The 143,111-nt window shown below is 45.1% G+C and overlaps 6 protein-coding genes across 11 annotated transcripts in view; 2 read left to right on the top strand and 4 right to left on the bottom strand.

Moving 5' to 3' along the window:
• Nucleotides 1-24,801: 24,801 nt before the first annotated feature.
• Nucleotides 24,802-95,695, bottom strand: LOC131670770 (diacylglycerol O-acyltransferase 1). 4 transcript variants are annotated; one of them, XM_058946671.1, is made up of 14 exons: nt 94,498-94,616; nt 89,448-89,488; nt 89,219-89,377; nt 83,317-83,445; nt 79,736-79,830; nt 72,947-72,999; nt 71,370-71,478; nt 45,995-46,150; nt 40,942-41,128; nt 39,257-39,365; nt 31,786-31,830; nt 29,147-29,325; nt 26,565-26,715; nt 24,802-26,237 (listed from the first exon to the last, which is right to left on the bottom strand). In XM_058946671.1, exons 3-14 carry the CDS (start codon nt 89,224-89,226, stop codon nt 26,061-26,063), a joined length of 1,398 nt encoding a protein of 465 aa, XP_058802654.1. In that variant the 5' UTR covers nt 89,227-89,377; nt 89,448-89,488; nt 94,498-94,616; the 3' UTR covers nt 24,802-26,060. The 4 variants fall into 4 exon arrangements, with proteins under 4 accessions (XP_058802654.1, XP_058802652.1, XP_058802653.1 ...); XM_058946669.1 differs by lacking the exons at nt 89,219-89,377; nt 89,448-89,488 and adding an exon at nt 95,605-95,695 and having other exon boundaries at nt 94,498-94,889; XM_058946670.1 differs by lacking the exons at nt 89,219-89,377; nt 89,448-89,488 and adding an exon at nt 95,168-95,230 and having other exon boundaries at nt 94,498-94,889.
• Nucleotides 95,696-104,758: 9,063 nt separating this feature from the next.
• On the bottom strand, nt 104,759-117,038 carry LOC131670747 (protein slowmo). Of its 2 annotated transcripts, XM_058946632.1 has the most exons (6): nt 116,987-117,038; nt 116,718-116,869; nt 116,403-116,568; nt 113,667-113,753; nt 107,648-107,821; nt 104,759-107,136 (listed from the first exon to the last, which is right to left on the bottom strand). In XM_058946632.1, the coding sequence occupies exons 2-6, from the start codon at nt 116,747-116,749 to the stop codon at nt 106,900-106,902; spliced, it is 696 nt and encodes a 231-aa protein (XP_058802615.1). In that variant the 5' UTR covers nt 116,750-116,869; nt 116,987-117,038; the 3' UTR covers nt 104,759-106,899. The 2 variants fall into 2 exon arrangements, with proteins under 2 accessions (XP_058802615.1, XP_058802614.1); XM_058946631.1 differs by having other exon boundaries at nt 116,718-117,028.
• A 316-nt stretch (nt 117,039-117,354) lies between these two features.
• On the bottom strand, nt 117,355-119,442 carry LOC131670742 (ATPase WRNIP1-like). The gene is made up of 5 exons (XM_058946612.1): nt 119,302-119,442; nt 118,819-119,178; nt 117,942-118,740; nt 117,641-117,868; nt 117,355-117,561 (listed from the first exon to the last, which is right to left on the bottom strand). The coding sequence occupies exons 2-5, from the start codon at nt 119,167-119,169 to the stop codon at nt 117,464-117,466; spliced, it is 1,476 nt and encodes a 491-aa protein (XP_058802595.1). The 5' UTR covers nt 119,170-119,178; nt 119,302-119,442; the 3' UTR covers nt 117,355-117,463.
• Nucleotides 119,443-119,506: 64 nt separating this feature from the next.
• LOC131670741 (uncharacterized) lies at nt 119,507-121,632 on the top strand. 2 transcript variants are annotated; one of them, XM_058946609.1, is made up of 2 exons: nt 119,507-119,635; nt 119,723-121,631. In XM_058946609.1, exon 2 carries the CDS (start codon nt 119,746-119,748, stop codon nt 121,258-121,260), a length of 1,515 nt encoding a protein of 504 aa, XP_058802592.1. In that variant the 5' UTR covers nt 119,507-119,635; nt 119,723-119,745; the 3' UTR covers nt 121,261-121,631. The 2 variants fall into 2 exon arrangements, with proteins under 2 accessions (XP_058802592.1, XP_058802593.1); XM_058946610.1 differs by having other exon boundaries at nt 119,527-119,635; nt 119,704-121,632.
• A 17-nt stretch (nt 121,633-121,649) lies between these two features.
• LOC131670740 (EGF domain-specific O-linked N-acetylglucosamine transferase) lies at nt 121,650-124,509 on the bottom strand. Its single transcript, XM_058946608.1, has 11 exons — nt 124,373-124,509; nt 123,819-124,000; nt 123,536-123,742; nt 123,315-123,463; nt 123,069-123,232; nt 122,878-122,998; nt 122,641-122,794; nt 122,355-122,555; nt 122,078-122,211; nt 121,901-122,003; nt 121,650-121,827 (listed from the first exon to the last, which is right to left on the bottom strand). The coding sequence occupies exons 2-11, from the start codon at nt 123,984-123,986 to the stop codon at nt 121,654-121,656; spliced, it is 1,575 nt and encodes a 524-aa protein (XP_058802591.1). The 5' UTR covers nt 123,987-124,000; nt 124,373-124,509; the 3' UTR covers nt 121,650-121,653.
• A 16,837-nt stretch (nt 124,510-141,346) lies between these two features.
• Nucleotides 141,347-143,111, top strand: part of LOC131670772 (carbonic anhydrase 2-like) — a 7,090-nt gene continuing 5,325 nt past the window's right edge. The window contains exon 1 of the mRNA XM_058946673.1: nt 141,347-141,479. Coding sequence (XP_058802656.1) covers nt 141,347-141,479 — 133 coding nt within the window. The remainder of the gene's footprint in view (nt 141,480-143,111) is intronic.

Genomic DNA, 143,111 nt, shown 5'->3' with positions numbered 1-143,111 from the left:
ATGATTATCGCGCGCTTATTGTCGCTCTTGTCGTCTGCCACCTGGCATTTTTTCTCTATTTACTGCTGACGCAGAACATTGCTCGGCTCATTTCGCAATTGCTTGTAACGCATTGTTCATTTTTTCCAGAAGGAATTCCATTTTTCGAAAGAGACAAATTGATTTGTACAAGGAACGAACCTCCGAGTCATTCGATGAGTCGTCGAGTAGTAATGATCGATTATAGCCAGACACGTGAAAAAGATAATCAGAATGAAGCCGAATACGCTATGAGAAATGAAACAGACGAGCGAAATTAGTTGAAAAATGGGGGTGGAGTAACAGTCCGCAGTCGCACGTCTGTAATCGCAGTGGCAGAGAGGTAGCGCATTCCGTGGCATTACTTTTGGCGTGTCGCGCTATAAAAATTCCGGAGCGTAGCTAACAGCTCCTCCCAGTGCGGGCGCGAGGCCAGGGCGCGCGAGAATTGCGCGTTTAAGCGACTCTCGAGTAAGGGGACGCGCTCGCGTACTCGGCCTCGCAAGCGGCAAAGTGCGTTTAATTGGCCTCTCCTCCGTGCCCCCGCCTAGTCGACGCCGCGCCGCGCGAAACGCGCGCAAACGAGCGACACGCTGCCAAAGCAGCTAACGTAAGGCCAAACAAAGCTCAGCCCGACTTTCTCGCGCGCGCGCGCGCGCGAGAGAGCGAGGCAAAGATAAAGGACACGTGTAAATTTGCCTGGCTATACGAATCGCGCTCCCCGGCTAAAGGCGCGCTCGTGCTTTGTGTGCTCGTGTGCTCTACTGCTTACCGCCTCCGCCTACAGCTCGCCCTTTGTCCGCGCCTTTCTTTTCCCCTCTATCGTCCTGCGCACTTTCTTTGGCTCATACACCACCGACGCAAGCCCAATGTCCACTCTAATCTCGCAGCTGTCTTTTATTTATTAGGCGCATTACTTTCTTTTTTTCTCCCGCGATGAAAAATCGGGTTCTTTGCACTTTTAACCCTTCTTTTAACTCTCATCCTCGCTTCTTGTTGCATGTTTTATCTTTCATGTCACTGCTACAATTGTACGAATAATCAAAGGATTTTTCAAGTACTCGTACGAGCAAAAAGCCTTTCGTGTATCCGAACGCAAGTGATAAAGAAAGAGCTTATAAAGAGCGGGAGATACGAGAGATTTCCTCTATTCTTTCAAATTAATAAGAATAGTGGGAAGCGTCAAAGAAATTCTCGAGGTCGCGACCTGGTGCACTCAACGGCGTTACTCGCTTTCAGAGAGAGAGAAAGTGCCTTTGTAGCGCATTAGCAAACGCTCGGTTCGAGATTTATCGTGATTACAAAGGCTCTCTAGTGCCCGATCAAAGTCAGGGAAAAGGGCTTGGAATTGAGACATCGGCATCCCTTGCTCGTCTTGCTATCTGTCGCTGAAATATGCAGGCGGATGGAAAAAAAATTCATAGTGAAAATTTGGATACACCACGATGTAGAAGAAAAGGTATAAAAGTGAACGCGTGCACGCAAGGCGGCAGGTGAAATGTAAATTTTAAATTTAATAAAGTTTATAAACCGCGAGCTTTTTATGCGTCGATTCAGTTTGAAAATCTGGCCGTCGAAACTTGACGGTAAACTGAGTGGCACGTAGAGAACGGTATGGTTCCGGTTTGAAGGAGCGATACGTACGTGGCAAGAGCGAAGCGAGACGAGAGAGTAAGAGCGAGAGAGAGAGAGAGAGAGTGGGGACGAACAAAAAATGGAGGGGAAGAAAAAATAGACGATGAGGTAGAAAAGCTTGGGGAATTGTCATCAAGGGATTCGCCTGGAGCGTTAAAATATTCCCAGTGGCTGATTTCTGCTCGCGCGCGCACGAGCGCTCGCTACGCGCACTCGGCTTTCTCTCTCCTCTGGCAAGTAACACACAGAGGTCGTTTCCATATCTAACGCCCATCTCTTTTTCTTCCATTCCCTGGTAGCAGCCTTTCTTTTTCCTCTCCTCCCTGCCGTACTGGCGCGCGTTTGAACATTCTGTGCCGCCGTAACGAAGATTCTTTATTACTTTTTCTCGGCGATAAAATATGCTCTTTGAAATTTGCATGTCCTTCATCATCTCTTGCCTTCTCTTTTCTCACGCACAAGCTTAATCTCGCACCTCGCATAATTACTAAATTTTCGAAGCTATCAACTCAATATTCGTCGCGAAAGTAAGACAGAAAATGTGAGAAAAAGAGGAAGAGGAAGAAAGAGACGCGCGAGAGATTTGTGGTGCTTACGTATAACAAACGTAACCGGAATTATGCAGCTTCTCCTCTTCGCGACAAACTTGTATATCGAAGAACGAGGAGATCTGCGGTTGTTTATGTGAGCGCGCGCAGATGTGCACTTTTCTTTTTGTTCGGATACGCTCTGCTCTGCTTTTCGCCCCGAACGTTAAAATTATGCTTCCCGCACTTTAACGATCCTGGCCTCTCGCCTCTTGCCGCTGTCGCTGCTAGCTGTCCCATTTTTTACAATCGCATTCCGAGGATTTACGCGTGCACTCCTCCACGAAACTCGGACATTTTGACGTAGATTTGTTTCGTAATGTGGCTTTGCTGCACTGAGGTGAACTTTACCACTTCTTTTCGTAAACTTTGTCGCGGGAGTTAATAATTTTGAAACACTAGTCAGACGATCCCCATCGGGCTCGAGAAAGAATTAATTCGAGAGCTAAAAAATTGTATCTGCCATTACTCGCTTGGGAATCGCCGTCTCTCTCTCTCTCTCTCTCTCTCTCTCTCTCTCTCTCTCTCTCTCTCTCTCTCTCTCTCTCTCTCCCTCTTTTACTTTGCCTGCTTCAGTTTTAATCAAACTTCTACCAGGCAAATGATGAAGAGGGTAAAAACGTTTGCAAGCATTTTTTACAACGTTTCTGGCACATAAATCGGATCAAGTTTTTTACGTTTCTGTTTTTTATTTTCTCCATTTCATATTCCTCCTGTTAGTTCAATGAAAATGAAGCATCGATTATTATATCTCTCTTTATTTCTACGTAATTGACCAATTATATTCTGAGTTAATCGACATGTATTTACAAATAATGGAATACGTTCATTAGCAATGTATAATATTATAAATGAATTTCATACCCATCGAAATATATTTATTTAAAAAGCCGGTTTTACTTGAATACAAGAGCTAGTCATAAATAAGTTTGATGTATCGACTAATTTTCATTTGGATTCGTATAAACGAAATCAGGTTTCATAATATGAAAAATGAGTTTATCTAATTAAATAAATTGGTCATAGTTATAGGTAAGACATGGTTTTTACAGCTGAACCATAGATTACGTAAGCCAAAAGTAGCGAATCGTTCTGCAAGATTGAAAATAAATAGTGCAAAAGCAAAGTGTAATTAACGGACCGTTTAGACGACTTCGATTACCCAGAGTCTCTAATTACGACAGGGACCTCATTACGAGCTGCTTGCACAAAATAGAGAATACATCTCGTCTTTATAAAAAAAAAGCGTGGCGCGTGTTTGCATTCACTTCCGGCTAGACCTCTTTAGCTTGAACTCGTGCGAAAGAAGAAGGAAAGGCTGAGGGCACGAAAATTGTTCTTATAATTCCACGGGCGCTTCGGCCCCGCTCTCATTAAAGTAATTATGGAACTTGACGCGAGGGAGGAAAGAGGGAGTTGAGAAAGAGAAAGCTCAAGCAAGTTTCGCGCGAGTACTTCACTCTTTTTTTTCCTCCCGCAAGCTTCTAGCTGGCAATGAATGGGAAATAAAGTTGATTGACCGTTAATTGAGTTTTTGTTTACAGCCGCGCGTTCCGGGATTTGAGTAGAAAGTTCGAAAAATCGGTGTTTGCCGGCAGGGCTTGTTTGTTTATTTGTTGTGACGCTAATTATTCGTTAATGAATGGGGATAACGATCAAGTGCTTCGACGTCAAACATAATGGTATCTCGAGTACAAACGCGGTCCTGAGAGAACTATTGCTATTGATAGAATTAAATTGTGATTTGAATTCCAAGTAGATGTGGCCCCAAAGTGGACAATTTGATCAAGCAATTACTGATGCAAATAAGGCCAACCAAATTCATCAATGAATACCAAATTACGAGGCTCCAGCAAAGTTATCGTTATTTCGACTCGAATGTAGTCGCTGCACCTAGTTTCTAATTAAAACATGCTCGGTCTGAATATGAATTCCAAATGTAACGAAACCGAGAAATTTACTATACGCGCTCAAGATGATCAGAGATGCTTTCGACATTACGTAGCGTGCCTGATGTTTCAACTCATCCGCATTGTCTTCTGTTCTTGTGAGTAGTCGCGAGACTGATAACGACAATCGTTCGCAAAATTTATATAATATTTCACGAATTAAAAGTACATTTTACACGAAAACATAATACGAGTAAATTGAGAATTGAGCGTGAATAAAATGAGAACGAAAATGTTCTGCACGTTGCTGTATACTTCAGCCGGAATTCTCTCGCGCGCGCCCGCTCTATTTTCCATTTTACATCAGAGTCGAAATGTTTGTCGAAATGGTTGCCGACTGGGTGAAAACTTTCGCAAGTGCAGCTCTCGACACTACGGCGTTTTATCAAGCAGTGGCAAGCTAAATAAACAAGTGGGTTATCTCAAGTAATTACAATCAGAGCATTATACGAATTCTAGTGGAACCAACGCGAATATCTTACATGACTTAGCGATGAAGCGCAATATCACGAAAATGTAGCGGAATTGCAAAGCAAGGCAATTACACCCAGTTCATTTTTCGGACAATTTCTTAATAATGAATAACCCCTTCCAGGATTTGCATTGGCCGAATGAATTATAAATAGCTATCCTTCTTAAAAATGTACGAGTTCATTTCCGTGAGCGCATCAAGTCGCTAAGGCTACTTGCTCTCATCTATCTTTCATTCAATTGTGGCTTTAACGGCATTTGCTGTATGCACAGCTCTGCCGTCTTGATAATTAAAGAGCCATTATAGTATTTTAAGGGAAGAGTCTACTTTTACTTATTTTTATTTGGGTTTATTTCTTAATACATGCAATGATTTTCAGAACGGTAATAACAGACTTTGCTTACTCAAATGTTTTAAATGTTACAAAACTCATGGAATAACGCGGTTACATTAATTAATATGCTTTCATATTTGCCATAATTTTCAATATTTTTAACGCATATGGCTCAAGCTTCACTTTTTCGTGAAATGTACTATTGCTTTTCGTAATGGAGCTTTTCGAAAATAAAGCTTTTGAATATAGCTGTCGATAAACTGAAAGTTAATTTGAGCTAATACAGCAATTAATTTTAATGAGATCAATGTTGTATGTGGAATTCAGTTTGAATTGAAGCACAAAGCTGATAGTAAGATCATTGGCAAGAATGAAGTTAATTAAACTGATATTATGATTCAGTACAATAACCGGAGTATGGTCAGGCGTGAATCGAATATCTACGAATCTGTCTATTGTATCGTCGGGTGCTCAAAGGCCAAGCGGAAATTAGAAAACCGGCAGTTTCTTAAACTTTAAGTGATCCATCGCAGACGTGTATTCGAGCAGCTAAGGCAGGTCGGATATTGTTTCGGTCTTCATTCAGCGGCCGTGCAGGGTAGGGGGAGGGAGAACCGCGAATCATTCATCACGGCCCGAGGATGGATATTCACGGATGCATGGTTTTAAAGCAGTGCGCGACAAACGGAGCGTGACCCTGTCTCAGCGGCGAAGGCGGCTTCCGACACCTAATCGATCTGCAGCAGTAGCAGTAGCGGGAGTCTCTCGATGCTCACTACTGCCCACCGACCCCAGGCAACTTCTTCTTACGCCTCCGCGCTCTTCAACAATGCGACCGGGGCAACTTTTACCTTCCCTATTTACTTAGAAATCTCTCTTCTCTACTTTTTTCATCGGACTCCCTTAACTTTCGCTTGCTCCTGGAGTTTTATCTCCGCTTGTTTTCCTTTGGCCGTAGATAAAACAAGAGGTAGAGGAGGGAGAGCCCGCGCACGCGATCACCGTTTGCTGTAGTTTACAGTCTTTGCCCGTAAACGTTGAAATATGGAGTATCTTGTTGACATCTCTCAAACAGAATTAATCCCACAAGAATAAGTCAAATCATCGATCGAAGCCTCATTCTGCTGAGCACTAAAAGTTGAGCATATCCAGGCTAATGGCCTCGCGGCTAGCTATATTTCATTTATATTCCCAGGGATGTACATCGAGTGCGCAGTGGTGAGAGTACATAGCATGCGAGAGCACACAACCTGCTAGTGCGATTGGCGTACGCACACGTGCACAGCACCTTGAGCTGCTTTGGATCGCTTGCTTAAACTGCCGTTTTGCTCGATGTGCGTTAATTTGATCGACTGCTTCGCGTGCATCTCTCCTTGACACGCGCGCGCCCGGTGCCTCGCTAATTTATTATTTTTTCCCGCCCCGGAAGACGGCGCGAAATGTGCGGCCCGTAATAACGCAGAATTATGCAGCTTGACAAACTCTCCGCGCGGCTCGCCAGCGGGCGAGAGTAAATTGATGCATTAATTAATTATAACGGAGCGAGAGCAGCGCCTGCCATCCAGGATCACATCTCTATGTGACACCGCCGCGCCAACTCGCCCTCTCTCTCTCTCTCTCTCTCTCTCTCTCTCTCTCTCTCTCTCTCTCTCTCTGCGAATGTGACGGCGCGGCGGCTCGACCAATGTGACAACCGGAGTAAGACAGAATTTCCACGAGCGTACAAGAGCAATCTGTCCCTTACCGAGGCTACTTTAGTTAACTGATTTTTCAAAGTTGGCATACTATTGAATAATGTCGCGGTTTCAAGTCTCTGTAATAATATACGCTGATGGTCATGACGAAAGTCAAATTAGTTTGGAACGCGTTGGTTAGAGGAACATGAATTTTAGTAATACTTGGATGTTACGCATCAAAGCTAACTTTGAGTCAATAAATATTAATCACCGACGTGAAAAGCTCTATGATTCAGTTCAAAAAAGCTCTATAAGGAAGAGCTGGCTGCGTTGGAAAGTCCGTCGAGAGCTTACGTTTTTTCTCGGGAGTCGGCTCCATTAGCTCGGCGCAGCCAAACGTGAGAGCAACGCCGATTTTAGTTATACCGCTCAGGCGAAGGACTCCCGTGTGTCGACACTGGGCCGGGCGGCGGCTCTTAATTAACGGAGACGCGCAAAGGCCTTATCCGATTTTAATGGGAGCGACAAGAGCGAAACAATGCCGGTCTGAGAATTCAACGACTCTTGGTTGTTGATGAGCGTGAGCGAGCTGTTTGCTTAGGCAAGTAATTTCAACTGGAGAATTTATCAGCTTTGGAAAAGGCCCCGGCATGGCGAGAGATAACGAGTTACACGCGATTCTCGCGCGCAAAAGAGAAAGGGATGGATCTCATCAAAGTTCGCTCTTGGCGAAACAAAAGAGCGACTCGTCTCGGCTTCTGTTTGAGTAGCGGCTCGCCGTTGGAAAAATTAACGGATGGCGAGATCGCGCGCACGCTTAAAACGGATGTTATCTATGTAAGCCGTTGTATCCGGCCTAGTCGGCGAACCGTTTCGTCCGGTAAAAAGACCGAGTTCAGAATTTGAAATTCAATGTGTCTCGAGAGGATATATTTAAGCCACGGCATCGGCGGCATCGGCGGCATCGGCGGCACGGGCGAGTTTCGGCTCGACGTCAACCGCAAGCCTCCCGTATAATCCACATCCTGCCGTGAGCATAATTGTTCGCCGTGCTCTTGATATCTTGCTGCTGCGGCGCGCCTAGACGAACGTCAAAGCCTTGCCAGCGACTACGGACGATCTTGCGCGTGCGAGATGGAGCTTTGAGGGCTCGCTGATAGCTCTTTTACGTCGCTCGATGGATATTCGGTGCGCCAGAGATGCGAGCTCGACAACCAATCGACTTGACCTTTCGAAATCGACGCGTTCGCGAACGACGACGAAAAGGAAAGATTATACTCACAATGTCTTCGATTTTGTTGCAGCCCCTACTCGTCGTGCAGACGAGGGCGACGATGACGCCGCCACCAAACATGAGCAACAGCAGCACCGCCAGCTTCCAGTCGTGATCCCTTTGGGAGACGATCTTCTTGGTCGAGGGCAAGGCCGCGATCTCGCTACTAGAGACGCCGAGCCTCGCGGCCTTGTGCATCGTCGCCCTCAGCTTCTTGGCGGCCTTGTCGCACGACATCCTCGGTGTTCGCGTCTGCGTTATCGTTTGGCTCATGCGTTGGTGCATTGGCCTATCGCCACCGCAGCTCCATGCAACACTGCGCTCTGAAAGCCAGCACGTGATTTTCTTCGTTTGATTAGTAGCTCCTCGATATAATCGGGATAGGGCGCGCCACAGCCTCCGGGCAGATCTGCCCGCACGAGTGTACGGAGCCGAGCGTGGAGCTGCCGAGAGGCCGAGGGACGCTCGAGTGACTCTTTGAAGATGTGTGCGCACGGCAGGCAGATAGTTTGCCCATATGCTGGGGCTTACGCTGCGACGGTCTGATTAGCACGTGATGAACAGGCCGAGCCGCGGATATATATGCATACTATACGTCCGAGAGCGCGACTTCAATATCCGCTGTCTAAATAAACTGGCAAGCACGGCTGTATCGCTCTTTGCGTTGGCGGCCGAGTTAAACCCACCCTTGCTGCAATAACTGTCCAATGCGCCACGAGGAAGCAACTCAAACATCCAACCATCGTACAGCCAAGCGGAATCAACGCTCTATTGATACAACCATTCCAGTAAATGCTATTTAAATAGAGAAACGTTTCGCGGATAATTCAGCTCGAGCGGCTCTGTCGCAATGACTTGGGGTCGCGCGAATATTTATACACGTACGGCCGGGAGAGCTGAGCGCGGCCGAGAGCGTAAATTTTCTTCGGTTAATCGGAGCTCGGCAGCGCCACTGCAGTATCGTCTTGTTTCTCGCGCGCGCGCGCTCGCGGACGAAGCTTTGCCCTCTCGGACCATTAAACGTCACGGGGGCGGCGCGCCGCCACGATTTATATGCCACTCGTTTCGATTTTATTGCCGGCCGCCGGCGTCTATAACTATGTCCACGTACCCGTGTGCACCTACCTGCTCGGCCGCGGCGCTCGATCGACAACACCTAATGAATTTTCTTCGCCGCCCCTTGGGCCTTTTATTTGCCGTCCAGTTCAAGTGCAAGCATTTCGCGCTTTGATAAATACTCGAATTCGGCCGATTTCGTACTTGGCTGGGGCGCTTCCGCGCGTCTACAAATGCTTCCTGTCGCGTGGATGCTGCCTGCGCGTTACGGCCGAGTCTGTCTCCGCCGTCGTTCCTATCCGAGAGAGAGAGAGAGAGAGAGAGAGAGAGAGAGAGAGAGAGAGAGCGCGCGCGAGAAGTTTCGAGAGCACGTTATATTATGTTTGCGCGCTCATGCGTCGGAGAGCGTGAAAAGACATCAAAGCGACGGAAATTCGGCTGGTCTGAGAGAATTTAAGTTTAGCTCGCTGAAGCAGGCCAAACAACAGGCTTCTGCACGAGGCGATTTTCGAGGCGTCAGCCCGATTTCGCCACGCGTAATGACCGGATTTTCACGCAGTAGTTTATTTCGAAAATGAGAAAACGGACTAGCTACCCGCTTGGCGCAGAGAGCAGGAGTCTGGTTGGGAAGCGGCGGACCAGCAATGGAAATCCCGAGTGGACGTGTAAAAATAAAGAAGGCCCGCAAGAAGGAGCAAATCTCATTACCCTCGCTTGCGCGTCGGCGTGTCCGATTATCCACTCTCAGTCTCTGCTGCTGGAGGATCTTTGGAAAAACGTCCCAATCGAGCGTTTTAAATCTCCATCCTCGGAGCAAGACAGATAGAAAGATCCGGGACGATGCCCCCCTGCCCCCTCCCGTTCTCTCCCCCTGCCAATCTCCTCGTAGCATCGATATAAGACAGTGATAAAAGCCGAGCTTAACGATCGATCGCGTTGCTACGCTTGCTCCTCGTGAATAATTCGCTCGAACAACTTGAATTATCGTTCGTAGCCGCTCGTGTAAAATTAGTTCTCGTTGAAATCCCCTCATTCGCGTAATAAGTAACTCCGACTTTTCCAACTTTCGCATTAGCCCGATATTGCCCATCAATCTTTTTGAGCGCGCCGCCTCTCGGCCCCTGCGAAAAAAAATATATAAAAGAAGCCGTTTAATCACGTGGAAGATACTGCAAATTTTTCAATCGAGCGCGACGCTTCATTTCGAACAACGGGACAATCCTGAGAACTGTCTTTCTCGTCCTCGCTCCCAGCTCATTCGACTGTATAACAATAACGGCTTCGTTTTAATCATCGAAATTCGTGCCTCACCAAATTACTTCTTCGGTTTTAAATACTTCGCTAAATTTAACGCGCAACACGATCGTGAATTCTTCTTTAATGTTCACGACGGGGTAGAAAAATTGACTTCATGAGGGTTTTCTACATTTGTAACGTTCGTAAAAAATTATTCAATATTACAAAAGTCTCAAGCATAAAGTCAAGAACTACGTGTAACATTGGTGGGCAAATGGAGAGTAGTAGAATAGCATAAATTGGGGATGATTTTATTGCCATCACATAAACTGTTATCGAAGAAAACCAGCCGTATCCAAGAAGGGCTATAAAAAGCAGCCCTACTAACTTTTACCGTGGCCTGTGGTGCTTTCTTTAGTTTCAGATTAACTTTTTCATTCCACCTGAACGAGATCCTTGTAAAAGTACCGCTCAGCATTATTTTAACGTCCTTCAAAATGCCGTTGTGGCGAAAATGTTTCTACTGAAATAAACCGCCACGTTTTGAAATACCGTCCTTTGAATTCTAACAAGTTTATCGAACTCGCAAGTTCTATTTGAGTTATCAACTTGGAAAGAACTCCCGCCGACCGAGTATGAATAATGAAATAAAACGTGCCGACAGTTGGGCTTCTAGAATAAAACGACGACGCACTCATACAGCCAGCTGAAGCTTGTCAATAAGGGAATTACACGCGTACGGGTCGAATTGGCAAGAGATGCTCGCAAAGTTGAGTAAACAAGACGTAGTGCTTCTTGAGCTCCCCTCCCGCCGTTTGTACACACGCTGCAAGAACAGAGTCTCGTTTCGGCGTCATCGTTGTCGTCTACAGCTCGCTTTGGATTGCATCAAGTCCTCTCGACCGCTGTACAAAAGAATTATTTGCTTTACCCACGGCCAAATTCAATTTCGCGCTCCTCCTATGGCTGTTGTTCACATATTTTTCATTCGCCTCTTCGCGCGTCATCGTCGTTTAATTACATAATGCCATTCGTTTTTCCATTCCAATCGCTGCGCTGACCAGAGCAAGATAGGTGATTTGTAGATCCAATTTATTCTCACCCGTGAATAGTCACGCAATCGCAAAGCCGCGCGGTAATTATTTACCAAGTAGTGCAATTACATTTTGATTTAGCTCGTGGATTCGGCCGATATCCTTGAAAATATCCAACGAGCGGCCGAAAGGCTACGGGTTCTTCGTTATATGCCGATCTTCTCGTGAAAATGCGATTGGCGACGAACTGCATCGCATTAACGGTATGAAACTTGGTGCATTGTTCGCGCGAGCTCATTGCGACGGCGAAGCAGTATATCTACGCAGTTCGCGCGCGCATGCATTATCATAATAAACAATCGAAAGGTTGATCGTCTGGCAGCGCGCGAAATAAATGTCGATAATGTATGCGCCGACACGAGTGGAATTATTTGCGAAGTACAATTTTTCATCGACGCGTATCGGGCAGCGGCTATGGGCTGCGCGCAACGGCAGCCCGGCAAACAGATGGCGCACAATAGGATTGTTCCTACTTGCAAATAACGTCGGGCTACAATCATAGCGGTCGACGCATCCTTGCTGTTTGCGAAACATTGTTGCGCGCGGCCTCGTGCCTGCACGCAAAGCACTGGCCCAGTGTAATCGAGATTCGATCATCACGCCCAAATATTTACGCGCATCGAAATGTAACGAGCAATTTACTTATTTGCTCGGAGAGCTGCTGCATTATCGAGCTATTTTACGAGATGTCGCGCGTCTGCCTTGCCTCGGTATAATACATTTCCATTCGAAAACGAATTTTCGCCGTCGTGCATTCGGCAACCGTCCACTGTTTCCGCAGTGGTAGAGCATTTTAATTGTCGAGTAGATATGAGCGAGTCGGACGAGTAATTGAAAATCATCGGGTGTGCAGCATTGTTAAAATAGTCACAATAGTCGCAGCGGTGTTAATGTAATGTTGGAACTGACGTGGACTTATTTGGGAATCGATCATACACACGTGGAGAGCGAGGCGAGGCGCGTCGGGCGGCAGGCTGAAATGCAGAGCGAGAACGGCCGCTGAATATTCTATCAAATGAATAAATGACAATTGAATATTGGGAGTATCTAGTTGATTCGTAGTGGGTGCGAGCAGGCCGAAACCCCATGAAAAAGGTGAGCCGTGAATAATAGACTGGGCGAGTGAGCAGGCGGGCAAGGAGGAGTGTGGTGGGTGGACATGCGTGCGTTGCGCGACCGACCAATCGATGCGTCGATACTATTAATGCCAGCCGATATTGCCCATCCGGGGAAAGTCTGTTGACTGGCTCGGCTCGAGGAAGAGATAGAAGGAAAAGTCTCTGCTCTTCGGAACCTTATCGGATCGGGCTTGCGACTCGGGAAAGTCTGCCAGTGGGCGTGAGGCGGCCGCCCGCTGCCGCTGGATAGTGCTGCGCGAGGGCCCCGAAAGAGAAAGCAGCGATGAATAAGTAAGCGCACCCGCTGCTAGATCGCTTCTCCATCAATGTACCCGGTGAAAGGGAATTTCACTTGGCACCCACGTATGTCAGTTGGAAACTGAAAATTGCCCTCTCCCTCTCGGTTCGCAACTTTTTGCACTTTGCCCGCTTGCTTCCCGTTATTGTTTATTTAGTCTTTCGAATTGTTTCCAAGTGCATTTCAATAGTTTGAATTATTCAATCGACCAAGTTCAACAATGCGCTTCGCGTGCAAAACTTACAACATGCTGTCGTTTCTCGAAAATTCAATTCAGATTTAATCAATCTCATAGGATTCTAAGAAATAGACATTCGCGATATTACAACTAGAAACTGAAGTTTGGCAGTGACATGACGAAACAACAAGCAGAAGCAAGCGAGCGTTGAAGGAACTGAGGCGGGCATTTTGAGAGGTGAATATCGTTGGCGCCGCGGAAAAGTGTACATTTCAGACAATATAAACGGGCGACTTTTAACAGCCTCTTAAAAGGAGCCGGTGATATTCATTGCTCGATTGTGCTGCTGGCTCAAAAGAAGCTGGCGCCAGTGGGGAGAGAGAGAGAGAGAGAGAGAGAGACAGAGAGCGCGCGCGCGACAAGAAGGATCCATACAAATTTAATAAAGGACTGTCGAGAGCGCGAACGCGGACATCTGCAGGCGCTCGCTCTTTCCCCTTTTAAACGAATTCCTCTGTAAATCAGCGAGCCGTGCGCCTTTTCGACTCCTTTTCTCTCGTTTCAACTCCCCGAGGATTCTCCCGCGCCTTAACGCCTCGCTGCTGCAAAATCAGCGATCGCGATCTCTTCTCTCTCGCTCTCGTCTACTTCCAAGCTTTATCGATCTCAAGTGCAAAGTTTGTCGCCGAGGAGTGGCAAAAGATTTTTTTTGGAACTTTCGGTAAAGGCTCTTAGGACTCATTATGAATTCATTACGAGGTCGCAACTTTTGCGTACTCTGTCCTTGGTCTGATGTACGAAATTCGTCGACCTTTTCACGGCGAAACTTTTTCCACCACCTACTCGTCAGAAAATCTTGACCCACTCTGCGGATGGAAATTCCAGAGACCAAACAAAAACGCGAAGGGCTAAAAAAGAGGGAAGCAAGTACAAAACAAAAAAAAAAAAAAGAGCGAGTGACAGCTATTCATCCGTGGCGCGTAAAAGCCAAAAACTATAAATCTTGCATCATCGCATTAGCTCTCGATAACCACGCTACAGCAGCTCTTTATTCGTTGCACTTTCAGCGATAGTGTGTTAACAGCTTCCACGGCTCGCTTTCCGATAACGAGGCCAACGATTAGCCAACTTTTGCGCGAGGCCCGCGAAGGGCTGCACAATATGGCCCAGGTTTATGGGTATCGCTCATCGCTCATCGACGCTTCTTGTTTCTGCTTCTGTACGCATTCTGCTCTTCAGCGCCGAACGGTTTTTATCTGACCTAAATTCATTAGAAAGTTTCCCGAGAAATCTCATCAAAAGCTGACCCGAACTAAGAAAATTAATTAATCCGGCCCCAGTGAGCACTCAAAGAGCAAAGTTTGTACGAGTTGACGCGGGAGAGAGAAAACCGAGCAGAGGCCATAGTCTAACGGAGCCGAGCATTTTATTCAACGGCCATCGGCGTGAAATTTGGAACCGCAAAAGTTGAGAGTCCCCTGGTCCGGCCGACAACGAAGGGCAAACGAATGATATCCGGTGTACGGGCACTGAGTGCGGAGGGGGATCGAGTTATCAGTGCCCTTTTTCACGCGCGATTGAATCGTCGCCACGCGAGGAAGCCGGATTATACCCCCTTGTAGCATTGGATAAGCAATGCCCGTCGGGATATTTATTATTTTGACGCTGTCCCGCTGAAAGCGAGCCCCGACTTTTCCCTGTACAATTTTCAAATAATTTCGCTCTTATTAGCTTCGTTATCGATAATTCTTGCTAATAAATATCGAGCGAATATTGAAGCTTCATTACCGTCATAAAAGCTCGCTTTCTGTTATAGATAAAAGCGCTTGCCAGAAAGCTATAGCAAAAAACGAGAGAGAGAGACAGAGACTGGGCTATCTGAAAACGCGTTATTGAATAAAAGAGAGAAAAGCGCGCGGCTTATGCGTGTCGTCGTCGCCGCGCCGCTGTGCTATCTCCGCTATATACCCCCGGCTGGGCAATTTTATTTTTTTATTTTTTTTTTTTATTGGTCCCGCCTATTGGAGTGTGATTAGTCGACGCGCGACGCGGTGAAAACTAAAAATCGCGCCGAATAAATATCAAAGGAGAGGCTTAATTATTGTGCACGCATCGAGAGCTTGACGAGCGTCGGTAACACAGCGGGGGACTTGGGACATATATTCACGTTCGAACTGTAGTCGATTCTGTCTGTCGGCCTGTGTTTTTTTTTTCTTTATCCCTGAAATCTATATTTATATTTCGTTTTACTTCCGCTCGTTATTGATTGTTCGTCGCGCGGGAATACAACGTGCAATTTAATATTTTATCGCTGCGGATCATTGCGCTGATAAGTCAGTTCGAAAATGGCAGGTCTCGTATTCGTGTGTGTAATTGATGATTCGATTTGCCGCTTATATTGATGGCTGCGCGCTTGAAAACTGGAGGCGCGCGAGCATAACGTGGACAATTGAGAGCGCGCGATATAGTAAATTAGCTGGCGTATATCAATCTTAATTAGGCTGCGCATTATTCCACGAAGCGATAAGGCTAATTAGCCGCGAGCAACATGGCTACAGAAAAAGAGTGGTAATGCTGTCCGGCTTCGTGTATAATCGCGACGGTGAAGCAACTGTTCGTGCTCTCTCGCGAAGGCCGAGGAGCAACGGTACCCTTACAACGGTCGATAAAAAATCGGACTCGAGATACTCCACGCCTTACGCCCGTACGCGCACTTAAGTATATTTTCCAATATAGATAAGATGTATCGACAAATAGCGGCAGTTTCTCAGGCGGCGAGCGAACGCGCGCTAGCGAAGCGGAATCTCGGGACGCGCTTAAGCACCTCGTATATCGCCGCTGATTTGACGACGAGAGGGAAGGAAGCAGCAACAGCAGCCAGTGCCAACCGGAGAGAGCCGAGAAAAATGAGCAACACCAGATGAAATGGAAGCGAGCTAGGAAGAGAAAGAGAGAGAGAGAGAGAGAGAGAGAGAGAGAGAGAGAGAGAGAGAGAGAGAGAGGAGGGAACGTCAACGTCGGGCGCAGCTCTAATGGTGCGAGACGCTCTCCATAGGTAGACTTATTTATCGTACCACGCTCCAAGCCAAGCGCCAATGACGGAGAGCTCGTTCTCATTTTTTGGCAAGCAGCGACGACGACGACGACGTAGCTCGCTGCTGCTCGCACACTGCCTCGGATAATCGATAAAGCTGCTGGCACTCTGCTAATATGCTACACACGCCGCGCGAATTCCATCGCAAATTAATGTTATTGCGTTCTCGACTGCGACGGATGAAACGTAGTGGACATTGCTCCCGACTGAAATTTGGGATGACAGTGACGCTTATCGATCGACAAACGGAATATTCGCGAATACCACATGTATATGTGGCAATGGCGCACGGCACACAGTTTTCTCTTAACGAGACACGGATCAGCCCGAAGCTGGGCTGATCGACTTGACTTTACAAGCCAGTAAGTCAGCTACTTTGCAATCGAGTAAACCTATACAGTAAAGAAAACTTCTGAATAGATGGAGGTTCGTAAAGCCGATGTGAATCAGGAAGTAAAGGAGAGGCAGAGAGAGAGAGGCTCGATGTCTGCTCGTAAATAAAAATGAATCGGCGTCGCGATAGATCAAGTGGCTGTGGGCCGTGCCACCGGTGCCGCTGCCGCCGCCACCGCCGCCGCCGCGCGCTTGGAAAAGAGAATTATTGAAGAGGGAAATAAATCAGGCCCTCTCTACTCTGCTTGCCGCTGTGGCCGCCGTTGCTGCTCTCGCGGTTCAAAATGAACGCGATAAGAGAAACACGTGTTGAGCACGTTCTTTCTCCCGGCATTCTCCCTTGCTCTCACGGTTTTTCTTCCTGGCTACAGCCTTCGCTAACCCCTTTAACCGCATCCTTCGCCCCCTTTATATAGACGGCTTCGAGTTCATTGTGCAGCTTCTTATTTCTTTCTGTCTTTTTGCTCCTCCGCCCTTTCTTCTCCCCTCTCCCACTCCCCTTACTCGCGACGTAAAGTTTTTTGTTGGCTTGTAAACTCTTATGTTATTCGCAATAAAAAGCGCACTTTATTGTATGTTACGGCATTCCTTTAGCAAAAACTACGAGCTCTCATTCGCACCGCGTCGCGAGCTATTGCAATCGATATTCAAGATAATTTTAACCTTAGCATTCAAAGCAGTTCCGCGATTTAAATAGATATAGCCATACTTTTGCCGATCTCACTCGAGTAGCTGGGAAATTGACTTGATTATTTTAAAACATGCTGGCTGTATAATATATTCTATGCTGGGGTGCGCTGGCGGAAAGAAAAAGGAAAAGAAAATTGAAAATCCGCTATAACGAAAACTATACCGAAGCTCCTCATTAAAAGAAAGAACCTTCAACCCCAACAGTTAACACATCGACGATTCTCTTTTGAAACTCCCCGAGAGGTTATATCAAGAATTCAAGCCTGGCCATTTGCAAACAGCAATCTACAATTGAAAAAAAGTTATCCAGTCTATGTAAAAACGCAATAACTCGTATAATCTCAGACCGTAGTGACACTGGAAATCGAAGCAAATCTGACTCTCTGAGTACCTTTCAATTAGACGCCAGAGATTAGAGGCCTTGTGCCTCGGTAAAAGAAGAAAATGACCTGCAGTCGGTTCCTCTCTCTCTCTCTCTCTCTCTCTCTCTCTCTCCCTTTCTCTCTTCCTCTCTCGGATAACCGCCGGTGATGCTTAATTGGCCTGCGCCGCCTCCAGACGCGATCGTAATTCGATATCTATCGCGGGCCAATGCGATTTTTCATGCGCTCGATTATGGGAACTGCACAACAAGCGAGCAGTTTTTTGCTGACTCTAATGGAACAATGAGTATGTTTCAAAAAGGGATTCCGTGCAATCGACACAGGGAGTGTTGGAAAGTAAAAATTCTTGCTTACTATCGAATCGGAAAAAGCTGGTCGAATAATTCTTATTTTGGATAGCTGTATTGAACAAACACTCTCTTGCCCTCTCTCTCTCTCTCTCTCTCCTCTCTCTCTCTCTCTCTCTCTCTCTCTCTCCCTCTCTCTTTCTCTCTCTCTCTCTCTCTCTCTCTCTCTCTCCCTCTCTCTTTCTCTCTCTCTCTCTCTCTGTCTAGCTAGGAGAAAAAATATAATTGAGTTTTTCATGGTACTTAAAGGTATTATCAACCAATGTAACATGCCTGGTTGTACGTAATGACACTTTATCATTCATTTAGCTCATTTACATTACTAATATCTGCATATATTTACAATGTAACTGTCATATTGATCGGTATAATGGGTACCATCAATTTTTTTACCCAAGCTATTACCGTGAACAAATTTAATGTTGTTTCGTGAACAGCATTCCGAATAGTTATTTACTATTCGTATACTATTCAAAAAATGAATAAACGAACGAAAAAGCTGCACTCATATGAGTGAGCTATTGTACGCACTCGAGACCTTGTCTGACTAAATGTAGTTTCATTCACTCGATTAACGCCTCAAAACTTTGCTCACACTATTAAGCTTCCGAGTAAAATGCCGAAAGTTGGCGTGACTCAATCTGTCAAATTGAAAATGCGCCTCTCAATTAGCAAGAATCCATTCTCAGCTGGTACTTGGTTGGCGCAACGGAAGTTGGAAGGGGGGGGGGGGGGGGGGGGGGGGGAAAGCGCCACATAATAACCAACTACGCCGAAATATCTGCACTAACTTGTGCTCGCGCGCGAAGGAAACTTAACTGTGCGACGAGTTAGTTTAAGATTCGAGGAGCAGGAGGAGGAAAACCACCGTTCGACGCGTCATTAACGCGAGTAGGACCCGTAGTAATTTTGCAGGCTTCGCCTGGTAGCCCAACGCTGCATATAGCTAAATTACATCCTCAAAATCAGCTTCGGCAGCTATAGGAGGATTACGCGCTGCAGTGTACAATGCTATACTTCCGCGATCAATCGGCCGGCTGCTTTTACAGGATGCGTATAATCGCTGATAAGATAGCGAGAGAGAGAGAGAGAGTTAAATTACTGCGCCATTTGCTCGCGGATTCATCTCTAGTTCTCTAAAGTCGATGATGTTTATAAAAGTTTAATTTTATTATGCTCTACAACGGAACAGTAATTCCTTCGACTGTACGTTCCCTAATAAAAAATATATCTGTAAACGATAAAAGCATTCATTAGCAGTAATAAAATTGTAAAGTATTATTAGCAGTTATCAGAGTATCTCGAGTGCTACTATTTCTGCAGATATCTACCTATCGGCAATCAAGTGCCGGTAGCACGTAGCGAAAGCGAGAGATCGGATTGCGAATTCTAATCATCGCGCGGCTCCCTCCCTCTCTCCTCTTGTTATTCGGGATCGAGAGCACTGCTACCGCTATTGGCCATCCGGCGAGCACTCGACGTCGCAAAGCAAAGGAAGCGCCGAAATTCTCTTGCCGCAAGGTAAACAGCAACCGCAGCGTTAATGAAGATCCGCGATCGCTGAAAAGCCGTTCGTCAATCGGATATATGAGGGAGAAAGTCGCACGGCCTCTCGCTCTCTCTCCCCCACGCACAGTGAGCCTTCAAATGCAGCCCCTCCCCCCTAAAGTTGGTCTCGCCACCGCTGCGCCCGCGTCGCGCCGCCGCCGACTGAGTTTCCGTATTCCGCGAAACTCCAGCGGCTGACTGACACGTCGACAGTAGTTCGTGTACCTATTTATCGTGACGAAGAGAAAGACCCGGTATTTACCCTCGTCGCTCGCGGCAGCCGCCACCGCCTCGCTGTCTACCAGCCGGCAGCGGCTCGTGCCAGCGAAATCGATTCTCTCTCTCTCTCTCTCTCTCTCTCTCTCTCTCTCTCTCTCGTTCACTTCTTCCTTTTTCGGACAGGGGCTTCTTTATTCTCGAGTGGCCGGGAGCTCGACGCGCTCTCCCTGTTTTTCGGGAATTCACAGAGTCCCGAAGTGACCGGATGACCGAGAAAACGGCCAGCTGCAATAATGCCGATCCAACCGTGTACCGCCACAGAATAAACAGCCGCGCGCTTGCCACCGACTCTCCTTTTATCTTTCGCAGAGAATCATTGCAACCCCCAATGCCTTTCTCTCAACGTTTGTTGTTCCATCCAATCTACCTCTGTCTGCCCGTTCTTTTTTCACTCCAAGCAACTTTTATCTTGATACGCGCACTTTTTTCTTTTTGTTAATTCATGCTCTAGCTCCATCTGTTGCGTGCGCCAGTCGTCCATTATTTGCGACTACTCATTGTAATAATTGTAGGCCGTCTGTCGAATGCTACATGCACAGAAATAATACCATAGTTTTTCATGCTTTTTGCTGTGGAGAAACGATAGAAGCGCACCATGCACTGGCCATCTAGCGAACACTGTTTGATAAATATTGTACGAGGGAGCACGGAGACTTTGAAATTTGTCAAGGAAAAGTTAGAATAATTATTCGTAATGCGAATGCCGTGAGCGAGTAAATGTTGTAAAAGCTGTCGGGACAAAGTATCACAGACTGCAAGATTCGAAATAAAGATGAAAGAGAGAAACTTTCTTGCAAACAATAACACGACAGCGAGACTAGTCTGGGGCGAGAACCAATACGCCGAGGCCTTTTCTCGTCACGGATGCGCTGCCGGCGCGATAAACTCAACAGCAAAGTCGACGTTTGATGGATCGACATCGTGGAATCTCATCCGGCTGAGAGACACTTAATTTCCCTGCTAGCGCGCCCAGCCCGTGAAGAGGCTAAAGTGGAGGTCGGGGGGGGGGGGCGGATGCTGCTCAAATCCGCATATTAATGAGAATCAATTCTCGGTGGATAACGAAGCTCTGGTTTTTGCGAGCCGCGCGCGCCAACAAGGAATTTCAGTGCTGCGCCGAGCTGAGAAAAAGTTGTTTGGGCGTGCTGAGCTTCGCTCGCGTACGTCAATCTCGTAAAGTTCACGGGCGGGAGCTTGTCTAACCAGGCCGTAATTTGAAGTTACCGGGGAGAGCTGTCGGTTGACTTTATGGCCCGTGACGTATTCCATCCATACGTAATTTGCCGCGAGCGTGGAGAGAGCGAGTGCGAGAGGTTCGGAGTTTTGATAGAATTATATCGACTCGTACACGTGCGAAATTCGCTTTTCCCGTGCCTTTGGCCGAGTGCAAGATTACGTTTGTGCGAGCTGCTTTTTCTTTGCCTTTGTTTTGCCATTTTTGCCGGCCAGCTTGCGAGCTATTTCTTAGCGAGCTCGTATATAAAGAAGTGTATGCAATAATGGATTTTACAGGAGAGCGACTTTTAAAGAGAGGAAATAAAAAGCTAGCGTGCGTACGAGTGAGAGAGAGACTTTGCTTTTTATAGGAGTTGCGCTGAGCGAAGAATAGCACGAATCAATAATTGTGTTATATTACTTTTACACACAAGGCACCTCGTTTTTGTCACGGGACACTTGCTCTCAATTAACTTCTCTGCCATGAACAGAGGCCGTAACCTTTGAAAACGAATATTTTAAATGTCGCGTGAAATGGGCCTTTTAAAAATGATAAAGAATGATGATATTTTCATTGAGCATCGTTGAAAACGGATTTGTTAAAGCTTAACTTCTGATGTTTTCACGTTCGTTACAACGACGTCTGTGCGTTTGATCGCCCTAAATTTTTCTTGATTTTACGGAATCAACTTGTCAAAACAAGACCTGCTGCATGACAACAATGTCATTTTACTGAAAGAAGTCAAAAATTGTGCGAAGAGTGAAAGAGGAATGTCCCGAGGAAAAATTGAAGATATAATAATCGGTGGCGGGACATATGGAAATCCGAAAAGCGAAGTTAGAGGTTCTAGTGAATATTCACCTCGAAATTTCAACAAGGAAAGGAGGCAGAGTGAGAACCGTATCATCTTTCCGGCGACTTGACCTATCTCCGCGCTCACCCAGAGAGCAAGCGAGCGAAAGAGTCGACACCTGGGTTCAACGCCTCGCGCACTCACAGCCTGTATATATACGAACCTCGTTGCGATTCCAATATCTCGCTGGGAAAATCTACGGCCCTAGGCCATTGTCCTCCACCTGTCTCCTGACAGCACTGCTCGCCTACCGTATCTCCATGCAGGACCGCGTGCGCAAAGATCAGCAGCGAGTAATCCACAGCCAACAGTTAGCGGTCGACGAACGATTGCAACGATAGCCGGAATTAATGACGATCGCGCACTCAAAGCCTCGTGCTGTCGAAGTGATGCTGAGCGTGGCAAGCCTGTGCTCGCGGGGAGGCGTCGCGGCGCACACTGCGGAGGCCGTGCGGCGCACCCGCCCTTATAGCGCCCCCCTCCCTCGTCTCGCCGATCTCTCGGCTCGCTCTATAGCCGCCGCACGCTGCTGTCTGCTTGTCTGCCTGCGCCCCTTCTTCGCCTCTTGTATACCGTGTACGCTTGCAAGCTCGATATACCACTGCCACTTGACGACCAACGATGATTTTTTCGAAAAATAAAGCGCTACTCGACTGTCCTACTATTTCTCGTAGTTCCTTCTTGACGCGAGGCGGAAGACTCGTCGAATGAACGATACTTGATCGTTCTTAAGACTTGCGACAATGCTGCACTCTTTCCTTCGAGACATGGCTAGACTCTGTAGTAAAACTAATTTTCGTTGGTTATAAACTAAATTCAATGATTGGATCGTACTTATACTTGGATAGGAATGTTATTTTGAAGAAATTTATGTGACATAAGCCATTCAATGTACAGAAATAAAATGCGTTAAAATGTTCTACTTTGCAAGATCTCCTACTAAAAGTATCATAATGACAAAAAAATGCTCGTAAACGTTATAACCGTTCGCGGAAACTTCTTTTGCGGTATTTTTATATTGTTGAACACTAAATAAAAAAATCACTATAATTACGGATCATTTTTTATTCATGACTTCAGCTGATATTCGTCTATTATTTCGAAATGTGATATGAACGATAAAATTTAAAAACTTCAATTTGATATTTTAAAAGACTAAAATTAACGGTATCAGCTCAAATAACGTCGATCAAAAGTCGACTTTTAAGAGAACCTTTTCAAAAATATTCTTTTTATATAATTTTAGATAATATTTTTAATCATGCAATTTATCAATTTGAAACTCTTTATTTTTACTATCAAAATTACTTATCAAATTATCTTAATGAATACTAGTTAAAACTTGGAGCAAAAATTTTAGTAATAGTTTACTTCCCGATAATGCAATAATAATGCCAGCAAAAAATAGTTTCTACGAACTTGTTTAATATTCGCGATTATTTTCCGTTACGATAATATATACCTTAAATAGAAAGAGGAAAAAAGTCCGTAAGCACCAACGAAGAGAAAGGTTTTAAATTTTACACCTCAGAAAAATGCATTTTTTTCATGAATTTGAACTAACGTACAAAGATTTTTTGTCTGAAATAGATTTAAAATCAATAATTTAATTCGACATTTTATATTCAAAATAAAATTTTCGAGATTAATTGAATTTTGTCGATCGATGTATAATATGTACATTTGAAAATATCAATTACTAATAATCTTAATAAATTAACATGATCAGTTGAAACTACATTATTGGCAACCCGGCCAATAGAATATTTAGAAGTGTAAATTCTAGGAAAGACATTAAATGAAATTTCGCGTGCTTCAATGTCGACAGATTTTTAATTGGTAGAAAATAGAAAGATTAGTGTGATCTATTTGTGAATGTCTCATCTTAGTATTCCTACTTACATATACGTGCAAATACGCAAAGCAGTCACATCATCAAGTAGCGTCAGACGATCATCAAGAGCCAAGATCCTTCGTTCTCTCTCTCTCTCTCTCGTCTTGGTAAAGCGGATCCCCTTGACGGCTCGTCCACATACATCGCGCTGACGCAGACGTATGTCCACCTGTCCCGGCGGCCGCATCATTAATTTAAGCATCGCCTTGACGCACCAAGCAGCAGCAGTAGCACCCTTTGGAAATCGCGAGTGGCACGTTAAAAAAGCATTAGTTTTCCTCGGCAACCCCCCTGAGACGGAGATTTCTTTCTGCTTCTTCTTCCTCTTCTTCTCTTGCAGCAGTAGCAGTAGCAGCAGCAGCAGTAGCTCCTTTCATGCTCGACGAGCGCGAGAAAGTCCTGCGGTAGGAGATGAATTTTGTATCCGCCAGAGATGCCTGTGATAGTACGCACTTTCGATGCATTCAAAGTGCAAAGCTGGTCTTTCTTTCGCCCAGCCATGCTAATGGTCTTCAAACGCTAGGATGCTATCGATTCCGGGAATCGTTTTTTCGCGTTCTCGACCTGGATTTTCGACCATTTTACACGTGTTTCCAATTACGTTTTTAGACGACGAGACAGAAGTAAATTAAAAAATGACAATGCAATTTTCAAAGCAATATAATATTTATAAACGTTCTGAGATAACGCGATCCAATTACGAAATATTCAGCGACTACAGGTTCCAACAATGAATCGCAGTAACATTTTTTTAAAATAATATAACCGATTAATTGAAATGAAATGAGCTATTGTGAGCTATTGAGAGTTGAAGTAATAAAATAAGTTTGAATTTTTAACAATTATTGGTCTCGACTTTTCTTGATTGTATTGTAAAAAATGTGTAGCTGTAAAAAATGATCTGCTCATTCAGCAATCCATTATTCTATATTCTCACTCGTAGATCATTCAGTCGAGTGGAAAATCTGCACTCAAAATGAAATACTTATTTGTACAAGTGTTCAGGAAAAAATTGTGAGTTTCAATAAGGAATGAGAGAATAAACGTTTTTAAATAATAAGACAAATTCTTAACAAGACCTACATTTATTTAAGCTCCTTACGTACTCGATCAGAAAATAAACTTTGCAGACTTTTTATTCTCAACCCCCCCCCCCCTTCCCGCCCCTCTTTCATCCCAACACCCAGTTAGCTTCGATACGCCAGACACGGATGAGACAAACTTCGTTTCCCTCGCAATTTCCCTGCGGATGCAAATGTGTACGCGTCTGGCGCGATTCGCACCGCATTTATTTATTCCTCAAGAGTACATTTGTGTTGACGTTACGAACATTCCTGCACGTGTTTCGTTTATTTACAAAGTTCAGTAAAAAATTTACAAAAGAGGAACAAATGTCTCTTAGATATAAAGTCTAAGTTACGATAAACATGTTTATGTTTTTGTACACAAACACCGGCAGCCGTAAGCATTAAGAAAGAGAGAAAGAGAGACAAAGACGGAGTGCATTAAATCTCTTCCGCTAAAATACACGCTGTGGTAACTTCATCGCGTCTCGTTGCTCTCGAGTTTCTTAAATTCTAGTGGCAAATGTTGGCTGTCATATTATCTCTTTTTTTACAATTTGCCACGCACAATTTTTCTACGTGAATGTACATTTCTACGTTTACAAATCGCGCGATTAGCGATCACATGTTTCGTTGAACAAAAATATAAGGCAATTTCGGTGATAAAACATTTGCTTATCGAAGTATAAAGGAAATCTATAAATCTCTAAATAATAACATCTAGATATTTTAAAATATATATATATATATATATATATCCCTCCGAGTAGCGAATCTTCCCGTCGTCTTGTCGTGTGCAAAGCATTAAAAATGTAGTATCAAAATGAATAACAATGTACTGTAAATAAATATCACGTACACAAGTGATTGCAGGAAACACTTACAAATTGTAATAAATGTCATAGAAAAATCTCGTGAAAGCGCGACGTGCCTTCTCTTTGAATCGCGTCATTGAGCATTGAACAGGTAATACAAAAGTACAATCAGTGAATGAACGGCGCTTTGTATTAAGGGGACACGAAAAAAAGACGGAGTAGAGAGGGGGGGGGGGGGGAGGAGGAAGTCGGGAAATAATACAAAAGGCGAGAACGAGCACGCGACACTCTATCAATTTATCCCGGGAGACTTGGGCGATTCACAACGAAAAATCATTTACTCGCGGGCTATTAGGTCTGAAATCGAATGTTCTCGCGGCGTGGCGAGCGGCGACGGGGAGAAGAAGAAAAAGGCGCACGAGCAAACAAACGCGGAGAAGACGACGCGAGTAAAGCGATTCCTTTCTTCGCGCGTGATTCGATTTTGCGCGAAAAGAGCAGCAGCAACAGCGTCGGCGACAGCTTCTCTGCTTGTTATTTCGCTGTCGGTGTGTATCTTCTTAGACGTGCGAGTAATCCTCGAGGAGGGTCTCGCCATAGTGGGTGACCACGTAGTCGTGGTAGTACATCATGATGCAGAGTGGCTGGCCAATGATGAGACTCGCCCAGACGACGATGTTGCCCCACCTGGCGCCCCAGTTTCTCTCCACGTGCTTGCTCAGCACCGATAAGGGAATCTGTTGGCAGAGCGCGGTAGCCTTGTCAGTGCCCGTTTTCAACCGAGCTTTCTCTTTATGCAGAGGAGCTTTCACCTCGCAGCAGCGACACCTTTCTTTTCCTTCTTTTCTGAATATTCATCGACACGCTAATAGTGCCGAATATTCATGTGCGCACCGCGCCGGCATCAAAACAATTACGGCCAAATTTCATGATTAATGCAGCAAGATTATTGCAGAAAAAGCGTTTTCCAGGCAGCTTGCCGGCAAACCGTTGAATAGCCAAGCGTCGCCGAGGACGCGACCCAACCAACCCGGTGCGCGCTGCGAGGCAAGAGGCTCACTTACCTGGCCCATCATTCCCATGAACGCCCAGATTTTGAAGGTCTTCAGCGGTACGCTAACAAGGTACTCGTGGAAGAAGGCGCTGATAAAGAAGACCGTCACGCTCGCGACCGTTTTGCTGTAGCCCATCTCCACCACCGGTATGTACAGGTGTCTGCAAGAGGATAGAGGCGAGTTTTTTAATTAGCATCTCGACCGACAAGGACTTTGCAGGGCAACAGCGAAGACAACAAGACGGTGGGCAAACACTAGACGCGCTGCGTGTTTCAGAGGAGAGATACTTAAAAATTCGAAGCGTGAGTCGTAAAGCGAGCGACGTGCATGCGAATGTGGATGCCGGTAATTTAAGGACTGGCCGTTGCCTCGTTGCCTCGGCCGCGCTCTTTACACGTGCTAAATTTCCTTGGCAGACAGTTGTTTGCGCGCGTCCCCCTGCAACTTTAAAGGAGTCGTCTTCGCCGTCCTCGTCGACTGCGCATAAACCAGCTGCAAGCGTCTTTTTGCTGCCTGCGGCCAAGAGACCGAGGAACCCGCGTGTTCGCGCCTCGCGTACGAACAAAAATGCCGAGATTACATTTTGTTTTCTCACACCTGAGAGGGCAGGTAGGCCGCGGACCGTGCCGTCCTCCTCTTATTTTCTTTCTCGAAACCACACGCGCTACCACTGATCGTCCCAGTCGTCGGCCATCTCCAAATTTAATGAATAAATAAATGAGCTATCCGCCGAGATTAACATTTAAACGAGAAAAAAATACGGAATCAGCCGCATTCTGGAGCTCTTCGTTAGAAGTGCATAATTGAAAAGAGCGCGGACATGCCCGGGTGCGCGCGCCTAAACGCCGAGAAATAAAAAGAGGGGGGCGTTCGTATAGAGCGAGGTAAGCTCCCGTAGGCGGCCGCATAAATACATACGTTATATTACAATCTCGTAGTGTGCCTTGGGATAAACAGCCTTAAGTGAGTCGCCCGAGGGCGGGAGATGCCTATCGGCTTTTCCCATTACAAACTTGAAAAGAGACGCTATTTCGCAGGCCGAGAGATAGCAGGTAGCGCTGATCACGCGAGCTCGAGGAATAAATAGACAGCCGCGGAAAAGCGAGCGAGCGAGAGGCGCGAAATTCGGGTATCTCGTCGTATCTCTCACGCGCCAACGGCCTGCTCGTTTCAGGTGAAATAATAGCCGCGGACAAAGCCACTTGCCTCCCCCGCCTGTTTTTCTTCATCCTGATCGTCAGCCGCGCGGTTTTATTAGCCCGCCCCACGATAACGCAGTATTTTACGCGCGCCGACTCTGTAATTCCCATTTTTCGCGTCGCATTAATAAAGCGTGTTTTATGAATAGCACGCGAGCGTAGTGGCCATAACGGAATGACTAAGTGTTTGTTTTGACAAGGGTCCGCGTCGTTCCACCGGCGAAACAAATATGAGGGCGCGAAACATCAATTTCACTCCGACGCGGCGCGGCCATCGAGTTAAAATGAGATGCGCTCGAGAAGCAGCGTGTATCGAGTATTTTCGTAATGCGGCGAAGAGCACATTAACCGCACAACGGGAAGAAAATCGTTGTTTCCTTCGGCGCTTTCTCCTGCTCCTCTATAGGTACATCAAGTAACATGGGAACTTTTTTCGTGAAACACGCTCTCTAATGAAGTTTTTTGACTATTGTCTGCAGAGGCAGTCGACAAAGGTTTGCTTTAAAAACTCATAGCCTACTTTCCTTTTTTTACCTTTTCTTTAGTCTCCGTTTATTTCTACACTATTTTCCAAACAGCCTTGCAGAGCTTTTATGGCGAAATTGGAAAAAAGTGCGTTTGATGGGTATTCGATGAAGCAGTGATTGAATAACGCTCAACGCACTCTATTATATAATCTGCGATCAAATTGATATTTTATTTTTCAAGTTGCAGTGGTGCAATCGTTTTTCGATAACGAATAGTTTATTGATACAATTAGATGTGTTGACACGGCTCTCGATACGCAATCAGCTATTGATTATTAATATCGAGCCGAGCGTGTTTGTCATCAAATGACGTAGGAGGCTCGGTCCGGCAACTCAAATGTTTGCCGCTGTCCGCTTCGCCCTATGCATCGGTCATCGTTTATTCGAAGCTACTTGTGCAAGCAGGAAACACACATCATTACGTATACACGCCAGTCTCTCTACCAATGGATTTTTATTTGCAGGAATTGGTAAAACATTTCAAATTGAAGCGCTCTATTCAGTGAAAGCTGATGTTATCCGCAAATACGATATTTATCTATGGAATCAAAATATCCGAAGCAACTTTGGATAGTGATTTTGTTGTATTTTATCAGTAAACGAACGAAATAAAAAATTTCCAATAATATGAAAACATCGGCGCCCCGCAAAACTATATTTGTCTTCCGATTACTATGCAATTTATTTTGGCAAGTGTTTGTCCACTGGCAAAATCGAAATAGTATATTTTTTCGATAAAGATATATCGCGAGCCACCTCGATATACGAAGTTAAATATTAGTCAGAGCGTGTCCATCATCCATTTCAATATTCGCGGGGTACGTGTCACGCAGCAGCGGAAAACAAATGAAAATTTTCAATTTACCTTACGGCCCAGCGATGGACGGGCATATTCCAGGTCCTCCAGAAAGTGTCGATGTTATTTGCGTTCCACCAGTCGCAGTAGAAATTTCTATCGGCGAAATGCAGCATCTCGCCCATGAGGTTGAGATAAGAGTGGAAAGACAGATAGAAAAAGCAGAGCCACATCAGGTGATTCGGTATCTGCGAAGATAAAGAAAGTTGGTTTGCGCCCCGGTGACAATGGCTCGCGTCGAGGCGCGCGCACGGCTACGGGCCGACCGAGCTAGGCGAGCGCGTTTTCGGGATAAAAGCCGTTATCGATCACTTAGCCCCGGCGACGCGCTCGTTAACAGGATGCAAATTTTCCGCTCTCGCATCCAGTCATTCTCTAATTCGACTTTGTGCCCGCGGTCCAGCCTCGCCTGCCTCTTCTCCGACCCCACGCGATTTTCTTTATCGTAGCTTTTTCCAATCTCTGCTCTTTCATGCCAGCCCTGAGACGGAGACGGAACAAAGACCAAATAACAGCGTATGAATATTCAGCGCTATCGGTACAGAAAAAGTTCGGGAGAGTTGAGAAAAATTTTTCACGCGCGGCCTTCGTTACGGTCTCCCCTCATTCGATGTCTCGTCAGCGGCAGAGTCACTCTTTGCATCTCAATCAGCGAGAGGCGGTTGGTCTTGGCGCGTCTGGAGAATCCGCAAGTTTTATCCATGTCAAAGCGTGCAATATCAATGGCAACGCGCGGGGCGGTCAAGTCGCCGCGGGCCATCGTCGGCGACAGCAGCGAAAACTTGCGTTCGCTCTCTCTCTCTCTCTCTCTCTCTCTCTCTCTCTCTCTCTCTCTGTAGCTCGACGTTTTAATTTCGTTTCCTCCCTTCGTTGTAAGCCCAACAGCGAATCAGCTGCAAATACCGATCTCACAAAGAACCTCGCCAACGGTAAACTTTGAGCTTCTTTCCACGAGGGCTGTACGCTTTGAGCGTCGTATACGCACGGAAAACACGAGAGCATCGCGTTCTCTCTGGTCACAAAGCCTCTTGCCCAACTGACGCTGTATCAAAATCCTCAACCATTCTGTTCGCTCCCAACGTATAAAACATACAATTCAGGCTTATCAAATTGCTAGTTCATGCATGCCGGAGATAAAGCCTGCGGATTTGTAATCAGTAAAATTCAGCATGGCTCGCGATCTCATATCTCAGCATTATAGTATTCGATATTGTATTCTAATTGTTCTTTTTTTTCACGCCACTCCACGTGTGAATGTTTTATCGTAACGCGGCAGCGCGTAAAATTAGAATTTCGTGGGTAGAGGGGGAAGGGGAGAAAAAAAAAGAAGAAATTGAGCTAGAACGAGATCAAATCTGCTTTAATCTTGCCGTGAAAACGAGTAGTTCTCAGGTCATTCATTCGAGGACGACGGGATATGACAATCGTCGTCGTCGAGTGAAATGAGACGCTCTATTTCGCGGAGAGCAGTTCTCATTATACTTTTCCACCTGGCCGACTTAGCATGATTACAGTCCATACTTTTCTCAAAGAGAAATCAAATTATCCGGCACGTGCTCTCTCTTTCAGTCGCGCGCGAACGCATAGAGAACTGCATTCGCGCAAACTGAAGACGTGTGTAACGAGATTGAGAAGATTACCGAGAACGAGAAAATGAGATGCTCTAATTTTATTCGCACCGCCCCTTCGAGAGGCTTTGTCGCTCGCATGCAAGAGAGTCAGCTCTCACGCGCTGCATCCGACCAAGAAAGACAACGCGGAAATATAATCGATTGCAACAACGACGTGACTCTGATCGGAGAACTCGGCGTCTTCGTTGCAGCCAATACACGCGATATTCACGCAACTCGACAAGTTTCCGCGTCGAGTTGTTGAAGTGACGAGGTAAAAAATCGAGCGCACCGCCTATTTGCTGAAATATCGCAAGCGAGACTTGATGCTGCTTTGACATGGAACTCGGTTGACGACGGTTGTTTTCAAGGTAATAAATTTGTTTGATTTTTGCGCGCGCGGCCGCGCGCGCAAGTGCCATAAAATTATCTGGAAATTGCCGCCGCCAATCAGGCGAATCGACTGCGGGCCATTAGCGAGTCAGCGCGCGAATGGCCCATAATCGTTGAGATCGCAACAATTAGCGCGATGGCGATTCTCAAAGGTCCGAATAATTTGAGCGGCGAGGTGCAGTCTTCAATTATCTGGTTGGGAGCTCGTTAGCTGGCGGGGCGAAGCGAAGCGAGTTCTTTCTTATCCGCGAGAGAGGGGGCTTTCAATTAGCGCGCGTACGAATAAATTGGCTGCTCGCGGATTAATTTGCCAGCTGGTTTTGAGAGATGGAAAACGCGATTAGCGCTCTGCTCTCGCGCAGGCACATTGTTTTTCCTGCGACGACGTGGAAACTGCGAAATCTCATTGCGGTTGTTCGCGGTACCTTTAAACTTCCGGCTAACTCGATTTCTATTGACTGGTGTGCGCTGCGCGCGCCTTCCGGATCGACGAGCCAGCCAGACCGAGATATATAAGGTTTTAGCTTGGCGCTACGCGCTCGCTGCTGAAATGTAAGGCCTGCCGGCAGCTGCAACTCGTGTGCTCGCGTACCTCGCTAGTTGCATTATTTTTCCCGTGTGCTGCTGGTTCCGGACCAAACTTACCGCCAGTTTCAGCAGACGCTCGGATGCCTTGGCCACGTCCATGTTCTGAAACACAGTTATAACAATTAACATCGTCTTTCAATTTCATCCATATTACTTGTTAATCACCTCGAATAAATAGCTCATTCCAAAAGCATACAGTTATGAAGATAAATTGCTGAATATTTAATGAAGTTAAGTGTCGTATCCGTTCCCAATAAAAAACATCACTTCGAAATAACTTGAACTCGATTGCGAATAAATAAATTAACCCTCGCAGCAAATGGATAATAAATATTTTGAACCTGGATAAGTAAATAACGATAGAAATGCAATTGAAAGCCTTATGCAAATAAACAACCCATTGGCTAACGAATATTAGTCCTTAATCTTACCAAATCAAAGAGGAAAAAGTCACGAGGGGGAGGAAAAGCCATTTAGACTCACCTAAGGAAAATACAATGTGAAGTTCTTGTGCTAACAAATAGCAACTACCGTCCACAAGGCGAGGCTCGATTTGCCTTCGCAATAGAATAAGTTTGAATGTTTATTCGAGACGGACAGTAACTCGTCCTACCAGGACGCTGCCTTTCGGAGCAAGCGCAGCACCAATTGCTTGGACGCAGGCATCGTACAACGTGGCTCCTGTGGATCGAGACGAATCGACTAGTCGCCGCTTATCGCCCAGCCCTCGGTGGAAGCGTCGTCGGTCGCAGAGTTACATACACGTGTACCGAAACGCGGTAAAGATAAACGTACCACGACACAACGCAAACAAACAGAAAGAGCGGCAGCCGAGCATCTTACGATTTTCCGCGAAATAACCAAGGGGAAACGCCCTTGTCCTTTGGGTCTGGTCGTGGATATTCAATCGAACGCAGCGAAGGGAAAGCGCCGTTCCAAAATCGGTTAAGCCACACGGACTCTGCTACCTGAGCACGGCACTCAGGGCAGCAGCCTTCTTTATTGACGACCGAACCGGCAGCACGCGTTGAGAATTCGGCGGAGCGAATAAAAATACATAGCAAAGTGCCAATAACTACGACATCTCACCGGAATTTGATATCTCAAGATTTGGCTTTCTCCAGGCAGGTCGAGGAGTACCTGAGAGCGCCCGGCACCGAACCTTTTTTTATTACGTGGCGCGGAAAATGGACGGATCAAGAAGAACGTTTCTCGACTTTCTATCTCTTGGGCGTCGAGGAGTTCCCGACAAACAACTATATCTATCATTTTTTTTTTCGTGTGTATTGGTAGCACTTGAATCATCGCAAGGCTATTTATGAGCTTGAGCTCGTTTCCGACACGACGTGCGTGCGAGAATGACAATTTTCGCTGCTGAACGGGAAAATTGAAAAGCAAACTCGTCCCCGCGTTAAGGAGCCCAAACGGCGCGAACAAAATTGAATACAGTTCATTTGATTTTGCATCCTGTTACGGACATCAAATGAGTTTTCTCATTTGAGAAAACTAATAAATACGCCGTCAAATTAATTATATATTCTTTGAGGTGCTTAAAATCGGTGGGCTGTTGAATATAAAAAGCACACAGTTGCGCTCTAGTGCCATCATAAATCACTCCGTATTTAGGCGAAGTCATTCTTATGCAGCACTTACATTTCGCCGAGGAATAATTAGGAAATAGGGTAAGCCTCTTTCGCGAGCTTGGCTACCCATCAGAACTTACTTACGCGCGAATGGAGATGTCGAAAGTGCTGGGCGATGGTCGAATTGCCAGGGGAGAAAGAGCGCGTATGACGATAAAAAACTCGGGGTAGATTCAATTAGCACCTCGCTTACTCACTCGCAGGCTATCCCTCTCGAGGGTGAAACGCCAGCCTCTTAACTGCAGCCCGACAATCAATTAGAGCCTCTCTCCCTCTTGCTCTGTATGCTCTTTCCCTTTCGGTGCGCCATTTCCTTTCCGTACGCACTTATGCGGATTTTTCGTGCGAATTGTAGGAAAAGGATAGGCAGGAATGGGAGCCCTTGTTTGACCAAAGAAGCTCCGCTTTGAGTGATTTTTAATTGTATTTTTCTTGTCGCGCGATTCATTCTATATCCGATGGGTCTAACTGAAATAACACGGCCGATAATGCGGTAAAGATGAGAGCGAAGCTCTGTATCTTGCTCCTCAATCTCACTCTCGCGCCGTGTTAGTCTACTTTATTGCCCGCGGTTCTGTTTGCCGTGTCGTCTCTGTCTCTCTCTCTCTCTCTCTCTCTCTCTCTCTGGCTCTTTTTCCCTCTAAGCTCTCGCGGCTTCAGCAAACTCTGCTCGTAGATCTTCTGTTAGAATCACCCAGTCGGCGAGGCGAGTGAAATATTAATGGGAACAATAGAATAGAGCTGAAATCAATTAAGTAATTAATTTGTCTAAGCGCAAGTGCTTAAGCATGCGAGCGAACCCGTAGCAGCGTGAATCTCCCGCTCGCTCTCTCAGTCGCGGAACGTTGCACCTGACTGATCGATAAACTGTTGGCCCCTTTCATCGGCTTATTATAAGCCTCTCCATAGCTCGTCTAAGGTTTCTTACTCTTTATTTCCATGATACACGATTCAAGTACGATAAGCGAGTACGAACAGAGAGCGTTCACCCCCTTCGTAGGCTGTCGCGTGATATGTTCGTTGACGTCTCTTCAATTCAATACAGATTTTCAGGAGATTACTGTTGTTGAAAAAGAAAAGACTACGTGGACATTTCATTCCATTGGTCTCCGCCTCTAATCTCGGTATACGTAAATTAACCATGGGGACACGATTTTAAGATGCAAATGAAAAGCCAATTATTGGATTAGGCGACATTAAGGACTGCAAACTACATGTGCAAGCGGTTGACATATTGTTTATTTTACAATCTAATTTGGAAAGAAGTTCAACACCATTTTCTTAATTGAATGAGAGTTTATTCGGATATGTGAAACGAGAGAATGGTCATTGATAGACCATCACGTTAATTATAGAGATTCTTTTTTGGATGCGGTGCGAGAATAGCAGATTTGATCTGTGCGCGCGTCAAATTACCAAGTGTTTTAATCATTCATTCAATCATTACCATTTCGCATCGATTTCCGAATTTCCACATGGCCGAGTTTTAAACGATCCGATAATCAGATTGCCGGCTCTTCGAAGAGAGAGTGAGGTGCCTTGCCGCGCTATTTCGCATAATTCGATCAAGGGCTCACTTAGTCGAGACGATTAAAAGCAAATTAAGTGAATTTAACGCGGGCTGGCTGCTTGAAATTTTGATCCGTTCGCGGAATCGTGCCTTAGGTGTCTTGCGCGAATACATCAATTTTATTCGGTGCACTGAAGATATGGGGCGAGCTTCTCTCGTCACTAGCTCGGAAGAAAGAGAGAGAGAGAGAGAGAAAGAGATCGAGCCTTTCACTCGGCCACTCTCTAATTCTCAGATGCGCGTGCAATTCCGCACTTACCGTCTGACGAAGAGTACGCGTACGAGACGCGTCCTTCACCTTTTCTTCTTACTTTCGTCCGATTAAGTATTCCGACTTGAGATTCATTTTCGCTGCTCCGTCCCCGAAGGATCTTGGCGCGGGAAGAGCGGGCGAAATTTGAAGAATGTCGGCAGGAGATAGGCTACGCAACAGCTCAAAGTTACGGCTTCATTGTCGAACAGCCGCTAAGTAGGTCGAGTGAGACGTAGCCGATATACCGCGAAACAAAGAGCAGCTGCGGGTCGTCAAACGTCTTAATATACGCTGCATCTGGCGCTCGGCATTAATGAAATTCTTGCGGAGCGCGCTGGCTGACTGCGAGCGAAAAAATTCGCGGCATAATAAAAAATTCTTGGGGCGCTCATTACGAATTCAGCGGCGCCGCGCTCTTCCGCGAGTATCGTTGGCATTTTATGACTGGCGGTAGATCAGACGTCGCGCGACTCGGAGCGAACGGAAGAGAGCAGAAGAATGAAATTTAAGAACATCGTCGACGGCGCGGCGAGCGACGACGAAGCCGAATTCCTAGGCCACATAATACTAGTGCGCGCCGGCCAGCGCGCCAAAGGGAATGCCGACGAAAGAACAGCGTGCCTTGCCTCATAATAAAACTGGTCGCAGGCGCGAGCGCGAATTCCGTCCGACGAGCCTCGTACGGCTGACTGTTAGCGCGCGCTCGAGCTTTGCCGAATTTCCAGCACGCGGCGCGCTCTCTTAATTACGCCCAAATGAGCAGAGGGGGAGCAGGAGGATTGGTCGCCGTAAAAAGTAAGGGCTTCAACGCCGCGCGTAACAAGCAAGCGGAAATCATCAGCGAGAGGGAAGAGAAGCCGATGGCGAATCGATGCCGACGCATTTCGTCGCGCAAGGAGACGTTGCTCCGCGTCGCCAAGTCGTCTCCTCTAAAATCCCTAAAACGATCAGCTCGCACTCATGTGCCTCCCGGGACGACGCAACGATGAACTCGTGCTTGCGCCCGCCTCTCTTTTGCCTCTCTTTGCTCCATCGTAATACGACCAAAGGCAACCACTGCTAGCCATTATTGCTCACGGCAACGAGTATCGCAGCCACGCGCGATCTTGGCGTGCTTGTTTTTGTATTTGAAATCGATATTTTCTATAACGCTGCTGCTTCACCGCGGAGCATCGTCGTTAAAAAAAAAAGCTCCACGGCGCCTTTCTCGAAAACTGCAAATGTTGAAGTTTCCAGAAGAATAATAAAGCTGTTTACTGCCTGGAGCTACTTGAACAACGCCGGAGATTGTCGGAAGTGTTTACACGACTCGACTTTGCTCTACCAAAGTGAGCTCCGCAGCATGCTCATTTCAATTTTAAAATATCAACTGATTTTTCCTGTCGCAAATTTGCAATGTCGATTGAATACAGCTAGCTGCGCGTGTTTTCGGTAACTCGCAAACGACGATCAATGAGCGGCGGTCGCACGCAGTTGTACGAAGGTACGACCCTCGTCAGCGAAAATGAGCGCGTCCCCCAGCGTTAGCTGGCCAAAGATAGCGACTCGTCGAGATAGTTAGAAGTAGCGTTACTAGTAGTTGGGCAGTTGCAAAGTGGGAATGTAAGGGAGTTGTTCTCTCTCGCGGGCTGGCGCGCGTTGACCTTCCCCGACGAAAACTTTCGAGCAGCGGAGGCGTGCGCGCCCGTGATTAGGGGAACCGGGAGCATAGCCGTGGGAAGGGACTTGCTGTTCGTTGTCCAAGTTATTAAGTATTAACAGCCCGGTACGTCCGTCGTCGGGGCTAAGTGGATTGCCGCGCAAATCGTTGCGGCAAATCGTTTACCGTCGTGCATACGTGTGCCCGAGTGAGAGAAAGAGGGAGAAAGAGAAAACGACAGCTAGCGAGCGCGATAAACTGCACCGGCAAAGCAGTAAACCGTATGGCTGAGGCTGTCACGTGTATGGCTTGGTTGCTTGCTCGCCACCTGTATACAAGCGCATACTTTTTCAAGTATGCAGCTTTCTGGGGATAAACGCCTTGTCCTTTTTACCACAGCGCAACAATGTTTTTCTTCACCCCCCCCCCCCCCCACTCCTGACAAACTCGACTTCACCTACTATTGGTTTTAAGGAAAAATAGAGGCCTGACTTTCGAAGCTTATATCGTTGCGAAAAAATAATCGCATTCTAATGGGACATGTGTAGCGTTGAAGCTTAAGATCTTGTACATCGATAGATTCGTGAACGATACATCTAGATCGATTAGCAAAACTGTAGCGGCAAGGGGAAGGAAAATAATATAGCTTTTCGAGCTATTTCAAGCCCGAGCAACTTCAAACAGTCACCGTTTCATCAGCAAAGCTTGAACGCCGGAAAAAATGAAGCTTATATTTTAATGTCGTTCTGAAGTAGTTGCCGTGTAATTAAAAAATAAATCAATTAGTTTACTGGCAAGTAGCGAAAATGTTATTTCGTCAATGGCTTCTCCGATTACTTTCGAACTTGATGTCAACCATCGAAAAGCTTTTGAGCTTTTCAATTTTTCATACACTTTTCAACATATTACTTGAATGATTAAATGCCAGCAGGTCAAATTTTAGCATTACGTTCAAAGGTAAAACGTAAAATCTCAATGTATAGCGGCTCGAGTGTAACACAATACTAACTTATCGCTGCCTGTAGCTAAAGCAAATAGTATTTTTGGAAAACAATGTTCAATTTTAAGAAGTTAAACATTTAAACATTTAAGTAATATGCTTAAAAAATTATGAAAAATGATAAAGCTCAAAAACTTCTAAATGTTTTGCATCAAATCCGAAAGTAATCGAACGAACAATTGACGAGAGAATGTTTTTCAAGATTGCTGTTTACAAATAAATCAATCGATATTTTTTAAATTTATTTAGAAAGAATTTAAACTTCAAAGCTTTTATGACGAAATGGTAGCTGTGCGAAGTAGCCCATGTCTGAAATAGCTTGAAAATTCGTGAACCACTGAGAATCGGTCGATGCAAAATACTTTGAGCTTCAACACTATGTTAATCACATTTTCATGCTCATCTTCTTCTTGACCGATTGTAAACTATTTCACTTGAGCCAACGACAACCATACATATTCAAGTCAACCTAGGATATTGTTCCAATATTTTTTCTATCTTCAAATAAGATTTTGTAGCATTGCCGCTGGGGACTGGCCAGAAAGAACGTAATAATGGTCATCTAGAGGGCTGATTAAGCGCAATGAGGAAATAAAAGAAGGCGGTGGCGCGCGTAGACCAGGGCGGGTGCAGTCTTTTAATAGAGTCGGAGATGAGGAGCGATGGCCATATAACGTGGCAAGACGCCTACGCGCAACTGGATAGGTATCCCCTTGGTATTGTACTCGTGCACACTTATAGACAGGCGAACGCACATAGCCACACACGCACAGAGGCACACATACTCGTGTATGTCGCAGGGGCCATTAACGAGAAAGATTGATGGCTTCGATTTGTCGCCGCGCGCGCCTCCAATTGCCATCGCTCCCGAGTGCACTCGACCGAGTGTCACGTTCCTCTACGTTCTCGTCTATTTGTTTCCTTTTTTTATTATGTTACATTGTTCGACACACACACGCGCACACACACAGATCACTATGAAGAAGAGAGAGTGTGTGTGTGTGTGTGTGTGTGTGAGCGCTTACTGTTTTATTATTCATTTATCCGCTCGTCGTGCGTACGAGGAAAACATATTCTTTTACGGATAACTCCGAATGTCGTCGGCTCATCAATGTTACACGAGCGCCGAGGCTTGTTACCTTTTTACGATGCTATCAGACCTCACCTATAGTGCTGGTAATTCCTCGTCAAGACTCATACTCGAGCGAGCTGTATCAGGCTTGCTTTCATTAAAAATTATGACTGTCGCGCTCTCTTTGTTCCCCCACGTGGCTGTGCTCAAAAGGATGAATAATGTGGCGAAAACGTGAAAAGCGAGCTGTGACATCGCCATTCTTGTCTTATTCTTCTCCGCCTTCATTTTTAATTTTAATACGGAGGATAAAAGGCATCGCGAGGCGCTGTAAGGTCCGTCTGTACTTACGCTGAAAGGTATGAGGGAGTTCTTCACCGAGGGAATCATCCACTGCTGGAACAGCGACATCACCACCTGGCAGCCGACGACCACCTCGAGTATGCGCTTGATTAAAAACCTGAAAGCCAGTGCAAAGAAACACAAAATATTAGAGAGAGAGAGAGAGAATGAACGTAAGCAGACGCAGGCCGAGCTGATCCGCGCGAGCGCGCCCCCGTTTAACCACTCTCGATTTACTCCTGAGAAATTTATTCGTACACTCAATGCGAAACTTATTGCGGATAAAGATTCCTTCCTTCCTGCAACAGTTCCCGCTGGCGCTAAAGGCAGGCGCACGATAATTTATATATGATCCCGAGAGCGAAACACTGGCGCGTGTTTCATTGTGATAAAAAAGAGGATTTATCTTCGAGGTCTCCTACACACAGCCAAAAGCAAGACGCTCGGGGCGTTATAAATTACATTGGGAGGAATTCATCGACGTGGATACTCGCTCGCTTACTGGCGCTCTCCCCCCATGAAATTTCACGGGGCACGACGCTACTTCGCGTTAGACATGGCTAGCCGAGCAAACTCGAGAGATACTACGTACTTACATACGTACGTGTGTTTACACGTCGACGCGGCGTGCCGGAAGTATGAGCGGGGCTCAAAACGGGAACGGAAGCAAGCCGTGGAATACATCACTCCCCCCCCCCTCCCACTGCCACCACTCTACCACTGTCCTCGCTACCCTCCGCTATTCGCCTCCCTCACTTGAATCTAATTTTACGAGCGTCTTCTTCCAGTTGTAGCCCGCATCGTCATCCTTTAAGGCAAACGCCCAGATTGCTGGGCTGGAGGAGGAAGATCCAACTATTGCAATCAGACCAGTTTAGTGTCGTCACTTGTGGTCGAAATCCACAATTGATATCTGAATAAATTCCACCGAACAATGAGTTCCTTTCAAAAGGATTTCCTCATACTACAGCCCGAATACTTTTTCTCCCGAACCAATATTTTTTTGCCTGAATTGCTTTTCCACGAATGAAAACTGTCAAATACTTCCAGGGTTTTCCTCTACAATATGCACTTGGCACTCCGCGCTTTGAGCTTTTCTTGGAAATCGAAATTTCGATAACGGGCTTCTATTTTTTTTTTGAATCTAGATAAAAATCCCGTTCCGACACGCTGTAACGCGAAAAACTGTGATAAAACGAGGCATTCGTGAAATTTCGGTTCGATTATTATATCCGGCCAAATTTATTTTTGCATGACCAATAAAACAATTTAAATAATTAATGGATCGCGCAAATGGGAGGGAGAAAAGTACCAAAAAGTCAAGAGCAAAGAACAAAGTTGGGGCAGTGACGCGTAATGAACTTTATGAAAACGAAAAATTTTGGAGAGCCCAGAAAAAAGAGAATCGAAAAGCAGCTAAATAATAGAAAAGCTTAATTAATTATGAGCGATGGTTGGCGAAGCTTTCAAAGTACTCGAAAGTAGGCGAAAGTAAAGTTTGCGAGCACTTTAATTAATGTGCTCGACTGGCCTGCGAACGCGAAAATTTCATAACAAACAATTTAATTTGACTAGTAAAAAAGCGAGCGAGAGGTACGTGTAACGCGTTATGAGAGAGAAAAAACAGGGTAACGACGGAGAAAAAAAGAATCATAATTAGAAAAAAAAGCCCTATGTAGAAAAAAGAAACCTACCTCTTTCGGATTCTCGTGGTCCTAGGAAAGTTTAATTCATAGCAGAGCGTCGGCGCCAGGATGTAGTAGTAGAGGTCGGACAGATTCAGGTTGTCCGGATATTGCACGAGAGCTTTGCCGGCGACGTCGTCGTCTATCTTGTGTCTCGTTTCATCGGAGTCACAACCGTTTTGTTTCACCTCCGTGGCTGTGAAAATAGAGGAGAGCCTTCAGATGGATAGAGATATAGACTTGCGCGTACACGCGCACATTCGTAGCTACATGACCAGTTGAAATATCAAGCCATCTGACAGCATCGATTTTTCTTATTATTATTTACTTACGCCTGCAACACTGTCTGGCTTCTACCGTATGTTCTAGATAAATTTTCTACTCGTTCTTCAGCGCTTGTTACTGTCGTTGCTGCTCAAATTTTGACGAGGATCGCGTTGGAAGATATTACTTTGGCCCGGTGATAAAGGGAAAGCCATTGTTCTATGAATTAAATAAACTCGCAGTCTCCTTCTCCTTTCGTTTCGAGTTACTTTCGTAGCGAGGATAGACACTTTCATTCGTCTTTCCGAGCCTTCGACTGAGATAAGCCAACGCATTCTCTATACACGCGAGAGCAATCGCAAGATAGGTCGAATTTGTTGTCGCCGTCCTCCCTCAATAAACATCAATCGCGAGTTCAGACGCAGCATTTTTGCGGTCTTGTCGGCGGTAATTAAAAATTTTCACCGACATAAAACGCGAATCTCGCGCGCGTCGGCGCAAAGCACACCAATCGCGCTAAATTCCCGGCGAACTCATATCAGGAAAAATAAAATGCAGCCAGCCCCTGGAGGAAATTGAGCGAGAGGTACACGCCCGTGTCTGTCCGTATCTAATTAATTAGCGCGTCAGTATTTTTCTTTTGCATCCCCGTGTCAAACGTATGCGTATACGCCATAGCCAAGGCGCGCGGCATTTTAATTAATTAGCCGTGGCGGCACAATCCATTCCGCCACTCGTCAACTTCCGAATGAAAGTAACTCGCAGACAATTGTCCGTTGGCTCATTTTGTGCAGTTACGTTCATCACTATTGCGACACGCGGGTTAGCTAATGAGTTTATCGGCGCAATATGACAGAAATATAGCTGTTTCCAATTTCGATTTAGCAAACATTATCTACCCTTTCTCCTCTGCTTCGCCTACAATTAATTTCGCCAGAGACGAATTAAAGTAGCAGGCGATTGACGGAGACGCGCGCGCGACAGCTGCAAGATTGACCGGAGCTCTCTTTGGCAATCTTCCATTTTACATCCTAGCGAGTCTCTGAATAATTGAAATTCGCAAAGAATATATCGATGACTTCTTGCTGCTTCTCACTCTCGTGCACCAATTAGACTCTCATTTCGATGATGACTTGGCTAATTGTGTAGCTCGTGCCCGTGGCCAAATACTAAGCTTATATTGATCAGCGAACAACAAGTAGTATTGTTAGCGTTCTTTGTTGGGGGCCGCGGGGCGGTCAAATTTGAAACTCGACTTGTTTGTCGTAATCGCATCAGAATAGTAATTTAACCGGGCTCTAAGCTTCATAAGTATCCTCCTTTAAATTCTACGAGTGTGCAGTCCGAAATGAGAAACTTAATGCAGCAGCGAGTAATTTGTGTATACATGTGTATAAGCAGGCAGGCATGAAGAAGTGGAGCGAAATGGAGCTCCGCGAAAACGACAATAACTAGCCGGAAATTCCCAAGCTCCAATTTGAATAAAGCTGATTACAGCTGGCACTGATATTCGAAAGGGGGCCTCCGACAAAGATTGCCGGCAATCGTTTAACCAAGCCGAGAGCTCATTGCGCGTGTCACAGTTAATCTGCTTTGCCTTCTCTTTTTCTACTCTCATTTCAAGATTTATGAGAGAAAGGAATACGAAGAGAGAGAGAGAGAGTAAGAGAGAGAACGGGAGAAAGACAGAAAGAAAGAAAAGTCTAAGTGCTGGGCTATCCACTGGCACAAAGGCGGAATTACGACGACGGCGTGATTGAAAAAAAAGAAGAAAAGAGGAAAAAAACGAAGACCAAGGTGCAGAGAGAAAAATAATTCTGCCTCTTTCGCCAACTCCAAAGACTATTCCTCTCTTCTGTCCGCATCGTCCGCCTTTTCTCTGTTTTTGGCTTCTCGCTGGACTCTGTCTCTCTCTCTCTCTCTCTCTCTCTCTCTCTCTTTCATCGTTTTATTTTCTCTTGTGTCATATTTCTTATAAGCCCATTTTTTCACACATCATTCTGATTAATTGTTGCTCTTTCGCAGTCACGTCAGTATCTTCAATACAAGAATAATGATCCGACAGTCGACGGAAGAATGCGAAAATCTGTGAAGTAGTATAGACTTGAATAGGTCAGACATTCATTTAATCCACTACATCTTCTCGACATTTTCATTGTCGTGCAACCGCGGAGTCTTTCTTATCTCATTGTTGCCTAAAGCTTTTTATCAAGGGGCGAGACGAATAATTTTGGGAAAATAATGCGAGAAAACTGAGCTCTTTTTCTCGTGTTTCGGATAACGCGTGTAAACTGCACTAAAGTCTAGCAACACACAGACGCAGGCACAGACTCGGAGAGTTAGAGAGCAGAAGAGAGCCAAATCCTACTTCATCCGTCGAGAAGATTGCCAAAAAGTGGTTTCGTCAACAGAGCGCCGGGCGATAAATTAATTTCTCTCTATCTCCCGAAGCGAGCAAACATAGCGAGCAGAGTAAATACAAAAATCTTTGACGTAGGCGAACGAGCGCGCGTGTCCAATAAAGCGCGGATATTCCGTTTAATCTCAAGCCAGTGAACAAGCGCGAGAGCGAGAGAGAGTAAGGGAAGGGGAATCTTAGGGGAGAGTGGTGCGAAATGAAAAGAAGGAAATATAAGAAATCTGCTTACGAGCTCGCGTATACGCGATATTGTTCCGGGAGCACACATCAAGATGGGCGCCGTGACTTCTGGCGTACTACAGTTATACCTGTCGAGCTTCGTCAACGTCTGGAATTTGCCTTTACCTCTGTTTCTATCCCTGTCTTTGTCTGCCTCTGTAGTTCGAGTGAGAGAGAGAGGATGTGCCACAAAGAGACGAGCAAGCAAGCGACTGTTTGTACGTACGACGTTAAAGTTGACGTCTTAGATAAAATTATCTTATTCGTCATATCAACGGGGAAAATTCTCTATGGCTTGAGTTTCCTCTACTTTCGAGTAGATTGTCGAACCAATGGTGCACAATTAGCAACGAAAGCGTACACGGATACTTTTTAAAAACCGACCGTTTTTTTAAAGAAGGTTTGCTCGCTGCATGCACTTCCTAGTGTTAACTAATGAAAGTCCTCCGTTACAGCACGACACGTGATCCGCCGTAAACTGAGCGCGAGAACCGCAAGTATGCGTTTAGCACTCGATCAACTAGCACTGTTTAGGCATGCTAAATTTTCCATAGCTCATATTTCACCCCGAACTGGAAACCGAATCAGGATCTCGGCGAAAACTCGTCAAATTAGATCGCAAGGCGAAGAAGAGCGAGAGAGAAGAGGAAAAAAAGGAAAAATGCAGAAAGGAGCGCCATTAAAAAGCAAACGTTCGAGCGTAACGCGAACACGAGGAGGATTTTGAGAAACTTATAGCTGTGTTGCAACGGAGGTACGGCCGAATGGCCGGGCGGCACGCGAGGCTCTCTTTGGATAGCCTTATGCCAGCCGTGTCCGAGTAGACGGCCAAGTTTGTTTGAGCGAGCCTGTACGAACGCGCGCGTCTCTCCGGAAAGAGCTGATATTACGAGAGAGAGAGAGAGAGAGAGAGAGAGAGAGAGCGCCAGAGAGCGCGAGATTGCTTATTGAAATTTGTAAGAAAGCGAGGGCGCAGCTGCGAAATTGAGCAGTCGAGCGCCAGTTGCTTTATGGAAGTATAATCGCTTGGCCTCACGGAAGCACCAACAGTTTTCTTTTTACTTTCGCTCTTACTTGCCAGTTCGCCTATTTTATTCGTTCGAGTGCACTTAGCTATGTTTCATTCAGTTATTTATTTCAGTTGCTGTAAAGACTTCTGAAACTAGTAAATAGCTGCCTCGTGCGTCAGTTGTTCAATGCTCTATTGCTTGGTGGCTTGATACTTGTGACAAAGACGACAGCGATATCAATCGAATTGTTTAACGTTAAAAATGTAAAATAACAAGTGCCGAAAAAAGCGCGCGCGAAACCCTTCGGTTGAAGAGAGCAAAGAATTGATATTAAAATGTACTTGAAATGCGCAACGCTAAAAAGAGAAAGGTTCAGCATGCAGACGCGAATAATCGAGATACGTATGAGCGATCGTCACGTATATTCGCGTTGGATAGGATAATGAGGAAAGGAGAACATCGAGTGCGCCACCCATTATCCGAGCGAAACATCAAAGCAGCCGCTGTGCGGTTTATAAAGGAAGAATTTGCAGGATGTATCGGGAAGCGAGGGGGAAGCCGAGTCAATGATAGCGCTGCTGCTAGTTCATCGGTTGTAAAGTCAATCCGTAATTTGACTTGGGCGCGAGGCGCGTGTCGAATAATCGATAGCCTCTGTGTGGCTGTGCGCGCGCGTTGAGCAATTGCCGGAAATGGAGGTGGACCGAATCGCCGAGCAAATTGGCTGGAAATTATCTAGTCGGGGACCTCAAAAGCTCCATGCCCGGCGCACCACAGAAACACATCGGCCGACCATACTTTTGTACCTGTCGCTGCTTGAATTTCCATTGCCTGAGCCGTTGTTTTTCACTTTGCAGCCCGCGCGGCCCTAGGCTTCGCTCTTTGAATTCGCATGCCGTATTGTACGTCACGTACTTTTCACGACTATTTTTACATGGATCACCCCCAAAAAGTCACGGTGAAAAAAAAAAAAAATTGTTTCTTTTCTATATTTTTTTTCAGCCGCACGCCGCTCGATATCCACGGTGACTTTCGGAATTGTTTACGCAACAGCAGCAGCGGCAACAGTGCAGCGTTTCAATGTCCCATAAATATGGAGCGTGCGCGGGTCGAAAGCGAAAAGAAAGAAAAAAAATGTTGATATACTTACCATGCAAATCGGTGTAACTGAGAGACTGCCTGCGCATCCGACCGAGCGAGCAGTTTTTGCTCTTGGCGCTGAGGCGACACCACGTGTTGACCTGCACGTACGACCACAACTTGAGAAAGAGTATTGCGTAGAGCATGCAGACGTACATGGCTCCAACTAAAACAAACGGAGAGAGAGCAAAGTGGAAAGGAGATTAAAATTAGAGCAGAGCAGCGCGCGGCAATTTACTCATTTGTACCTGCAATTGAAACGCGAACGCGCGGCGGAGTATCGGCTGTGTATGTGCAGCACGGTGTCCCCCTTGACGCGCGGGCCAAGCGTGGATATACGCAGGAGGCGCGCGGACTCCGCAGAGCAGCGCGCCGCAGAGTGGCCAGCATTCAATTTCAAATATGCATACGAGGACGCGTGCAGCCGTCGACGCGATTCCTACTTTATCGCGGCGCGCTTCTCCACGTTCAAAGGCCGCACGTCTGCCCAATGGAATAATTCATTATTCGCCGCTCGCCCGCAGCGTCGACAATGCAGCGCGCGCGGCTAAGAAAGAGGAGCAGCTCGCGCGGGCGACGAGATGTGCCTCATAATTTTCCGGGAGACGCGCGCGTGCCGAGCGAGCTGCTGTCCCGGATGACCTCCGCGCGCGTGACGCCCGCGCCTTCTTACTATTGCCCGACATTCTGCAGCGGGCATACAGGACAGCGCGTCGTCTTTTATCGGTCCATTTTTATTAATGCATTTCGCTGCATTGTCGACGACTCTATAAAGGGGTCGTGCATGGCTATCCATGAACTAGTGATAATCCGCGCGTTTTTGCCGACTTTGCGGCAAAATTATTTCTATTTCTATACGATGAAGGATACTCCGACAATTTATGCGTTTATAATGCAGCTTACCTCGTTTCAACGGCTTATATTTAAAACCATTCGTTTTGCTGAATGACTTTTTTTTAATGTTTTGGATATCTGCATGAAAATGTCGCGTACTTTACGATTCGTCGGTAATGCGTTTACAAAGACCATGGGAATGAGATCCTTTTCAGAAATCTAGCCGATTCACAGTTCAATTATTGAGCGTGCGGGGCCTATGCAGAGTGCAGACGAAATACAAAGAAATGAAACAGCGAAAGCGAGGGGAGGGGGCCACAAACGCGTGGCCGTAGCCGCGCCGGGAAAGCGAGAAAGCAAGTGGATTTACAAGTGCAGTCGCACGACACGCTGATAATAATTGCGGCCCGGACAAATCCATCCGCTTAACCCGCTCAACCGCTTGCTTTCACCAATTTCGCCGGCAATTGATTTGCGGCCGAGGCTTAATTCGATTGAATTTGCCGCTCGTCCGGGCGCGCGCGCGTTTTTCAGCTGGCGCAGGACCGCCGCTCGACACTTCATCACTGGCGCGCCCGCGTTTTATGCGTTTGCTTGACAACTCGTCGAAACCTGTATTCTCTCGACCTGTTTGCCTTTCACTCGTGCTGCGTGACTGGCGATTGATTCGGGTTTGGATTTGAACGTTGATTTGTAAAGCAGAATTTGCCACGTAATACCTGTGCACCGATAATTAGCCGCGTTCCGGGTACAATTATCTAAATCCTAACGTCATTGATTTGACTATCTTTCAAAAAAAAGGGGGTTAAAAACGAAATATATAGTCGATGAAAATTATAAATAAACTGTTTTATCACGAATTGATACACGTCTGTCTTCATGTCGCAGCATTGCGATGCAAAAAAAAGAGTATTCGCAGCGATGAAAGCGTTTCAACGTGGTGAAGACAGTAGCCGCGAGAGCTCGCGAAGCGTGAAGACTGGAAGGGAGGCTTTGGCTGTCTTGCCAGGGACGGCGACGTCGCCGCTGTCGTCTGTCGGAGTGAATGCGGGTTCGGAGCGCGAGAGCACGAGACAAATCGATTGTGCGCGCTGCACGCGTTTACGCCGCATAATCACGCTTGATTTCGCCCGGCGCACACACAGCAGCTACCCGCGAGTTTCAATGAAGCTATTATTACTTCGTAAGGGCGCCCGCCCGGCCACAAGTTCTATCTGCTCCCTGGCGTAATTGGCGCGATTAAGGCTTTGAATACTGTGCGCGCGGTGCTTCAACAAAATTTCTCTTGACTATTGCAATGAAAAATAACGTTAGTGAAGTTCTCTTAATGATTAGCAATATCGTAATATTGAGCTTTATTTACAGATAGAAACACGACACATTTCAATAATTCAGCTGATGTATTCGATATTTCCACTTCGCCATCAAAGGCTTGTCATTTTTTTTTAATTTCATGGCAATCCAAAGATCGATATTTAAAATGTATTGTTTACTCCATCATTGTAATTCAAGAAATGAAATTGAAACAAACGTTGTGTTTGCAAAGTCCCATACATTGCGCAAAAGCAAAAGTAAATTGTAATTCGAATAGTCAGTTACGCGAAATGTTGGTGAGCTCTCAGTTGTCTCGTATTTATTCAATCAATTTTTAAAATGAAAACAAACAAAGCTTTTCCAGTATTTCGGTCCAAGCTATACTTTCCACCGAGCAAATCCAATTTTCCCAAATTAATAACCAACGATTGTTGAATGAAAGCGTCGCGTGCGTGGGGGATAATAGTCCCATCGAGTCATCAGATATTTGCGTGCGCGCATAAAATAGAAATTCCTCGAATTTCTATTTTATGCGCGGTTTAGCAGCGGCATCCTATACGCGCACGAGTAACTTCGACGGTGGTCAACAGCGAGCATGAGAGAGAGAGGGGGGGGGGGGGGGGGGAGGGAAGGAGGGAATCGAAGATCGGCCGAGCGAACCGAGTGAGTTAGGAAATTTGGAGAATTTGAAGCATCGTCGCAGCCACTCGAATGTAGAATCGGCCGGGAAATTAAGCGGTCATTGGCAGTGAGATTGCAATGGAAGATGATCTTGGATGAATGCGACTGCGGGAGACGCTCGCGGCCGAATTGCGAAGCTCGGCAAGCGGTAGTTTCGATAAATTAGGGGGCGAGCGGGCTGGGCGCCGAAAAATGACACTGGATATGGCTTGATAAGCGGTTGATAGCCAAGCTAAATTGCATCCTTTGATCCACGCCGACTGCCGCGCGCGCACCCGACACTCGTCGCCCGGAGGGCTTGGCGCGCTGAATATCCATTCTTTCGCGAACGAGCTAGCGCAAACCAATTTCCAGACGGATTATCCGTTGCCTCTGTGCACTTTAAACTTGCTCGGCGGCTGTGCGCGAGCGAGTCGAGCGGAGCGGCCGGGCTAGTTAACCTAACAGGTTGGCTGGGCTCCAAAGGCGTCCGCTCGTTCCATATGTAAATACACGTGTAGGGCCAGCCCGCCCGCACGGGAGTATTAAGGCAAGGCGCGGAGAAAGCCCCGCTCTCGCGACACGAGATTACTCCGACCATTGTGCGACGGTCGCGACTTTGCTCGCTCGCGGAATTCGCCGTAGCACCTCCCGCCAAGACGTTAGTTACGCGCAGGCACACGCCCGCGCGCGCGGAGTCCCCGTACTCTCTGTTATTCCGACCGAGCGCCGTGGCTTATCTTCGCGATTAAGCGCGGCTTGCGGCTTACTTTCTTGCGCTCTCAGCGGGATTACTGATTTTTTTCTGCCGCTTCCCCTGCTAATTCAATTGCCTATTCCGCAATCTTGCACTATCAAGCGGATTACTGCGGTATTCATTTAAATCCGGTTGCGTTGAAGCATTTCCTTTTTCTCGGTGGCGCGGCGCGCCCATCAAGTGCAAGGCTCTTCCGCGCCATGGAATTCGCGCTCCGGTCGGGCGCCGCGCGTAGAAAAAGCACGTGACGGTCGTGAAAGGGGCTGTAACGAGAATTCGTCGGCAGTTATAGCGCTTGTAACGCACAATGCAGGCGAAGATCCCCCGGCGGGGAGCGCGACCGGCGGTAATGATGTTACGAGTCGCGCGTACAAATGCAATTGACAGGTGGCGCGTACGCGACGTTAGGGCGCGGCAAGTTTTGCAGGCGACGCTTTTTGCGCGCTGTCGAACTCGTTAACGCGCTTTTTTCGCGGCAACTCGCGGAAATTGACTTGTTCGCTTGGCGGCGGCACGCGGAGCGCTTGGGTTTCGACGCGGCATAGGAGCACGGCACCCTAAACTTCTGCGCCCGTTCGAAAATGTCTAGACTAACGGCGGCCGAGTAGGGGGCCAAGTTCGTCGGAGCCCCGAGATATCGCGCTTTCTAAACACGTTTTGTATAAGCCCGTCAAAACAAGTCCCTCTGGCGGCCAGGTGCACGGCGGCGCCACGGCCAAGCGATACTGCGCGCGGTGTACGTAGCGCGAATGAAAATTGGAGCCAAGATAGCAGCGCTGCGCGGGACAAAGATATAGCAAGGAAGCGGCGGCAGCCCGCCACTGGAGGCAAGGCCGGAAATTACATTCGCAGCTAACCGGAAGGGCGCGCGACTTTCCGCGAATTTTGAATAACAAATCGCTGCGCCGCCGCGGCTTCCTAATCCAGCGGGCCGCCGCCACGCGAATCCCTCGACGCGCAGCCCCGCGGCCCTACAGCAGACAAGCCGGAATGCTAACTGATGCAATAATCCGAATAACGAACCTGTAGCCCCGCCAGTCTATCCGGTCCGAGAATCCCGAGAGCGAGACCCGGGAAAATGAGCCTTTTATACCCGGCCAAAGATGCGTTGCTAATTTACAACAAAGTTTAATAGCTATTCTAATTTCATTATGACGGCAACGCCGCACCACTGCCTCGGACCAAACTTTTGCGCTCTCTTTGTCAAAGTGCACCACTCGACCGCGGATATCATTTAACTTCAATTTTACACTTTTTCCTACTTTGGCAGATCGTTTCGGCGGCAGAGGAAAGGCCAGAGTCGGTCGGAATTCGCTGTTACAACAAAGTTTAGCCGTCGCCCTCTTTGAATGGTGTCTACGTCTTGTTGTAATTCACGAACGCCATGAAAATATGCACACTTGAAACCGGAGAAGCAAACGAAGAAACTAGTCGAATGTGAGTGTGGTATTGCCGACAGGCTGAGCGTCTGGCTGGTATAATGATTGCGCTTACAAGACATCGGCGCCGGGCGGCGGGTCTGCTGGTTGAGTGGCTGTGCCGAGTACTTTGTACAAAACAATAGGAAACCAAGTGGCACTCGGCTCGGCTAAGGGCAGCTCGAGCACTCGGCTCACTTTTTCCTCTCTTGTTGCTCCCTTATCCCCCCCCCCCCTCCCGCCCTCTCCAGCCCCGGACGACCACTCGCCGTCGGCAACGCATACACGCGCGCGCGCACAATGCTTGACGAGTTTCATGACTTTGAGCTTGCGAGCATCGGCGGTCGAAAATTTGCGAGTAATTGAGATGGACATCACGAGGCTTCGCGACGATGATGCAGCTCACGTAGCCTGGCAGGCAGAGCTAGCGTTTGAAAATGCATGCACGCGAGCGACGACGTGTTTGCGTTATTCCCCAGCTGCAGCTAAGCGATTCGGCACGAATGAGCTACTCGCTCGCCTCGTTTTACAGCCCGGCACACCAGCGAGTGCAGCAAGCCAAGAATACTCGCTGGCTTCCTCCCCCCACCCCTCTGCCAAGCTCTCTCTCTCTCTCTCTCTCTCTCTCTCTCTCTCTCTCTCTTTCTCTCTCTGTTTCTCGAGGGCCTTTGAGCCCTGACTCTCGTCCTCGCTTCCCACTTGACTAAGTGTAGCCATGCGCTACTGCCAATCTTTACGTTACGACGCCGAGACTCGTGTCGCGCAGTTTCTCCTCTATCTATGCCAACTCCTTTAGGACTCTCACACTGAATGTCGTGCCAGTAGCTGCATGGCTTTCAACTGCCTCTTGCGCCTCCTTCTCCCGCCATTCGCTACAAAATACTTGGCTGTACTTTTATTCGCCACTTATACGATAGCATTAGTAGCTCGCTCTCGGCCTATCTTCTTCGAGTCATTGTCTGCGTCGACGCGTTCCCGTGACTCGGAATTTCTTATTAATTGAATCGTGATTCCACGGAGCGAGTGCGAGCAGAAAAAAAAATGTTGGCACGCCGATTCACACCGACATCTAACGTAAAGCCGAGCTTTTGGTCCCAGATCTAGTCGTCGGACTTATAAAAACCGACATCGATAGGTAGATTCTCTTGCGCCACAGACGCGCTTGCTACTCATAAGCGCAATAATCCTCTCGACACACACGTCAATTTATTTTCAGTAATCGCTCAGGCATCGCCGACGTTCACGCTTTCCCTTCCTCTTTCCCAGGTGACACGGTCCTTTAGACCTAACTACTCGCAGTTCACGAGGAAATCCGAATTTCAGTGAATTTTCGTCATCCTCGCGTGGTGAAAATTTACATGGGCATGATTAAGCAAGGATACGCGACCGACGATCGATTAGTAAAAATAAACAGCGTATCTCGGTCAGCTCCGATTAGATACGCTTATTGACTATTCTGCAGTCTATTGGAGCATGAATTATTGTCGACTAGTAAGACCATAATAACAGTGTAGCTGAATATATAAAAATTGCTAATTTGACGAATATGCAGATATATAATGTAACTGAGAGCGTGCAATATAATAAATCATAATAATTAATAAATGGTAATTAAAAAATTTCGCCATCTCATTTTGGGGTAATCGCGGCGAATAATATTAATTACTAATACATCGTTGATTCACGAGCGCTGGGTATAATGGAAACGCCGGATATTTATAATTAATTAGCGCGAAAATTGGGGATTGTGCCTGGGCCCCTCTTTCTGGCTGGCTTCGGGCGCGTTGCATATATCGACAACTCGCTCGATCATACGTGGCCATAGATCAAGTCGACGCGCGCGTGCACTGTACGTTGCTGCCGGCACTGGCGTCGGCGAAGATGGGGCCCCCCGTCATAATTACATTTGCATGCGCGCGATCATAGATATACATATAGAAGCGTGTATTGTGCTTATTCCGCGATGTTGACCCTAGGCATGTATAGCTCATCCTTGCAACGGCTTGTTTGAGCGCGAGCGCGGTTCGCCGGTGCTGCTGGATAAATATGGCCTCTGCTGACTTTCGGGATCATCTAAAGTATATACGAGAGCCACTGTCAGTAGTATAGCAATGTATGTTCCAGCACACCTGCGGGGGGTCTCCGGTGTGCTGGAACATACGTATGTTCCAGCACACCTGCGGGGGGTCCGTAACCCTTTGACCCCACCGGGCTTAACCCTTTGGACCCCCTGGCTATGTTAATAATAATTATTATTGTTAACAATTATTATTAACAATATTCGTGGGGGGTCCCTTGGTTTAACCCTTTGATTCCCTGGCCTCTATCCCTTCTATGTTAATTATTATTATTATTATTAATGTTAATAATTATTTATAATTTTTGAGGAAGGTTACTAGGGCTCCTAGTCCCTAGGGACCCTATACCTAGAGCTTTTAGTCTAATTAAATTTAAATGTTTTTTTTTTTTTTTTTTAAAAAGTTATAAATATATATTATTGACAATTTACATGCTACATTGAGAATGAAACGAATAGAAAATAGCGAAGATTTTTTGAAAAAAATGAAGAGACAGACCGGAGAATCGAACCGGAGTCCTCTGGGTTGGCAGGCTAGCGTTCTACCACTAGAGCCAATGCCACATGTACCTTAGAGGATGCATATTGTGTATATTAGCTACACACGCATACATTTGGTATAGGGCCCGAGCGTGCGGAGGAGGAGGAGGGGAGCGCATGCTGTCTATAGTTCTGGCCTGATGGGGGTGCGCTACTATAGCAGTTTTAAATGTATGCTCTCTCTCTCTCTAGCTCTGACTCAGCGTGGTCCACAGTGCGAGGAGGAGGGGAGCGTATGCTGTCTATAGTTCTGACCTGACGGGGATGCGCTACTATAGTAGTAGTAAACGTGCGCTCTCTCTCTTTCTCTCTCTGTCTCTCTCTCTCCTACGCTCTAGCTAAGCGTGGACCATGATGTGCGGAGGGGAGCGTATGCTGTCTATAGTCAACACGTGCTCTCTCCACGAAGGGAACTGTTTTCGTGAGAATGCTAGAGACTATGAATGCAGTCGCTCGACTGACACCTCCTTGAGATGTTCCTCCTAAACATCTCTGCTAGGAGAGAACCTTATTCTCATCCATTCACCCTTTCTTACAATCGTTATGATTATTTTACTATTTAAATAAGCATACATTTATTATTTATTTAATATTTATTATTTTTAATTATACATTGAATAGAGTACACTTTGTCTATAATCTTTATGTTCAGTGTCTGACATAGCTATTTTTAAATATTCAGTTGAATTTTTATATGAATTATAGTCATCTGTAAATCTTTCGACTGTGTCGATCCCTTTTGATTTTGCTTGTTTTTGTCTTTCCATCATCCAATCGTGTATCTTTTGTGTATTTACTGCAGCACATACTATATTCTCGCCATTCTGACTATGATATATACATGATGGTTTAAATTTAAGACTTAAATCTTCCAATCGCGGACATCTCATTTCAGTTTCGATATCTAAAATATTTCTGTAATTAAAAAAAAAAAAAAACTAATTAAATTCGAATTTAGAATTTTGTACTATTGTATATTATTTGAACCTACTTTTCAGGAATAATTTTTTTAAGCCATTGCTTCTTTTGTAATCCTTTCACATAAATATTTCTACAATTATGTAAATGACTACGTATAGTACAATTTAAAAAATTATATGGTAAAATACCATTTCTCCATAATATACCTATAAAATTGATTTTATTAAATATTTCAAATAAAATCAATGTTAATTAACGATAATTAAAATAAATACCATGATGATGTAATTCCAACCACTTATTAACACTTTGATATTCAATAGACAGTTTGAGCCAATGATATGGAGGTTTAAAAAGTAGTACTGTAGGTGAAGTATTAGAACATACTGGTAAATAGGCAAACTCCTTACAAATAAAAGTATTATTGAGACTCTGAAAGCCTTGAATATCTAAAATATAGTCCATCATTCTCTATGATATGTGAGCTGAATCGTATCTCAAAGCAATAATGACTATATTTTTATTCTGAAGATCTATATATAAACCCTTTAATACTAAATTAATAAGTTAGATGGTGCTATAGTCGGTTCACCCCCACTCTTTCGTTTGAGCTAACCCTTCCATATACTGCCTACAGCGCCCACACTTTGTAGGCAGCGCCCTCAGTTTGCTGACAGCGCCCTCACTTAACCTTTAAAAGCAGCTTTGGCCTAGCAAAAGAGCGCAGTCTCTCGAGACAGCCTGCGAGCTAAGCTTGCCTTACCTTACGCCATTTGCAAGTAGTTCCTCAGTAGTTAGTTGAATCCTTATTGATTTGTTAAACAAATCAATATTCATTACCAACTAAGAACAAGTTCATTTTAGAGCTGTTCACTACCTTTTCCATCCTTTCATCATAATAATCCTTTATACAACTATAGACAAGTGACTGTACAAGACAATAAAACTAGATAACTAACAACATGACTTCTATCGCCTATTTTGAAGAAACAATTAAAAATTTATGGAAAGCTTATAACCATTCGAACGATTTAGATATAGACGATTGTATTAGATGGAGAAATCTAACAGTTAATGCTATAATTTCAATTAATGAATTTATGAAACGATCTGATTTAAGTAGAGCAATTCGACAAAGGTGTCAAACTTGTGCTTGTCATTTGAATTCTATTGAAGTCAATTTAAGTAAAACTATAAAAGTTGGTGGAAGTATACAACCATTAACAGCTATTCAGGATGAAATTCTAGGAGATGGAGTTGTTTGGAGACCAATTCATTCAGCCTTTGAAAATCGAATTAGTACAGTCTGTATAGTTAATCAACATCATTTAGATATAAAAACATTTCTAGTTGCCGCAAATCAACTATTACAAATTAAAATACCTCAATTTCTTGCTATCCATAATAACTTAAAAATAAATACAGAAATGGCATCACAATTTATCATAAAGAAAAATCAAGAAGAAGATATTCAAATCAAGTATTTCAATACAGAAAATGTTTGCATTTATAAGACTACTGATCTTGATAGATGGTTTCAAAATAACGTTAAAGATATTATACTTAAACAAATCGAAGAATTTCAAGAAAGAGACTCAGGCTGGTCGTTAAAAACTATTGTCGGTCTCACTATTAATATAAATAAGTATAATCCACTTAAACCATGCTCGTATATACCATTACCGTCAAGCATAGATAATAAAAGAGCCTGTGTTAATGTAAAAAATGAAGACAATGAATGTTTTAAATGGGCTAAACTTTCATGCCTTCATCCAGTTGCAAGAAATCCAAACAGAGTAATTAAGTACAAGCCCTATGAGAATGAACTGAATTTTGATGGTATAAGCTTCCCTGTAAAAATAAAAAGTATTCCTAAATTTGAAAAGTTGAATAATATAAGTGTAAATTTATATATACTAAAAAAATATGGATCGAAATATGAAGTCTCACCGTGCTATATAACGAAATTAAAACAAACTAAACATGTGAACTTACTCTTAATACAAAACGAATATATTGATGAAAATGAGACTAATAGACCACAAATATCAATAGATGATGAAAAATTCAAATTAGAAACTCACTACGTATGGATTAAAACTTTATCTGCTCTCCTTCGTAGACAAGTTACTCAACATACTGAAAAAATTTATCTTTGCGAACGTTGCCTTCATTATTTTACTAACAAGGAAAATTTGAAATCTCATGAAGTTGACTGTTCCAAAATAAATAAGTGTCGGATTAATTTACCTGACGATGCTACTTTAGAATTTAAAAATTTTAAACATAAAGAGGAAGTTCCATTTATTATATACGCGGATTTTGAATGTCTGTTAAAACCTATAGAAGATCCTAATAGAAATCTCAATGTTAAGAGACATAATTTCCAAGAACATGAAGCCTATAGCATTGGATTATATATAAAATGCCGTTATGATGATAGTAAGTCGATATATAAGTCATATAGAAAAAAATTAAATGAAGACGAATCACCAGCATCATGGTTTATAAAGCAATTGAAGTCCCTAGTGATTGAGTTAGAAAAGATATATAATAATGCAATAAAAATGGATTTATCATTTATTAATGAACGGACATTCCAAACGGCAAGAAGATGTCATATTTGCAACCAATATTTTCAAGATAACCAAAAACGAGTTCGTGATCATTGTCATTTAACAGGAAAATTTAGAGGTGCAGCTCACAATCATTGCAATTTGAATTATAAAAATGCTGCTTTCATACCAGTCGTATTTCATAACTTTACAGGCTATGACTCACATTTTATTATAACAGAAATTGCTACTAACTCAGAATTTGAAGGAAAGATCTCTGTTCTCGCTGAAAACAAGGAGCGATACATATCCTTCACAAAAGAAGTTGCAAACAGTCGAATTAGCTTTCGTTTCATTGATTCCTTTCGATTTATGCCTACATCTCTAGATAAATTAGCATATTATTTACCTCAGCTAGATATTGTACAGAGAGAATTTCAGAAAGATAATTATACTTTAGAAGAGATTAATTTACTCAAAAGAAAAGGAGTTTTCCCATATGAATACATAGAAAATTTAGATAGACTAACTGAGACAGAGTTACCATCTATTGAAAAATTTCATAGTCAATTGACAGATAGTGATATTCCTACTGAAGAATATAAGCATGCTCAAAACGTATGGAATATTTTCGGTAGTATTTGGAAGAAAATAGATTTAGGAATGTATTCTGATCTCTATCTGAAAACTGATGTACTTTTACTAGCTGATATTTTTGAGAATTTTCGATGAACCTGTAAGAATGCATATGATCTCGATCCTGCTCATTATTACACTACTCCTGGATTAACATGGGACGCGATGTTAAAATATACAAATATGAAGCTTGAACTATTAACAGATATAGATATGGTTTTATTCATTCAAAAAGGTATTCGTGGAGGTATTAGTCAATGCTGCAATAGATTTTCAAAAGCAAACAATAAATATATGGGTGAAGAATTCAATAAGGATGAGCCAAACAAATTTTTAATGTATTATGACGTAAACAACCTTTATGGTTGGGCTATGACTCAATCACTACCATTTGAGGGCTTCAAATGGGTTTCAAATGTGGATATGTCAAATTTTTTCAATATCTCTGATGATAGCGACGTAGGCTATATTTTAGAAGTAGATCTAGAGTATCCACAAGAGCTGCATGATGAACATAAAGACCTACCTCTTTGTCCTGAACATACTAAACCACCCGGATCAAAACAGAAAAAACTTTTGACAACGCTTTATGATAAAGAACGATACGTTATTCATTATAGAGCGTTAAAACAAGCTCTCAAATATGGACTAAAACTCAAAAAGATATATAGAGCGCTAGAATTCAAACAAAAACAATGGCTGAAACCATATGTTGATTTAAATACTGAAAAAAGAAAGCAAGCTAAAAATGAGTTTGAAAAATTATTTTACAAGCTTATGATTAATGCAGTATATGGAAAAACAATGGAAGACGAAAGAAAACGAAAAGATGTCAAACTGATCAATCAATGGGGTGGTAGATATGGCGCTGAAGCTCGAATTGCCCAACCAAATTTCCATAGTAGTTCCATCTTTCATGAAAATTTAGCTGCTATTCAATTATCTCAGACAACTATCAGTATTAAAAAACCTATATACATCGGTCTATGTGTATTAGATCTTTCAAAAACATTAGTCTATGACTTTCATTATGGTTACATGAAGCAACGTATTGGTGAAAAATGTAAATTACTTTATACTGATACTGACAGCCTTATTTATGAAATTCAAGATGTCGATATGTATGAGATCATGAAAGTAGACATTGATAAATTTGACACATCGGACTATCCTGCTGATAATCAATTTGGAATGCCTCTAGCTAACAAAAAAGTTCTTGGTGTTATGAAGGATGAGTGCAATGCTGCTATTATGAGGGAGTACATTGGGTTACGAAGTAAACTATACAGTATTGAAATAATAAATAAGGATCCCTTAAAAAAGGCAAAAGGAGTGAAAAAACATACAGTAAAAAATACAATAACTCATTCAGATTATCGAAGGTGTTTAAACGAAATGGAAATTATTAAACGTACTCAATGTAATATTCGATCTAAATTACATCAAGTATTAACAGAGAGAGAGGAAAAGACAGCACCAAGCCCTCATGATGATAAACGATGTATTTTTTATAATAATCCGGACACACTTCCGTGGGGGCATTATAAAACTCTCGAAATTGCCGAAATGAAAGAAAGAGTTGAACAATTACGAAGAAAGAGGTATAGAGAAGAAGACGAAGTGATAGAACAAAATAGTAATATGAAAAGATTCAGATTTGAAGAAAATAATTCTAGAGGGCAGCACTAGCGAAAGAATTCTACTCCTTCGACAGTTACTAGATGGCGCTGATGACTTGTAATGGAGAGGGAGAAACAATGGATATCCGAGTCTACAGAGTGGGAGAATGGTTTTAGATGAAGAATCATGAGAGAGGGGAGACTGAAAGAGAGGGAAGCGGCGACGGCGGCTTGAGCTTTAAGAGTGGGGATGCCACTTATAAAACTAAGAGCTCACTCTTGTTCCAAACAGTTGCTCAGCTCTCACTCAAGCAACAGTCTTACCTCTAATACGTCTTCCACTAACTATTGAAACAAGTAAGATGTTTAAATAATTTTAGTTTATTAATACCTTAGTAATAAATAAAATAAATAAATAATTCTTTGATTTTTTATTTTACAGAATGGATTTCTCAGCAATAAATAAAATTTCGAAGACGACTTTCCTTCCTCGGAAGGCGATGTCCCAATTAACATCAAACACGTTATACCAAGTAACAAAAGTTAGATCATTAACAACAAAATATGGATTCAGCGTTGTTATTACAGTTGACGACGAATTTGATGTGTTCCTGCCTAAAAGGGTTAACCTTGTACTCGAAAAAGATGAAGAAATGTTGAACAATCTACATCAGACTAGTGAGAAGGATGAATTATTTATTTACCATATTGTCGGTTCAAACTTCGAATTTAAACATAATTGTATTTTCAATGAATAGTAATTAAATGTATTATAATACTAATGTAAATAGCTACACTATGAATAATAAAAAAAAATATATCTAATTAAATAGTCTTTTTTCCTTTATTTAACTATCCTCTTATTTCCTTTTGTGGAGAGGTAAAAAAAGTTCTTAATGTAGCCCTTTCCATTGAATTTCATCTCAATGTAAAGGTGACTCATGAGCGTTGATTCGAAAGGAAGTACCTCACAGGTGAGAGCGAAGGTTGGGGCTCTCACTATTCCTATAATTAACCTTAAGTTCCGATAGAGGGCAGTCATTCGAGTTCTAATATATTTATAAGAAGAATGCATAGTTTGCTTTACCATCATTCAGTGAGAAGAAATAGCTATAGCAAGACTATCCTCTTGTGGTTCATCATGGCGCCTATTAGAAGAAACAAGAAGAGCATTCGCGCTTCGAAGTATGTATGGTTCTCAGATAATATTCAAATTCATCATCTTCCTATTGAAGACAAAGACTCGAGAAAAGGAGTGTGGGAGCAGGTTGCACGAGATCGAGAACGCTTCCAACGTCGTATTATGCAACTAAGTAGTATAATATCGCGAGCACTATTTAAAAAACGTATAATAATGATGAATCATATTCTTGAACCTATACTAAAAAATCATTGTATAGTATATACACTTAACAAACTAAAAATCTAAGTGGAGGTGGAAGAAGCAGCAAGTGGAGGTGGAAGAAGTAGCAAGTGGAGGTGGAAGAAGTAGCAAGTGGAGGGAGGCGGCCGTGCCGGCTAGAAAAAGTGTAGGTGGGGAAAAGGTCTTAAGAGAGGGAGAAGAGCTCGGAAAACGTCATTCTGTTAGAAGAATCATTACCAGTAGTATCCACTTCCTTCTCCACTATTCTCAAGTCTTCGATAGCAAGATGGACTTAGAAATGTTAAATAAAATAGCTATGAAGCCCTTTGATCCACTACCGGAGAAAAATCATTATGAACTTGAAGAAAATCGTTGTTATTTAGTAACAAACTTTAAGGAAGAAGATAACAATCGAATCATTCTCGAGCTCGATTGTGAATTCCAACTTATTTTACCAGATCGAATTTCAAGAGCCATCATGAAACATTATGATCTTTATATATTACTTTCAGATCATGTACAAAAATATTGTTTACAGATTGAATATCATAGCGCTGGTAGATTTCAATTTATTATTTAATGTAACATCAATGTATCTTTATTTCAATAAAGTATGTACAATAAATTTATTATAAAATATATTGTGGAGAGGTAAATGAGTCACAGGTGTTTCTACTAAAGCAGGTTTCGACTTGTTCTAATGGACTCACAAGTGATGATGTTCAAATGGAAGTACCTCACAGGTGAGAGCGAAGGTTGGGGCTCTTACCATTAAAATAAAACAAAAATTATTTATTATTATTGTGATATTTATTTGAATAAAATTTACTTTACATAAACGTCTTTATTCTTTCATATGTATAAAGTCTTATCTATCCATGAATTGTGTGAATTGTCGAATCCCAACCATTTAACGTATACTTGATTACCACGTTTCCTTAAAACTTTTTCAATGAGATATACATCAGGATACATAGCTTTCTGTAGTTCTTGCTCGTAAAAACCTCCAACAATTGGATTGCCTTTATAATCTCTTAAATGATAAGTGATAGGCTTTGTCTTCGCAACTTTTTGAATAGTAAAAATCTCAGTAGACCAGTTAGGAGTGTATCCTTTTTCGAAAACGTGTTTAGACTTGCTCACACGTACTTTATCGCCTACTTGAAATTTAGGGCTCTTAACGAAAAGACGTCGGTCGTAAGAGAATCGTCTCAACACCTGCATTTCATTCTCTTTAGTTACGTCTTTTGGCTTCATATCTATCGTACGATGTTTTCGATTATTGTAAGATTTCAATAAATCAGCTAGAATGTTGATCCATTTGTAATTTCCTTGAAGACTGAATTTTTTCCACATGACATTTTTTAGCGTGCGATTGAAACGTTCACAAATAGTTGCCTTAAGATTGCTATAAGTAGAATAAAGGTTTATTTTATATTTTTTCATTAAACTTTGAAAATTTGTATTGTAGAACTCTTTGCCTCTATCCACTTGGAGATTTTTAGGAATGCGTCCCTTTTTTAATACAGACTCCATTGCGTTAGTGACATCTGTAGCAGTTTTCTGTTTTACTGGAACTCCCCAAGCATATTTAGAGAACGTATCTATAATAGTTAACAGATAGCGAAAACCTTTATTCTCTCTAGAATAGTTTTGCATCTCAACAAGATCAGCTTGCCACGTCTCATCTATTCCGCGTATATCGACTTTTCGACGAGGATAGTTTCGACGTGCTGGTTTGTGTAACTCATCCACCACTCTTTGATGTTTCATTTTAAAGTTTTTTTTTTAAAATTTCAAACGGTCCAATTTTTGTAAAAATGTCTAACGGTCCAATAGTTTTTTCTATCACTTTCTCTTTCTGTTTCTCTTTATGATTACTAATATTATCTTTTTCTAACTTAGCAATAATTACTTGATGCTTTACTAATTCTAATCTTATTGTATCCAATGATTTTGAGAGATCATTTATCATACTCGTAAGCGTAGTAACGTTAGGTATAATAGTTTTTTGCAACGTTCGTAAGTTTACAGCATCGTTACTCTCCTGAGGATCGGCTATATAACAAATTCTTTTGTCATTCGCGTCGTATTGTCCGTCTTTAGTGATATTATACCCTATACCAGGAGGACCTTGATTACCCTCCTTTTTTTTCAATGTACGTCCAAACACATCAACACTCATTTTATTACTGAGGAATATTTAGAATTGTTTTAATATATATAGCCAGCTTCACGTAATTCTTCAATGATTGAATGAATTTCATTAATATGACTAGGATTACCAGCGGTTTGTTCGGCGATAAGCAATCTCAATCGATCAACGAGCTCGTTTGGATCATCCCAATATACATAATCAAATAATGTTCCTTTTCTTGCTATTTTATAGTTAGGAAAAAGACCTCTTCCATCAATAGTCAATTTTCGCTTCTTAGCACTACCACTTAAAGATAAATTTGGACCAATATACTTTTTGAATTTATTTACATGCTTATTGCGATATTCTCCATTTGTTTCATATCTCTTACGATGAGCGTTAGTGATTTCAAGAATTTTTATATAATTTTCAATATCTGATGAACTGATTAATTTAGAATTAGGTTCTTTACGAAAGAGAAGTTCCATTAATCCAGATGTCTTGCTGAATGCTTTATCATTCACAGTCACATTATCGTTTTGGAAAGAAATTGGAGAATTGCCTATGACATATGTATTTTCATGCAAGCGAACGCCAAATGTCTTGTCTAAATTACTTTTCTGTTGCGGTTCATGCAATAGTCGAATATAGTTTCCTACAATCGAGTCATCCAATAGCTGTTTTTGTTGTTTTGAACTAACATTGTCTAAATTTATTGCGGTTCTATCAAGTGTTGATTCACTAGTCTTACTAAATTCATCTTCATCACCATCATCAGTAATAGACATAGCGGATTCAAATGTAGAATCAAGCGGATGTAATGTTGAATTTAAGTCATTAACAGTACTATTGAAATATCGAGATTTATAGGGAGTGTCAGCTGTTGTTTTTGACTTGAAAACTTTATCGAACGTAATTTTCTTCTCCTTGTTCGTTTCCTGTTCAGTATTATCGTTAGTTTTATCAATAGCTACCTCCACAAGTTTCTTCAATGGATCAACCATAGGTTTAAAAGTTTCATTCAATGTATTTTCTAAATCAGCTTTGTCACGTTTTATTAGTTGATACTTACGTCTGATGGCATCACGAGCCTCAGATAATTGCTCGAGCATCTTCTTTTCTTTTTCAAAATTAGCCATGTTGACGCTTGCAGTTTCTAAAGTTAAATAATCTTCATTCGTTCACTCCGTTATATTTATAGCAAAAGAATCGAATCCTTTTCTATACCGTCCATGATTGATTGGTCTATCTCTATCAATAACTATAAATCCATGATTATCGTCTCTCCAACATTTTGAACAAATTACTTTAAACTTCTCAAAAGTCATATCTGAGTTAACATGATCATTATAAATATGTTTAATATTCACGTCATCTTGTCGAAACAAAACTAGTAAATTCACATTATCTCGAATGAGATGCTTCGGTATGCGAGCGTATGATTGACAGAGATAGAAACTATCTACCTTTTTATGTCTTCCCATACAGAAGAATGCTCTCACGTTGTCCTGCTTTTCAGTGGCTATATCGTCAAAAATCATGATGGAATTTGGATTAGCTTTATTCGGTGAAACAACTGCCTCATGCTCGCTGAAGGCATAATACTGTATACCATCAATCGGTTCCAATAAATCTTTTAAAAACTTATACTTTGGTTGATTGAGAGACTTTGAATAAACATAAATGTTTTCAAATCTAAGTCCATTAGGATGTGTGATTAGTGTTAGCAAACAGTTAGTTTTCCCACAGTTACTAGGACCACAGAAAACTGCTCGTATACTGTCAGGCAGTAGTTCACCATGTCTTTTTTCTCGTTTTTCCGTCTCAACCACATTATCAAAATTTATGACTTGCAACTTAAGTGGTTGCTCTTTGAAGTCCATATTGTTTTCTATTCACCGATCGAAGGACGAATGAGACTACTAACTATAAAAAGACTGTTTATATATTTTTAGTTTCATTAAGACTTTGTCTTCTGATGAGGTATGATCAATTGTTACAAAAGAAAGACTGGTGGTGCTGGCTTAGTGAATAAGATCATTAATAACTTACCATTCGAAGCTCATTTGCCTGGTTATCAGTATTGCGGACCGGGAACTAAATTGAAAAAACGACTTGCTCGTGGTGATCCTGGAAAAAATCCGCTAGACGCTGCTTGTAAAGATCACGATATTGCTTATTCTCAAAATCGAGAGAACATTGAGGCGAGAAACGAAGCCGACAAAATTCTAGCTAAACAAGCCTGGGATAGAGTGCAAGCGAAAGATAGTAGTTTTGGTGAGAAAGTTGCTGCATTTGCTGTAGCCAACATAATGAAAGTTAAAAGTAAACTTGGTATGGGTGTTAAAATTTTAAAACGAGGAAAGAAACGAGGTAAGGGATTAAAAAATCGCCAACAACGACGACAGCGACGAAAGACACATGTAAAAAGGAAAAATCTATCAATTGCAATGAAAAAAATTATTAACGCTGCCTCGAGAAGTGTTGTTCCTAGTAATAAATCACTCTTTGTCATTCGTTCGGCTATAAAAGGCGCTAAAGAAGCTGTGAAGAAGGCTGGAGGAAGAAGAAAAATAAATGTTCCTCGTATTCTACCAATTCCTAGTAAAGTGGGTGGAGCTCTTCCTTTTTTAATTCCATTATTTGCCGCTTTGAGCGCCACTGGAGCTTTAGCTGGAGGAGCTGCTTCAATAGCAAAAGCCGTTAACAGTGCTAAGGCCGCTCAAAATGAATTGAAAGAGGCTCATAGACACAATAAAACTATGGAAGCTATTGCTATTGGTAAAGGACTTTATTTGAAACCACATCGTAAAGGTTATGGTCTTCATCTGAAACCATATTCAAGTGGAAAAGGTTTAAAAAAAAAAAGCTCGAAATAACTTTACCTAATCGAGCACTGACAGATCATGATATAAGAAAATATGCTAAAATACTAAAAATTGTAAATTTTCGAGGTGTTTTTATGCGTGATGCTCTACCGACCGATGGGCCTCGATATCAAGAGACAGCTATTGTAAATTTGGATAATAAACGGGGGCCAGGTACTCATTGGGTAGCATATAAAAAGAAAGGCGATGAGGTTATGTATTTTGATAGTTTTGGTAATCTACAGCCGCCTATAGATCTATTGCTTTATCTCAAAGTTAATAGAATCATGTATAATTATATTAGATATCAAGATTTTAATACATATAATTGCGGCCATCTTTGTCTCAAATTTCTTTTAAACAAACTATAGAAAAGACGACTAGTATATAAAATACTCATTCAAAGAATGACTGTCATTTGATATGAATCTGTCATGGAGAATACACTAACATTGAGTCTCTCGGGAACATCATCCGTACTCGAATCATATTATTTTCCACCGATCGAATTGATAGCAAACAAAAAATACGTTCTTGGTCTAGTTGAGCTATTGACATTTAATTCAATACCAAACATTGACGTTGGTTGTAATAAATTTTACGTTGAAGGTCAAGAAGCTATCACTTTACCGACTGGTAGCTACGAAATAGAAGATATTGAAAGCTTTCTTATAGACGAATTAGCACCTAAAGGTATATCGTTTAGCCTAAAACCAAATAATAATACTTTACGTAGTGTCATTCGGTGCAGTCAAAAAATACATTTTGAACCAGAAGATTCTATTGGATCAATTTTAGGCTTCACTAAACGCACGCTCGTTGAAAACGACCTCCTTGAAAACGAAACACATAGTTCTGACTTACCCGTCACTATACTCAAAGTCAATGCTTTACGTGTAGAGTGTAATATTACTACAGGCTCTTACATAAACGATCGCAAAGTACATACTATACATGAATTTTTCCCAGCAGTCCCACCTGGATATAAGATTATAGAAGTTCCCTCTCACGTCATTTACCTTCCAGTCACTGTGAGGAGCATTGATCATTTTCAAATTCGTATAGTTGATCAAGACGGAAACCTAGTTAACTTTCGAGGAGAAGTCATCACAGTGCGAGTGCATATAAAGACCATATCTTAGTAATGGGTATCATTTACAATATAAAGAGCGGCCGAGGCTATATTAAAAGACAAAAATGTCGAACAGCAACCAGTCAACAGCGAGCTATCAGACCGCTCACACCTCAGAACATTCAATTTCTGAAAAGCTTGAGACTAGAAGTCGTCGAAAATCGTGGAAGAAAATATTGTGCGTATTAGTGTGTTGTATAAAACAACAACAACAATAATAATAATATGGAGGGAATTCTAGACATTCATTCAGCTGTCGCTTTCGATGAGTCTATAGCTCATTATGAAGTTCATGCGCATCAGCCTTATTCATTATCATATTTCAATAATAGTGATGAAATTCATATAGCAATTCAACATCAAGATTTATCTCTGCTTCCATCGCGCAGTATGATTCATATTTGTGGTAGGTTGACCAAGCCGGACGGTACCACTCCAGTGGAGAACACTTTATTAGTCAACAATGCCCTCTGTCATTTGTTCGAGGAAATACGATATGAAATAAATGCTATTGAAATTGATAAAGTGAAAAATGTAGGCTTAACGAGCCTCATGAAAAATTGGCTTTCACTCAATCCATGTCAAAGCTCTATCGCTGAAAATGCTGGATGGAATGGTGATAACAACGAAGTTTTAATATGTAACGCTCAAGGTTTTTTTGATGTGACTATCCCTCTCAGTATGTTACTGGGCTTTGCTGAAGATTATCGGAAAATTGTAGTCAATGTCAAGCATGAACTTATTCTCACAAGATCAAGAGATGATTTAAATGCTATTTTGTCTGCTCCAATAGGGAATCCTGCTGCTTCAGAAAAAACAAAAATTACTTTAACTAAGGTTGAATGGTTGATGCCATATGTGATGGTTGCAGACAAAGAAAAAATCAAATTACTCAATCAGATTGGACGAGATCGTGCAATTACTATGAGTTATCGTACTTGGGAAATGTATGAGTATCCAAAATTACCTCGTACATCAAAGCATGTTTGGAGTGTTAAGACTTCCAATCAATTGGAAAAGCCTCGCTTTGTTATTTTAGCTTTTCAAACTAAACGTAAAAGTTCAGCAAGTGTTAATTCTAGTAATTTTGATCATTGTAATATTAGTAATGTGAAGCTATTCCTCAATTCACAATGCTATCCGTATGGAAATCTCAATTTAAATATCAATCAAAATCAGTTTGCTGTTCTCTACGATATGTATACTAATTTTCAAAACGCTTATTATGGTAAAGAAAACGAGCCGTTACTCAATAAAAAGGATTTCATTAATAAAGTGCCGTTAATAGTTATAGACTGCTCCAAACAAAATGAAACATTAAAAAGCGCTCCAGTCGATGTTCGCCTAGAATTTGAAACTCGGACTGATTTTCCTGAAGATACTGCAGCCTACTGCTTAATATTACACGATCGTATTGTACAATATAACCCGATTAGTGGTGATGTTAAAAAATTAGTTTGAAATTAACAAGACATTATGTAATCAATGTACACAATGCTTTTCAATAAAAAAAATAAAATTATATACATATACACTATATATTGTTAGAATTTAATACAAACTACCTATAATCCTAGAGAGAGAGAGAGAAAGAGAATAGCATCCACACTAAACGGCGTACGCACCTAGCAAGCTAGAGACGCTACCCCCTCTCCGAGGGCCCAAACTTAGCCAGCATAAGCTTACTATGCTCCCTACTATAGAAGGAGAGAGACCATCATACAGCTTACTAAATACCCTACCAACTTCTACAGCATCCTACCTTACCAACCTATGTATATGAATATTGGTGGGTGAGTGGGTGAGAGTAGGTAGGTGGATGGAATAGGTGAATGGGGGTGGGGGCACTGGTAGATCCTAAGTAAATTAAAACATTATTAATTTTTTATTTTAGTTTAATTTATTATTTTTTTTTATAAAATACATTATTTTTTATAAAAATACAATTTTTTTCTTTTTAATATTACTATTTAATTTTTTTGGACCCGACGACCTTAGAGGGGCGAGTCGGCTTCCTGATGGTTGGTTGTGCAGGAATCAAAATAACTTTACGTCGAACACACTCAACGTTTTTTACCACCGGAATTTTTTTCTGTAAACAAATTTTTTAATTATTATTTTTAATTTTAAATTTATTAATTCATTGTATAACTTAATTACTTACATTAGCGGTCAAATCGAGTGGTTTATCAATTTGAGTATTATCTCCTCTTTGACAGCCTGCGGATGTTGCTGTCGAAGAGGTTGTTGTTGACGTCGCTGGTGATGTTCTCCTCGACGTTGCTGTTGACGTCGCTGGTGATGTTGTCCTCGACGTTCCTGATGATGACGATGATAATGTCATCGATGTAGATGTCGTTGACAGCCTCGAAGATGATCCATTACCTTCATTCACCATGGCTGTTGTTGATGGTGCAGCAATGCTGGAAAGCCGTCGCTTAACTTTCGCAGCAAGTTCGTCTTGCTGCGCTTTAGCTAAGGCGGCTTTCCGTTTCCGCTCCAATCGAGCGGATTCTTGCTGCCTCCGCATAGCGTCCGCACGCTTATGTTGTTCTAGTTTGGCGTTGACGCGATCATTGACAATTTTGTCAATTTGATAGGCGACTTGATGCGCCATCATTCTGGCCGCTATAGATTCCTTGATCCACTGAAAAAGAGAAAAGACAATTAAATATTAATAAAAAATATAAATTGATATAATATTATAATAATACATACTTGTTGGACAATCGCCTTTATTTGTTGAATTTGCAGTGCTTGAGGACTGTTCTCCTCCACAAATCGCTGCAACTGAAAATAAATGATAATAAATAAATAAATAAATAAATATATGAGAAAAAATACTTACGGTAATTAATAATAAAATTAAGAGCCGATATAACGGCTCTTTTCCGACATTCTGCATGGTCGGAAGCTGGTAATCTGAAGTGGTAAGCTGAAATTGAATAATAATATTATTAAAAAATTATAAAAGTTATTTTAATTATTTTTAAATTATTTAAAATTATACTTACAGTTTCTAAAAACTCACACGCTTTGGTGATACTTTCCATTGTTGTTGTTGTTTTATTTTTATTAATTAACTTTAAAAAAATATAAAACTTACTAATGTTTAAATAATAATAAACAATTAGCACTACACTGTGAACCGCTCGAAGTTTCCTTTAAGACTGACCAACGAAAATCCTACCGAACACTCACACTATTATCAGGTACGAATTTTCTTCAATATATGTAAGCTACACACAAACGTAGACATTCTTTGAGTGAGATAGGACGTTTAGTGTACCCTTTCCCACCCCATGTAAGCTAGAAAGTTTGTCACTTTCTAAAAACTATAAATCTTGACGTCCCGCTGACTTTATGGTCATCCGCAAAAAACACATTAAACGTAGGTCACGCGTCCGCGCTATGAGTTTTGCTTGACCATCCTTAAACCGTCTATGATCTACATTTGCGATAGTCATAGGTAACATAAGATAAGAGGGAACGTAGTAAGCATAGATGCTCTCTCTTTCTGAAAGTAGTAGAGAAGCTTGATCACCCTCAAACCAACTATGATCTACATTTATGATAGACATAATTAACTTAAGATAATAGGGTAGTTAATAAGCATAGCTGATCATGCGCTCCCCTCCTCCTCGCACTGTGGACCACGCTGAGTCAGAGCTAGAGAGAGAGAGAGCATACATTTAAAACTGCTATAGTAGCGCACCCCCATCAGGCCAGAACTATAGACAGCATGCGCTCCCCTCCTCCTCCTCCGCACGCTCGGGCCCTATACCAAATGTATGCGTGTGTAGCTAATATACACAATATGCATCCTCTAAGGTACATGTGGCATTGGCTCTAGTGGTAGAACGCTAGCCTGCCAACCCAGAGGACTCCGGTTCGATTCTCCGGTCTGTCTCTTCATTTTTTTCAAAAAATCTTCGCTATTTTCTATTCGTTTCATTCTCAATGTAGCATGTAAATTGTCAATAATATATATTTATAACTTTTTAAAAAAAAAAAAAAAACATTTAAATTTAATTAGACTAAAAGCTCTAGGTATAGGGTCCCTAGGGACTAGGAGCCCTAGTAACCTTCCTCAAAAATTATAAATAATTATTAACATTAATAATAATAATAATAATTAACATAGAAGGGATAGAGGCCAGGGAATCAAAGGGTTAAACCAAGGGACCCCCCACGAATATTGTTAATAATAATTGTTAACAATAATAATTATTATTAACATAGCCAGGGGGTCCAAAGGGTTAAGCCCGGTGGGGTCAAAGGGTTACGGACCCCCCGCAGGTGTGCTGGAACATACGTATGTTCCAGCACACCGGAGACCCCCCGCAGGTGTGCTGGAACATACATTGCTATACTACTACTGTCAATGTTTGTTTTGACGAACGGCTATGGCTCGCCTCGAGCGCTCACCGCACGAAAGGAATTATAAAAGAATGGAGTGCACTTTCGGACCGGAGAGCAGCTCTGCTACTGCACACGGAAAACGCTCATATGTATCTGCTCAAACGCGAAGCTTTCACGCAAGAATTATACTTACCCAAGCTGAATCCCGACTCCTTCACATGGATTACCACCATCGGCATGAGCACCATCACTATCAGGTTAACTACGTGGAATACCATGCCCGGTCCGTGAGCTATCAGGTCCTGCAACAGAAGAGCACCCGAGTGGGAAGTCGGTCATCGGCAACTTTCTTCAATTAAATGAGCGCTCGGCAGCTTTCGACGCGGCTCAAGGCAGCCCGGCAATCCCGCGCGCACAATGGAAACCAAACAATTCCGAACATTCTTCCGTGCGCGGCACGCAACTCTCGCGCGACTGAGCTTTCGGCTTTCAGCGGCAGACAGGCAGCCTCGCCTGCTCGAACCAATCACTTCAACCTGGAGATCTCTTACTTGCTCGCGGCCCCGATGACACTCTACGGAAGGCTCGGCGTCCCTGCTAACTCCTTCTCCGCAGGCCTCTTTACCAACCGGCCAACCGGAAATATACCTACGGATACTTTGACTCGACCTTGTTTCGCGGTCTAACGAAATAACATTCGACGTGGCAGGCTCGAGATCGTCCTTAGAGAGAATGTGCCGCGGCATTGATCGAGTTGAATGATCGCCGACTATATTTGGCAATCATATTGAAGCAAGCTTTGAACGTGGCAGCTTATTTTTCCTCTAGCACAAGATTAATCGCCAGCGCCGAGATGAAACTACAACGAGTATCGAATTTCCAGAAATTTCGTCAATTTCCTCGCTGCGATAATGAAAGTTAATTAATTATATCTAAACTCGATTTGGGTCGACGGATATATATATATATCTGCCGGCATGGCAAGGCGGAGCGAGAACGAGAGAAAGAGAGAGAGAGAGTATTTTAGGGCCCATTAAAATTAATAATCGAAACGCAAACTGTCTGGCTGAAATTGGCAGAGCAACAAGGCTAAACGAGGCACACTTGGGTCGAGCCGGCTCGCGACATTAATTGCCGACGCGGGCGTGGGCGCGCGGACGCGATAGCGAGATCGCATGCACTTCGGAAGTTGGCGCTCGTAAAAGCGCTGCTGGCAATTCAGTTTTATTGTCGGCAGAGAGACAGCGCAAGAGCGCGAAGCTAACGGCGAGAGTCTAGTCGCTTCAAGGAAGACGGATTTCCATTTGTCGCGCGCGCGCAAGAGAGAGAGAGTGGTCGCGCCAATCGATCGCCGACGGAGAGTCGCTCGTATTTATATGCGTTCGGCCGAGGTGCATCGCCGTGCGTGTGTGCATCTGCCCGAGTGCAGATGCACACACGCACGCGCAGTCAACTGCTTGCGGTGCGAACCACATAGAATTTGCACGGCGGTGAGTACCCCGTTAATTCACGTGTCAATGCTCCATTCCTCTCTCGCGCTCGCGCACAACCAAGCTGATACATCCTTCATATTCGGCCAAAAGAGGTCAGGCGGTAGGTATCGCTTTTCTCGATGATCGATTACGCATCGGAGGCTCGATACGTGATTTTTCTTGGCACGCGTCGAGATGTGTGCATGTCACTGTCCACTGGAGATATCTCTGACATGATCGACAGCGTACGAGGCTCATCGGCGACGAAAAATATCTTTTTAGTGAATACGCTGCTTACCATCGCCAGGCCTTTCTCGATCAGCAGGCACAAGCTTATCGGCACAGTGGAATCTGAAAATAAACGTTTACATAATTCAATAATGTTCCAAGCTAAGCGTGCCACTGCGCTTTAAATGGATTTCGTATTCGAATGGGCTGACACTGCTGATTTTGAGGGACGTCCGACCAAAATCGGCTTTTACTACTAACATTAGGTAGATAACGTTATGCTGGCGTTTCTCCGTATACGATATTTCCGTTGTAACCAAATTTATCCGTGAGATACACATCTGCTCGGCGATATTTACCGTGTAATCCACCTGAGAATCGGCTGGCATCGCGTTGGCAGGGACCGATCCCAATTGAAATTCATACGCCTCCGCGCTATTCATTACAATGCCAATAGAGCTGTGCGGCAGTAGCGCGTTAATTGAATCGACAAAGAGAGCTTGTGGCGTCGCTCCAGCACTTGCCAGTCGGCGTCGCATCGCATAGATATGGCCACTCTACGGGAGGGGAGAGCGATGAGACGAAAAAAAAAGGCACGCAAAGTGCCTCGGGATTTGCAGCTTTGAAGGACTGTTCAGCTACTTTGCGCTAGGACAACGGAGCCGCAGCCAGCGAGGAAAAAAAGAACAAGCCGAGGCTGCTTTTGTCCCGACACGCAACCCACTTTTTCCTCTTACCCTCTCGCTCTCTCGCAAGAATCATCCAATTAACAATTACGCGTTGCTTCGGAAGTATCACTCGGCGCAGGGCTGTTATTTGCGTCCTGCGACATAAGAAAAAGCCATTCTTTTCATTGCATAATTGAAATTGAATCGCGCGAAAATTTCTGCAAGCGATAAAACAGTGCGTAGAATATTGCTTCATTAATTGCTGTCGGACTACTGATACTTATCATTCCACCTGAACGATTGAAATGAGCGAGAAATGTCATCGGATACAATGCTGTCAAGCTTGTAATTTAACGAATCCTACTCTGATAAAAATACTATATATGTATATATTTGTTATCAGAAATTCTCCAACTTGGAAAGCATAAGCTTTTTCGGTGAAAATGCTTTCGCCATTGACAACTTTAACGTGTTTCACGAAACAGCACTTTCCAGCTATCAAATCAACAGGATGATCAAATTGAATGAAAAAAAGGAAGGCAAGCGCTACATATCTACTAAAACATGGCTCGTTTCTTTAACAATAAGCCTTACTAAAAAAAAGCTGCCGAACGCTGAGTGCTCTCACCGATTTCATTTCACGAGTACCGACACAAAGGAGACAGCGAGAGAGAAAGAGAGAGAGAGAGAGAGAGAGAGAGAGAAATCGTCAAAGAAAATAAAAACGTGCGGAGTTCGGTCTGGGCATAAAAGAAAAAGAGGCTGAAGGCGGGCTAATAGAAACGAACGCGTCATGAAAAGCTCGATTTGCCGGGAACAAAAAAATTGCTGTTGAGTATCAACTTAAAAGCGCGCTGCGAATCTTTAAAGCATACGCGCGGCCAACTGGAATTTCGCGAGGACTGGCGATCAAAAGTATACGTGCGATGAGTATTTATTGTGTTGAAAAAGTATTTATTTTGCAGTACTGCTAGCGGCTATAATTCTGATCAAGTTATTACTTGAAAAAACTCTTGAAAAACACGCAGTGTAATGAAAAAGATCTTGGCTCGGTTGCAAAGTTGTTGCCGGGAGCTTTTACCTTACTGCATTATTGTAATAAGCTAAAAATAGTTCTTTGTGCAGAATAAAAACTTTAGGCTCGTAATTTTATGTTGCTTATTACGGTTGATTAAGAACACTAATTAAAAAACCTCCTCGGGTTCTTACAAGAGATTGCGTACTTAATCTCTCTTTTAATAAGTTACTTGAAAAGAGAGTAAGTTGCTGTAAGAGTTTTAATATTATTATTAGACGAAAAATTAATACTTCGACTTTCGAATAAACAGAATAAGGGACGAATAATACGACGCGAGACTAACAATAAAATATTGTGCAAAAGCCACAAGCTGGGAGCAAAAGAGCTCTTCTAAAAGACGAAATTTAACGTAAACTTAGTAAAATGTTCCAGCAAAGATTTATTGCGTGAAAAAGCTGTTGCATTTCAGCGCACGTACAAGCTGTAGCAGCAGCAGTAGCGAGTCCACATTCAGCCATAATACGGAAATTAAGAATTTTTTTGCAGGTTACGCGTAAGAGTTATAGCTGGAAATAGTTGCAGTGTAGTTCGGGCTAAAGTGTGGGGAAGCGGCAGAAGACAGAGGGGCCAAATGTCATTGTGCAACTAATTTTGCATACTCGCCGAATTAGGATCAGCTCGTGCATCGCGAAGCGGATGATTTTGCGCGGAGCGCTTGCTTTAAATTTGATTATTTCGCCTGCCGAGTGTAATTCATTCGCGATACGCTCGTGCGCGAAACAACTGCTTCCCTCCCTAGGCGCATATACATTTCCAAATGCATTACAGGAATTGAGAGAGAGAGAGAGAGGGAGGGGGGGAGCGCCAGCGAGTGAGCTGAAGCAGGGGGAGGGGGCGGAGCGTGCTTTTCAACTTTGGTAATTAAGGAAATTAGAAATTCTAGGCGCTAAATTATCGCGACGATGTTTCACGCGCAGCATAGTCTCGCTTTTACTTAATAATCGTTTCGACTCCAAGACCGAATGAATTATTTAATCTGCCGCTGATTTTCACGATGTATCATCGTTACGCTCGATGAAAAAACAACGACACTATAGGGTTATCCACGACAAATTTTGTATTGAAAAATATGTGTTCTCTGATGTTAATTGAAGATTTAGACGAGAATAGGCTTATATTACGAGTCCTATTCTCAATTACTAAACGGTGTTAACTAACTATACAGAATTAGTCTGTGCCATTGCGATTTCTAGTAAAATTCGATGATTATACGATGATTAATTTCGACTATAATTAACCGGAATTAGTGAGGTTCCATCACGACAATGCGCTTGCGAATGAATTAATAATGTGCGTGGACATATGTGTGCGTTCTTGTGCCGGGTATAATTTATTCATTTTCAAACACACTGAATACTTTTTCAAAATTACCATCAATTATGAAATATCTGAGCAGATTAACGTTAATTTTGTGAGAATCGCTTACTACCGAACGATATCAGTATCGGCCGTTTGTGTGTGGGCAAAGAACTCGTAAAGCAAGAACAAGCTCACGAAATAGAAGAGTTTCGTCCGCGAGCAAACTTGACGAGGGCCACCCAACGGCCGAAGCAAACCGCAAGGCTCGAAACTCGAAACAAAGTCACCGGTCAGCGCAGTGGGCGCCGCATTATTTCGCTCTTAACGAGAGGGTACAGCGTACGTAGCCATCACCGGAGCGTCTTTAACTCTTAACTCGTTAAAAGATCCGACTTAAGTTGGTGCGGGCCAAACTTTTGTTTCCTCGCTGGCTTGACGGCCAATAGTCGCGCATCTCTCTCTCTCTCTCTTACTCGTGAATTCCGCCCACGAACAAAACGCTAAAAAGTCGAGGGGTGCCAGGACGCGCGCGAACAGCGTAAACGCCCCTACAGCTCCCGTCGTAAAGTGCGAAATTAACGCGCGGCCGCCCGAAATACTCGCGCTCTTGTTGCTTCTGTTGCGCTTACGCGCGTGTGCGCGCATCGCTTCTCGAGCTCCCTTTTATTACACCTCTATTCCTGGCTTTATTTTTTATTCAATTTCTTTGCTGTCCCCATTTTCACCTCTCTCTCTCTTTTTTTCCGCTTTTTGCCCACTCCGTTTGAAAAATGCAGTGCAGAGCCGCAGTCTTCGACTGGGTTTTCTTGTTTGCCGCCGGCCTGATCTGCTGCAAAATTGACGGAGCTTTTATCTAGTAGTTAATAGTTTGCTCCGAAACCTACGCATCGTTCGAAGAAGAGAGTTTTTGCTTATTCAACGTTTCACGAATGATGAACATCTGCGGTCTTTAAAATTGAAACTGCAATTGTGTTATTTACGCTCGAACAAATGATCTTTCGTAAATTGGAGCGAGCGTCAATGTTACATTTTGCAGTTTTCATCGTCGAAAGCTGAGTTATTTGTGCAGTAGAAGTAAAAGTTGCGGTGTAATTTGGAGAAGAGCGAGTGTGGCTCGTCAAAGCGGCAGCACCCACTTGATCAATCTCGTATTCCAGGCGTCGGTTTAATAACTTAAGAAGCAGTTCCCTAATGTGCTCAGTCGCAACGGCAGAAGTCGCGAAATTGGCAAGAGTTCGGGCGATCGACTGGTCGCCGAGGCTAACGAAGCAACGCCTCGACTGCGGACATAATAAATTGGCCTCGATCCCACCAATATCATCTTCGCCTCTGCGAATGAATGATCATCCCTTAGCGAGGCACGGCTCAAGCCCGAAAAACAAACTCGCGCACGCGCTCCGTTCTCATATCAGAAGTAGAAAAAAGCTGCAGCCGCATGAAAGATGCGGAAATATGAGAAGAAAAAGGAAGCTGAGAGAGAGAGACAGAGAGGACTATTAGCAGCGGGCGGCAGCGGCAGCAATAGAAGCAAGCCTTATATGCGTAAATAATGCAGCTCCTTAGTTGGTCGCTTCGAGTTTTGTTGCTCGCGTGGCTGTTTTCTTCCCCCTTTTGTTGCCGTGATATTACGAAATGAGCGCGAGAATATTGTGCTGCTGCCGCGGGGAGCGAGTTTTTTTGCTGGGGGCATTGTTTACGAGCTACTCCTCTACCAGCTCCTCCCCCTCCCCTTGCCTATCGCTGTTCAAGTTGTTCTTGCTTTCTTTCTAGCTCGCTCCAGTTTGTATATTTCGCGAGTGTGGCGCGCGCGAGATTCGACAAAAATCGGCAGAAGAATGGGCCGGAATCAAGCCGGTTTTTATCTCTCGGCGACGTGCACTCGCAGTCGGAATAAAAGAAGGGGAAAGAGTGACAAGAAGAGGATTTAGTTTCGAAGGTGCATTTCGATTTTCATGAAGCGCCCATGATAAATCCCGATGCTCGCGCGACTAGTATATCTGCGAAAAAACCGAGCTTTCTCCCGCCTTTTCATTTCCGCACTATGTTCTTTTCTACTCGCACTTCAGCGACTCCGCGAGAAGCTTTGAAATTTTAATGTCTGCTCTTTCACGTATCAGCTAGGTGTTTTTTTTTTAATTTCAAGAGAAATGCATGTTCGACTTTTCGAGAACAGTACGAGGGCGACATCCTTTGCATTGCAACGGATAAAACGATCGATTCTCTCTCTCCCTCTCTCACTCGTTCTCAGTTGAGGTTTTTTCCTACTCCGCAGACTCGTATTTTAAATTTTTCAATTCGATCGCAGAAAAGAACTTTTCCTAACTGGCGTCAGGATTGGTTGTAAATTATAGACGTCGTGCGCCCGTCAACTCTTTCAAGCCGTAGATTGTACTTGACATCCACTTACGTCCAAGAGAGAGAGAGAGAGACGAGTACTCATTTAAGTTTTTTCAAAAGCTCCATGAAAGCTAGGATTCGTCTTAATCGAGTTTCGATTTTCAATCACAGCTCTCTCTCTCTCTCTCTCTCTCTCTCTCTCTCTCTCTCTCTCTCTCTCTCTCTCTCTCTCGCTCTCCGTTTTTCTATTCAGCCCCGTTTCCTTTTCGCCGAAAGGAACAATCGATACCGATGGCTACACGCCCCCGAGAGTAGATCGATCTAACTACAAGCGAAAATTGATACATATTTAATGCCACACGGAAATTGGCCCGCGCTGCTCCTACAAGATTCATACGGAAAAGCCGCGTGACAGCTGTTGTAATATAGACTTGTTCTCTCGGAAATACACGAGCATAGCGATAAATAGCGCGATACACATTGGTTGCAGTTACGAGAGCAGACGAATAAAATCGGTAGAGCGTCATCGTCAGATGTTTTGCCGTATTGCACGTGCGAAGATTAATGCGTCGGAAGAACTTCTGAGGTTACTTTCTCGGTTGCGCGCTCACATTTTGAGGGCGTGCGGGCCCGCGAGAAAATGTATTCAGCTGCATCCTCGCCCACCGGTAACCCGTGGGAGAGAAATCCGGAGCATTCCGGACACATTCTTATTCCGCGACCACTCCGCAAAGTCCGGCACTTACTCTGCTCCATGCGCGCTGGGTGACTTTGCCGACCCTAAGTGCTGCGCTTTGTGCTCCGGTTGTCAAAAAAAAAAAAAAATTTGACGGCAATTAAGCTACGAAAAATTGCCTTTTCAACGGCTATCAGCCATCTTCCTCGTGTGAGCTCAACTCTCTCGCAGAGAGAGAATATTTAAACACGCGATTTTTCGTCCCGGCGGAGAAGCAGCGGCACCGAGCCGCGATCCAGCTACTTTGTTTGCAGCTGTTGAAAGCTCTCCCGGTGATTTTTCAAAACGTAAGTAAGCGCATCTTCGCTGCAATTTCCTACTCTGAAACACGGAATGGAACTGAGCCGTTTCTCATTTTCGCGCGTTTACTTAATATAAAGCGCCGGCAACTGTAAAGTGCCGACGAGCGATCAATCGTTGTGATGTCAATAAAGAAGCTAAAGCATTCCATTTCGTTCGTTGTATTCGAAACATTATTTGGCGAGCGATATCAAACGGTAAACTTTTCTTTCTATGAGCCGTCAATGATGAAAACTAAATATCAGCGTTTAACATTTGTAAGCCTGAGGTTGGCAAATGAAATACAATGTTTGCCTTGTCTTTGACAAGGCAAACATTGTAAAAAAAATCCGCGTACGAAAACACCGAGGTTATAAAAAAACGTAAGTTCGTAAAGGCGGGCATATAGTACGGAGGCGTGGTTTTGAAGCATTAATAACTTAAAGAAGATCTAGAACTTACAGCAAATCAGTAGGATCGAGGGGTGCTCCTGGTTGCCGTCGTTCTTGCCGACGAGAAAGAATAACCACTGCCTCGGGTCCACTCGGATGCCATACCTGCGAGCAAAGACAGAGAGAAGGCAGAAGCATGAGAATTGGCGAGGGAAGAGCGAGCGTAGGGGAAGAAAAACGAAAAGCGAAGGGAGAGCGCAGCAGCGAGCCGAAAGAGGGCCGGGAAAAGTTACACGTCCTGCCCCTGCGGCCGTTAACATCCGCTAGCCCTGCGAGGAGGAGCGAGATCGTGCAAGAAAAGCCTTTGTTCTTCGTCCCGAGTAAATAGTAAACTGGCCGTCGTTGAAATATGAATGGAGGCGTAATGGAACCGGAAACGTAAAATTGTGAATTTTGCATGAAAGAAATGTTATCCACTCGATTGCCAACGACGCCAATTAATAATTTTTCGATACTTTTCCTGGAGCCCGACTCTCCCTTTTTAGTTATGAATAGCTCGGTCAGCGCCTTTTTCCACCATCACCCCGATAAAGAAATAGGTTACTGTTACGACAAGAGTCAGCTCCAAATGGATTCAGCCAGCCGATAAAATATGCTCAGCCGGATATAATTGATTTACACGCGTTATATGAGTATACACAAGATTGAACTCAATCGTTCAATTAAAGCACAGAAAATATTAAAAAAGCTTCGTTGAACAAAGTTCGTAATAGTTTTTATGAGGCTTTATTAAAAAGAACCTTTTAATCAAGGCTCTGTACTACAACTCAATCAGATCAATCTCGTTTATATATACACCTCTTACACAACTACCCAATGCATACTAATAGGATAAATTTGCAACTATTTGATTTACACGTGTAGACAATCTCCTTCTGATACATATAATTAGTTTCTTTTTTATCACGATTCTGGTTATACTTTGAAAATCGCTGTTTCGTGCCACCAATCAAGTTTCGTGTCGGTTTAAAAAATCAGATATCAACGATAAATTTAATTAAGATATACGATTTTTTTTTAATATGGTTTATCGATCTTACTTATTCGTGAAAGTAATGGCAGCGATAGCTGAGATTGAGCGAACCAGAGTTTCGGCATAAAATTGAATTGAGATAATAAAATATTCTCATTCTCTATTATGACAGTTATGAAACTTTCCCGAACATGCACAGTTTCAAGATTGACTCTATTATAACACCTCGACATTATTCAAAATCTTTCGTATGTTGTATTATTAAGCGAAATGACAATCTGAAAGAAAACATTGGCCAATAGAGTGCTACACAGTCGTTTCATTGCCGTGAATCTCTGTGCTCTCTCAGATCAAATAAATAAATAAAAGTCGATTATAGCCGCAACGCGAAAGTTGTAAGCTCCCTAAAGGATTGATCTTTCGCTGGCATGAACTCGCAAACGAGCTCAGCATATCGGCTCGCTTTCAGCGACTTATGGCTGTTAGTTTGTTAAAGTATCGAAGTAAGAGAGAGGGGTAGAAGAGAGAGAGAGAGAGAGAGAGAATGGACTCTTGCACTCGAGTTCATTTTTCACGCGCGCGGGCGCAGCACACTAATCCGTTAACTGTTATTCCGTGAGCGAACGCCCGAGCGAGGCTGCTCTTAAGACTTTGTAAAGCGATAGTTCAGTTGAATGTATAAATTATGACTACATCGCGGAACTTGAGCATCGAACTTTTGCAGAGCGATCAAACTTCGACGTTCCGTTCCTTCCTTTTCTGCCGCTGTACTTTCCTATAGCGCTCACTTTGAACTTTTATCGATGACAGGGATGCCGCCACCGTTCCGCTGGGATCGCGCGGACTTATCGGACACTTCTTTTCCCTGATTGAACTTTGCATGATGTGGCTGATTTCCTTTTTTCCTTTCTCTATCTCTTTCTCTCTCTAACCTTCGCCCACATCCGCGCTGATTTCTAAACTTGCGATGTATTTTCCGTTGCGTTCCGCCCGTTATCTATGCAAACAAATGGTAATGAGTGTTTTTCTTAATCCATAATTAATCATTGAAAATTTGAACAGACTTGAATTGCCTAATCGAGCCGTGAAAGCGAGAACCGTAGATACGCCGAAACGAGGAAGCGTTTTTCAGCACGTCAAAACAAAGACCGCAAAAATTGGAGTTTCAATCAAGCGAAAGTGGACAGTGCCGTAGATCATCGCTGGCACCGATAAATAAATCTTCGGCGCACGTCTCGCGTAGTGTCGAAAACAATTAACACTCGGTATAGCGATGATCACGCGTGAAATTGCTCAACGGCCGGTGGCATGGCGCGGCCGCGCAACTTTGGCGCGCAGGCTGCTAAGGAGCCGAGCAATTAAGGGCGAAACTTCCTCTGCTTCCCTCCGCCTGCACTCTCTTGGCGAAACTTCTCTCTATCTCTCTCTCTCTCTCTCTCTCTCTCTCTCTCTCTCTCTCTCTCTCTCTCTCTCTCTCTCTCTCTCTCTCTCTCTCTCTCTTCGGGCTCTCGTGAGCCTTAACGAGCGTTATAAATTTTTGTTGCACTCTCGGCGCGCGGAGTTGCTGGGTAGTCGAGGGCGATAAAAATCTCGTTAAAATTATTCATGGCCCCTGCAGAGCGGCGACACCTTGATAGCCGTGAGCTCGCAGCTATTCGCGAGCACACGGCCAAATGAGCAGATCTGTCTGTGGTAATGGGGTGAAACTTATGTGACGGGGTGGCCGATTGTTTTTTCGAGAGCGCCCACGCGCAGCAAGAGCCCGCCGGCGGTGGCAGCTATGTTTCTTGGCAGCGAAGCAATGCATGAATAGTAGCTAGCTGCCGCGCCGTGTAGGCCGCGCCTCCTATGAAGTATAGCTCGAGCACTTTCAATACGGGCGATAGATCCGAGATAAAGTTTGATGGGTTTCCAATCTCGCATGTGAAATTCCCAGGTATAACTCGCCTGAGCGCCGAACACCAAGATGTCAATCTGGGCAAGCATAAACAAATCGATTCTCGATTTTCCATCAGGATTGATTTCTTCGCGTTTCCGCGCGCGCACAGGCCGATGCGCGCGCACGGGCGTCGTCGTCGTCGTCGCGCCAACTCTTCTCCAGAAAACTTTGCACGGATCCCGCACGAGTTTGCAACATCCCACTGGGCTCAAATTTACATTGAAGTAGTTTTTGGCCTAAACTACGTAATTACGGGGATGAAACCGGCTTAAAACTTGCTGTTTGTGTTGCCGGCCTGCTATCGTGTAATCTCTGTATTTTCAAACTAATTTCTATAGGCGAATCGATTACACGCATCGCGGCGCATAAAGCCCCCGCGCACCGGAATCGAAGCTATCGCCTGGCCGCCGCGCGAATTCCGCTGAGTTAGCCCACACCAGCCGTGCATCCATCAAAAAAGCTTGTCCGTCGCTTGCTTCTCGCGCTTGAAAAATGACGGTAGCCTCGTTAGAAGACTGTACCCGCGGTTGGCTTCCGTCCAGATCTCCCCGAGACAATCGAACATTTTCTCATTCATGGCTAATTTAGCCGGCGCGGAATCAGCGTGCGAATGGTTTCGTAACGAGGCGATTTGCCGGGGTTAATCGTGTAGCGCCGTGAGAGAGAAGTGGAAACTTACTTTATAAAGTTCTCCAATAAAAGACGAATGCCGCCAATGCCGAGGAGCAGGAAACCCCAGTTGACGAATCCCGTGAAGTTGTCGAAGCCCGAGCTCCATGAGAACAGGCTGTCTCTTGGACGATGGCACCTGCAACAGAAAAGGTCTTTTACTCACCGAGCAGTCTTTCCATTCATAGAAATAGCCTGCGAATCGCTTCCCATTGCGCGGAAATATTATTTTAACTTTTTAGCGATGCAGAATGTTATCTACAATGATTAAATAAATATCGAAAATATATCTTAGTCCCTCAAGTTCCTATATTCCTCCCTCTCTCTCCATCCATCTATTTCCCGTGATTTATTTTGATAGATAAACAAAAATATTTATTTTGGTTCGGATATCTACAATTGTAAAATGCAAACAAACTTTCGAATAAAGAAAAATGAATGCATTTCCGTTTTTTTTGAAAGTGTTTCGCTCCACGAGTGAAATATTACAATGTGAAAAGTGCAAAAGGCGCATTCCATTATCGTTCGAAATCAGGTCACGTATTATCAAACGGGTAATTGACGAAAGTCTTTCGCAAGCGTCGAATATTTCAGGAGCTTTCGTCGACAAAACAGCTACCATGCGAAACACAACATAAAATTAATTTCGAACGAGGTCGACAGATAGAGAGACAGAGACCATACGAGAAAATGCTCCGTGACAAGGAAAGAAAAAAGAAAAAACACCCGCAGATCCGGGTTGAGACGAGTGGGCTTTGTCTCAGCGAGAGCCGCTTCTCTCTAGGTGGGGCTTGCGCGCGACATGAGCCCATTGAAAATGCATGCACTGGGACGAGGAGGACGCGGCAGGAGCACAGCAACGCATTGTTAGTCGCTGCCCACTTATCCGCCGGCGAGATGCGGTCTGAGTGGAATTTTTTCGTAAGCCGCAGGCGTGGAAAAAATTAGAGAGCTTCTCGCTTCCGCTCAAGGACAAGCGAGCGAGCGAGCGAGCGCCCCGCTCGAATGCCAAAGCTCAGAGCTCGCTAAGTGCAAAAAGTTTTTACAGCGTTTACTCGCCCTAGACACGCGTCGTCTTCGTTCCTGCGGTTCTCAAAGAACCGTTTACGCAAGCCAGCTTTTCCCAGTCTGCGCCCCCGTTCGGCGGTGGGGGACTAAACTATGCCTCCCCTCCGGCGAGCGTACACGAGCGCGGCGTACGCATGATGAATCGCGCTCCATGTACGGGATGCGCATTTGCAGCAGGATATCACGGCACTTCGGCAGCCAACACGGCTTGCTTTCAGAAAAATAGGAAAAAAAGGCGGCCCGTTTTCAATTTTTGTCGGAGATGCGTCTATCGACTCTATCTACGAGCTCCGAGCCCATCCGGCTAATGCGCTTACGTTCTTACGTCTGCGAGCCCGCTACGCGCAGCGGCTCGCGAGCAGCGACTGATTTATTACCCGTCGTTTGTCTGGGACTTTTAATGCACATCTCCGAAAGCGCCAGCGCAGTGCACCAGCCGATGAATTTTTCATCTGCCCGCGGGCTCGAATAACAATAGCCGACAAAACTAGCCACTATTTATAGACATCGTCTTGCCGTGCTGCCGAAAGAACGTAGGAAGGGCAATCTGCAGTCTGCACGTCTGCGCCACCCCGCGACTTTTACATAAAGATTTACAAAAGTTCGGCGATCGCCTGGCGTTTTCAAGGTAAAGCTGAATAGCCGGAGCTCTATAGGCCGGCGGTACATACCTTTAGACTTTGCGCTTTAAAGTGAAAAGCCTAGTGAAAAGTTGTGCTCGCGCGCAGGAGGCTGCGAGCGAAAGATTTTTCTAGCTGCACTGCGCCCCAACTTAAAATGTATTAAGAAGCGGGAAAACACACGACGCGTTTCTGCCTCCAGCGCGGAGCGACCCGTAGAAGTCGTCGAAGAGAATATGCAACTTCAACCGGGAACTTAGGCGCCAGGTTGGACTTTTATTTGTACAACTGGAGAATATTTAATCCCGCTCCTGCGATAGCGGCCGAGTCTTCTCGCGCGCAAGTGAGCAAAATAACAACACATTGCGAGGAAACGATTCAATTTGTTCTCCGGCATTTGCTCTCGAAATTCGCATTAACGCGATCGCCAAGCAGAAGCGGGCCACGCCGCTTTAAACCAAGTATTTGCCCGATCGTGTTGCTCTCTCTCTCGGCGCGCAGACTTGCGCGCAGCACACATTAACCGCGCTGAATAGCAGCCGTGAGCGAAAAGAGAAAGCCGCAGACGTAGTAAGAATTACGCTACATAAAGCTTGCCTGACAATAGATTCAGACAAAAGCTGAGCGATGAAAAGAGGTGCTACGATCGCCGACAAAACCAAAACTACCAGCAGGCGCTTAAACATTTATCATGGTCAGCAGATTGCCCAACTCGTTGATGCTTTGAGTTTCGTTTATTTTCAAATCTACGGGTGCAAAAACGTTTCCCTGGCTCTAATGGAAAATGCCCAAGTGGAGAATTTGGAATATCAAAAAGACGGCAACGCGCTTGCAAATTATTCATTTTCTCCGCTTTGACGGAATTATACTCGAAGAAATATTTTGAAATGCCGGCAACGGTAATTGGTAGGAAGTGTCAGCACGTGAGAAGGAGCACGATTTAAAATGTAGAAGTGAGCACGAATTCGAACAATATTAGCTTAGAAGTGATGAACGACGAGGAGTGCGTATTAGAATGTCTCAGTGCGCGCGCAAGGGAGAACGAAGAGGCACTTATGAATGCTCGCGTCTCTGTGTATACGGAGCATAATGAAAGGGCGAGAAAGTAGGAAGGGCAATTAGGCAAGAAAAACTAGGAGGAGCCGAGGCGCAACTGATATCCCTCGAGGGCCGTCGCCGTGCCGAGTCGCTGCACAAGAAGCAAGTCCGCGCACATTTTCTTTTCTTATTTTTAGTTCAGCAGCCAGATGCCAAAGGTACGACTACAGTTCAGAGGTGACGAAGCTCGTAGTGCGCACTTTCTCTCGAGGAGAAGGGAATAACAAATTATTGATAAAATATTTTTAATTACTACGAAGAAGGACGAGAGAAGCGAGCTCATTTTCTGAAAGACCATCTAGGAATTGCTTGTCTTGCATTAGTTCTAGGTATTGTTATCAAAGATCTGCAGTCCTTTGAAGAAAACGGGAGCAGACAAATCTCGAGACTGAATAAAGCAAGATGCAATGGGAAATTTGTCTGATAGCGCGACTTTGATAAACAGAGCCAACTTGGTAACGAATAGCCTATGCGGTCCATGAATCAAACGTGAAAGATTCAACATGGTGGCGCGAACATTCAAAGGTCGCCGGCGACAGACGCGCGAATCCGACGAGCGATCTGGCCTTGGCTCGATCGGCTGCCAACTGAAATACTCAAAGCGAAGCTGCTGCTCCGCTGCAGGATGAATGCACGCACTAATCCCCGTGGCTGGTTTACTCGTACGGCGCCTAAGCTAATTACCCAGACGAGCGCCTTTCGCGTCGACGAGCGAGCGCCGCGCGCATTTCGCCGCTAATTAATAGAACGAGACTCGTCGACGTCGTCCTCGACGCAAAGCGCATTATCTCGCGATAGTTTTAACGGAAATTAACGCCAAGCGGGCTCGTAATAAATCAAGCGATGCTAGCTCCGCTCGTCCCGAGCGATCGCGAACGCGCGAGGCTGATTGATCCTTGATACGCTGGGAAATGTACTTCTCTCGCGCGGCTGCTCTTAGCGCGAGCATTAGGCGTTTCGCGTCTCGTCTGATTTATGGCTGCCGCCGCAACGCCACCGCGGAGAGAGATAAGCTTCCGCCAGCGAGGCAGAAAAAAAAGGAAAAACCGCCCAATGCGCGAGCGAACAAAAAGACGAGCCGCGCCATTGTGCGCCCCGACGGCCGAGCCTTTCATCTAATCTGTCGATAGCGATACACACAATACCGACACTCGAAATAAAGCTCGGCCGAGCTCAAGGATTACAGCGCGCGCGCGAGCTCTGAACGAGCGCTCCAAAATAATAGCTGCCATCGGCCGCTGCAGCGCTGTTTTGGCCATAATTACTCGGGCGTACGCGGCAGAGACAGTGAGCGAGTCCAGCCGCTCGTGAATTTTTCTCCCTTTTATTGTTTTGCTTTACGAGCGATCTTCCGACGAATGAAATACCGGCGCTCGAATAAATACAAACGATCCGTGGGAGCCCGTTGACGGCGCTGACGTGCATCGCTGATTGCGGCCAAACGACGGAAAAAACACGAGCGCGTTTCTCACGCGATCATTCGCCGTCGCGAGTCGAAGATCAATTTTGAAATTGCGCGTCGCTGATGCGCCCGTCCGGGCTCAAACGCCAGTCTCGCTCGTCTCGTTCGCGAGCAAAGGGCGCGCCGCGCGACGGCAATTTCGTTAGAATTATCGGCGAGCGCGACTTTTCAAAAATTATGAACATCGCTTGGCCAAATGCATTGTGACGCGCGGATGCAGTCGGACAGGAGGAGAGCCGAAAATGTCAGTAAATGCATTAACGCACTTCTGAATGTCGATGCGTTTGCAGGGCGAACTGCACCCGTTAAAAATTCAATTACGGGCGTGCTCTGTCGGGGCGCTCGCACAGCCAGATCCTGGAGCAAGATAAGCACCGCTTTTGTGCGTAACACAATCGCGTGCTGCGGGTCTGCACTCGCGCGGCCGACGGCATTGGGAATCGAAAATTGAATTTTCGTAATTTCTGTGTATTACGCGAAAAGCTGGCGTAAAGTAAGCTCCGGCGGAATTTCCATTTAGCCTGCGCCGGCTCGGTACTCTCGGCTTTATCGCGATCGCCGGACAAAGAATTGCAGCGCGACTATTTGCTTAGCAGCGTGGCGAGCTCCGTTTATGGGATGCATGGCAAAGGTGCCGCCGCCTCGAAATCCCAGCGGAGCAGCTCCGACTAAAAGCTGCCGCTGACGCTGCTCGAACGCGCCAGCTCTCGTAAAAGATAAAGGTGCTAAATCTTTTGTTTCTCCGCGTAGTCACTCGACGTCGTGCCGCCTGCCGAGAGCCCGCTTTCATACCGAATGCTCCGAGATACGGACAGACACCTGGAATTTCAGATGGAAGCAGTTTCGGGCCCTCCTTTTCAGCATTTCATACCCGCTTCGGGGAAATTGAAGCTGAATCTTGATTAAAATTAAATTTTTCAAAGATTTTTGTCCGATCGACTCAATATGCAGGCTACTTGTGAGTTTTTATCGCTCCCATCCCCATTCAATTCACAACATGTAAGAAAAAAGTATCGGATGGTGGCGTGGTCGAATGCAAACTGTACAACGAGATAAGGCACATGTTCTCATTAAGCGAGATTTCATTTTTATCTGTTTACTAATTTTTTATAGCCAACTTCCCTCGCGCATCTCGAAGATGAAAATTATTGAGAGAGGCACGGAGACGGAGCAAGTGGTATTTGATGGATGGTCGAGGCTGCTTTCAAGAGAACGCGAAACAGCAATAATCTGGCACAAAGTTGTACGAAGGTATCCGAGAAATAGCAAGATGGAAGCAGAAGACGAAGAAGCGGGTCCAGCTAAGTAAACAAAAAGCACCACTCGTCGGCGAAAGCGAAGCACTCACTCGCGGATGTTCTTGTACTAGAGAAAATCGAGGATGCCGGATCGTCGTCGTCGCCGAAGCATCGAGAGAGAGCGAGAGAGAGAGAGAGAGAGAGTGAGAGGGCGCGAGGAGGGGACGCGAAGGAGCTAGCGAGGCAGTAATATTCGGCAGACAGAAGGCCGCTGCTGGCGCTCGAAATCGGAAATTTGCCTGGGCGTCTTGAATATATGTATTTAGAAAGCGGGCCGCTAGAGCAGCTGTTCGAATCCGGTACTTTTGAAGCACCTCCTCGTTTATGCAAATAGCTTTTCGCGAATAAAAACCCGCGTTCGGATACCTTCTCATGCAATTTTAATGCTTTTGCCGTTGCGGTATTAGGTGGCTCGGCTTCCTTTTCTTCTTCTGGCGCTGCTTCTGCTTCGTCAATACACGGTGCGCCAGCGTGTCACAGCTTGCACTTACCCGCTAATGGAACGGGATATTTTATAGGGAGACGCTGTGAAAGAAGCCAATTATAAGTTTCTATTTGTATCGGCAGCACAATGTTTATTTTTGCTGAAATCTACCTTTTGCTCTCCCAGTTATTTCTGCCTTTAGATGTACGTGCCTTTGAACGATAGCGCGGAGAAAAATGTTATCGATATAAAATCTATTTTTATTCCGGCGTAGCAGCGCAAAACGAGCCTCGATAATCCCGGCACTCTCGAGCTGCTAAAAAACGCGCAGCAAGTACGACACGCGAGCGCGCGCAAGAGCCCTTTTTGTGCGAATGTGCGCGCGCGAGGAACCCTCATTCAGCTGGAGATTAAAAGTTTCGTTTCGCAGCGCCGCCGCCGTTGCTCCGGTTATCGCGTCGTCATTTTTTTCTTTCTTCGCCGACGACACAGCAGCTTTGCCTTTATTTTACAGCAGCGAAAATAAGTGGAAAATAAAGTGCGATTCTCATTAAAATAATTTGTCAGCGAGCAAATCCGATTACTCCGACGGCGCCGTCGCGGCCGCCACTGCGACGACGAAAGAAAATATTTCTAGAGGATGGCACACACCGATTATGCTAAACTCGAGATTCGCTAATCTGCCAAATCCTCGCATGATCGCTGCTATTTTTAAAGTTATTCGAATTATACTATTTCCCTTTCCACAATTAATACTTTATTTTTTCATGCTTTGACTTGAAAAGATAGTGACCGGTGGAAGAAAGGTTTGATTGCTGAATTCGAAGCGTTCAATTGAACCGATAGATCGTCTTTCAAATAAAAATCCCGAAGGTTTCTTGTCAAGATTATTTCTTTTGGAGTGAGCTTGCGAGTGCGGAATCTCCGCGGTGATCAAGACTGCCGACGAAAAAAAAAAACAAAGAAAGGAGAACAAACGCGGAAAGTAATCACCGCGAGCCCTCATACGGACGAGATCGTCGATGTGAAAAATAAAAGAGAGAGAGAGAGAGAGCGAGAGCAAGAGCGAGAGAGAGAGAGAGAGAGAGCGAGAGAGATGAGAAAGAAAAGAGAGAGGAGCTGCGCGTTTCCACCTATCGCGCGTCTAATTGCAAAGTTGGATGAAAACAAGGAGTGCTCGGCAAACAGCAGCCCCAAGTAAATATAACTTCCGTTCGTCAGAGTGCGCTCGTGTACAGAGTATCTCTCGGGGTGACTCGTGTGATGAAGGATCGACAGGGGGAAAAACGGTAACCCCGGCGAAATGAATCTTGCCAACGGAGAATCTCTTATTTGCAGCTCATTACGGGCCAATATTCTATCCCTTCTTCCATCTCACTTTGAGCACTGCTAGAGGCCCATTGTATCGTTTAAACTCCAACTTCGTTACTCTGTTTGACTTTGTCGGACTTTCTTGCCTTCGTTTCCTCCTGTTTTCGAAGGGGGCTAATTTTTCAAATGTACATTAATGACACCTTTTAACATCTTACACTTTCATCCAATCGAGATAATTACAATTTCGAAAGACACTGAGTCGGCAGGGTCGAGGCGAAGCAACTGCAAAGTTAAAACTTTATTCGTTTTGCGAAAATGTTTCTCTGCGCTCGGTTAGTTTTCTCAGGAAAATCAGCAGCTCGTCGCGAACGGACAGTACAGCTCTGCGTGTCTTTCAAACTGCAGCTTTGTGCTTGAAAGAGCCAGCCAATTAATTAAAAAACAAATAGCATTTGGCAATAGGGAAATGCAAAGGTATCATGCGCGCGGCAAAGAGAGAGAGAGAGAGAGAGAGAGAGAGAGAGAGAGAGAGAGAGAGAGAGAGAGAGAGAGAGAGAGAGAGAGCAGCAACACTCGACAGCATGAATGCAGAAAGAGGGACGCCCTTGCGAGAGGCGAGGAAACTCGATTAATTATATGGAGGGAGTGCGAGCGCGGCACTTTAGCATTACGCATTCCATCCTTTCGCTTTCTGCCGAGTGTGAAGAGGCATTTGCATTCGAGAGTCGGCCGGCGAGTCGTTTGCCATTTCGGGAGATTAATAAATTTATCTAGCATCGTGAAAGTGGCTTTTTGCAATTCCGCCGTGCAGGGGGAGTATCAGCTGCTCTGACGAGCAAAGACTCTCCTCGGGTACCAGTGTTTTATTTTTGCAAGCACGCCGAGTAATATCGGCCGAGCTTTAGCCGGGCGGCTGAATCCAAAAGTTATTGGATTTCTTTCGCTAAAAGGCTCTTTTCACGCTAGCTAAAAAATAGATTCTACGGAGATCCAGCTTTATTCAACGTGCCATAAGGAGCCCGATGAAATAACTCTTTTCGCGAGCGCAACATTCCAATTTCAAATTGTATTTTTAATCCTTTCGATATCTTCAAATTTTCGAAATTAATCTATCTGCAAGAATTATTACCTCAAAAGTCTGAATGGAAAATTCAGCAGCAGACGGCGATTTTAGTGCAAGACAATAAATCATACGAGCGACAGATGTGTTGATTACAAACTAGGACATATAAAAAGAGTACCAATCACACCTGCTTATTACGAAAAAAGAAACGAAGAGTATTATGCTCATCAAAGTTGCGCCAAGGTGATTAGAAATGAACAGGTTTCATATAACTTGTAAGACGCTATGATGGAATGATGTAAGCGCGCGCCTCGACAACTGAAAAAAATTTTGTTAGTATCCAAGAATTTATGCGCGGTTGATGTCAGCAATAATTCCAAATCACGTTTTTGTAGCAAAATCATTTTACTTTATGATTCAACGTTCATTTTTTTCAGGAATCTCATTTACTATTACATAAACATTATTAAAGATTGAATTCATCGGTTGTCTTTGCGATATTATATTGTTTCACGCTATAAAAATATGACGATTATTCGATAACAGTTTGACTGGCGGGTTCATGAAATAGCAACGAGCAATTTACAACTCTAAGCATGTAATACATTACTGTCTTCTTATAACTGCCAAGTTGTGCTCCCAAGAACATTGTCATTTTTAACATGATATTGCACTCACTTCAAACTATGAAAGTTCACAAATTGCAGCAATCTCTCTGTAAAGTCTACTGTAAGCGAAGAATTTATCAACAAGTAAAATCCAATATAATCGAGCCCGGAAGTTGATCCGCATGCTTATCAAATATATTTAATTTTCGTCGACCCAAAAAGAGAAATAACTGAAAAGTCGGAGGCAGTGCGTTCGCAATGAAGAAATATGCGTCTGCCTGTGTCACTCTATCATTTGACTGCGTGGGCGAAGACTAATGCAAAAGTACGTCAAACATTCGTCATCTCGCTCTGTGGCTGTTGCAATTCATCCCCAACGACAATTTGACTGAATAATTCATGGCTCAGCTTGACTTTCGCGAGCACGAATTGAACATGCAAAAGTGTCTATCGAACGGCGCTATGCAAAAGTAAAACGTATGATAAATGGAAGTGACTGCACGCCGCGGGATAAACGCGATCGCCAATCTCGTAATTGGATTTCGATGATCATTGCAGTTGGAGAATATTTTAATAATATTTCGGGCGTGTATATCGAGCTGCGGTGCCGGTCAGTGATATTTATAACGAGCCAATATTTACAATGCGCGCGCTCTCTGCTCAGTTTCTCTCTCGACTTAACTTAATTGCGAAATCCAGCTGAACACGAATCGATCGCGTGCTCTCTGACCGCGCAACCTGCACAAGGCATTATTAATAGTCGGGTCTCTCTCTTACCTGCCAGAGAAAATACCAGATTACGCAATTTTCAATTGCGATTGAGTTGCAGTGCCAAGCTTCAATGACTGCGCGTTAATGGCCGCGTGCTCTTGCGATAAACGATAATGGAATCGGCAAAGATGAGCGATAAAACGGCAGAATAAAAAAATACATTGTCAGCTAATTATAGCCTTGAGAAAGATGTGCAGCAACTTTTCAGAAAAATGCCGACGCGGAGTGCGCGACCAAGTTGGGCGTAATAGCTGTGGGCTAAACGACAAAAACCATTCTTTAAAAGTAACGCTAGAATTTCTCACGAGCGCGTCGAAATAGGCTGGAAAATTGGTTATCCGAGAGACTGGACAACCAGAGTACGATGCAATTTTCCTACGAAAACCACCGGTGAATTAATTCCCGTGCGCTCGCGCCAGCGAAAAACAAGAAAAAAGAGCGGCAACGAGACAGAGATAGTGGAAAGAGAGACAACAAAACCGAAACGAAATTCGAGTTCTAAATTAGTTCTCTCGTTGACCCGGCCAAAGTCCAATAAAATTTATTGCTGCGAGAGGAACCGAGGCTACGTCTTATCAAGAGCTTTCGGCAACTTTTTCTCCATATCATTGATATCTTATCGAGGCCAAATCCCCGGTTACATTGTTTTTTTGCACGAACAAAATACGCCTAACTGCTCGGAGCAGTCAAATGTCGCGCGTTCGCCGATGAGAGATAGGAGACGACGCTTGTAAAGCGAGTTCGTGACGCCACGCCGGCGCAGTAGTTCCACAGCCGGTTCGTTGCTCAACAACTTGCCTGATTTTCGAGTTGTTATCGCGCGATAGGTTAGCCCTTCCGGCTTTCTGGACATTCGTAATGAAACCTGTTCTTCAAACCTTTACGCTTTGCGAGGAATGATCGAACAGCTTGAAACTACTGAAAGCATTCATTTCTATATTTAATGTAGAGTAGGAGCTTGCAAGTACTATAGAGTTGCCAGTCTAGCAGACGAAAATCTAAGATTAAGCAACGTAAATAAATAATAAGCTATGGAATACTAGCGTTGAAAATATTTTTTTTCTAATTTTATCGTCGTTAATATACAATTAGTCTCTACAAACAGATCAATTTTTCAAACTATTCAACATTCTTTCAAATGTAAACAATAGCATTCTTTAAACACTGAATAAATGTGTGCCGTCACACTAAACGTTTATATTCACATGTTTACATTATTAAAAGCAATATTAATTTGTTAAAAGATAAAATATTGTAAAGGTTGAAAAAAAATTGAAAGTGTTGACGTGATTGCTCAAAGAAGTAGTAAAGAATTGAGTGATGGATAATTGCAGCAGTAAAACATTATTGATTGGGCGAGTGCTATACATCAAAGTATACGTGTAGTGCGTGCTTTGCCGGAATGAAATGTTGCATGTGGCTGCACGCGCGAAGGACAATAATAACGCGCGACACTGATACTCACGGTTTATCCGGCTGTGACCGGCGTGCCATCTGCTCGGCCTTCTGTATCTCCTCGGCCCGGGTGACGCTTTTCGTCCTCCTCAGTCTCATGCCACTCTCGTGTTCGCCGTTGCCTTTCATCCTTCGCCTCTTTTTTTATCCTCTCGAGCAAACACCAAACACACCCGCGATCGACGACCACTGCCTCGCTGTGGCCGAACGGCCCAACTTTTGAGGTTAGGCTCTCCTTACTTGCACCGTGCCGCGTACTATATCTCTTCCGCTCTCGCACTCCCGTGCACGCAGCTCGCTCCCGAGTAAATATATACACCGGCAGACGACGCGCCGCGCTGCTGGTGCTGCGGTTTTTTGCCGGCAAATAATAAAAACAGTTCACCTTCGTGCACGATGGCTCTGAAAAATGCATGGATATTTTTTCCTCGTCAGTGCCGTCTATCGGAATTACTGGTATTTTTACTCTATCAAGTAAATATATATCTAAATCTAGTAAAAATTGTTTTCTTTATGTTTTACTATTAATAATTACGTTGACGAGAGAGAGAGAGAGAGAGCGTGATTGTTTGAATAAAAGCATGTTAGTAATGCTTGACCTTAGCGATCAAGGCGTTGAAATAAAAATTGTTAGTTCTACGATGGAGGAAAACGTTACATCATATGTCTACGAGAATTACTTGGTCAGCTTTCCAAATTCGTCCTTGATACACATGAGTTTTATATAGCGCGCAAGCCAACGTCCAAGATAAAATAAAAAGGCGCAGTTGAACTGAGAGAGGCAACTATATTGGCACCTTTCTCAACCTAAACTTTGCATATGATACGCGAGGCATATATCGATTTCCGATGATAGTCAGCGCTAACGACACTCGATAACAGGGCACGCGAGCGCGAGCCGATAAAACTGAAATCATCAAAGGCTCGCGAGCAATTATCTCAGGCGAACAAACGAGTTGGTCATTTTATTCGAGCGTACAGCAGACAGACATATGCGACGCGAGAGGATTAATTAACGGTATGCGTCGCTCTTCCTCCCTCTCCCTCTCGCGCTCTCTCGGTACGCGAGGCCAATAGCATAATAGCGCCAGTCCCGAATTCTCTGGATGACACGCACCTGCCCCGCACCACTATATCCACGTATACGTACATGTGCGCACGTACGCACAGTCGGAGCAATGTGTACGCAAAGTCGTCGCGGCGGCGCGTGGACGACGCTTGACTGGCCCGTCGACAAACTTTTTTCCAACTCGGCGCTACATACGCAGCGCAGATAAGAGCGCCGCGAGTGGGGAGATATAAGCCGCACTCCGAGAGGCGTGCTGTTGAACTTTGTAACGCTCTCGTGAGAAACGCGTCGTGCAGCGCGGTTTCTTACGCAACGACTCGGCCGCGGAACAGTTTGCGATTGTGATATGCCTGCGACGACGACTCTGTCCCGTTAATAATGCGTAACGAGTCGCGCTTGCCCCGCGCGTCTCCGTTGTTGCCGCTCGACGAGTCTGCCACTTGATTTCGGAACACGACGACCTCGCTGCATTCATTCAGTTCAACTTCAGTCTGAAAAAGCGAATCCATAGCCAGTGAGCTCACGAACGAAAGTTCGTTTAGTGCGCAAAGCTCATTATATTGAAATCGTTGTTGTTGTAGTTGTGTTGTTGTTGTCATTGAAATTGAACATTAAAAGAACATAAATTGCGGTTGACTTCACAAGCTCGTATACAAGTTGTTAGTTACTCGGTCTCTGGAACTTAATTAAATTTTGAACTAAATGTTGTGTTCGCACTGAATCATGTTTATGCCTCTGCGAGTGATTTCACAACGCTCTCGAAACTGATATTAATTCAGCAGGCTCGCGGCGGCAGTGGCACGCGAGCGCCGAGCGAAAAACAAGGAGAAATTTCGATTACTCGCCGGCTTCGGTGCGAAGGTGAAAGGCGAGCAGATATTTGCACTCCAATTTTTCATCAGCTCCGCATGGAAGCCGCTGATTATAATAAACACGGGCGGCGTCAGCTTGTATACTCCCCTGTCGCGCCAGCTCTCGCGCGACGCGGCCGCCGTAGCCCGCAAACTCGTCGCAAATATTTGCCCACGCAGGCGTGCTCGTGATTTATCTTGCTCAAAGGATTCGGCAGGGAGCGCACGGACGTTACGGGTGGCGTGGCCAGCCCGGACAAAAGCAATTCTTCCGATGAGCCCGCGATCCCAGCTGGCAGCGCGACGTCCGAACTCGACGAGAGCTGTAAGATCGTTAAAACAGCTCTTTTATCAACGGGGCACGGCTCATCGGCGATGTGTTCGATGCAGCAGTTTACGACGCGCACTAAACTTTCTGGCCAGCGGCAGCAGACAGTGGCAGAGCAGCAGTAATATGCAACGCGTGCTTAGCCCGTCACTGGCTCTGAGGTTTTCCCTGGCTTTATCAGACGCCAACTTTAAAGCGCTCGCCGAATGCGATCCGCGCCTAGGTATGCGTATATACGTGTGCGCTACGTCGAACTGGGCGCGCGGCGCTGGGGCACAAAGCCAAACTTGCCGCAGCGAGAAAACTTATGACTAGTTCACTAAGCTCGTCTTGCCTCTCCCGCTCCGGGTCCATCTGCGCTCCGACATATTTTACCTGACTCTCTCGTCTATCACACTGAACCGCTCGATCTAAGAGAGGCAACTACAGCCGTCTCACGGAATAGCCTCGCGCGTCAGTATCTATCATTGATGCTCTACACTTTGCTCCTTTCCCTTATCCTTTTTCTTTCTTTTTATCGGATCGGCAATGGCGCTCACATCGCTAACTACTACTAAGCTATCTCAGTTAAAGATACTAATTTTCCTTTACTGCACACACTTCGTCGCGTGTGAATAAGCTGTTTTTTTTTTTTTTTTTTTTTTTTTTTTCGTTGGGTTGACGTGTCGAGCGAACATAAAACTGTCCCCCACTCGGCATCGTAGCCGAGTATTTATATGGCGCAACGACCGTCTACGAGGCTCGCTTTTACGAGCCATCATCGGCAAACGGCGTTTCGTGCTCTGTCACGCAAATGAAAGAATAACGCAAGAATAGCCGGCGACCGCCGTCGTCTTTTATCGCGATGACTGGATTATCCACGGCGCTTCTGCGACTTTTCCTCGTGGGCCTTCGTTTTACGAGGCCTTTAATTGGCCTGTAAATCCTTACGTCTTCTGGAATATTCGCGCGATTGATAATAGGCGCGCGAGCGCCGCTTCGCGTTGCAGTGGTTACACCAGACACTCGATTGCCGAGGCATGAATAACGAACGAGAAGCCGAAAGCTCCGTTCTTTCCGGCGTCAAAGTCGAGAGCAAGGAAAAACAAAGTTCCAACAATTAGTTTCGAAGTGCGCAAGACTAAGATATAAGTTTGCATTTGAAAATGGCCATATTCTTCGAAATGACAGCATAAAGGAGCGACGAAAAGAACTGCGATCTTTGACAGTCGCGCGGAAAAGTTAAACTAAAATAAAAGTCCCATCGGGTGGCGGGAGCAGCACCTTGACTTGTTGGAAGGGCGTCGAGATTGGAAAAGAAGCAAACTTAATTTAGATCGAGAGCCGCCGGGCGCTTCCCCGACCAAGTATAAAATTTCTGTACATGAAATTCATGAGAGTGTCCGCGCGAAGAGGGCGTACTCGTGGCAAACTTGGGACAGGGCAAAGTCCGAGCGTCGCGGGAAAAACTTTGGCAATATTGGTTCGATCGAGCGTCGTTGGGCGCTCGCGAGTCGCCGCCGCCGCCGCCGCCGCCGCCGCCGCCGCCACGAATTATTGACTCTCGAGATCCACTCGCGTAAAATCGCTCGGTCGCGGCTATTCGTATTCCGGATACAGGCGCGCGAGCGGCCTCATTGGATTCGAGGGACACGCGCCGGGCAGCGAGCTGCTCTTTGTTTTCCGCCAGGATGGCCGCGGTAACGATGATTGCCAGCAGTTTTCTCCACGGCGACGTTCGCTCGGCTCGGATACGTCTTAGTCCTCGATGCCTGAATTGATTGTCGCGAGCCATAGTCACGTTCTCGATAAACCGCTAAGCCTGGCGTGTCGGCGGCGATCCGCTCGGCAGTCCAAGTCGCGCACGCCAGTTGAAAATTAGACGTCGACTGGAATAACCGCAGCACTTTAATCAACATTAGCGCTGGCCTGGACGTGTCGCTGGCTTCGGCCGCTCCGAAATTAATTTGAGCCCTCTGAGAGGCAGGCAGCGACTGGCAGCGGCGCAGGTTGCGAGGGCGGGCGATATTTCAAAAGGGCTGAAAAGCTGTCGATACAATGGTGCCTCTTGCGTGCGCTCGCTCGCGCCATCCCGCTGGCTCGTCTCTCCTTGGGGCCACTAAATAAATTAGCTCAGCCCGCCCAATCGCGCTCCCGGCGGACGCTCGTCACGCTATTTTATCGTTACTTTTTCAGAGGACGCCCTCGTGCCTCCGCTCCCGCTGCCTCTTTCGCCTTCGCGCGCACCCTTTTAAAATGCAAATTAAATTTGCCACCCTTAAATCCGAATAAACAAACCTGCCGCGCAGTAACGAGATATTCCCTTGTGCATATTTACGCGCGGCAAATAGCTCGGGGACGAGGACGCGCGACGCTGCCTATCTTCACCGGACAAAGGCTAATTAAAAGAAGCTTCGGTCAAGCGATATTGAAATTAAATTTGGACTCGGCGTGAGTACAACAGCAGCAGTAGCTAGTTGATCCCCCGCATAAGCCAAGTTTAAGGGGCTATTAGTTAGCTCGCGACATCACCTCCCTGGGACAACAGGCCGCCGCGTCGGCGACCCGGCGATTCGCAGCCACCGCCGCACCTATGTTTACAAGAAAACTTTGCTGCCCAGCTTTAAGCGTGGCGATGTCGTGTTACACGCTCGGGGATGTTCACTCGGCTTTACCCTGGCTTGCTTTGACCGACCATCCACTCGAGCTCGCTCGCTATACCTGCTAACTGCATCTTTTGCGGTGAAAGTTTGCTCGCAACACGCGCCAAACAGCCCGACGGACAAAAGCCCAGCGTGAAGATTAGCGATGACGAAAAACCGATCGCGCGCGGCGCCGCGCATACCAAATGGATTTTCAAGTAGTAGAGCAAGAGCTCGAGTCAGACGGAGCGCGCGTACGAGCGGTTCGCGTGCGCGCGGGCCGCCTACGTTGGCAAAGGAAAGCCGAGCGGCACGCAGACGTACACTCGGAATAACGGCGCGCTCGGCTCGGTTTCTTTCGCAGCGCGGCCGCGTTCGCCAGCTCGTATGCTAAGCGCGTGGATATCTCGTGGGAGCGGGCTTTCGAAGGAGGCACACGCATACGCAGCCGAGAGTCGGCAAACCGCGCGCCTTGCCGGAGCACTCGAGCCATTGTGTACGCGAGCGCTTTACGCCGGATGACAGCGCGACTCTGCACTCTCTCTCTCGCGCGCGCGCGCGCGAGCGCACTCACACGGCAGACATAAAGGATTGCTAGCAAGGCGACTTCCAAGCAGCCGCGCGCACTAGCCAATTATATCGAGGCTTTGCCACGTACACGTACTCTGTACGCAGATGCTGTTTGCGCTCGATTTATTCAGCTGCTATAATTTCAGCAGCAAAGGAGAAAGAGGGAGAGAGGGACAGGCGAGGAGCCTAAGTGCGGGTGCTTTCATTGTGCCGGATTATCGGGCGCAGAATGCATAATGGCCAAATCTGCTCGACTCTCTCTCTCTCTCTCTCCCTCTTGTCTTCGCGCTCGGATGCGCCATTAGTATTCCTGGCACGTTCGTTATTAGCTATTCGCGGCCGCCGCCTCCGGCGACGATGCGCGCCGCCTCCTCTTTCTACTCTGCCCCACGGCTAAAACTACACGCGCAGCCGCCGCCGGAATCAAAGTTGCCATCGAACTCTCGTCGCCTCGTTCGCCTCTATGTCTACGGTTATGTGTACTCGGCGAGGTGAGCCCAAGATCTCCCACACGCGCGGACGCAACTGCCTGAAAATATACAGTCGAGAGCTCGAGCGAGAGAACTGTTATTAGGGCTTGTGCATACTTGTTCCATTTTTTTCTTCTCCTTTGTCAGCCTCTGCTTTTGCGATGGCATGCGTGAGCACAAAGCTCACGATCACCGGTGCCACCGGAAACTCTTACAAACGAGATCGCCTTCAGAATGAAAAGGCAAGACAACAGTGCGATAATTCGAAATTCATTTTTGCTTGCGAACACCAAGAAGTTTTTGTTTTACAAAGTACGGAATCGCGACGAGAAAAAAAAAGCGGCGACGTTCAGCAAAAGTTCGTAACGACGATTTGTTTAAAGCAAGCCAGGAAACTAAACGCTTGGTAGAGCTTGCAAACGCGCGACAAAGAGCGGATTTTGGGGGCAGCTTTAGCCCGAGGCTGCTGCTGCTGCTGCTGTTGCTGCTGTATCCGGTGCATTGGAGAGTAGAGCGGAGCGTGAACGCGAGCGACCTCATTGTCAGACTGCGCTAATTGATCCGCCTAAGGTTAATAGGCTTTAACGTCACTCAAGCAAATGTGCGAGCCACGCCACGCCAGTCGACTGCCTGCCTGCTCGACGCGCGCACATTGCCAGTCGAATTTTAGATTGCGAGAAAGCAGTTGTCTTTGAGTTTTGTACCAGCGTTTGCCTTTTTGTTAGTTCACTAACGCTCTCTCTCTCTCTGTCTCTCTCTCTTTCTCTGTGTCTCATCGTCCGCTCCACAAATCTATATAGCTAACGCACACAAACTTTCTCTGCAGGCTTTTCATTACACGACAACGTTCTATCGATTGCAACGATCGTTCATGAACGGTTATTAAATTCGAGCTTCCGATCTCGATTTTCCAGTTTTTATAGTGGACGGAATCTACTTTGATTACATTGAACGTCAAAAAGTATTGCTCAACAGAAATATTCCCTGTCGTAAATAACAGATTTTATGTAAAAATTTTCGCGAAATCATAAATGTGATATTCAATTTATTTTATTATAAGTAAAAAAACTGTGTATTGAAGACGTTCTCTTGAAAATTACTTTTCTTTAGATTTCCCTGAATTTTAAAAATAATATTCTTCTTCATTACTTATAAAGTGGAAAATAATTTAGTATATACGTACATGTAACGATATTGAAAAACGAAATATTCATCGAAAAGTTAAAGCTATTGAGATTTCTCTGATTGTCTTGGCAATACATAGTTGTGTAACGGTATGATCTGCACAAAGGTTTAAGGTTTCATTACTTCCATGCGGTTGATTTACATTCTAATAACTATATGTGTCATCTTCAAGAGATCTTTAACGTAAGCAACGCTGTTAAGCGACAAATAAATTGAACATTTTTTTTACTTTCAATTCGGGACAGCCAAAAAAAGATAAGAGAATACAAAAGTTTTACCTATATAAGTGTTTTAACGGACGTTGGCACGAAAATCAAAAGAAATCTAGCGAAAGCCGCATACGCGAGTGCAATCAGCGTGAAATGAGTCTCGATTTTGAAATCGTCCGGACGGCCGGTAAACCTGCAGCATCGTGGAAACTAAAAAAATAACGACGCAGCGCGGCGAATTAACAGCGCTGTCAACACAATCAAGAACGTTTGTCCGTTTTCTCTCTTTTTTGTCTTTTTACGCCGCATGCCCTCGGGAAAATTAATGACCTGGCGGCCGGTCGTCGGGGATGAAGCGCGATGGGCGTATTAAAAAATGGCGGAGGCAAATAAAGTCCACGCTCGTCCGGGCGTTTCATTTGGTGGACAAACAGCCAGGCCGGGCGTATTTATTCGTAACGATTAATTTTGAAATATGCGCATCGCCACTTTAGCCGGACGGCAAGGGCGCGCACATCGCGCTACCTTCGCGGCGGAATAATTGAAAACAACGATTTTGCGGGACTTTTCCCGCGAGTAGCGCTCGAGACTGCTGGAATGGCAATTTCACCTGCAGATGCGTTAATCGAATCAGCGCTCGCTGGCTGCATCGCATTCCGCGGCGCGCCCGGGCGCCGAGCGCGAGGAAATAAAACTTTCAGCGGGTCTGCCCGATAACGCCGGTTTGGAAAGTGCCAGCGCCGTTTGTTAACATTTGCAAAGCCATTAGAATGATTGTCTAGTTAATAGATTTAGCGAGGCAGCAGCGCAAGTGTCGTTAAAACAAGTCCTTCATAATCTTCATTTAGGAATAAATCAAGCTAAACTAGCGGCAGAGGGTTTCCGTGCGAGCCCCAAGGGAGGGTTTACGTAATGTTTTATAGCAACAGAGTAGTGCACGATCGGTTTTATCGACTCGCTCGCTCTCGAGAGTAGAGTAAGTGGGAGAGAGCTGAAACCCTGCGCTTCCGCAGTGTACAGAGTAGAAGTCGTGTTCACGGCAATTTGCACGCAAATGTCTCCTGGCGTTTGCGCGGCGCGCGCGCAAAGCCGCGAGCGCCCCATAAAAGCGGCAAACCGACAGACTCTAAACTGCTGCTCCCGCTGTACACTAAATATGAATCGTAAAAGACGCCGTAAGGGTAATTGTATGATAATAGCTCGCGAATAAGCGCCATATGCGCTCGAACGCCACTTCCTCCCGTTGCTTCCCAGGCCCTTGCTTCTCTCAACTCCATTCAACTCACTCGCTGCGACAGCAAATCGACCGAGCAAAGTTTGGCTGCTGACTAATTTCCCAACAGTAAAAACGCATCTCCTTCGTCTGGCAAAGTTTATGACCTCGGGCCGAAACAGTTCAACCTAAGAGTTGTACCGCTGCTACTTTCATTCCTTTTATGTCAATGGCACCCACCTTCGTTGCACACTTGTAGCCATTTCATTTTATACTTGTTCCGGAAAATCAAGCAAACCTCAGCCTCACTACGCTCGGATATAAACTACTTCAACAAATTGAAAATAAACTAACTGCTTGATAAAAATTTATTTGATCCACTGCTTTGCGATCAAACCTTTCATTTTGCCAGCATAAGCCCGTCTATTCTATTAATAATAGAAACAATAAAAAAGCCAATCGAACAGTCCAACTGCACTTCTGAAGTCAGAGAACCGTTTTATTCTCAATAAGACCAACAGATATTTACCAGCATTCGCATCAAAATTCTCGGTGAATCAAAGCCCCATGAATGATCCCAGCGAGTGTTCTCATACCTACCAGGTATATTTTTTTTCTATGTACTGCACTCGTTGCCAGCTCGCGCAAATTAACCGTTTTTTCCGCATGCACCTTTGTCCGCGCGAGCGAATCTTTCACGCGTGAATGGCTCGGAACTGCACTCGAGTGCTTGCGCGTGCTGCCGGTAAATTGCAAGCTTCGATAAACAAAACGATGAGATAGCTACGAGCGAGTAATCAAATCCTCGAGTTTCGATCAAAAATTTAATTTCGCTATCGTCGCGCGCGGCCGTAAAACAAACGGCAAACCAAAAGTTTTGAGGCGTACAAATAGGTAAAGAAAAAATAAAGAAACATAAAAGAAATAGAAAGAAAGAAATAAAGGAGAGAGAAAAAAAAGAGGAACGTCGAGGTCGTGAATCGAAGTAGGATCTGCTGTCTGAGGTGGACGAAGAAAAACCGGAGCTTTTACGGGGTGACGAACAGCCAGTCGATGTGTAAACCATGAGGCATCAACGTCCTATGGATCTAAAAGTCAGAGAGAAAGAGAAAGCGTAAACGAGAGTTCTTTTACGGCGTCGTTGAATTGGAGAATTTCATCGGTTCGATCGCGAGCTTTAATTTCTAGCTCGAAATTCCGTGGAGGATTTGATCGGAGGACCAGGGTCAGGAAGCCTAATTCGATTTTGTCGGGGGAACGTGGGCAGTGGGTCAATCAGCGTCTCTTCGGCCACTTGACGTGGGATAATCCAATTTCTCGTGGCCGACAAACTTGTTATACGCTCAAAGTATGACGACGACGGCGGCGCTGACCAGAACAACGCCTCCCTTTTCATTGTGATGCGCGCAAACTAGAAACGAACCAAGTTGCCATCGCGTCCTCGGTCAGCGTGTCTTCGACAAGAGTTGTGTGGCCGCCAACGCTAATGGCAGCTGCGCGGCTTATCAATATCCCTGGGATTTCGATAAAGCGCTAGTTGCGGGCCCGCCACCGCCATCCAGATATATTGCTTTGCGGCTACACTGCATCAGTTGTCCTGCAACGCCTGATCATGATTGTCTAGTGTTCTCGAGGATTCTCCTCTTACTATTGGATTACCCTCTTACACGTTGCTCTCCAGCGATCGCGTCCGATTCGCGGCAAATCGCACAATTATCTCACTGTTACTGCATCAACAAATTATTCATCACTTATTTTTTATTAGCTTTTCATGGTGTGGATAATAATAAAAATAGCATGTATCATCGTTTACAACATTTTGGCGTACCGCAAAAATGCATGAAAACAACAAATATACGCACCGAGTGCGTGATTTTCGCCAAATACACGAAAAAACGAAGCCTTTTGAGCTTTCGAGTAAACAATCCGCCGAACTTCCCATTGAAAAAGCAATTGGTTTCACGCCGTCCGCAATGTTTGATCGTTCCTTTCCACTCGAGTTTCAATACAACCGCGCAGTCCACGTGCATCCCCGATTGAATTCTCATCAACCTCGTATAAGCGAGCGATGAAAAAGGGCCTTACATCCATTAGGCGGCAGAGGACAAAGGCTATCGAGCGGCGGGGCGACGATATTAAAGCGGCGATCGTCAATTATCTCTACTCTGTAGCGCGCAGACACTTGACCTCACGCAACACCTGGACACGCGGACGAGCAAGCGAGGTTGCCTGCCTGCGAGCGCTGCCAAACCACCAGGAAATTGTCTCTCGAAAGCCGCCACTCCGTAATGACCACCGCTGCCGCTCGAAATTGCAATTGCGCGCTCGGAATTTCGAGAGAAATCGATCCGCACGCACCATTGCACACTTGAGCCGCCACGCTAATTACTCGGATGCTCGCCAGTATATGCGTGCGATGTGCTGGTTCAAGGAACATATATAATGCTCTTTTTTACATTCACGAATATCGTGCTTTATTGTAACAATTATAAACATCCGCGTACTCGATACTAATTTCAACTTTGTTCACTTTTAAATAATTATAACAAAATAATACAGCCTTCGTGGAGCTTATAAAAAAAATACAAGTGTACATAGTCGATCACTCATTTGAAGATGTTTTACTAAAATGTACATATACTTTCAGCCGTTGTGCCTATATGTCTATGCGTGAAATATTAAAAACGTGATCATACATAGTTTTATATTTCGGCCTTACTGAACATCGCAAATCCAGCTAGCCTCCTCATTGCCTAGCAGTCGAGCGCGTTCTCTTCAGCAAATATTGCTACATTTAATTGCACCCGCTTTGAATGCGAATCGTTTTGTTCTACACCTGTATCAATTTATTTTATCGCATTCATTGATATATAAATTCACTTTAGTTCGAAAAATACAACATCTGACCAACTGATAAAAAACAGTACGTGGGCTATTTACTTTACAATCTATTGGTATTTTATTACACGTATATAAATATTACGTTAAATTGAATCTACTTCAGCTGGTATTTACGTTACCGTTGAGCTACTTCAGTGCCATATGTTTGTGTTTTATCAATTAGAGTTCAATAAATTCCAGCTAAAGTTGACGTGAATACTAGATGACATTCGACAACTTTCGAAAACATAACGCATGGCCTGAAAAGAAACTTTTTACATACCATTGTCAAAATTATTTAGACTTTACCGGCTTTTGATACATACTACGTAAGATTGAGCAGTTAGTAAATATTTATAAATGGTTTGCTGTTTGTAATACCTATCAAAAAAGGCACCTAAATTATATTAGCACAGTTTATTCTCTTATTTTTTGCTTGAATATTTTTAGACGCCTGTTCCACGCATAAAATGACTTGTATTAGAATCGCGCTTGCAGTATTTATACATCATTAAAATTATCTAAAGAATTTGGCCTATAATTTGATTAAAGCTTTACCAACGAGTATGTCCAGCTCGTCGGAAAATTAATTTCGTATCATTAACTATTTTCTATTTGTTGAATTACGTATGTAATTTATGGGTGATACGAACCGCATAAAAGGGCCGATCACAAGATAAAGGATTTGGCAATTTGAAATTTTGATAATCGGTATTCGCGACCGCAAATCTAAAAGTAAACAAAAAGCACATTTTTCGAGAACCGAAAGTAACGGAAAGAGGAAAAAAGGGGTTGAGCCGATGGGGTTCATTTCATGTAGTCTATTCGCGCAGTCGTAAGATTCACTCGGCGTAACACGGCGTCTCCCAGCGAATCCTTACGATTTCGGCTCTGAGAAAATTGCTGCCCTGTAGATGGGCGGGGAGAGAGCGAGAAAGTTGCAATTGCTCGAGCCAATTGGTGCGAGCGCGCGCGGGGCTTTAATTGAAAAGATTGAAGCTAGTGCGGAACCATAGCTATAATTTCGGCATGGACGAGGAGGACGGCGAGGAAGTGAGATTGTGAACCTCGTCGAAAGATTTCTTGGCAGCGCTCTGGATCTCGTCCATGCTGCGCTTCGTCATTTCGGTCAGGTCGTCGATTTGCCGCCGAGTCGAGGTCAGCAGCTCGTCGGTCGTCTTGGCGGCGCTGTTCGCCAGGTCCTTCATCTCTGTGTCGATCTTGTCGATCGCCCACTCGATTGCTTGTCGACCCTACGAATCATTTCCATTATAAACACTTTTCATTGAGATCTCTTCATCGGTTTTTTTCATTGCGTTTTTAGCTCCACAGTCAAGCTTACTTGTCGACTTTCAAATGGCTTCAGTGTGCTCACTTTTTCGACTTTTCAAATACTACGACTCGTGCCAATAGGAATATTCGCAAAAATATACAACTGCGGGCAATGTAATTTGGCACATAATTTATTGGCTAATTGAAAACAAAACTATCGGTATTCCCATAAATTGCTGGTGCCGATGATTTATATTAAGACTAATATCAGAATTGCGGGCGAGAAAGAGAGAGAGGGAGAGCTGATTATCGGATGTCCCATTATAATTAAGCCATAGCAAGATGCTATCCGCGCAATTTCAGAGGGTCAATAGATTAATTAAACGCGATAAAATGCAATGGAAGAGAGCAATTAGTCACGAGCAGTACAGCAGAATGTCTGTGAAAGTTTATTAGGTATAATAGGAGGGCTCATATAGAGCATAGCTATACCTTGCCGGCATTGAAGGAAATCTTGGATGTGAGGAGATCCTCCATATAATGGGTGAGCGGCACGCCGTGGACCTTTACGACCGCCTCCTGGGTCAAAAGTGTCTTGGCTTTGTCCTCGGGATGCGGGGTATATGTGACCGTCTCGTCGACCGTGATGTAATTGTAGAAAGTCAACTGAAACAGTAAAAAGGCCCCGTTAAATTCAATCCATCACTTAATTCCTAAGTGGCTGGCAATCAAACTTTTATTGTACGCTTGCCCCATACGATTGCCCGCTCGCTATGTGCCTGAGCTTTCAAGACTTTGTTCTTTATAAGGTTCTTCTTCGTTGCGCTAAAGAAAATCGATACGAGACATGAGTCTTATGATAAATTGATGATGCGCCCTACAGCAAATGGTTTTTTAAACTGTTGCTCGATATCCGGGGCAGAGCCAAAGTAATGCATATTCAATGAAATGAAATCCGAGTTAAGAAGCTAGTGGCAGCAGCAGCGCCACCGTTGGCCTGATTAATGGGCTAAACTTCAGTGGCAACTTGCACTAGGAGATACGAAATTCGTTTTCAAAGCCGAGCAATTAAATTTATCAACCGCAATGACGTTTCGTTGCAGATCAACGCGAGTCAGTGCGCGGATAATTGTGAGCGCATAACGATCGAGCCCCCACGCCAACAACGGAGAAGTAAGGCGTTGATCTCGAAAAAGCCTTTTCTCGGTTTCTTTGCGAAGAGAGTCCAGAGAGGAAATTTAATTTTCACGAAACGATTTGACGCACCTCTTGCACGAAAGTGTACGCCGAGCTTTTTTCGATTAAGCTCCCCACCCCTCTCTGCCTCTATCCCTTTCGAGCTGGTGCCTGCCACCAACAACACGCGTCGTCTGTTGAAGAAACGCACGAGAATATGAGAGCGAGCTGGAAACAATTGAATGGCAGGGAAGCAATGCGCTTCGCGCGCTTGGAAATTAACGCCTACGGCGGCATTGTCGCGGCAGCAATACTGAAAGATTGCGCTCAGCTACATTGGCTATCAGCCGAGAATTCTTTCCGGGCGCGCACAGTGTAATACATCGACAGACGACGACACGCGTAGCTCCACGGATAAATAATGCGGAGTGGCGTTCGCCTCCAAATTGAAAAATGATGAGCGAGCGCTTTAGATTGACTGGAGAAAGAGAGTTGCACCTGGCGCTCGTTCATCACGCTACCTCTTCAGATTCATCCGACCGCGAGTGGCGCGATGCGAGGCGCGCATCGACCGTCCCTGCCAAACGAGCTTTCTGCCTTCGAGAGCCGCCGTGGCTTTCTGCTTGTTTGCGCCCCCAAGAGCCGCGGCTGATTATCTTAGTCTACCGAACAATGGGGGAACACAGCGGTACTTGACAATTGTAAAACCCGCGGCCAGCTCGTCAAGCAACATCGCCGGCGTTTTCGGAATTGCGCAGGCAGTTTAGCGGTTGAAATATGGAGTGTCGTCGTCGCAAGCTTCGCTTGGCAATGTGAAAAATGGCATCGCCGATGAAATTTTCCGTCGATCGCTCGCGCAGCTTGCAGCAGCAGCAGCAGTAACAACAGCGGCAGCGACGCCGGTGGCAACTCGGCTCAAGGCAACGTAATTATTCACCGGAACAATAGCGCTCGATAAACAACGTTTTGTTTATTCAGCCGATCGAGTTTGCGCCAAGCGCGCCAGGGGCGCGTCGATTATATTTCGGCGAAGGTGCCACGGGATTTTGATCGACTGCAGTTCTGCGCGCAGTGCCGCATGCTGCGTGCTCATCCTATTTCTTACGTTTGGCCTGCTTTTCTTCGCTTCAAGTTTTCCCGCGGCAATCGCAGGCTTAACGATCGGACGTCACTCGCTGCTGAGTCCTTCTCGCGACTCCTGAAATCCGCGGCGGTAAAAGCTCGCTAATCGAGCTACCGGACGGCCTCGATTGATCGGCGTAGTTTCTTGATTAGCACTGTCTTGGCGCGAGGCGGCGCTCGGACGACCGGCTAGCATGGTAATTGATAACTAGTTGGCAGCAGCAACGAGCCAAGGGACAAAGACAAGATGTCCCGTACTGCGATTAAGGAGGCGCGCTGCCGGCCGTCGCGACTTCTCGGCAAAGTTTCGCCGGGCCGCCTGATGGCCAAGGCAACTATGGATTTTTCTCCTTACTTTTCTTCTAATTTAGCTACAATTCTTTCTTTTCTCTCGCGGCCGGAATATTACACTTTCCCCGGGCAAGAGATGGCGAGCTTTGCCGCGCTCGCGAGCCCAAACTAATTTAAAGTTTAATTTTCGTCTCGTTTGTCATGCGACGCTCCGCCTTTGCTTTAGGGGGAAATCGGCTGCTAAAAAATTCACGTGAGAGGACGCTCGCGTTGAAGAAACTTCAGCGCCTCCTAATTGGCGCATCAGCTCGTCCCATTGTTGCGCTGGCGCGCGAACGACGACCACGAGGCGAGGCGGCAAATTGAAAGTCGCGCGCGGGACGCGCAACCTGGCGCTAATAAACGTTAACGATGTGTCGAGACAGCTATTCCAGCGCGTTATGTTCAATTTACTTTCGAGATCGGCCGCTCGATGCTAATGAACTGGAAATGGCTGCTCTTGCGCCGGGCGCGCTCGTCCGACTCGACTCGGCGCCGTCATACACGTCAGCCTCGCCGCTTGGCAATTGGCTTATCGCAATTTAATTGACGCGCATTTCCGTATTCCGGGCAGTCGCTCCGCGGCTCAAAAATGCTCATCCAATCAATATTGCTCACTTGGAAAAACACACGAAAGCGCCGCGAGTTTGTCGCGCGCGTGCAGCTGGCCTGTCCGGGCCAATCGAAAGCTCGCCGGCGCTTTGTTTATTGAACGCGAGCGTTCGCCTGTCGCTGGCCGCTGCTGGCCCATTGAAACGCTCGCGATCGCGATTACTCAACGCACGGCACACGTGTGCGCAGCACAAGTGTGTCACGAGATGCTCGAGCTCGTGTACGAAATGGGCCGCGATCGATCTCTCGGTTTGACAGCGGCTCGAGCGCGTTATGCTCTCCCGCGTTCGCTCAATTTACTCTCGGCCGGCCCGCGTCCGTCCGCACGCCGGCGGTTCTGCGCGCGCGTGCGTCACTTAATCGAACAAACGCCCTGTTTCTCCCTTTTTGACTTCCACTCGTCGATGCTCGACAGATCGCGAGCCTCGGCACGCGAGGACGGCTCCACGCTCTCGCTGATTGATTTCGATCAAGCCTTGTTTTTTTTCCATCCGCTGCTTGTACCATTCGTGCGACAGCGGCTTTTTCCGACGTATGAATAATGGCGCGGTTAAATCCGCAACGGCCATTTCGAATTTGAATTTCGGAGGCGCATTGGAAACACCACTGAAAAATTCAATAGTTGGAGCGAATTTTTGACGAAGCACACGCGAGCACACACGCACGCACGCACACACATTTACACGCGCAAAACGGCGACGGCAGCGTAGTCCATCAGGCAAACGCGCTGACGAACGAGTAGCGCGCGCCGCGTTTGCTTTTCATTTGGCGAGAGCGCAACAAGCTCTCCGAAAGAGCAAAGCACTCGAGTAGCCGAGTGGCGCGTCCGCACGACGTGCGATAAACAGCAACTTGTCCACGAGTTCTCTTCAAATCCCCCCCTCCCTAACTTATTTTTCCTTTTCGGTACTCTTTTGTTCGACAGACAACAAAGACACGTACTTTTTATTAGATTATAAACTTTAAATACACTCGTCGAGCAATTTTTCAAATTACAAACGAATCGTGGAATCGGTAAATATGCTTTCAGTGCTCTCGCAAATTTTCCATTACTGAATTTTCAGTAATTCAACAGCTCTGTAAATTCGGCTGAATGGTAAGCAAAGACAGAATTACAGCAGTGTCATGATGAATGTTTCCAGCAAAATCCGTAAAACGCAAAGTCAATCAAAGAGAAAAACGAGTATCGTTGATTGACAACTATAAACTAAATTCGTTAATTTTTCATTCGATTTCCGTTGATTTGATTGATAAACTTTTGGGCTAAATTGAAAAGTTAGGGGCGCGCACTGAAGTGTATATATGCAAACACATATCCGTTGTGAAATCCCGGATCATATCGCAAATATTGGTCGGCGCGGAAGAGGCTAGCGCTGAAGATTAGCGAAGCATACAGGCAAACACGAATAATTCCGAAGCCGCCGATGATCCATCAAAACTTTGCGAGCCGCCTAAGTCGTGTTGATCTCTCGGCGAGCGGGGGAGAGAGTGAGAGATATTCTCGCTTCTCCACTCGGGGAAACTGACTTCTTGTTCCGCTCCGATTGGGAGAGCAAACCCGGGAAAATGAGTCAGCGAATATTGAATGAAGACTATCTGATACTTGGTCGCCGATAGAACAATCGCGAGCAGAGAAAAAAGCGGCGAATCTCGTTAGCGCTTGAACAGACAACTGCGATTTTTGCACTGCGTTCGTGCGTTCGTAGCCCACGTGCGTGCAACTGGATATTGATCTCGTTGGCAAGAGTATAGCGTAGCTGAGTTTAAAAACCTGACGCTAAAAAAGCTGACAGTGAAAAATCAAGTTTTCACGAAAAACAATAGAAAGATCTCCCCCCCTCTCTTTCGATCCGATCAAATTCCGACAGGCAGCACAGTATATATAAAGGGATACATGAAAAATCTTGGGAGGCGATCGGCTTAATCGAAAAATATTGCCGAGCGGGTCTCGGTGGGTTCGCGTGCGCGCTTGTCTCGCTGTATTAAATTAAACGTCAATCGGCCGGCTGCAATTTTTCCCCCAAGATTGATATCGTGTATCTCGCGCGCGTTCCACCGGGGAGCCAGCGATATAGGCAGATATAGACTGCGTTTGTCGCGCGATCTTTATCGCACATTTGAATTTTCAGCTTTATCCATCTATTTCTTTTCCACCTGCTTTTACGTTCGACTCATAAAAATTGAGTACTCGCGAATGGTCAGAATTTTTCACCGTGGTCATAAAGGTTGCCCGGTCTGCCAGGCTTTTACGACTGTTTCGGCTCGGCCGGCTTCGTCAGCCACAGGACTTGGAAATCATTTTTCAACGGACAGTAGCAATAGCAGGAGCAGCAGCAGCAGCGACTCTTACCTTCGGAGGGCAGGAGAATCCGATTGTCTCGAGCGAAAAATCAGCGGTAGCTGTTTCGCATTGCGCACACGTCTATCCCTTCCGGGTCGCAGGATTTATCCGGCGTTTCTCCCCTTTATTTTCGCTCGGCTCGTTTCGATGATTCAACGGAAAGGAAGCCAGCCAGCCAGCCAGCCAGCCACCTCCCCCCCCCCCCCCCCCCCCAATTATCCACCGCGGCCGCTCGCTATCACCAAATAATGCCCCGTCAAACGAGAAAATAATGTAGTTGGCCACGCGAGTGCGCGCAATCTCATTCGACTCGAACGGCGTATTCGCAGCTCGCTGTCATATTCAACGTGCGCGCAGAGCAATGCCGCGTTGTGCACTTGGTGTGTGAGCGAGACGAGTCGAGTCGAGTCGTGACCGTAAAACGCTTACTGTCATAAAACCGCGCTTGATTGAACCATTCTAGGTGGTCTGATGGAAGTCCATTCTCTAAAACGCGAGTTCGTACGGACTTGATATATCATGGCTAACTATTTCGCTCGAGCTAGCTTCCACGCTACCCGATCCCAATCGCGATTACTTCCCGCTCTCTAATTTTCGCTCTAATGTGCCCCCCCTCCCCTCCCATGGCTCTCAACTCGTTAAAGCACCTTTGATCTAAAAGCTCGCACTAGCGCCGAGAGAAAAGTTATATTCCAATTGTTTCTAGAGGCATCCGGAGGCTAGAGAGCTTATCACCGGAGCCGTCTGTCATACTCTGGCAGTTTCGATTGCTCTGACGCATTAGAGCTGAATTATGGTCTTGGAGTATAGAGAGACCGACGCAGACTAACGTAATGGCTTTACACGCGATGCGACAGTTGGATCGAACGATAATAGTTGAGCGAGCTGCATGCATTAGGTAAGGAGAGAGAGAAACAGAGAGACACTTACATTTCTGGTCTTGAGAACCATCAGCCTGTTGCTGGGATCGACCTCACTCCTCTCGCTGGCATAGCAGATGTTCGCGTCTCCGATGAGCTGCAACAAAAAGAAGCAAGGGGTTAGAGCAGAATGTAAAAGTGTGATCGACAGAAATTAATTTGCCATCGGGCTGTCACTCTACCTCGCGTACTATCTCCCGCTAAAAAACTCCGAGTTGAAATTGATGGGGGCAATTAGCGCAGGTAATTATAATAAAAACAGAGCAATTAGAAGCCCATCAGATCGCGACTGCTCATTTGTAATTTCCGCGTTGGTGCCTCACTCTGACGAGGAGAGCATCCCTGGCAGATAAGCTGCCGTTCACTTGCCGTCCGGGCTGCAAGTTCGCCCAGGTGAGTGTGCGCTAACGACGTAAGGGACCAATCAAAAAGCAGCTCGCCGCGAACGCTACAGTTCACTTGCAATAGTCGCTCACGTGACGCACAGCGGAAGCGCTTTAGACGTATGGACGCTCGAGCGGGGCCGATGGCAAATCGCCTAGGCATATAACGTCATGTGAAATTGCGCTTTATCGCAGCGCAGATTTACTGCAGTCGACATCCATAACGTTTTTACGGCCTGAATCGAGGCTTTTACTCCGTCGAGACGGGCTACAGCGTCTTTAGATAACCATGTGTATCGTAAAATATTCATTTTTCTGGATGAATCTCGCCCTGCGCACCCTCACTATTCAACTTCTTAATCTGATGATTCTCTCTCTCTCCTGGCGCAAGCGTAAACTGTTTTACGCTAAACTACCACTTTTTTATCTTTTGCATTTCATGAATCTTAAAATTGTTTAATGCATACTAAAATACACAGACAAGGAGGGAAGGAGGCTTTTCTTTGTCGAATAACGCTCGCGTAAAAACAGACAATCCCCATTTAAATATTACAGACCCCTCTACTGGCTTATTACTCCAACTTGCCGAGTGTACGAATAATCATTCGAAAAAACTGCACGGGAGAACAATGTCTAGCGAGAGAGGCGGTCGCGGAAAAAGCGGTGATTAAAAAAAGAGGTCGACAAAAACGACGGGCGAGGGAGGGGGATAGGAATTGCGCGAGCGCAACGCGACAACTTCTCGACGGCGCGACGAATAAAAAGAATTGGGAGAAGTGCAGCTGGAACTCGGCCAACGGACGTAACATTGAGCGCGCTCATTATGAAAGCTGATACGACTGCGCGAGCGTTGTTTTGAAATTGCGACACGCTCACTTCGGGAGAATTTCCGGCCCGGGATAACTTCGCTTCAGCCCTTCTTTTTTACGGGATTAGGACGGCGCGACAATGAATTCGCGTTAGCGATGTTAGCACCTAACACGCTCTCTCTGGCCCCTGGTGCGCGACATCGCTCATCCCTTTTCTCCGATTTCCTTGCCCTACCGCCTCGGGAAAAACGCCAAAAAGGGCACCATTGTCGAGGAGGATTGCAAAACGCTTCACCCAAGAGATCAGCGATAGTTTATCTCTCGACTCTGCACGCTTTTTTCTTTTTTCGAGTCGATCAAGTTTTTTGTGACGAATCGTGAAAACCCATTTGGCATGCCTAATGTTTCACGCTTCATGTTGATTTCATATTTTCAGCTTATATTTTTTATCTAAGATATTCTCCTGCTACAGTATCAATAAAGGCTATTTATTTCACAATAATTTACGTGTATTCGTTTGCTTTTAATTATTTTAAGACAATTGGCAGAATAAGGGTTTAAGAAATAAAGTTGCTTGTAAAAAAAAATAGAAGCGTAAAAATAAACGACGTTACAAGATTCAACTTCAATACAGATCAAAGCATGATTTTTCTTGTGCCATTGCACCAGACATAATGACTGTGCCAATCAACTTTCACTGCGCATTGTAGACATCTGAACGACCTCGACCTTGCATAATACGAAAAGCCACGTGAACTATGAGTGTGCTTGAACGAGAATTTTTAATTCACTCTCGCGTTTCACTATCAATCTGTTTGACATTCGTTACTGCTAATCTGTTACTCATAAATTTTATTCTATTTATGTATACTAAAACATTATGTGATGCAAGCGTAATTTTTTTTGTATACATCCATTATACGTAGATCGGTGCTGAAAAAATTTAAAGATTGTGATAACGATAAAGATCTATGACGTTCATGATGTAAGAGATAACTGGATTATTATATTATTTTAATAATTTTAACAGTAAGAGGACTAATTAGAACTTATATATCACTGATAAAAGCTTGATAAAAAGAATACATCTTAATTCTTTATAATATAGGAATTTTATAACAATACAATTCAATTCCTGGTCAATTTTTGTATTACTACTAAACGTATATTACATATGTACTTTGGTTTTCTTGACTCACTTGTAATGATATGAATCACTTTAATTAGATAATGAAACATTGTTACAACAAATTACTACAAAAATTGGGAGTGATTAAAACTACAAAGGGTTTCAAGTATTGATAAATTAAAATTTTTTAATTTCGACAATATCTTTTATCAATACTATACTCTGATTTAATAAACAATAACAGGCAAGAAAATAATTCTCTGGTTTAATAAGAATAAGTATAATTTACTTTGATATACAAAGCTTCTATCAATTTACGTAATCTTTAGTAACTACCAAAATTAGAATAAAATATTTTGGTTTTGCGTCATGCATACTTTGTAAATATATTTGCTAAAGCTTTTAAGTTTTAAATAAAAACTCACTGGTTTTGTCCATCTTGGAAATCCCCATTGACTGGAAACAAGCCGATGTGTGTGTAAAATACCATTGACTACTTTCCTATCAATGACATCAGTCCCTAGCACTGATGGAGTTATTGGATTAGGATATTTCCTCCAAGCAGCTGATGCTACAGTTTCCCAAGAATGGCTATAGCATAAAATATTACAATTAGTCCAAATTTAATATGAAATTTAATTTACAAGAGAGCTCATAGAATAACCAGTGACCAATCAATGAAAACAAACTCTAGTTACAAATACACTTTAATGCAGTATAAAAAATCATAAAACACTCACTTGAATACATGTTCTGACATCCACACTTTCATTTTCACGTTTGAAAAAACAGATAAACACTATAATTTGTCAGTTGCAGACGACGGGAGCTACGAGAGATGATTCTTTATTAGGTTAGGTGCACTGCGCTGCTACAACCTAACATCAGAGACCTGATGTAAGAGAAAGACCTATTCAGAACAGTTACTGCAATGCTAATTTTTATTAACTCCCACCACGTCAATACTTTTCTCTCGACCCCACTACAAAAAGTGATCGTCTGTAAGTACCTTAAATGTGGGTGGTGGGTCAATGATTTTGACCTTGAAACCTTGAATATACATCACATTACCAGTATGATGCATATCTCATCATTCTCATCTATCAAATCTTTTGTAAATTGAAAAGTTAACCGCTAGGTGGCGCTAACTTATACAATTCAAATTCTGCAGAACAATTATAGAATTTTTAAACTGTTTCTTTTGAAATTTGAACTTTCTCAGAAGTGAAAAATCGTTGACGAATGACGAGTAAGTGCTATAATTTCAGTGATTTTTAACGTCAAAGATAAATAATACATTTTGTGCAGAATGAAAAGTAAAAAAGAAATTACATTAAATGAAAACAGTCAAAATTTATTAATGTGTTTTTTAATAATTTATGTAGATTCTCGAGTTATGCTGTAACCTGACAGCAGTAAGTTAAAAAAATCTTATAAAAGTTTTATATAAAAGTTTTACATAAATAAATAGTATATTGATTCTGAATCATGAAGAATCTTGAAAAAAATCAGCATTTTCCATCCCAAAAGGTAAGTGATTCTTTTCCAAATTTTCTTGTTGCAATATATTTTTATAATTAGCACCTAATATAATTTTAAAATTGAAAAAAATTAATCAATATTGTATTGATATTATCAATATTGTATATTTATCAATTCACACCTTGGGTAGCTTTCAATTTTCCTTGAGCTGTGGTATCTTTAATAAATAGTGGAACTTTTGGTTGGGGCCCTACATAATTTTCAATGGCACATTGAGCTCTTATTAAAGCATTTGGTATTTTCCTGCATTTTTCTGCTCTTGTTAAATATAAAACACATTGGGCCAACATAACATCCGATTCTGGCATGCCTATCATTTTGCAAGCATCCAAAGTATGCATAGCCATATCTAAAAATATTTAACAAAATATTTAAAAGCATTAAAAAATTTAAATTTTTAAACATTAGAAAATGAGACATACCTAAAGCTAAATCATTATCAAAAGCAATATTTTCAGTAGCTATATTGACTAATCTCTGGGCGATAAGTACAGGATCCTCTTTACACTCGAGTATTCTTGCAAGCCAATATAGAGCAGCATTATCATTGTTACCAATAATACTGTGATGTAACGCATTGTATAAATGATTAACATTACTGCTTTTACTGTCGGACAAACCAGAAGCTATTTCCAAATGACTTTTTATATCACTTAGATTAATAATATTTATATTTTCATAATTATTTCCTACTTTCACTTCCACAGCCATTTCTAGACCTCCTAAAGCTATTCTCGCATCTCCATCACAAACTTCTGCTAGCCATTCTATACTTCTTATATCGATAAAAAATTTTGGTTGCATTTGACTTTGTTCTTTCTTTTTTATTTTTGTACCTACCTCTCCACCCATTAATTCTATTGCTCTTAAAAGAATATGTATTATATCTTCTTTACTCAGTTTCTTTAAAACAAATACTCTACACCTACTTAATAATGCAGAATTCAAACTAAAAGATGGATTTTCAGTTGTAGCTCCAATTAAGGTAAATGTTCCAGATTCTACATAAGGTAGAAAAACATCTTGTTGCAGTTTGTTGAATCTGTGCACCTCGTCCATAAAAACTATAGTACGTTTATTTTGTTTTAATTGGATTTCTGCCTCCGTGACAGCTTTTTTTACATCATTAATACCAGCAGTAGTTGCAGAGAGTTTAATAAATTTTATTGGAATATCAGAATTTCTTTTACTTTCTTGAATTATAACATTGATCAATGAAGTCTAGAAATAATAGATTTCAATAACAGAATCGTATTAATTACCAATTTTATTTTAAATAAAATATCAATATCAAATAACCTTTCCACAACCAGGTGGTCCCCATAAAATCATGCTTGGAATTTCACCATTTTTTAATAAATCATTCAGTAAAGTATTTGGTCCAAGAAGGTGCTTTTGCCCAATATAATCATTTAAATTTTGAGGCCTCATTTTTTCTGCTAAAGGTGCATAATTATTTTGGAAATTTGAATTTGTTTTGGTTTGGCCTTGAAAATTATTCATACTGATGTTAGTATTTGATATATTTGTATTAGTTGTAATTTGATATTGAATGTTATCTAGTGTTTTTGATTTTTTTGAAGGTGGAGATTCTTGAATTTTAGATGTGAAAGGAGAAAGTCTTTTTAGTCTTTTTCCATTTGTTGTCATAACTACTTTCTGTAAAAATTATTTGTTACTATTTTTCAATGTCGATTATTTTCAGATATACATTATTTTCATTTATTCGTTAATTTTAAATGAAACTATCATATTGAAATAATAATTTTAATTTAATCGTACCTGTTTGTTATCTTTCAATTTTTATTATAATTTGGAAAAATTATATTTTGACCGGTCAGTGGTCACTGATTTTTTCATTCATTCATGTCTGCAAAAGTATCTAGTTAAAATGCACTTATATTAGCTCACAGCCAATCTGTTCACACGCGTACGACCGCGTTTACATACATTAGTTCGATAAGTCGAAAGCAGACGATAGATGGAGATAGTATAGTGAAAACATTCGGAAGGCGCAGCATGAACTCTGACGTCTCTGTCTCGCGCTTGAAACAACAGCAAAACTTAGTTGTGTATCGGTGATAAATTGTACTTAATTGTCTTCTGCCTAATCGAAGTAAGTTTTTAACCTACATACATTACTTTAGTTTTGTATCATTCCGCGTATTTTCTAAAATAATTCAGTGTATTCAACTCGCAAAAGCGGGCCAGGCTTCAGCTGTAAACATGGAAGACGAACATCAGCGCTATCGACGGGAGCAGGAAGAAGCCGTTTCAAATAAATCCGGGAGCTCTGCCAGCGAAGTAATTTTTGTGATTTTTCCAAACATCTGTAGTCTTTTACTCACTCTCACTCTCACAACGTTACTTGGACCGCAAACTAGCCGGCAATCCAAGATTATTTTGGAATTTTGCTTCGTGATTTTACCGAGTATTCTCTGTTGTACTGTCCTCCATACAAAGGTGATTGAAGTATCGTTAATTTTCCTCATAATTTCTACGGCAAATATTTTATCAATCCTTGCTTGGAGACACCGAGATGCTTTCAAAACTCAGTCAACTCATAGTATTAGTAAACTTGCGTTTATTACGAATTTTCGAGCGTTAACAAATATCATAACTGTAATTTGTATTTTGGCCGTCGATTTTACGTGTTTCCCAAGAAAGTTTGTAAAAACTGAAACTTATGGTTACAGTTTGATGGATACCGGTGTAGGTCTTTTTATGATTGCAAACGCTTTAGTCGCACCCGAAGCTCGACGTATTGATTCAGATTTGAAAATTTCCTTTTTCGCTGGATTAACCAGAACATTTAAAGACTGCTTGCCGTTATTAGTGTTGGGTATGGGTAGATACTTGGCTGTAGAATTTTTGGGCTACCAAAAGCACGTTACCGAATACGGGGTGCATTGGAATTTCTTTTTAACACTTGCCTGTGTGAAATTATTTACAGGTCTTTTGTCAAAGAATTTGAACTCGAGATATTCTTTTGTAACGGGTTTGTGGATTCTCGTAATGCATGAGTATGGTTTGAGTACACAGGGTTTAAAAGAGTGGGTAATGAGCGATGAACCACGGAATAATTTTATATCAGCAAACCGAGAAGGATGGGTGTCTATTCCGGGATACGTCGGATTGTACTTACTTGGCATCGCTCTAGGGCGGCTAATTCACACAACGTATCAAAATAACGACAACGAACTAGTTTTTGAAATAACTCCTAATTGTCGTATAGGCTACACCAAGTTAATGTTACTCGCATTAAAGTTGTATTTTGTTGCTTCCGTTTGTTACTGTGTAACCTACTATTGTGAACAGTATTTTGGTATATCTAGAAGATTGGCAAATTCAGGATACTGTGTGTGGATACTTACGTTAAGTTCTTTGCTTCTGACTTTTTTGGTGGTAATAGAAATATTTTTAGAAATAATTACTGGTTGCTTGAAAGAAAAAAGTCGTAGAAAGATTTCTAAACATCTACGACGAGATGATTTGAATAGCAAATCAAATATAAGCATAGTTAAAACGTTAGAAATATTTGAAGCTGTTAATAATAATGGTTTGTTATTTTTTATTTTTGCCAATCTGTTAACTGGTGCCATCAATATGTCCATCAAAACACTTAGACAAGAGGAGCCCAGAGCTGTAATGATTATGTTAGCCTACATGGCTGTAAATTTTACTTTTGTTCTACTTCGTCAAAAAGCCAAATACTTACTTCATGCCAAGAAGAACAATTAGAGGAAATTTTAACTACACAAGTATTATTAATTTATAGATATAGTGCTATAATACGCACAAGAATCCGTATAAAAGTTGGTGTTTCCTATAGAAATTGCTATTTAATTATTTTAACTCGGAGAATCATAGATCGTGTGATATAGTGTGTTGGTAGTAAATTACTAATTGTATTTGATTTACTAGTTCTATTAAATTATTTATAAAAATAATAACAGTTTTTTAGTAAATTACTACAAACCAAAGCAATTTCCAACATATTTTGATATAATGTACATTAACAAAGCTACGTTCAAACTTAATCTTAACAAAGGTCGATAGTTAACTTTGTGATATTTTACAGTCATGGTTATAAGTAAGTGTAATTTTTAACTATTTTGTATAATAAACTGTGTGTCATAATTCATCCTTTAGATATTTTTTCTCGTTCCCATATTTTAAAAACTTTTTGAACGCGTCATGATTTTTAACATATTTTTCAGCGTTTGATACGATTCTTATAAATTCTTCAACATCAAATTTATAGTTAGTGAATTTTGCATGGGCACCACCACCATATTGATGTGTTCCCTGCAAAAGTTATGAACATTTAGTATTAAAAATATTTTATTTAATAAAAAAATTACTATGGCAATGATTTTACCGGATCATCTTCTATCAATTTATTTGTGTCTTCCCATGTTAAATACTTAATACCTTTAAGTCTGGCTAAATCTTTATAGCAACTGGGGTCTTCACAATTATATCTAAATAACACAATTGAAAAATGAAGTTACTTGGACTATAGATCTAATTTGAAATTACAAATACTTATACTCACAATTCAAATCCAACCGCCCACTTTGGAAGAAATAAAAAGTGAGTAAGTCCAGCCCCATGGATACCAATGAAAATATCAGAGTTTTTGGTTATTTCTAGTTGTTTTTTGAAGGGCATGAATTTATTATATATGACCTAGAAATGTATATCATTAAATCTATTATCAACTTATTTTTTATTATTAATTATTATTATTTATTATTATTATTTATTATTATTATTATATTTATTATTATTATTATTATTATATTTATTATTATTAGAGATAAAAAATCTACCTTATTGACTTCATAGTTCGAATTTATATTCAAAGCGTTTACTAATTCATCTTCGTTCAAAATTCGACGATACTGAGTATCTCTGCTTAATAAAGTTACGCGAATTTTAGTATTGTTTCTATTGTGTAAAGGTATTCGTAGTCTATGTAATATATAGTCTGAAAATGCCGTAAAAAGTCCACTATCTTCACAGCCGTAAATCTGAAAAGATAAGAGAATAATTTCATAAACCACAACAATTTTATATAACTAATTTTCAGGATGGTTAGGAAAAGTTGAAACTTACTAAGGGTGTATTATAAAATAACCCAAATATCATTCTAGGTAATAACGGAAAAACCACATTTTTAAAACATACAGTTTTTCCTTTAAAACTTTTTAAATCCCATAACGGATGTTTCGTAAATGCCTCAAAAGTATCTTGAAATGCAGATCGGTAGCTGCAAATGTAAATGCACAAAAGAAAGTTTACATATAAATTATTCAAAATTTTATTCAAATTTCTTAAATTAAAAAATAAAACCTGTAACTTTCCCAAATCATGATATGGTTATCAGTACTGAATACGGATGGATGGGTAAGATTGACGTGTAATGAAGCATACAAATTGAAAAAATCACAGAAATGGTGATACATGTTTACAGCTGAAATGTAATGAATACTTTTTTTAATTATCAAGTGTGGTGTTTAAGGCTTTTCAAAAAATAAAATTACCAGCATCAATTTTAAGAATATACGTTGGTTTTTCAACAATAACATCACAGTCGCCATCTACTATCGGTTTACGAGGTAGTTTTTTAAAATTTCTTATTTCTGGACCCCAGGATTGTAATGGACTAATGTGATCAGCATTTTCTTTCAACTTTTGATCATCCAGTCTATAAAAATATCATTATAATAATTTATTATCGTATATTACTTGAAATGTCGAAAAAATTTAAGATTTTATTTTATACTTACGTACAAAACCCACCAATCTGACCTTCTTTCAAGACATCCATTTTATATCTAATAGGATCCTTTCTATTTAACAGATCCGTAAAATTTATCATAAGATTTCGACCCCGACAAAATCGTAAGTGTTCTGAACATTCCAAAGACGAATCATCCTTTGACAAAATGTTAATGTTGCTGATTAAAATGAAAATTAGTTACTTGACATTTATTGTAAGCTGACCTACCAAAAATAATGGCTGGCATAATAACATCATCTCATTACGCTGATCTCTCACATAGCCAAAGTCTCCTTGAGCATAAAATGTATCTAACTGCGCCTTCTTCGTAGCGACCCATCCTTTATGGTCTCCAGGACAGCGGGGCTTTGAAAATGAATGTTCAGATTTACATTCAGTTTCGTATCCCCAACATACTTCTTTATCTAAATGAACCTACGGGATTGGTTAAAACGACGTAACGGTAAATTTAATATTTTTTCGTTAACTTTCAATAAGAATATTTTCGAACCTTGTAGGGGCATGAGGGATCATTGCGACATTTCTCGGCAACAACAGGAAATGAGTTGAAATAATATTTTATGTGACTCTCCGGCAAATCAATATCTGAATAATTACTAGCATCAACGGTGGTTAAAAATACGAGAAAAGTCAATACCTTATAAACGTGTGAATTCATTTTTTAATTTGAGGCTGAAACAACCAATAATATAACTTACTATATTTTTTATATAAAACATAAAAAAACATTTATTTTTCGATGAGTAAAACACCCGTCACTGCGTAGGAAGATGGTTCTTCTTATATGGCATACCTATCATCTACATATTTCACAAGATTTTTTGTATGTGTGTACATACGTTAGACAATAAGCCATAATTTTCCAAAATGTTTAATTGAATTAATGAAAATGGACAACTGATAGCAGACAGAGTAAAAAATCGCGGATTTCAGTTTAAAAAAAATTGTAAACACACGTGTGACAGGTGTGCTACCGATAATACAGAATTGCCCACATATATAATTGTATATAAATATTTAACGTGCTTATAACACTCTACTTACTCATTTGAATGAACTTCCAGTGAATTTTCGAAAGTTTATGAGTGCACTCCACGAGGGAGTACTAAAACAGCGTCTAGATTCATTCATCAACATTTGTTTATAAAGACGCTAAACGTTCAACTGCTCGCACTTGTTTGACTTGGCTTACTGTGATTACATTCAACATGGCCGTTAAAAAAATCCCTCGATCCATCTGCCGGTTAAATTCAACAATGCTACATAAAATAAATATCTACTAGTTTAGCATGGGGTATATGATCGTGTAACGTTAATCCGAACGCTGCCGATAACCAAGATACCTGTTTTGCCGCCTCGTTGAGCCCTCGAGAGAAAGAGAATGTTTCGGACGAGGCCCCCTTTTCCAGCAACCGTATATACCCCCGTGAATTTCACAGTAGGAACATTTGAACCCCGACATTGTCATTTTAAGAAAAAAGCCAGAACGATTGTCTAAAAAAGCAACAACAGAAAGTAATCGAAGTAATGAGGAGGGCGTAGGTGTGATCATAAGGAAGATTGAGCAACGTGACCCAGAAAGAAATGGGAAGCAGTTCTCGTCATTTATAGCGATCAGTCAAGGAGACAACGCCACCGGCGCGTTCGCATCGGATCTTTCTCCTCTCTTTCTCCCTATCGATAGATCGGAGAAACGATCTACATCGATCACGATCACATCAGTGAACTGGTCTCGCGCAGCTGAGGCAAGGAGCAGCAGTAGCGTCGTGTATGCGGTGTGTGTGTGTGTGTGTGTGTGTGTGTGTGTACATATATACGTGTGTACGTATGCTGGCTTGACCGCGCTGATCCGAACGGTATCGCGAGCTTGCTGATCCGCTTTGCTCCTGGCAAAGCTCTTCCTATTTATACGGCTATGCCCAGTTATTTGCTCCGATCGGCGCACGATGTCTTACTGTTAGGATCATTAAGTCACAGCCTTAGGTTTTCCGCCAACTGCCCGCGCCTACTCTCGGCCACCGCGACCACGGATAACTTTATCTTTTTCCTCGTTCGTGACACACTTTGCACGGGCTCGCTGCGTCTGTTTTGCTTCCTTATTAGGCGCATTAGACCTTTTTCATAGATTGCATCAGAACTCTCTAGCCCTTTCTCTCTCTCTCTTTCATGTATGCCTATGCTCCGCGGGCGAGACAAAAATATACCGCCTTTCACGCCAATCTCATTTCCGCGATTGTTGCGGAATTTCGCCGACAGATGCAATTTTTTTATCCGCACTCGCGCGCGCGATAAGGCATACAGATAAAACGTTACAAACTGACTGACACTGCGTCGGCTCGAGCTAAGCAGGATAAATGTGAGCGCGCGCTCGCCAACTGACTTTTCATAGGATTTTCAAGGTATATTCAGGCGATATAGTTAGGCAGAGAGAGAGAGAGAGAGACAGAGAGAGAGCGACAAAGAGAGCGAGAGAGAGATAGATCCTGTCGCGAGAACGTTGCTTGCACGTATAGCTCATTGTCAACGCGACGTCGTAGTCGTCGCCGTCGTCGTCGACGTCGCGCAACAGCCTCCAATTGCCCGACACGGTGGCGCCCGCTGTCACACGGCCTACGCGCAAAATCTCAACGCGAGAATAATCTTTTTAACTGCCGCCACTGGCGCAGTCGCCTATGCCGCACAATGCAGCTACACCTTCATGACGAAATTTAGCCCTCTTGTGCATTTATTGTTCTGCTTTGCAGGATCGGCATTTTCTGCGCACTTGCATATCGTGAAAATGATAAGTGACACGAGCATACGAGACCCGATGCTTTTACGCGTTAATGAATAAAACTGGACTGGCATTTTTACCTGCCCAACCTGTCGCTGTTTCTGAGAAGTGCAAATGATTCTAGAGATGGGGATCTCCACTGAATATCGCATCATAAATTTTAGTATACTTAAGCAGTTCTCCGCTGCCGTATACATAAAGTGAATTCATGGTTGATCAGCCATTAAGTGCGTGTGGGCTGAAAGCGCCTTTTACAAGCTGCTGCTGCTGCTGCTGAAGCAGCTACTGCAATCTCGGTGCGTATTTATTTTTTAGCTTTTTTCGCGTGTGCCCCCGCTGCGCGCTGGCAATCGCAACAGAAGCTGCTTTCAGGTGTTAAAAATATGATTGTGACACTTGTCGATTTTCCGACTGGCAGTGCAGCCCGTTTGATGTCGGCCGCGCGCACCCATCTGCGCCGTCGTTAAGTATCAATTAATTGCAACAAGATAAATTATACATTTACGTTAATTGGCTTTCGGTAAAAATGCGCACGAAGGCGGCTTTTTACGGCTGATTGAAACGGAAAGTCGGACAGTGATAGTCAACGTCCCGCGGTGTGTTCACGATTCCACCCGCGCGCAAGCAACTCTGACCCCGTGGCTCATAAATTTAAGCTTCATAGCCGCTTGTCACCGCGACTTTGGCTGCTTTTTACGAGCTCGGCTTCGTTTTACCACTCGTATTCCATTTGTGCGATCCACTCACGGATATGTGCTCACGCGCACGCGCTGCGACGTGCAGCGACACCGTGGCGCTTGCGTCAATTGTCCTCACCCCCCCCCCCCCCCGTGCGTTGTACGTTAGTAAATCGAACGCAACTTTCACCATTAAAAGTCAAATTAGTGCGCGAAGAGGGGAATTCCCGCTCGAAAAAAAAAAATCAGGCGAAAGAGCCTCTCGAAACACGGCTCAATCTCGCGAGCAGTACCGTTTTGGACGAGCCACGCGCGACACAACAATGGTCTCCTCTCTTTTTTCTCTTCTCCCAACGCACGCCACATAAAGATCGCGCATACAAGCTCCGGATAATTGTCGGCGGGGCTTATCTTCAACACGCGCCACTCGACGGATGTAAAAGCGAAAAAAGTCTGCCATGCCAATAACAATAACCGTCGCGGGAGGCTCTCGATATATATATATATATATATATATATATATATATATATATATATATATATATATATATATACACATCTGTAGATATAAGGTCTTTTAACATCTCTATAATCTGCAAGTACCGATGCTGCATGTTCCAGGCTCGTTAACCGAGACCGATGTCGCGCGCGACTTTTACGCACAGTCGAGCGGCTGTTTGCGTGCGAGGACCGGCACCTCGTTACGGATGTTCGAGTGCCAGGCACTGCTCTGTAGCGATTATGAGCTTGGCGAGCGTTGCAATGCGAATGATTTGCGGTGAGAAACCGCGACGACGGTCGACGCTTGCTTTCTTCTTTTGCTGGCTCGCCGTGCAAGGTTCGATCGGACGCTTGGCCAGGGTTCTCGCATTACTGACCCACCAAACAGACTCCTCCTCGGCAATCTACGCTCGGCGTTACGCGAAATCATAGGGAATACAGAGGTAGATTTGCAGTTTACAATTCAGAAGGAAAGTACGCGTGTGCGCATTAAACGCGTGCTCTGGAAAGCTCGCATTAGCCTGGCGTTTAATCGTCCTAATGTATTCCATAGAAAGCCAGGTTATAGCGCAGCCGCAGCGGAGTCCCATAGGAAGTCGATTGTCGAGGTAGGCGTATCGGCGTTGCCATGGCTGCAAACGACGGGCATCAACGTCAAGCACGCCGCATAAATATCGCCCTCAGGTGCACGATCTCTGCGCTTTGGCGAAGCTCGCTGGCGTCGCCGCGATATGCATAGGCGATATCTCGCGAGCGCCGCCGCTGCTAGATGCCGCCGCGCAGGTGTGCTTTCCTCGTTCTCCGCCTCGTTGTGCAACGCCTTTCTTTCCCGCCGTTCTCGCCTTTCCATAAACGGCCGGAAGAAAGTCGCGAGCGCGGCCAGCCGCAAAAATTCGGCGCTTATAACAATGATAGAGAGCAAAGGGTCTCTCTCGCCGCAGACTTTACGGCTGCATGGAGATCGAATGAGAAAGTTCAGTTTGTCGTTCGAAAGCACGGCTCCCGTTTGTGCGTATGATAAATTATTGAATAATTGAACTGTGAGAGAATGGCCTGCGCTCGCGTCAATTATTCTCCGAGAATTTATTTACTTGCTTATTCGTTGAAAAGACTTGCCTCGAATCGAGGATTCTCTGTTTTTCGTGTTTTTTTCTTCTCGTGCTCCGCAGTCGCTCTTCCCTAGAGCGTTTAATTTTTTTGATGGCGAAATTTGTAAATCGAAGTGAAATATTGATTTGAATTTTCAAGTTGCGTGTTTCTCGGCTCTGCGCATGGGTATAACTGAGACATAAAGAGCTTGATCGATTGTACGAATTACTTTGGAAACGCCGAAAAATATTTACAAGTGCTTCACCTGAAACATCCGAGAAATGTCCAGCGAATACCGTTGCTTTGCGAACTTGCGGACAGAAATTCCAGTGCACGTTAGGCACAGTTTTTGGTAAGGTCGATTGATCGACTCTCCAAATTTGCGTCGCCTCTCTCGGAAAGAAATCACAATCATTTATCTCGGCGCAAAAAAATCCCGGCAAATTACTTATTTTAAATCCGGCCGTGAAATTTAGAGAGTTGGTGTCCCGGGGCTACAAAAAAAATCGCCAGTGTTTTTTCACGCGTCAGGCATGTCCTCACTTAAGGTTTGACAACATAATTCCCGTTTTCGGGGGTCGGGCGTATAACTGTTAGGAGTCGAATTTTCGCTCGCGCTCTCTCGGGCTAAGAGATATTCGGCGTTGGTCAGCTGTATAAATAGCGGTTGAAAAAGGATAGCTCACTTATCGGCCGAAATCGAGGAGAACAAGCGCGTGCGCTCGGCCATAATCGTGGATCACTGCAGCTCCGCCAGGCTCATCCGACCGACCGTAGCGCGGCGCGCCGTTCCTTTTCTTTCTTTTTGTCTTCTTTTCTTTTTATCGCTCGCCTATAAATTTCGCGCTCCCGATAGCTCTCGCTGTTCGCTCATCGAGGTCAACGAGATGCGAGCACACACGACTGCTGCAATGCCGACCGGTAATTACACAACCTCGCACTGATAATGCGCCGCGCCATACGTACTGCGCGCAAAAGAAGTTCGCCGTAGTTAGTGAAAGTCCGCCCGTTTAATTTACCGACCTACTGTTCTAATCTTATCCGACGCCGGCATCTCGTATATACAAATATGCTTGGCTTTTCAGATTATTGCCCCGGCCGAGAGGAAAGCGGGGCGCTGAAGTATCATTCGATTAGCGCGGGCTCGTTAGTCTCTATCAGGTGCACGCTAGAAAGCTCGCTTGCGTAAGGCCGCCGCTGCTAAAAATCGGATGCGCACCGAGCGAACATTAATTTGTTATCCGTCCGAGGTAATAGAACCATGGCGAGCTGCGAGCGAGCATGGCAGTCTGTCGTTTTGTATTTAGTCAGAGCACTGACGCCCAGACCACCCCGATTCTCTCCTTTCCTCTCTCTCTCTCTCTCTCTCTCTCTCTCTCGCTCGCACGGACCGTGTTGTAGCAGGTCTTATATTATGAGCCTTTCTCGTGTTCCTCCCTCACGTGCACTCGACCTGCGCGTGTGTTGGCTGCTCGTGCGTGCGCGTGTCTGCCTCTCTCTCGCTCTCGCTATCGAGCAGAGCGCACTTCTTCCGCACCGGCGGGCAGCCTTTTTCGCCCGCTTTGTCAGCTCCCCCCGCACTCGCCGGTCTCTTTTTCCCGCTACTGGGAAATACACCGAATACCAAATCGTCTAATCTCACACCGAGGTTTTTTGTCTGCGGCACGACGGCTCGTCCGGAAAAAAGCAATACAGCGGGAACGACTCCGATGGAACGCGTGGCTGCATCCTCGATCGTTGCGGGGCCGAAGGGCGTTATCGGACTCGCTGCACGATTCGGCTCTACGAGTGCGTCCGTTAGGCGCGCGATAATTGCGACGGGCGCGATGGGGCGCGGATAAGGGTCGCGGCCGCGAGCGAGAGGTCAGCCCCGGCAGCGCGGAGACACAATCTATAATTAAATCGGCGGGCAGATCCGGGGCCCGCGCGCGTCGCTGAGCCCCCCGCGATTCGAATCCGCTTGATTGGCTCGCCCTCGCCTCGGACGCCGCGGCTCCTCGAATCGAATCGAAGCCGCAGCGCTGCACTCGCAGCCGCGAGGCAGGTGCGCGAGCCTCCTGCGAGCATCTCCCGCGAATCGCGCCCGCTTGCATCAGCTGCGAGTCACTCTCACGGCGTGATTCAATCGGCGACTTTTCAGGTTCGCGGCGTATTGAGCCATCGCGCTCGTTAAGCCATAATGCGGCGCGAGACCGCGCCGAGGAATTTATGGGAAAGTTGTGCACTTTCCCATTAATGTAATTCTCAAATGCATAATGCATCACGCGACCATATATCTCGGCTGCTACAGCGACTAGCCACGTCTGCTGTTTGCACTACTACGCGAGAGTTCGTGAAGATCGTGTGCCGCCGCCGCCGCCGCCGCCGCCGCCGCCGCCGCCGCCGCCGCCGCCGACGACGACGATGATTCCCTTTAACTGTCGCGTGTAGACATTCGCGGGCGGCAGTTCTCAAAAGAGAGCCGCACACTAAGGCTCCACTCGTCGTCGAGCCGTCGTTTAGATAAGCCTGCAACGCAGCGAAACAGCATGACGGCAAGATGATGTGTGCATAATGCCGCCGGAGGCCAATACCAACACCTTTTCGCCGAGCACGCGTTTTGCCGTTCCGTTCGTTCATATTAAGCAGCCACTCGCTTCCATACGCCAGAGCTATGCGCGTATGCCCATCTTCGAGCTAACTGACTGCCTTCGCTAGTTAATTTCCATGCCGGCTCTCTCCTCTTTTAGCTCGATAAAAATCACCCTAATCTTTTAATAACGCTCGTTGCGTGCGTTTACATAAGTTTTCCAGAATTTTCAATGATCCTGTTTCTTTAAAGACTGGCAGCGTTACTTATTACGGTTATGTTACGGTAGAACAGATTTTTCAAAGAAATTAGTTTTTCTTTCTATATTTAGAATCTTGCAGCGATATTGCGGACTTTTAAGATGCACGAGGGAATGACGAACCAACGAAAGTGCAGGGGAAAAGATTTTTCGTCGCTGGAGATTCGTGTTCTATGTTTTTCGAGAAAGCAATACGCATGCTTCTGCGACAAAGGCAAGTGTTAGCAACGTACTCATCAAAGAATTTGTACTCTTCAACGCTGAAGAAGTAACAAAAGTGGAAATATATCTTACGCGATCACGATAACTGCGCACTATTTAGCTAAAAACAACAAAAGCTCTGGGAGGAGCACAAAGTTCCTTAACCCCGATCATTCAGGCTCTATTGCGGCCATAAACGGGTAGAGCGGGCAAAAAGTGCCGAAAAAGCAGGCGTCCGAGAGATAAAGCGAGGAAGAAAAAAGGCGCCGACAAGCAGACTCGGGGCGTCTCGGATCGGCCTCTTATTCGGCTGTCATGTAATTCAGTAGCCCGGCAACGGCAGCGGCAGCGTGCCAAATCGATCGACCTGCATCTCTCTCTCTCTCTCTCTTTCTCTCTCTCGCTCTCTGTCTCTCTCGTTCTGCGCGACTTTGCATACGCGCTGGCGCGAAGCGAGAGCAAGCGAGGCGAGCGATTTGTCAAGATCGCGGCCAGCTGATTCGCTGCTGCTGCCGGCTCTTCCCCTGCGAAAGAATTACGCGGCCGCAAATTAAATCGCGCGATTTGATAAAGCCCCTCGACGCGGCTTCTGGTTTTTTACCGTTTTCGGCCCCGCGCGAGAGAGGGAGAGACCCGGCTGCGCTCCGAAGAGCTTCCCGACCCGGCTTTATACGGAACTTAACGTACAGATCGACAAGCGTTCGACCTCGAAATTCTTGCTCATTTATTTACTTGACAAATTTTTTGAACGGACAATGTAGATATTTTCACTCTGATATTCGTGACTGTACTTGTTCCCTGCCGAAAACAGCCTTTAAGAACGAGCGCACCTGATTTATTTGACAAAAGTTGTTTCGCTCCATTGTAAACATCCTTGGAATTTCAGAAATGGATTATCGTCGTCAATCTGCCGTCTTACTTGGCGTGCGGTAGCCACAGAGAATTGTCGATAAGCCAACGCTATTTTCCGTGTTTTTCCATGCTCACGTATCGTCAGCAGCAGGTCACAGTGAGGAGTCAGGTGCGACGGGCAACTTCTCTCCCTTGCAAACACTATCGCTCACTCGTCCCCTGCGTATACATACCATAACGACTGAGAGTTGCGCGGCGCCACAGTGGCGGCATCCAGCCGCGAGTCGCCTGCGCGCTCGCCGAAGGCTGTGTCTGTGCGACCGAAGAGAGAGAACGAGACGCGCCTCGCGGATAAAATTTTTTAGCGCGCACGTACAGGCAAGCTTATGTTACATTCGGACATTCGGCGAGCGACTTCCCCTCGCGCGACGCTTAGATTCAGTCGGGCAGCCGAAGGCGCGACTTCTTCGGGATACGCGTATTTTCAGGTGCGAAAGTCGAGACTTCATATCCGACGATCGCTTGAGTCTAAGCGCTACCTTTGCTCCTCTGCTAATGAATAACCTCGCGCAAAGACTTTACGCACTCGCGCGTGTAAGCCATTACTTTTGCAAGGCACTTCACTCGCGAGAAGTCGAAGAAAGACTAATGAAGTTGTCTCTTGGCCGGTGAGTAATCGAGTATTTGTCGCTCGTTTGCCGGACTGGAAAAAGCAGTCCTACGCCCGGCCACGGCGAAAGCGATGTTTATGGCGAACACGAGCGAAGGTAAAACTCGCGATAAGAGAAGAAAAAAAAGTCGCGCATCGTGTCAGCGTTCGATGACTCTGCATGGACCAGTTGGGCTGCTCCGGCAGGCTAAAAGCGGTCCCCTCGTCGCATTTGTCACCTCGTCACTTGAATGGAGGGGAGCCCCATGCGGCAGCTCATGCGAGTGCATCTTCGAAAATCGGTTGGCCGCTAAATCATGCAACCCAATTCAATAAAGCACCGCGGTACGCAGGTACACGTGGCCCGCCAGTCGAATGTTTGCATAACTCAGACCGGCGGAGAATCGCTCGGTCTTTCTCTTGCGCCGAAGTGACACAGTTCGGCCCTTATCGTCCCGCTGCGCCCGCGTGCATCCGTATGCGCGCGCGAGCCGAGCGACTTGTACACGAAAGTTGGGCGCGAGTTTCGCAAGTCCGGGGGCTCGCGCGCACGCGCAATCGAAGAATTATCGCCGGCCAGAACAATGAGTTAATCGGCTCGCGCAGGTTGAGCAAGCGCTCGTTACAGTCACCCCCGTCGGCGCGCGCGCCCGGCGATTGATCGGGCCGAGCGTCGTGCACGCGTAATTCCGCGGCGCCGACGACGTTCGCACGAGCCACGAATTTCGCAAGCTCGCTTATCTCGGCCGCGGCCGACAAGGAGGCATTGTTGCAGCGCGAGCCATCTCCATAATTCAGGTCCGCAGATAAATCGCTAGGAGGATGGGGAGAGGGGGGCGAAAAAGCTGGTAACGAGCTGCGCGAGAAAAGCGCGCGGATTTAGCGGCAGGAAAGGAGCCGGATCATTGTTGTGCGCGGCGCATCTATAATTGGTCCGTGTCCCTCGTTTGCCTGCGAGAAGTCGAAAAGCGCTGTTATGGGTATAAACATCCGATTGCCCGGCAGGATAGCCGTTCGCGAGCACGTGAGAACCGCGAGAGCGAGCTACCGGCCACTTTTCTCGAAACAAGCCTGCAGCCGGCGGCTCGCGGTAAATTGGTCCCGTGCGCGATATTCGATGCACCTGGTCAGCCGGCCGAGCCGCGCGACACGCTCGCCTTAGATAACGCGGGCAACGGCGGCCGCGGACGCTTGAAATTTTACAGTTAGCGCGATATTCATTTGCAAGCCTTATCCCGCAATTTATTCGGGCCTCGCGCTTCCTCCTCGCGATCGCAGGCGAACCTGATTTGCCCTGCGAGGCACTGCGAGATTGCGGCGGTGCGCGCGCACCCGAGGCGCAGACAGGAAAGGGCGGTGGCGACCGGCGCAGCGCAGTGCCGGCCGCCGATCGCGATCGGCGCCAATAAATAAGCGGCGGCGAGAGGCTCGCGCGGGCAATTAAGAGTAAGACATCAGTCGACTAATGAGCTTGCGCCGTGGCGAGAGCGCGGCTCCTCGCTCGGCTCGCTTCGGCTCCCGGCCGCGGCGATAAGGCTGCCTCTGCCTGCCGGTCTCGAGGCGCGGCGCCCGTGCCTTCGACTCGCGCTCGGCGAGAGTGGACGACGTCGTATCCGTCAATCGCGCCTCACCGCGACGAGTCACGTCCGCGCTCGGACGATCACGACGTGCCAGCCGCGGAGCTCGCGCGCGCCGCTCAATCACAGAGGGCAATGTCGCGAATCGTCTCCACCTAAATATCCTGGATGCATCGGGCCGTGCCTTATTACGGAAACGCGCGAGACACAATGCCGTCATAAATCAAGATCGCCCCAGTCGATGTACTTCGATAAGTCGCGCGCTCGAGCGACCTAATTGCCGGAGTCGCGGAGGAAGGAAGTGCGAGCAAGGAGTGCCTGCCCGCTCGCTACACCCCTCGGCCGATTGAGCCGATGGAGACGCTGCGTATACCGGCGGCCGCGGCAAGTGTTTCTCATAAGCGCACTTTCCGAGTCCGCTAGTCGCGCGATCCGCGCGGATCGGCTAACCCAGGCTCGTGTCCGGATAATCAGCCGCAATTTTTCGGCCTCGTTGTTTGGTGCTTTTTTCTCTTCGCCGTTGCTGCCCCGGCCGAGTCGCCACGGCGCTCAGTCAGGAGAGAGAAAAAGGAGAACGGTAACGGAAAATGAGGGCCGCCGGGCATTTCCGGGATCAAGCCGCGCGCCGGTCGTGGCACGATGCCTCGGAGCCGCTTGACCTCGGCGATCGCGCCTGCCTTTCTCCCGACAGTGCTGCGCCGGCGCGCGCTCGGGGTGAGGCGCGGCGAGGGTGGACGCCGCCGAGAAAACTCGATCCGAGCTCGGCCCATCCGTCGCGGCTCGCCCGTCCGGATTCGCGGAGCGAGTGTGTATGCAGAGAGAGAGAGAGAGAGAGCCGTTCCGGGTCACGCGGCGGCCCCACGGATCAGGTGTCACTGCGCGGCAGCGGCAGCCACTCTGCCGTTATGAGAACTCCTCCGCGGCGCACGGCCAGATGCGGCTTTTCGGTAAGCGCGGCGCCGGCCACTCACGAGCCTCGTGCGCCGCTGTCGCGGGAGCCCCTCCGCTCTTGCGCCCAGCTTTTTCTCCTTTTCCGTCGTAGCATGCAACGTCTAACGGAGCGCGCGCGCTGACTGATTGGCCCCCCTTACAAATATAATATCGTAATGGCGAGAGAGTTACGGCCTCATTGTTTGCGCGAGCTGTCGTAATGTGCGTCGGCTAGGCCACCGACTAGCGTTGAAACTTGGGCCTAGACAAAAATCGGGCGAGTACCGACTGTCGCACAAAGCTCGCGGGACTTTATACGGCTTTTGTTTTATCATTGTTGCACGCGGGGCCCCGTTACGCGATTTTACGAGGAGGCTCGAACGAACCAGCAACAGAAAGAGAGAGAGAGAGAGAGAGAGAGAGAGAGAGAGAGAGAGAGAGAGAGAGAAAGAGAGAGAGAGAGAGAGAGAGTCGATAAATCAAATGACTGGCGGATAATTGGTCGATCGCGGTGAGCGCCCGTCGCGCGCGCGTACGTGCAGGCCGCGAGATACTTGCTCAAGCGAATAAACATGCCTCGAGACTTGCGGGTACTGTCTTGACCTGGACGAAAAATCTTGATACTACAATTATTTATTTAGCTCCTTTAGATTGCACTGACTGAACAAAAGAATGAAAATCAAACGCGACCAATTTATTGTTACAATACTTTTACTTCTCTGACAATTATGACCACCGCTCGTGCAGATTGTCTAAACAAACAAACGATTAAACGAAAAAATTGAGGGCACTGCTAAAATAATGTAATTACTAGCGCCATCGCGTCTCGATGATTTGCGGTTTTAGATAATTATATAGTTATATATTGGACAATGAATCGAACAATCCACTAAGCCATGCATAAGGCAAAACAAATTTTCTGCAAGAGCTACCTCATCACTACGACTTGTCCTGACACTATTCACATTTTTCACAATGTAAACAATAAATTTACCTGATATTTTATAGAAAGCTCGTTTTGCCTGACATTGTGCAAAGTCAAATGATCCATAATTTGTGCAAAGCCAAATGATCCGCGCAGGCAAGTAAGCTAGAGGAACAGGTTAGTTCGCCCACGTGTTTGCTAAGCAGTTTACGGCGTTGCAGAAAGCCGACTGGATCTTTGGTCGTCAGTTCGATTGACTGATTAACGCGATTAGGGCGAAGATACGACCCCACGCGAGCGATGCGCCGTCGGGCCCTGCTTTGGATGTTAATGAAGGCCGCGTCGCGCCGCCGACTACATTCGGTAGCTTTTTCCATAAATCTAATAAGGTGCGTGACGCGCATCCCCGAGCGGTCTCGCGTGCGTTCGTCCGGCTGGCGCGCTCTCTCTCTCTCTCAGCGCGTGCGATGCCCCACTGAATAATCCGACGCTCGCAGCCGACCCTTTCAACGTGTTTAGATCTCGAGATGGCTTTATTTATCGACCAATTCATTCGAGTGCGTGGTAAATTTTCAAATTAAACTTTTACGACGCGCTGACAACGGACAGAGCATTATTTTCCCTCGTAAAGGAAAAGCGAGAAAGGTCCCGCGCGTGTGCGCGTGTGCGTGAGACAGAGAAAGAGAGAGAGAGAGAGAGAGAGAGAGAGAGAGAGGTGAGAAAACGGTCGGGAAAGCTCAGGAGGAGACGAACGGTTCGGCGTAAAGAAATCAAAACACCAACGTGAATGAAACGCGCGCGCTTTTGATCGAGAGCGAGCGGGCTACTTTGTTGCTCGCCGTTGGCCCGATCGCGCAGTGCATGTGCACGAACTGCGCTAAGCACTTCTTAATGCGGCGCACGAGAAAACAAGATTTATCTGCGTTCCGGAGACATTTTGGGAAAGGCTCGAGGCGACAAAGGAAAATTCAATCCGAAGTGTAACGTAAAAGGTCACTTTATAAGTCTCCACCCACTCAATGAAGCTTTGTGCCGGCGCTGAGAGAGCGAGGCAGATTTGGCTGGTGCGCTCGGTTGCCCGCGCACGAAAACAACATCCGATGCCATTGTGCCGCGGAACACGCACGGCTCTCTTTTTCACTCGGCTACTCTTTTTTACCCTCCGCTCCTTCTCCGGGGGAGTAGTACCTGTCCGTCGCTCTATCGCTGACGACGCTCCGTTCACGGCTATCGCGCGACATCTCCCACTCGCGCTCCCCCTTGGCGGCGCTTGTTGCGCTCCTCGGAGCCTTGATTCGCCGTCGACCGTTAACTTCCCCTGGAAAAGCGGAGATACGCGGAGAGCGAGCGCCACGGTGCGCGAGCGATCGACGAAAGCAGGCAGGCAGAGTTGCATGTAAGGCGCTGCTCCGGCCGCGAGTTGGCCCTGCGGGCGCAAGCGGCGAATAATGGTGTTATTCGGCGCTGCTGTGCGAGAGCGACAAGCGGCCTCTATAATGGCATTGTCCTCGTTACAATGAGCCACTCGAGAGACGCTGCATTCCGGACCTCTGTAATCTCCGCGCGAAGAGAGCACCTCTCTCGCGCGGTAAATACCCTCCGACGCTTCACCACTTGAGGGAAAATTTATAACTTGGGCGCAGAAGAAGCGGCAGCTCGCCTCCTCTCTATACACACTCGCGCCAGCTCTATTGAGACTCTCGCTCTCACTCTCTGGCATTTCTTCTTACCAACCTCTTTACAGCTTGTTTCTAGAAGTCTTTTTAGACCTGCTTCTTCCTCTTGTTCAATGTAATAGCTCACAATCAAGCCACTCTCGTCGTGATTTATTCTTTGCCTGCTCGCCGGCACAACGAGCTGCCTCAAATATTTACGAATGTCAAGTTCGCGCTGAAAAATTAAGTCCGACCATTCAGCCGCAATGTCTATTCATCGGACTTGGATCATTCTCATTATTCTATCGATGAAACTGTCGCTTTACCAATGTTCTGCAAGTCATGGACAAGATTAATAGGACCACTTTTCGGAGAACAAACTTTTAACTGCTGCATAAAATGACTCCACTTTTCACGTCGATTACCCAATTTCTCAAAAAAAGATGAAAACACCGAGATCAAGGTAACGCAAAGTCTCCATCCGAAATAATGATCACTAATTATCATCGAGCTCTTCTGCTCCTCGCCAGTACCGCTTGTTTTGCTTTTTCGCGCGCCAAGTCGAATTATTCGAATGTGCCCGCGGAGGCGCTATAAATCACGCCAAATTCCCAGCATTGTCGTACTCTTCGCGCGTACACCAGACTTGGAGTGGCCGCTACACTTGTTCCCTCGGTTCATTCATGGCCGCCCGCGACAATGACTGCACCTTACGCTCGCTCTCTCGGATTTTTCAATAGCGCGCGAGCGCACGCTTTTGCTCCGAAAATTTTTCCCATTCACGGCCAGTGTGTGAGCCACTGAAAAGCTTGAATAGGTCGCGTCGTCACGGTGTATCGGTAATCTTCTCCGAACGCTGCTCCCGCTATTCGCATCTTTGTTTTCGACGCTCTCGGCTCTCGTATAAGGTTGTTGATTTTTATCTGGCAGCTTTTTCCCGCGCGCGCGCCAAGTTTTTTCCACGGGGCGCCCATTCTTCGCGCGTCTCTTAACCCACATTATTTTCCTTTTCTTATTTGGATTTCGGCTGGTTTAAAAAAAATATATAGCAGCTTTAATATACCTGTTTCCGCGTCATTCACTGCGCTAATGGAATGTTTTTGTGGGCCGATTTACGTCACAATAAGAAATCATATTCCGAATTGAGTATTGACGCATCGAGCGACGAAGCTTGAAACGGCGACAATTAGATTAAGGAACAAGAGAGAGCAAGGACGCGCGTCTGCGAGGGAGAGATGACAGATCTCGGATTGCGAAAGCGTCGGGTATTCGTTCGCGGGCCCGCGTATAAAAAATTGGGCGTCACGTGCGAGCGCGGCCGAGGACTGTGTGAAGTCTTGCCGGCTTGTCTATCAACTCACGCGGATTCGAGCCTTTTGTTAGGAGCGCAACACCTGAGGCTCAAAGGCGCCGCTCGCTCGCGCACACCTGATTTTAAGCCTCGCGCGGAATTTCGAATTGCGCCCTCGCCCGGTCTCTCTTAGAAAATGGAACAAAAATACACCTGAGCGCGGCGGCGGCGGCGGCGGCGGCGGCGGCGCTCCCTTTTTGCAGCGCGCTAGATGATGCGTATCGCTCTCGGGTGTACCTGTTCGCGCCGCACGGGAACTTTATAGTCAGCGCCATTCCTCTTGTGCGGAAACATCACCACTGCTCTTTCCTTTTCCGAAGGCTTCTTCCGATGAACTTACGGAATCGGACAAAAGAGCAGTTGGTAAAATGGTAAAATTTCATCGTTGGGAAAATGGCCTTATGGTCTTTTTCCCAACGATGAAAAGCGATAAGTGCAGGGGAAAGAGCCGCCGCGAGCTCGTCTCGAAGAGTAATTTCATGAGAAAATCAGTGAAAAAAGCAGGAAAGGACCGCCGAAGCCGGCGAGAGAAAGGAAACTCTTTTTTGAGCCTATCATCCGCGGAGGACAATTGGGAGCAGCAATCCTTTCGGTTGGCTACCTCCAGGCTCGCATGACGAGAAATTGTCATCGCCGCTATTCGGAGAACGCAGCGAAGAGATGTCCTTGAGGCGATCCTTTGTGTGGCCCGCAGCACTGGGCCTATAATAGAGGCCCTAGCAGCAACGGCAGAGCGCTCCTTTTTCCCACCGAAACCTGGAAACCCATTCTATTATTGGTCGCGTTTTTTTTCCTCCGTCCGTCTACGTGTGCGTACGCTGGCAGAAGCGGCTACATGGGAAAAGCCGGGACGCACGGTGGCCACGGAAAACCACTTCCCACCTACTTCTCGTGCGCAGCGCAATCTTTCGCAATCCTTTCAACGCATCACCTTTTCACACGAGGGCGAGCGCCTTGTCCCTCCTGCGCTCGGATTCGAACGCGAGTTTTCGGCATTGTCCGCGTTCTTTTTTCCCTCTCTCCCTCGCGACCGGCTCAAATCTCGGAGAATCGGCGCCGCCTAATCGCGGCGTCATCTTCTCACGTTTATCCTCCTGGCGGGAGTGTTTTGATAGAGCGAGCTTATCGGCGGGCATCGCCGGCAAAAAGCCTAACATGTGCACGTCGATTTGCATGCGATTGTTCGCCGGCTTACTTACGAGCCTCGGCGTTACTTCGAATCGGCCCGTGTTTTTGCCCGCGAACGGCAAATTATCTGGCATCATAATCTATCAGAGGTACCTGACTGGCGCGAGCCCGAGGCGCGAGCCAGAGCTTCCCTCCCCGACGGAGGACCGCTGCCGTGCACTTGCAAGAAGCAAACGCTGCCCGGCGGCCAGCCACTCGGGCGCCATCACGACTAACGGCCGTTGTTTTCGGCGTCTCGGCCGTTCGCCTGTCACGTCTAATTGACGGTTCCGCGCAGCGCTGCAATTTCCTCGGGAGCGAAGAAGCGCTCGGCTCGGCCGCGGGCAGGCGTCTCGCAGCGAAAGCGAGGCTTTTCTAATTAATTGCCTCGAGATTAAGCCTCGATCGCTTCGGCTTGGCGTAATTTCCAGCCCCGGCCAGACGGCTATCGTGCGCCTGACTAATCGTCTTGCGCGGACGACATACGAGATAGGTAGACCGAGAAGCCGTTCGTCGGTCGTAATAAAAACCAGCGGGTATCCCCCATACCGACGAAAATTCCAGGAGCAAAAGTCGTCGAACCGAAAAATGAACAGACGCCGTCGGAGAGAGATAGATAGAGAGGGAGAGCGATGCAGAGGATATCAAAGTGCCGCGCCAATGCAAAAGCACAGCTCTATTTCTCTCTGCTTGTCCGGAGAGCCGGTGCACGGCCGACAGCCACGTCGGCAGCAGACTGAGGGATGCTGGACCATATGGCGCTGGCTACGTGGAGGGCGCGTGGCTCGCACAAAGAGCCGGCCCCTCTCTCCCCGCGCGCTCGCTCTTTTTTTTAATTACGCCATGTGGCTCATTTGTGGCCGCAACTGTCGGCCCGGCAGCCACCCCCGCGCGGCCGGCGCGCTCTCGGGCACCGGGTGCGCCTCGATTTTCATCTCTGCACCGGCCGCGATACGCCTGCTGGAGGTGCGCGCAGGTGAGCTGCGTCCCGCGCGCACGATGACGAGCAGCCGCGCGTGAGCTGTATCGTATCGTGGTGATTAATTGAATGGGCTTTTGCTTGCACAGGCTGTTATTACCGAGCCATTAGTCTCACTCTCATTTTCCGCTCTATTTATCTTTGGAGTTTCATCGACGAGAAAGCAAACACGTACGAGCGCGCGCGGCGACCGGACGGTCCGATGAAAAGTACGCTGGCGCTGCGCCTACTCGGGAATGCCGCTCGATGATCGTGGCCTTTCGCGCGACTCGTATAGGTAAACTAAGCCTCGTGACTCAGTGCGGGCGCGTTACCACCTGCGACAGCCGGCAATGAGAAAGCGAGCTCGTAAAGCGGCCAGGCGGCCATTCAAATGCGTCGTCCAATTGGGCGAGGCCGCCCGGCACGTACGCGGCTCGTGGTCCATTAGTTTTCCTTCGTTTTCCGGGGCTTCATAATTCATTGGCGGGGGGTGCGAGCGCGCGCATCTGGCGTGTGCCGGCGAGCGCGCGTAGATGGAGAAGGCGCCGCCGGCGAACCCCCGCGATAATAAATCGATCCACTCTACGCTTCACCCCCAGCTACCTCCGGAGTCCACCTGTCGCCCGTCTCTAATGGACACTGGATGCCGGCTCGGGTCTCAGCGACAAACTTACATCTTTGTTTTCCCCAGCGATGCCACTTTTCCGGCTCGCGAGCCAGCCACGCGCCGTAGAGCGTGGCACGGACTTTCACTCCGAGCGCGCTGCCTCGGCATCAGATAAGCCATCGGCTCCGTCTCGGCAGAAAGAGAGCTTGGCACCTGACTTTCTGGCGATCGCCTCTCTAACGGGATCCTCGATCTGTCGATGCCGCTCTATCTCCCTGTCTCCCTCTCTCCCTCTCTCCCTTTTTCGGGGCTTTGACACTCTAATTTACGTGTTTTCTGCTGACGACGACAAGACGGGGCCGAGAAAGCAGAGCGCGCCAACTAACAGGGAGCGAGGGAGGAAATCCGAGGTAGCGATTAGTCGCGAATGAGGTCTTTATTTTTGTCCCTCTCGAACGGTACCGGCGTTGGACGATTGTTCACCGCCTCCACAAGAGAAGAGACCGTGGCAAGGGATTAAAATGACGAGCAATTTGACGGCAATTAGTCGGTCGGTGTTGATGCGGGATCGATTCTAGGCTATGCTTCGCAGCACGACTGGACCAACGCGAAACAGCTCTCGGATAATGTCACACGGCAGCGCTTCCCTCGTTGCGACGCCCACGGATCGCTGTAACAGCATAACAACAGAACACTGCCTAATCACGAGAGTGAGAGAGAGAAGGGGGCAGTCCAATGAAAGCCCGTTACGCAACACAATGGGAAATTAGACGCGCAGGTTGCTGCTCGCGCAGAGCTGAAAATTTAGTGGCTGGCATTAAGGAAACGAGCGGACCACACCTCGCCATCTTCCTCTCTGCTTCTAGCTGCGCTTGAATTTTCGCGGGGGCTCGGTAGGCATTCGCGTGGGACTTTATGAACGATGAATTTAGTCTCCGTGCACTCGCAGTGGGAGAGAGACCACACGCGTCGGCGACCAGTGTACCGGCATGATTTTGATATTAGAGCTGCCTTTGACGCGAGAGCGCGAGCTAGAGGCG

Source organism: Phymastichus coffea, unplaced genomic scaffold (genome assembly GCF_024137745.1).
Source record: "Phymastichus coffea isolate CEN01 unplaced genomic scaffold, Cenicafe_Pcof_1.1 PCOF00115, whole genome shotgun sequence".
Lineage (NCBI taxonomy): Eukaryota > Metazoa > Arthropoda > Insecta > Hymenoptera > Eulophidae > Phymastichus > Phymastichus coffea.
The sequence above is the reverse complement of the archived record's forward strand: the minus strand, read 5'-3'. Positions and strand labels throughout refer to the sequence as shown.

What these genes read in the sequence shown, in the direction of transcription:
- LOC131670770 (XM_058946669.1), bottom strand. Translation starts at nt 94,616, where the DNA reads ATGAAAGGCAACGGCGAACACGAGAGTGGCATGAGACTGAGGAGGACG. An exon ending in CTCGATCCTACTGATTTGCT is followed by an intron (nt 73,000 to 79,735) that starts GTAAGTTCTAGA and finishes GTTTATTTTCAG; the next exon opens with ATTCCACTGTGCCGATAAGC. An exon ending in CAGTTACACCGATTTGCATG is followed by an intron (nt 41,129 to 45,994) that starts GTAAGTATATCA and finishes CTATTTTCACAG; the next exon opens with CCACGGAGGTGAAACAAAAC.
- LOC131670741 (XM_058946610.1), top strand. Translation starts at nt 119,746, where the DNA reads ATGGAAGACGAACATCAGCGCTATCGACGGGAGCAGGAAGAAGCCGTT.
- LOC131670747 (XM_058946632.1), bottom strand. Translation starts at nt 116,749, where the DNA reads ATGAAAGTGTGGATGTCAGAACATGTATTCAA. An exon ending in TTCCAAGATGGACAAAACCA is followed by an intron (nt 113,754 to 116,402) that starts GTGAGTTTTTAT and finishes TTTTTGTTGCAG; the next exon opens with CTCATCGGAGACGCGAACAT. An exon ending in TGGTTCTCAAGACCAGAAAT is followed by an intron (nt 107,822 to 113,666) that starts GTAAGTGTCTCT and finishes TTACTGTTTCAG; the next exon opens with TTGACTTTCTACAATTACAT.
- LOC131670742 (XM_058946612.1), bottom strand. Translation starts at nt 119,169, where the DNA reads ATGACAACAAATGGAAAAAGACTAAAAAGACTTTCTCCTTTCACATCT. An exon ending in GACCACCTGGTTGTGGAAAG is followed by an intron (nt 118,741 to 118,818) that starts GTTATTTGATAT and finishes TATTATTTCTAG; the next exon opens with ACTTCATTGATCAATGTTAT. An exon ending in AAAATTGAAAGCTACCCAAG is followed by an intron (nt 117,562 to 117,640) that starts GTGTGAATTGAT and finishes AAATTATATTAG; the next exon opens with GTGCTAATTATAAAAATATA.
- LOC131670740 (XM_058946608.1), bottom strand. Translation starts at nt 123,986, where the DNA reads ATGAATTCACACGTTTATAAGGTATTGACTTTTCTCGTATTTTTAACC. An exon ending in ATCCCTCATGCCCCTACAAG is followed by an intron (nt 123,743 to 123,818) that starts GTTCGAAAATAT and finishes CCAATCCCGTAG; the next exon opens with GTTCATTTAGATAAAGAAGT. An exon ending in TATGCCAGCCATTATTTTTG is followed by an intron (nt 123,464 to 123,535) that starts GTAGGTCAGCTT and finishes ATTTTGTCAAAG; the next exon opens with GATGATTCGTCTTTGGAATG.